This window comes from Colossoma macropomum, unplaced genomic scaffold, assembly GCF_904425465.1.
Source record: "Colossoma macropomum unplaced genomic scaffold, Colossoma_macropomum, whole genome shotgun sequence".
NCBI lineage: Eukaryota > Metazoa > Chordata > Actinopteri > Characiformes > Serrasalmidae > Colossoma > Colossoma macropomum.
In genome coordinates, this window is record NW_023494787.1 from 6,159,572 (window position 1) to 6,292,985 (window position 133,414).

Sequence of the window (133,414 nt, forward strand, 5' to 3'; positions counted from 1 at the left end):
TATATATATATATATATATATATATATACATATATATATATATATATATATAGCGTCGGCAGAGATTAAGACACACACGGGAGGCCATGATTCTGCAGCTGTAATAAATAAAAGCACATTTGCTTGTATGCACAACGTCTTCCGAGTCTCTCTCTGTGCCAACACTACAATGTGAAAAAGTACTTTTTTCTGTTTTCGAGAGCTGAGAAATGTTCAGTTCACTTATATTAGCACATCATGTACTGTAAACAGTTAATCCGACTAGACTAATCAGCTGAAATTCAAAACGACCTTCAAGCTGAAGGGGCGGTGTGACGGCGGGATTCTGCCCTTTCTGCCCCGTCTAAGCTACTGCCCCCAAAATATCTGGGCACAGCTGGCTGGCAGGGCTGCATCGTCATCATCATCTCTTTAGCATGCAATATCTGCTGAAACAGACACTGAATAAAACGTAAAATCTGCGGAAGAGAGATGTTAAGCGGTGATGTCCAGTAAGCCGTGTTTGTGCGCAGTAGTTATGTGCTGAATCTTCATACGCAGTGTTGTGAAGCACTGCAGAAGGTTCAGATGTCCATAAAACCTGATATCCTCAATGCTCTCATGCCAGGGAGAGAATGCCGCCAGAGGTTAGCCTCCACATACCTGTGCCATGGTTGTGTGATCCAGGATTCTCCAGAGCTGCGATGTGCCTATGCTGGATTTGCAAATGTACCAATTCAAACTACTCAAAACTGTCTAAACTGTACAAATACTGTACGAATGCTAAACCACTCATCCACTTTGCTGTGCAGGACACTGTATGGTAGGAAAGCACCACATTTTAATAAAAAATACAAATTGAAACAGCTTTACAGCAAACAGTCTCCTCGGCAATGTTACGCCAGAAAGGTTTGGAAATAGCTCTTGTTTATTTTTACAAACAATAAAGTTTGTAAAAATAAACAAGAAAATTATATTTTTTTTCAAAGAATTCTAGACATTAAGATGCTTAATTAACCCAGAACTGTAGGGCATTTTACACAAACCAGTCAAAAACAAGAACTGAGCCACACAGGTACCAGCAGAACTTAAGATTTTAGTTCTAGTGCATTTTCCACTCACTCGTGTGATTGTCTTTTTGGGTGTTTTGTGCCACTCTGAGATATCTACCTTAGCTAATTAGCTACCTTGCTCGTTAGTTAGCTTAACATGTTGACTGATAAGCAGTTAGCTCAATTTTCATGCTAGAAAAGCAGCATAGACCAGTGTATCTGCTCATCAGCTAGTCTCACGGAGCCATCACTTTAGACGAATCAGAAGTTCTGTTCACTTATCTTACTAAATTCACTTGTGAAATTGGTAATGCTTCAGTATAGGGAAATAATGTGCTATAATGGGGGTGACCGGTAGTCTTGTGGTAAGGAGAAGTGAGCCACCAACCGGAAGGTTGCAGGCTCAAATCCCATGACTGATGGACAAGGCACCTGACCCCTGCACAGCTGTGCTGCTCTCAGATTGGGTATGGTTAGGCAGCAGAATGACAAATTTCCCATGTAGGACCAATAAATCCCATAACATAATGTACCTGTACACTCTTAATAAGCTTTCATTGATTCACTTATTCATTAATCTTCTTAAACCGCTTGATCCAGCTAAGGTCACGGTAGCAGTATGGAAAGCAGAGAATCCCAGACCACCCTGTCCCCCGCAACTTCCTCTAGCTCATTCTGGGGGACCCAGAGCTGCCCCAGGCCATCTTGGAGATATAATCCCTCCAGTGGGTTCTAGGGCAACTTTGGGGTCTCGTCCCAGTCAGCTGTGAATGATAAACTTCCAACAGGAGGCATCCAGGGGGAATCCTGATCAGATGCCCGAATCACCTCTACTGGATCCAGTCAACGTGGAGGAGTAGTGGCGCTACTCTGAACTCCTCTCAGAAGACTAAGCTCCTTACCCTGTCAGTACAGGTACAGGCCCCCCACCCAGCGAAGAAAGCTCATTCCCACCACTTGCATCCACAATCTCATTCTTTTGCTCATTACCCAAAGCTCATGACCACAGGTGAGGGTGGGGACATAGACCGACCTATAAACAGAGAGCTTTGCCTTCTGGCTCAGCTCCCTCTCCAGCACTACAGTCTGGTTCTGTGACCATATTACTGCTGATGCCTGTCCCAGCCTGTGGCCTGTCGCAACTCCTTCACCTGGGGCAGGTCTTCTCCGTACCTGAAGTGGGCATGCCATCCTTTTCCGGGCTAGGACCATGAATTCAGACCTGGAGGTGCTGATGCACATACCAACCGCTTCACACTCAGCTGCAAACCACTCCAGTGCACGCTGGAGGCATCCATACAAGCTTTAATAAGCAGCTAGCTGTTAATGAGCTGGCTGCACATTACTACTTTATTAAGTAGTAACTAGAGTGAATTTACTAGAGTTTTCTTTTGATTACTATCAGTATCACAAATTAGTTCTAAAGACAAACTGATCCCTTATTCTAAAGTGAAAATATCTAGTTAACACAAACTAAAAGGTGTTAAATTCTGATTTATAGGCCTTATTTGATCATGAGGTCTCTATGCACTGTGTTCATTAACAGCTTCTAGTCAATACCTAACATTTAGATTTCATCTCCTCTGATTGTCTTAGCAAAGCACAAGGATGTCTCCATGTTAGTAAATAATGTGCAAAAGGTTGTGTTGTAATGTACAAATTAAAGTGCTTTGAAATGTACAACCCCATTTCCAAAAAAGTTGGGACGCTGTGCACAATGTAAACAAAAACAAAATGCAATGATGAGCAAATCATTTAAACTTCGTATTTCATTGAAAATAGTACAAAGACAACTTATTGTTAAAACTGAGAAATATTATTGTTTTTTGAAAAATGTATGGCCATTTTGAATTTGATGCCAAAAACCTGTTTTGCTGGCCATGATCTTCAGGCCCTCAAGTGGTACTGCATTAAAACAGACGCGATTCTGTAGTAGAAATCACTGCATGGACTCAGAAACACTTCTGAAAACCACTGTCTATGAAACAGTTTTTGCTGCATCCACAAATGCAAGTTAAAACTCTAAAACACAAAGAAAAAACCATATATAAACAGGATCCAGAAACACTGCCACCTTCTCTGGGTCCGAGCTTATAAACTGAGGGGAAGAGGAAAAGTGTCCTGTGGTCTGACGAATCAACATTTGAAATTCGTTTTGGAAATCATGGACGCTGTGTCCACCAGGCTAAAGACCACTCAGCTTGTTATCAGTGCACAGTTCAAAAGCCAGTATTCATAATGGTATAGGGGTCATTAGTGCACATGGCATGGGTGACGTGCACATCTGTGAAGGCTGAATGATATATACATGTTTTGGCAACATATGCTGCCATCCAGACAACGTCTTTTTCAGGGAAGGCCTTGATTAATTCAGCAAGACAATGTAAAACCACATACTGCATGTATTACAACAGCATAGCTCCATATTAAAAGAGTCTGGGTGCTAAACTGGCCTGCCTGCAGTGCAGACCTGTCACCACTGAAAACATCTGCCATATTATAAAATGAAAAATATGACAAAGAAGACCCTGAACTCTTGAGCAGCTGAAGTAAGAACAGGAAAACATTTCACTTTCAAAACTACAGCAGTGTCTCCTCAGTTCCCAAACACTTACACAGTGTAATTAAAGAACAGGTGATGCAACACAGTGGTAAACATGCCCCCACCCCAATGTTTTTGGAAAGTGTTGTTGGCATTAAATTCAAAATGGGCATATATTTTTCAAACATCAATAAAATTTCTGAGTTTCAACATTTGATTTATTGTCTTTGTAGTATTTTCAATGTAATATAAGGTTTACATGATTTGTAATGGGATTGTATACAGTACAGTGTAAAAGTCAGAGACCACCCTCTATTTATGTAACTTCCTGTCAAAGCAGTCCTCAAGTTATTTATTTTTCAGCATCAAGAAAAAAGAAGAAAGAACATGTTTAACAGAAAAATACACAGAAGCAAACGCATCCAAAGTTCAGTCTCAGAAGTGGGTTTTACATTTTCTGCTTCCCACCATCCACATAATCCAAACAAAGTGATCTTGAGGTCTGGACTCTGGGGTGGTCAGTCCATCGTTCAGCTTCTTTGTTTGATGTGTCCGTCTCCTTTTCTCAGTGAGGTTCTTCTTGAACAGCTACACATCCTTTCAGACCCACAGCGCTGAGTCGTCTTCTCACAGTGGAAGGATGGACAGAAACACCTGTGGATGTTTTCAGATCTGAAGCAGCTTGATTTTCTCCTCTCTCTCAAAGATGAAAGCTTTAAGTGCTGTTTATCTGATGGGGGCAGTTTTAGTGTCTAACAGGTCTTCCAGGTGGTTGTTAGGAGCCACATTTTCTCTGTAGCTTTTAACCATTTTTTAAAATCCAGTTTTTGGAAACTCCTGTTTTTCACATTATTTTACTTTGGCTTTCTCCTTCCTTATGCCAGTGGATTATCTTATATCTAAGCTCCTCAGAAACATCTCCTGAAAAATGAATAACTTGTACTTAATGGCTGTTTTGCCTGGAAGTTAAATAAATGAAAACATGCTCTCTGACTTTTGCACAGTACTGTAATTCAGCCTAGTTATAAAAGTAGTAATAAGCAGCCAGTTACTGAAGTGCTGCTGTAAAATCATTTTAAATATTGCTTGTTACCACGTCTTTGACCTGTGGCTGACATTTGATTCAATATCACGTGCAAAGCATTAAAAACACCGCACTAATAAGGCTGATAGATCCGGAGGCTGTTTGGTGTTTTTATGTTTTGCATTAGCATCAGCAAAATAGTTTGGCAGAGGGGTCCTGGACTAGTGGGGTGAGTTCCCGGCCCACCAGTTCAGAGCAGTTCTCGCTGGGTACTATCGTTCACTTCCGCCTGATGTTGTTCTTCAGTGAAGGGTGTAAACACTGACTCCCCAAAAATAGAGGCCGGGGCCAGGAACGCAGCACCTGCAGATGTTTAGAGCTGCTTTCGCTGGAACATATTTGTTCTGGACTTTACATAAGCCTGAGGGGGCCGGTCGAAACAGGCCTGCTGTGAACGTGTGGCGTGTGTTATTAACACTGTTGATGAACATGAACATGCTGCTGCCTCAAACAGCAACAGCTTATTTCCCACGGTGCACACGGGCAGGTCGAGCCAAGAGGAACAGACTGTAAATTAGTTCACTAAACTCCTCCTCTCTCACTGACATACAGAGTTTATGAGCTCACCCCATGCAAGGGATATTAGGTTGCACTCAAAGGGGAGAGAGTAGGCAGAAATATGAAAGGCCAGCGGTGTCCAGGGTCAGAATATCTTTGGTCAGCTGAAACAGTCAAACCGCAAACCTCCACAGTCAAACCACATTTACAGTGACATTTTATATTAAAGCTGCACTGTGTAAGAGTTTATTGTTAGAATTAAAGAAGTGGGATTACTGAGTTAGGAGGGAAAAACACGGCTAAAATATGGTGTCTGCGCTCCTGTGAGTCGCCCTGTAAAGCCTGAAATAATCATGTAAAAGTCAGAGGTGTCGGGTCTGGCTGTGAAACAGTGGACCAGGTCTTTTCTCTTGCATAGCTGTTTGAGTGAGTATGCCAATGCATTGTACATGGACTTAGAGAAGGCATATGATCATTCACTGTGACAAACTCTGTGGGAGGTGCTGCAGGAGAATGGGGTACACAGGCCACTACTTTGTGTAATCCAGTCTCTGTATAAGCACAGTGAGAGCTGTGTCCATAATTGAAGACATTTAAAGTAAGTTTAGGGCCTCGTCAAGGCTGCGTCTTGTCCCCATTGCTTTTTGCAGTTTTCATGCACAAGATATCCAGGTGCAGCAAAGTGGAGGGAGGTGCAGTAAGGAAGTGAAGTGCCTGATGATGTTCTCTTGGCACCATCTGAAGAGAACCATCCACATGCATTTGAGCGGTGATCAGCACCTCCAAGTCAGCTCTCCAGATGAGAGAAGAAAATCTGCCCCTAGTGGAGGTATTTAAGTACCTCAGGATCCCATTCATAAATGATGTCAAATGACAAATAGTTTAGGTCAGCACGGCTGTTTTGTAGTCATAATACTGTTTCAGTGGATTTTGGTGGACCACTCTGAACCTAAAGGCTCTGCAACACCAATAATTCATCCACAAAGGTGCACAGACCACATTGTGTGTTTGCACTTCCATGCGCTGGTTTAATCAAGTCAACATTAAACAATTATTGTTCATTAAGCTAAACGTGAGCAAGGTAATAGAAGTGTTTGGAATAAGATATAGTGACTTCTAAGTCGTTGTAAATCACTTTGTTTCACAGGGGTATGTTTTTGTTGTAGACAATGACCTGCCTCCACACATGACACACAAAAACAACAATCCGTGATTATATAACCCCTCAAATCCCAGGCTTAGTACATACTAAGGCTTATTTTTCAGTAACCACAGGGACGTCAATGTAAAGTGGTGGAGCTATTCTTATGTTTTTGAATTGTGTAATGAAACTCTGACCATTTAAGGGGTTAAAGTAGCCAGTTCTTGATCTGTCTAGCAACAAACCTAACCAGACTCTCTTGTAAGCTTTAGGTCTAGTTTACAAGACTGCACCTATACCAACACGGTGCACCATTTCAGTGTAACTGCTGATGCTGAAAATGGACCACCACCAAAATAACACCTGGACAACAGTGGTCCTGTGGTCAGAAAGTGACCAATGCTGAATGGGGTAGAGGAGAGCTGGTAAATTGTAGCAACAGATGGATTACAGTCTGTAACTGTACACCTACAAAGTGGAGCTATAAGGTATGTGGAGCTCATAAAGTGGGCAGTGAGTGGTAGAAGTTTCTAATACAGTGGACAGCAAGTGGAATATATATTATGTATATCGATTATAGCCCCTTCAATGGCCAGAACCTGCCTGTAGGCCCAAATTTTTATTACACACTTCTATAGCCTTAAGAATAGCTCAACACGTTTACATTGAAGTCCCTGTAGTTACTGAATAATAAGCCTTAGTATATAATAAGCCTGGGATTTTAAAGGGGTTAATACATAACTAGCATTACCTTTAGTAAACACTCCTGATAAAGCCAACCCCATTTCCTCAGTACAATCAAGAGGAACAAAATGATAAGGAACAGTTCCTGCCCTCCTTTTCACGACTTATTCATCGTTCTTCGTCTGCAGCAAAGCAGCTCCTGGACCCTCCCCAGACTGCAGCACTTCTATTATTTAGCACTCAAGCTCCGGACGGTTTGAAAGCGCCTTTAAAGCTGCCGAAAGTCAATGCAGTGTGTTTTTTTTCGCTCTCTGACAGAAGCTTTGATTAAGACATAGCCTTCGGGCTGATGAGCGGGCGGAGGCTCTGCAGAGAACATTAAAGGAGAATCTGGAGAGACGCAAAGCAGAATGAAAGGATGTGGAACAAGCCTGTCACATAACACTAGCTTCAAAAACTGTTTTGACAGAGTGCTGGGGTTTTCCCTCCCACTCTCGGTCTAACCCAACTCCTACACTGCAGCAGAAATGCTCCCCTAATTGTTATTTTCTACATCAGAAATTCAGGAGCTCTGTATAGAACACTAGATAGATGGTTTATATAATCGCCATACAAAAGCATTGACCAATAGAATGGGACACTCATGCTCTTAATGACCCACACTAGATCTTAAGCACATCATACTCAAAGCTTTGGGCTGTGGAGCAGTGGAACTGGAGTGACAGAGCTCTATCCAGTACCTTTGGGATGAGTTGGAGTGATCCAGAACTGTCCATCCAACATTAGTACCTGATCTCACTAATGCTTTTGTGGCCGAGTGCAATCAAATGCTCACAGCAATGTTCAAACGTCTAGTGTAAAGCTTTCCCAGAACAGTAGAGGCTGTTACTGCAGGAAAGGGGGGGGGGGGTAAACCCCTTGTTAATACCCTTGAATTTAGAAGAACCTCTGAATGAGCAGGTGTCTACAAACTTTTGGGCACATAGTGTATGAGAGTGACAGGCCTACTCATCATCACTTTCTGTGGGTTTAATGAAACTGGGTTACATAAGCTCTGCGACTCCTCTGCACTGATGCCACACTCTCAGCTCTCTCAGCTCAGCCCCGTCTGTTTGATTTGGAAACTCACTGACCTTCCCCAGCACTCATTACTCTCTCTGAACCAATAACCTCCTCCAGCAGGACGCTGATGAGGGTGTAATTGTTCTTGCTGACTCTAAAACCTATTTATTTACAACCCCAACAGGCTGAGGTGTTATACAGGCTGTCCTCGGGAGAAGGGAAACGGAAAAGAAAAATATTTTTGTCCAACTGTGCTACACCACATGACTCTAGTGTAATGTAGCATTCAGAAAAACATTTCATATTTTTACTTCCACTCACTGGCCACTTTATTAGAAACCCCTATTTGTACTTCCAATCACTGGCCACTTTATTGGAAACACCTACTTTATACTTCTACTCGTCGGCCACTTCATTAGAAACACCAATTTTAACTTCCACTCACTGGCCACTTTATTAGAAATCCATATTTCTATTTCCAATCACTGGCCACTTTATTAGAAACCCCTATTTCTACTTCCACTAACTGGCCACTTTATTAGAAACACCTACTTTGTACTTCTACTCACTGGCCACTATATTGGAGACACCTACTTTGTACTTCCACTCACTGGTCACTTTATTAGAAACCATATTTTTACTTTCACTCGGTGGCCACTTTATTAGAAACCATATTTTTACTTCCACTAACTGGCCACTTTATTAGAAACACCTACTTTGTACTTCTACTCACTGGCCACTATATTGGAGACACCTACTTTGTACTTCCACTCACTGGCCACTTTATTAGAAACCATATTTTTACTTTCACTCGCTGTCCACTTTATTAGAAACACCTACTTTGCACTTCTACTCACTGGCCACTTTGTTGGAGACAACTACTTTGTACTTCGACGCACTGGTCACTTTATTAGAAACACCTATCTGGCTGTAACTTCCCACAGTGACTTTAGAAAAAAGTACCAATGTTATTCATTTGTGGTGTCAGTCCATTGTTTTCTCTTTCCAGTTTGTTTTTTAAACATATTTTTGTTTATGCTTATGAATACATCCTGTTTTTTCATAGCTATAAGTAAGTCAAAAGATATTATGTGTGTAAATGTGAAGTGGACATAAGCACTGGAAGGATATTAAATAACAAAAACAGAAGTATCTGAAAACTTGTTTGTCTTCATTGTATATATAGTGTGAATATATGTTCCTTGGCTGAGGGGGGGGGGTTAGGATCACTTTCCGGGAGGCCAAATCAAACATACTTCAGCTTTAGCCTTTAGGCCACACTGGGGCAGCCCTGTACACCAGCAAAGCTATAAGAGCGGAGTCTAACAGGCCATAGACTAAAGCATCAGTTTTACAAGGGTCTAAATATAAACAGTAATATGTAAAAAAGTTGCTGTGTAAAGCATCAGCTCAGCACGGGAACATACGTCACCTGTAAAACAGCCCTACATCCATCACACAAACGGCACTCTTACACACTCTTACATCTTATGTACTCTTATATAAGAGATGAACTTTTGAAGCACAAAGCTGAAAAAACCTTGACTGTAATTTGTACAGTGCATGTTTTGTGCACATGTGTCTGTTTTAAATAAGATCAAACCATAAACCGCTTTGTCTCAGTGTGTTTCTGTGTTAGTGGACCTGCAGGCTGACATAAAACAGCTTGTTTCCCAAACATCTTGAAAGAGGGTTCTGGTCTTTGTCTGCATCCAGACTGATGGTAACACAGAGACTTCCATTCCACACACACACACACACACACACGCACACACACACACACTCACACACACACAATCTTGTTTCTGTGAATTGTGGGGGCATTACATAGACTTCCATTCATTTCCTGGAGACATATCCAAACCTTAACCAGAACTACTACTAGCCTAACCCTAACCTTAACCTTACCCTCACCCTAGAGTATAATCATTTGCATAGTGGGGACCAGCTTGTGGTCCCCATAAAAAAAGAAAGGTCCCCACAACATGAGTGTTTGAACAGGTCCCCACAATGCAGCATAAACTTGGTCCACACACACACACACACACACACATATAATAATCTGGAGTCCAGACCCCAACATCAGTGATTGTGTTTGGGATAACTGGATTCTGTAAGCAGAAAATGTAACCCCAGCTTCTAAGACTGATCTTTGGAGGTGTGGAAAGTACGTCTTCTGAAAGGAATGGAAGCTGTAATAAAAGTAGAGTGGACACAGTAAAAATAGAAAATAAACTGCTATTATATTTAGTTGTTGTTTTGTAACTTTCTGTTAACCCTTGTGTGGTGTTGGTGTCTGTGGGACCCATTTTCAATGTTTACCAAAAGAAAAAATAATGCAATTTATTATTATTTCAACCTCAGATTCTTGGCCTTTGCTCATTTTCTGTGAAGATCACATAAAATAACACATTTTCAGTGACTTCACTCTGTTCACCCACTACACATTTACAACCCCATTTCCAAAAAGTTGGAACGCTGTGAAAAATGTAAATAAAAACAAAATGCAATGATGTGCAAATCATTTAAACCCTATTATTCATTGAAAATAGTACAATGACAACATATTAACTGTTGAAACTGAGAAATTTTATTGAAAAATACTTGCCCATTTTGAATTTGATGCCAGCAACATGTTCCAAAAAAGTTGGGACGGGGGCAACAAAGGGCTGATAAAGTTGTGTGATGCTAAAAAACATACCCAGTTGTTAATTGGCAACAGGTCAGTAACATGATTGGGTATAAAAAGAGTATCTCAGAGATGCTCTTTTACAAGTAAAGATGAGGAGGGGTTCACTACTCTGAAAGTGTCCTGTGGTCTGACGAATCAACATGTGAAATTCTTTTTGGAAATCATGGACACTGTGTCCTCCGGGCTAAAGACCACTCAGCTTGTTATCAGTGCACAGTTCCAAAGCCAGTATTCATGATGGTATAGGGGGGCATTAGTGCACATGGCATGGGTGACGTGCACATCTGTGAAGGCACCATTAATGCTGAACGATATATACATGTTTTGGCAACATATGCTGCCATCCAGACGACGTCTTTTTCAGGGAAAGCCTTGATTATTTCAGCAAGACAATGTAAAACCACATTCTGCATGTATTACAACAGCATAGCTCTGTATTAAAAGAGTCTGGGTGCTAAACTGCCCTGCCTGCAGTCCAGACCTGTCACCACCAAAAACATTTGGCGCATTATGAAATGAAAAATATGACAAAGGAGACTCTGAACTGTTGAGCAGCTGAAATCCTGTATCAAACAAGAATGGAAAAACATTTCACTTTCAAAACTACTGCAGTGTCTCCTCAGTTCCCAAACACTTACAGAGTGTTGTTAAAAGAAGAGGTGATGAATCACAGTGGTAAACAGGCCCCCGTCCCAACTTTTTTGGAATGTGTTGTTGGCATTGAATTCAAAATGGGCAAATATTTTTCAAAAAACAATAAAACTTCTCAGTTTCAACATTTGATAGCTTGTCTTTGTAGTATTTTCCTTCAAAAATATGGTTTACATGACTTTCCTACTTTGTACTTCCACTCGCTGGCCACTATATTGGAGACACCTACTTTGTATCTCTACTCACTGGCCACTTTATTGGAAACACCTACCTTGTACTTCCACTCACTGGCCACTTTATTGGGGACACCTACTTTGTGCTTAACACTTTTTAGCTGTTTTGGCAGGAATATAAATGAAGATGATCTCTGACTTTTGCACACTCTTATATATACATAACACCAATTATATATGTTTTCTAAGTAGATATATATATATACAGTATGTCATATCGTTGCTGTCCAAAAGAAAAATAAGTGTCTTAAAAATGAAAAACTTTACTGGAGAGGGCAAAACATTCCTTTCTTTTACTGTAAGTTCATGTAAAGAGATTTTATTACAAGCAATTTTAGTGCCTTTTTATTCACCATGAAATAATTTATACAATGTAAATGGCAGCCGTTGAGTTCAAAAACAAAAATTTAAAAAATAAAAATTGAGATTGGAAAAAATTGAATGTTTTCTGTTTTCTACATTTTTATTGCAAGATTTAAAAAAAAGCCAGAAGCAAATTAGAAAAACAAGTAAAAGCTCTCTGGTGTATTCAGTTATTCTGTTTCATAACCAGCAAGTTTCAGCTTTTACTGTCTTAATCTCCCAAATAACAGCGAATAGGGGGATTTTTAGCCAGAAATGATATGTATTTGCACAAAGTGTGTTTTTCTTTACTGTGTGAGTGCAGAAGCGTGTGGTGTGAATCAGAAAGCTGCAGGAAAAATCACAGCAAATCTCAGCAAACACTGTGAGAAAACTCCCAGCACAGTGCCGAGTCATACTGACCACTACACAGTTACATACATGACCTTTTGGCCTTTTCACTGCATCATTTATTACTGTTTCAAACAGGCCTCGGAGACAGAGGACATATTGTCCCACACTCAGGCTTCACACAGTCTGTGTAGTCACAGCAGATTACACAATTATTTTAAATTAGACGGAAATGATTTGATGGAACAACCGTGTCACCTTGTGACACAGTGATGTGACATTAGTTAATCTGGCCCATCAGTGACGGCTTCTCACTCTTAATTACCACCAGGTTTTCATAATATTTAACACCGTTTTTCATTTTATTGTGAAATCAACACATCTTATTTGTAATAACACAGCAAATGACTGTGAGGTTGATGTGAAGCTGTACAGCATTATGTAAAACGACACCAGCCTTTTTCTGGTCGTTTAAATGCTGGAACATTGAGGTTCTTTCAAAAAATTGCATTGTTTATTGATATTGCCAGTTGCAAAGTTTTGATCATATTAGTGCAAATTATAAGTAAACATACATAGTTAAAATCATGGCAAATAAATATGTTCATTGATAAAGTTTTTCATTTTATTTTAGTTTTAGTTTCTTTACACAAAAAAATAATTACAGCTCATTACTCTAAGTGTACAGCAGAATAACAGCTACATCACAGTAATCTTGTGTTGCAGGTGACTGGAGTCAGTAAACGGCTAATTTTACTGTTATTTACTGTTAACATGATACAGCAAATTACTGTAAATGTAAATAGTAGCCAGTAATTCATAGTAGTTACTGAGTAATTCATAATATATACTGAATATGTCATAGCAGTTATTGAATAATTAATAGCAGATACTGAATAATTTATTGCATTTATTAATCAATAGTAGTTCTTTAGTAATTAATAGTAGGTACTGAATAATTCATAGTATTTATTGAATATCAGTAGTAGATACTGAATTATTTGTAGTAGTTACTGAATAATTCATAGTAGATGCTAAATAATTAATAGTAGATACTGAATATTTCATAGTAGATACATAATTATTCATAGTAGTTACTGAATTATTCATAGTAGATACTGAATAAATAATAGTTGATACTGAATAATTCATAGTAGATACTGAATTTTTCATAGTAAAGATTGAAAGACTCATAATAGTTTATAATTATTCATAGCAGATAATGAATAATTCATAAGAGTCATTGTATAATTAATAGTAGATACTGAATAATTGATAGTAATTACTAATTAATAATGAATAAGGGGTTAAATATTTTATATCTGTGGTAGGAAAGAAGCGAGTTCATGTCTGCTGCATGCTCTCCTCTGGGTGACCTGTTTTTGCTGTGACCTGTTTTTGCCCTGTTTTGTAATCGACACTTTATACAAAACCTGCGGTCATCAGAAATTTCCATGCCATCATGACCTGATGCAAATCTCAGTGTGCTAGTGTCCAGCCCCTTCCCCCACCGGCCTACACCTGTGTCCCTACTGTGCTGAAAAGGTGCTGCATTGAACATACATGTGTATATGAATATAATAAGTAAGAAATGAATGACAAACTGTATAATATAATATATTATATTCATGTAGAAATGACACATATTTGAATTTAGTTGAGGAATGCAGCACCTTATTGACCTCTCCTCCTCCGCACTATCTGACGCATTTGTAGTATACAGTTGAAGTTTTTTTACCCCAGACAATCATTTTGATGTGTTTCTACTTAGTAAAAGTGCAGAAAACCTACCTGACTTGAAACAGAAGCTTCAGCATTTTCCCATTGACCTACACGCTGAAGAAAATGGTATAAAATTTGTTACATTAACGTGTTTCTTGACAAAGGAAGCAACTTGAAAGACACCAGTAGTGATGATGTCATAAATTTTATTCATATGCAACCAAATGATGACCATGTCTTGTCAATGTATAATAAGTCGATGTCTTTTAATAAGTCTTTTCTATGTACACAGAAAGTATTATCAGTGGTATTCAACCATATCGCTGCTGTCGGAGCAAAACCTCGTATCTCCAAAACAGTAACTTTATAGGAGAAGGAAAAAACATACTTTACTTTCAATGTAAGTCAATGGAACCAGACGTTTTTTCAAGTAATTTTGGGCCGTTTCTTTTGGTCCATTCTTCATGAAATTTACACACAATGTAAAGAACAACAGGCATTTTCAAATTATGCCAAAAACTGAAAAACGAGTTCAAGTTTTTTTCCGACAGCAGCGATGTGCTACAGATGCAGCAGATAGAGAACAGGTTGAAAAATGTTGGAGTATTCCTCAGAGTATTATTCAGTAACTACATTAGACTATTGGCTGAGGTTTTCTGAGGTTGTAGAAGAGTGGAATATAACTGGCCATTTAAAGGATTAAAACATGGGAACTAAAAGAGGGCATTATTACAGAAAATGTGTTGTCCTTAACTGGATTCACAGATCTAATAAAAACTGTTTTTTACTAAGGATGTACACAAGTACTCAAGTACTCGGTTAACCTAATAGAGACTGCAGGCAGCCCTGGAGCAGCTTTATCGCTAACTAGGCTAACTACTGTAGCTAATGTTATCTAGGTCCATAACGTGTAAAAAAAAGTGGTGGGGCGTCGCCCCTATACTTGGGACAGTGGAGGGTCAAATCCTTGCTCCCGTGGTCATGGTTTTAAAGTAAGCCTACAGTCCTATGTTAATTTTGTCCAACGTCCCTCCCTTTTTGTTGTTGTCGCTTTTTCTTTCTCTGTGTTTAACTGATTATCCGTTCATAAACTCTTACAGATGCTCGAATGTTAGTCGGAATGCTTCACCCCTGTTTTCAACATCTGAGACCACAGAGCTCAGTCACTGTTGAATAACTCTGCCCCCACCACCCCTCCCTCCCCTCCCTCCCTCCTTCTCTCTCTCTCATGCATATATAATAATCTCATCTTTAGCAGTGACCTTGTTTAGTCCCTCCCCCACTGCAGCAGAGGTTACTCTAAGGTCATGTGGGAATGACACATGAGGGGATTAGAATTCGCTCATGTCATAAACTGTATCAGTGGTGGTGAGAAATCCAGACTATTTCATAATTCCTCCCCACAACCCACCTCCCCCTCTCCGCCCACGCATGCATATATAGGCAGGTAAAGACAGAATCATGCAATTATAATGTAGGGTATTGCATGTATTAATGGAGCCTGAGGACTTATCGGCCTTCGGAGAAGCGCTGACGCATGAGTAACATAAGGGCGCCTATTTTTATGCAACATTTTCCATGCAGCGCTGCTGTCATTTGCATCGATGGAAGATAAACAGTCCAGCACTTTTCTTTCCTTCAAATGCAGCAGAAGGAGGTCGAGGATGACACTGTTTTTTCAGGCTGATGTAGATCAGCGAACTGGCCTGGCTAGGAGAGAGGTCTCCTAGCAAGTCTAAGAGAGGGGTCAAACTCAAATAAGCTAGAGTTTTAGAGACGTTTCCCCCTTTTCGGTACTTACACTCAACATTTCACTATGGAAGAAAGTATTAGCTCAGGTGAAGTTGATGACCCCTTGGAGGGGCGAGTGACCAAGTCAGCATACATATAGACTTCAGCAGCAGAACCTGCACAGAAATCATTGCAATCAGACTCAGTTCCCTTATCAGACATGAAAAGACAGCTGAAAGACCACAACAATAACAAAACTATAACAATCTGCTTTATAAGGGCTTTATATAGAAGACTACTCTGTCTGTTATACACAACTGCTGTGGTAAATCTGACTACCCTGCTAGCTTACTAATGCTAGTAACTACTCTGAGGGTTAGTCAGCTAAAGGCTACACAGTTAGCAACAACAAAGAAGTAGGGCAACATACTATGGTTCCCATTCTAAACCTCAGGTATACACCGGACAAAGCAATTGACATCTCAAAAAAACTCTGTGTATTACAAAGCTTAGCTGGCTGATTAGCTCACTAAAGTTAGCCTAACTATAGGAAAGTGTGCTCATATTGAAAGTGTACAATGTTCTCCGAGTTCCCCCTTCTCACTAAATAATGCACCAAAAAGGAACATATTTCACGTTAAACCTTTTATTGCTTACAACAAAAATGAATGATAGACCTATATAACTTCAATTGGTGGGCAAAGGACAAACACTGACATTGAACACAAAGTGTTTTTTCTTCATTGATCAAGTGACTAATTGTACAATAAAATCAACAGAAGAGATTTATTCCGTTTTTTGTTTTTTTTTTCAAAGCAATGGTTCGGCAAAAAATTGACAGCAGTCGCAGCCGTCATGAAGACTGGATATTGTCTGTACTTTTGTCTATGTTTGTAGAAAACTGTCAGAAAGTGCATAAGCAAGTTTATTAGAGATTATTTAACAGATCAACACAGTTTCAGACAAGTGTGTGATGACTGAGGCCAGAAGTTAACACTATGCTAATCGTTAGCTACATTAGCTTCGTAGCTCTAGTGTTAAACTTAAGAAGCAAACATCAGACACCAAACAAGTCTGGGCTAATCAACTACATTTGGGCTAAGGGGGAAAATTCATTTGTGTCCAAAATATCATTTTAACACTGTAAGTTTCAGGGGTTTGGAGACCTGGTGGAAATGTGTAGTTGCACGCAACGTGTAGAAGAACATTTTGCAGTGTGGGTTGTGCTTTGGCCACCTTCCTTGAGAAGATGAATCTGATGATGGAAAGAGAATTTAAAGAGGACCCAACATCGAGCTGTGATGTTTGGACGTGGTCCAAAAAAACGTTCACCAAATTCAACCCGAATTTAAATGAATTTTTCAGGCTTTGAAGGGTGACTCGCAGCAGGACACGCTCACCATATTTTAACTTGTTATTATTCTCCTTTCTCAGTAATAATACTTCTTTCAATGTTAACCAAAAAAAGTATACGGCTGTAATGTTGACAATTTCTGTATTTCTGTGAGCAAGCATGGACCTGCTTGTGCTCTGGGGAGTCATTTACTAAACACACCAGTTCCTGTTTGTGTCCCACCTCACTTTTTTACATTTACAGCATTTGGCAGACGCTCTTATCCAGAACGACTTACAATTTGATCATTTTACACAGGGAGGTGAAGGTAGTGTTAGGAGTCTTGCCCAAGGACTCTTATTGGTATAGTGTAGGGTGCTGCTCAGGCAGGGGATTGAACCCCAGTCTACAGCATAGAAGGCAGAGGTGTTACCCACTACACTATGCCAACCAACCGCTTTCCTACTATACAACATGTAGCTGTGATTGGCTAAAGAAAAACGTCCAATGATCCTCAAGAAGGAAAGTGATTCCACAGCAATGGATTTTGAGGCTAAGCACTAACTGCAGGGTGGAAAAGTCAACATCTACACAAATAAAAGTGGTGCTTTGATGATCATTGATCATTTACATGATTGAAATGAGCCAATCAGTTGGACGTGAACAAATTATGTCAACATAACTGCATTTTTTCATGTTACTTCTTTTGGCGTACCACATTTTATTCATGTGCAACTGTTTGACACATTTGAATCAAGCAAATCCATAGCACCACTTTTTCCAGTACACATGTCCACAAGCTTGTAGACACCCACTCATCCAGCCCCTCTTCTAAATGACGGGTATTAATAGTGAGTTTGTCCCCCCTTTGCTACAGTAACAGCCTCTACTCTTCTGAGAGGGCTTTACACTAGATCTAGGAACATTGTTGTGAGGATTTGATTGCATCCAGCCACAACAGCATCAGTGAGGTCAGGTACCAATGTTGGATGTTCAGTTCTGGATCACGAACTCATCCCAAAGGTACTGAATAGAGCTCCATCACTCCAGAGAACATAGTTCTGCTCCTCCACAGCCCACTGGGCATGATAACCTTAGGCTCATGTGCTGCTGCTTTAGAGCGCCCATTCCACTGGTCAGTGCTTCAAACTGCAACCTGTGGCTTTAAAGTAGCTGAGTTCACTCTTTAGAAGAGCTGTCTGGATACTTCAGGACTTATAGTGTAAGTCAGGAACATTTTTTTTAATGACAGCATTTAAATAGGACCGGGAGCAGTAAAACAAGAACAATTTGAGATAAATGGGACTGAAACTTGATCTACATTAGGAAAATACAGTAGCTTCATTTGCATCCCTGAAAGCAAATAATAACTTTTAGTTGTATATATTATGGAGTCTTTAGATATTCAGCATTCAATCTGACTCTGCTGAGTCTGGAGAGCTTTCTGCCTGCTTTGCTTTATTGTAATAAAGTAATAAAGACTTACTTCAGAAAAATATCATTTTTCACACTGTTCAGGTTTAGGGGACTTAAGTGAAGGCTCTGTAAGAATCAGCCTCTCATCTGGCTCACTGCTGGCCTGAGAAAACGCTGACCCAGAACCCTGGACTGCAGTGATGTAGGACAGGAGAAAATTTCTTTCTAGGTCTGTCCCTCTGAGAGTCTCTGGACACTGTCATTACATTAACCGGTTAAACTCCATATCATTACGTTTAACCCATTAAACACCGTGTCAAAACATTTACCCCTTAAACTTCATATCATTACATTAACCATATCAATATATTTAACCCGTTAAATACTATATCATTACATTAACCAGTTAAACACCATATCAATACATTAATCTGGTAAACTCCATATCAATACATTAGCCAGTTAAACTCCATATCAGTACATTAATCCATTAAACTCTATATCAATACATTAACCTGTTAAACTCCAGATCAATACATTAATCCATTAAACTCTATATCAATACATTAACGTGGTAAACTCCATATCAATACATTAGCCAGTTAAACACCATATCTATACATTAACTCGTTAAACTCTATATCATTACTTTAACCCTCTTAATCTCAATATCAATAAACTAACCTCTTAATATCCATGTCAATACATTAACCTTTTAAACTCTATAACCATTAAATTACGCTTTAAACTCCATTTCATTACATTAACCCTTGTGTGGTGTTCATGTGTTTGTTACTCAGTGGTCTGGTGGACCCACCACATCATTGTTTTATTAAATCAATACAGCCATAACAATTTATGTAAAAATGCCAGACATTTAAAATATAACAAGTGTCCAGCATAGGGTTCCTCTTTTAGCAGCTGTAACCAGTCAGCAGCCTGTCCATGTTGTCCACCCTCACACACACACACACACACACACACATACACACACTAACAGCAGGCCATGTAGGAGGAGAACAGAGTGAAGGACACAGTGGCAGGTTGAATTCCACTATTGGGTAAACACTCCAGTTACATTTAAGTAAAGTAATCAAATCGAATCGAATCTAAAGTACTCTAATCTAATCTAATTGTAGCAAAATTTGAGAAGAACTTTACACTGCTATGTTCAACTAGGGGCTCTTTAGAAGTGAAATAAGTCATTTGACGTGTTTAATAAGCACAGACTGCTTCTGTATTTCAATTTTGCAGAAGCCCTGAATAAGAGGGGGCTTATTCAGCACAGCCACATTAGCATTGATATGAAGTCTATTACTCCATACAAAAAACATAATTTCTATTGAAAGTATACAATATTTTAAGTTTATATTTTGGAATATACTAGCAGCTTGTAACAGCCTATTCCCTTTTCATGGCAGACGTGAACAGTAAAGCGCAATGCTGTGTCAAGACCTCAGCGATTTAAAAATAGCCCAACGGTCCCGTGCTGTGTGGTGATAAGTTTCCACTGTCGAGCAGAGGCAGATTCTTTTTTTCCTCTAGCCCTCCTGTGTTTGGCTCAGCATCTCTGCAGTCATTAACGATAAGAGCCCACTGTGTTAAACACAAGCTCTGTCCAGCAGCCCAGCCTTTATTTACTGCACGAGTGAAGTCACAGCTCTTCCTGGGAAGAGTGAGAGTCTATATCGGGCACAGGTGATCCCTGCCCAACTCCTCCTGCAGCTCAGGGGTGATCTGGGTCAACACAGGACCACACGGCAACCGCTCTGAAAGAGAACCGGGGGAGGTTTGCATTTCATCTCATCCTTGGCAAGAGCTTATGCTTTCAGGAGATCTGCTTGTGAGAGCACACAAGTCACAACAGAATTGAACACAAAGGCTAATGAATAGACCAAAAGAAACGGCCCAAAATGACTTGGAAAAATGTCTGGTTCCATTGACTTACATTATAAGTAAAGTAAGTTTTTTCCTTCTCCTGTAAAGTTACCATTTTGAAGATATGAGGTTTTGATCCAACAGCAGCGATATAATAGTATAGTATACTAAATATATAGTAGTAGAGTATAAAATTAGTATATCATTAGTATATAGCATGCAGTAATACAAAGTAGACAATACGTAAACACTTAGTATATAGTATGTAATAGTATGTGGTACCTAATTAGTGTATCGCTGCTGTCGGAACAAAACCTCGTACCTCCAAAACTATAACTTTGCCGAAGAAGGAAAAAACCTACTCTATTTTTAATATAAGTCAAAGGAACCAGACGTCATTTTGGTTATTTCTTTTGATCAATTCATCACGAAATTTACACACCGTGTAAAGGACAACAGCCCTTTTCAAATTATGTCAAAAACTGAAAAACGACAAAAATGGAGATACAAGGTTTTGTTTCCGACAGCAGCGATATATAAGAATATAGTTTGTAATAGTATGCAAATTAGTATGGCATAATATTTAGTATATAGTTAGTATGAAATAGTATGTAGTGCATAAATAGTATCATAGTATTACTTAAATACTGTTTTACCACCACTGTACTATTAGTATGTAGATACTAAGTACATAATTAGTATGTAGTATTTAGAGTATGCAGATATGTCATAATACAATATTATGCAGGACATTATTAGTATTATTGAATTATTACTATAACACGATGGCATTAGTGATACAGTAATAGTATGTGGTAGGCAATAATGTATAGTAGACAATACCTATATAATTAGTATGAACAGTAGGTATTATATAATTTGTTTTATTATAGTATTATTATAATACTTTAGTATTATTACTACACTGTTGGTATGTGGTATGCAATATGTATGTAGACAATAATGCATATCATTAGCATGAAATATGCAATGGTACGTAGCATATAATTAGTACATTACAGTATGCAGTATGTAATTAGTGCATTACAGTATATAGTATGTAATTACTCTATGTTTAGTATGTTGTATGTAACAGACCAATATATACAATTCGTATGTATTAATATGTTGTATATAATCGTAAGAATTACAGTTTCTGGAAATTTTTGGATGGTGTTGCACTGTCGACCTAGCAGTGACATTAACTTGTTTAAATGTACATCTATATGGTGGAGCTACAAGGTAGGTGGGCCGTGAGTGTGGTGGATTGAGGCCAGCTGTGGTCAGAGAGGAGTGGTCAGGCATTAAAGGTGCTGAGCAAAGAGCTCTGTCATATGACCTGCTAATGAGTCTAAACTCGGCGCCGGACAAAGGCTATTTACAGCGTGCTCTAGACACAGCCTGAACTCAATCTTTCACCTGCGCTGACTCCACGAAAAGTTCGCCCTCCCCTCCATCTGTCCGTCTGTGTCCTTCAGACTGAATTCAGATTCAAATGGGTTTAACAGCATAAATCATAATTAACAACTGTTGTCAAAACAATGAGAGAAATGTTTAATATTACATATTCTGTGTTAATATATAAAACCAAAAGGAGGATTATTTAAGCATTTAAAATTCCAGGTTCATTACATACTAAGGCTTATTAATCAATAACTATATAAACTTCAATGCAAATTGATTGAGCTATGCATAGGTTACAGAAGAGAGGGTCTGCTGGTGGGCCCTGGCCATGCAAGTGATTAAACTGTTTATCTGTGTAGTAAGTGTTTGTTACTAAAATAATACATAACATTAGAGTACATACAAATTAGTATGCAGAGAAACAGATGGACTACAGTCTGTAACTGTAGAACTACAAAGTACCTATATAGTAAGTGGAGCTGATAAAATGGACAATGAGCGTAGAAATGAAGAGGTGGTCATAATGTTATGCCTGATCAGTGTATATATATAAATATATATATATATATATATATATATATATATATATATATATATATATATATATAAAAGGGAGCTGCTTCTTCTTTACTAGAGTGATATCTTACCAAGATATCTATTTTTACTGAAGTACAGATGTTTTGTACAGGAATATGTATATTTATGTACATGAGAACATATGTTTCAACATTACCACTTTAGTTTAAGAGCATCAAAAGTGTTCCAGAGAACTGACATGTGGTATTTTGTACTAGGCCCTTGTTTTAAAAGTGCTACTCCATCTGTCCATCTTTGTCCTTCAGACTGAATTCAGATTCAAGTGGCTTTTATAGTGTAAACTGTAGTCAACAAACATCAGCAAACAATTAACGAAATGCTTAAATTTAAAAATCTTAGACGGATTGTTTGAACTATGTGCCTTTATGTCAATGCAATGTCATTAGGTCATAAAACATCTTGCGATTACTCACAGAAAGTCAGAAGTCAGAAGTCAGTTTTTGACACAATTTGAAAAGACCTGCTACCCTTTACGTTGTATGTAAATTTCATGATGAATGGACTAAAAGAAATGACCCAAAATGACTTGGAAAAACATCTGGTTCCATTGACTGACATTAAGAGTAAAGTATGTTTTTTCCTTCTCCTGTAAAGTTACCATTTTGGAGATACAAGGTTTTCAATCTCTCTCTCTCTCTGTGCATATATATATATATATATATATATGTATATATATATATATATATATATATATATATATATATATATATATATATATATATATATATATATTGTGTATATATTCAGCACAAACTGACAAACTGCTTCACGGAAATAAAACATACAAGGGATTAAAAATAAAGACTTTCAAATGGGATCAAAGGTAAAAATGAGAAACAAAACTAAGAGAAACATTCAGTATGATTAACCAACATTAGACAATAAAGAGTGTATTTAACATGTACTTCCTCATCCCTGACTAAGGAATGTGTCTTTCAGACTGACTTCTTTGAAGATAAGGAACAAATAAATCTTCACAATGTTTCTGTTCACAAAAGTTTCCTTTAAATCCAGCTGAATTTAAAGGAAGAACTCAGTGGTAGTTCTAGGAAGGGCTTTGTTTGCTGTCAGAAAAAGACTAAGCTGTCATAAGGAGCCTTTACTGTATCACACCTACAAAAATCATTCATTATAAATCATTACAGGATCCGCAAACCTTCGCTGTTCTAATCGATTCCTGGCAGAGTGACAGTGGCACCTAACCATGCTGACACAACACTAAACCAGCCTTGTGTTTGTGTATTTCAGTCTGAGTGTGCTGGAGAATTATTCAGAGTTGTGAAACGGTTCTGTTTGAGTGAGTAACACCACAGCGGGGTGCGGCCCCTCACTCACCGAGGACTTTGGAGAACTTCACAAGTGTTTTGCAGAATGTGTTTAACAGTATATTCATATATGTGACTCTATCACAGACTCTATCATAATTTTCACAGAATAGGACTGTTTAGCCTGCAAGTCATTTTACAGTCAAATATGTCTCAAGGTGGGAACACAGCACAGTACAGTAGAGCTAAAAGTACAGCACTGTGCAAAAGTCAGAGACCAGCCTTCATTGTTTAATTTCCAGTCAAAACAGCCACGAAGTACAAGTTATGCATTTTTCAGTGTTGGGAAAAAAGCCAAACACTAAAAACTAAATATCATATCAGTTATTTCAGTATTTATTGTGTCCACTCTTTACCTTTATTACAACTTCCATTCTCTTCAAGATACTCACTTTCAGTTCCTCAAAGAATCTGCAGACACACCTCCAAAGTTCAGTCTTAGAAGTTGGTTGATCATTTTCTGAAGTAATCAAACACATTCAGTGATGTTGAGGTCTGGACTCTGGGGTGGTCAGTCCATCGTTCAGCTTCTTTGTTTGATGCATCAGATCTGAAGCAGCTTGATTTTCTCCTCTCTCTCAAAGATGAAAGCTTTAAGTGCTGTTTATCTGATGGGGGCAGTTTTGGTGTCCACCAGGTCTTCCAGGTGGTTGTTAGGAGGCACACTGGAATTTTTAGATTTGAAAACTCCTTTTTTTGACTTCTTTTCCTTTGATGTACTTCCTTATGCAAGCAACGTGTCCTAAATCTAACGCTAATACCTTAAAGCATTTGTAAAAGTATAAAGCATTTATAAAAGTATCAGTTCCTCATAGGGCTTCACCCTTGATACTGTATGCTACAGTTCAGTGATAAAATTAAGTAGGTTTTTCTTCTGCTTTTTGTGTAAATACCAAAAATAAATTGGAGGGTCAGTCATGTGTGGGGAAATATTTCTGACACAAAAACTCCGAGTCATCCTAAAAAAACAGGGAAGTTCACTAAAGCAGAGGCATCAAAACTTTCCACCAGCTTCAGTTCACATGCTCGGAGAGTCCAAAGGGCCGCGACACGTGTGGTGTGTAGACTGTCAGGCATTTTAATAGTGTTGAACTGTCAATATAGTTGGAGGAAACACCTCACAAACATTTCAGACTCACTCCCTGCCCTTTACATGCCCTTTTTCTGAAATGGCGGTGCTTATAATGAGGAAGCCAAGAAATACCCAGCATACCTATCAAGTTCCTGTTAATTCACTCTATCTGGAGCTAACTCAGTAATACTAGTGCTGTTTTATCAGCCTCACTGTAATGTAATAACAAAACCCAGTAACAGACAATGGCACTGTTTTTTTTCTTGGGGAAGGCTAAGCAGCTCAAATCAGTACTACAGTAATCTATGTTTTTGCTGATGGCCTGATTAGACAATGACAGTGAAACATCTTGAAACTATCTCTCACAGGGCAGAGCCTTGTCTTGTTGGGCGGCATTTATTTAGTTGAATGAGTCCATGTTCTTAGCCTAATGCTACTCTATCTGTAATTAACTGGGAGTTTTTGTTGTTTGTTTGTTTCAAACCATTTCATTTTATTCTTAAAGCTGCACTATGTAGGTTTTAAGGATTTGGAGACCCCTCTGGTGGAAATGTGTAATTACATGCATTTTGGGGTTTTGTTACGTGGGTTGTGCTTCGGCCCCCTACCCCAAGCGGATGAATCTTATGATTGAAAGAGAATTCAAAGAGTACTCAGTCTTGGTAAAGGATGCATCTTCTGAGGATGTGAGTGAATTATCCACTATTGTCATCATATCTTCATCAGCCTAATGTTGACATTGCAGCATTTGAGACCTAAACATCGAGCTGTACCTTCTTTATGAGCCAGTACATGTGACGGTAATACGTAAAGATGCACAAAGTGGTGTGAAAAACTCCCAACTCGACGCCTCTGACTGCTAAATGATTATTTCAGGTTTTACAGGGTGACTTGCCGCTATGCACGCTCTCCATATTTTAGCCTGTTTTTATTATACTCACTTAGTAATGATACTTCTTTTTACTTTTTTTAACAAAAAATCTTACGTAGTGCAGCTTTAACGCTGGCATGAACATCCAGGCTTCAATCAATGTTTCAATAAGAGCTATCTGAGGAAATTTAGAGAAATAACATAGATACTTTACCCTGTGTGAACCAGCCAGTCAAAACCCTTACAAGTGACATTATTGGACCTCCTAATGCAGCTTCAACAGTCTCCACATGTGGGTCCACACAAAACAGTGGACTTCTGAGATTTTCAACACATTAGTTAAAGTAAAATGCTTTTCAAAGTTTGTCATAATATTAGTTTGCTAATTTGAACCATGCCTTCAATCGTATCCAACTGCATAGCAGACCCAACTATATTACTGTAGGGGGGAAGAGAATTCTAAGGACTTGGCCTGGAGCTCTGGACCATTTCTGCTTGAGCTAGAAGGCCAGAACCCCCAGAGTCCCTTTGGATGAACGGATACAATGGAGAGAGGGCTGAGGATACTTTCACAGGAAATAGAAGGCAGAAATGTAAATCTGTAGGATCAGACTGGAAAGAGGAGGAGCTTGAGGCATAGTCCACCACCCAAACTTCAGTTATTTCTTCACCTTTATAAAAAAACGTAATAACAAGCCTAGAGTTCCACAGGTTGAGATGCCTAGACATGTATTACAATTTTTCTCAGTGTAGGAGCAAACAATAAATAACATATAAGAAACAAAAACATACATCCAGTCCTTTATTTTATAATTGCTATCTAGTTGACTAACTAGTCGTTGGTTATCTTAGGGTGCATTTACTTCTCTAGTTTGGTTCCCTTGGTCTGGACCAAAGCAGAAAATGATACAATGACACATTTTGGTTCTGGTTCACTTAGAGTTTACACTGGTTACATTTGACACCAAAGCAAAATATGTAAACTAAAGTCATATGGATGAAAAAGTCACATCTGTTTGGGCAGATTTGATCACATACACTCCAGTGCAAAAAAAATGAGCCAAGCCCAGAATATTGAAGCCTTTTATTGATGGTGTTGGGCTGGTCAGAGTCCAGATTTAAACCCTACAGAGAATATTTGGTCTCACATTAAACACAAACAAGCTCAGTAATGTTTTTCAGCTGTTTGAAGCCACCAATGCAGAGTGGAACAGTATTGACTCTTCTGTAAAAGGCTGTATGTTTACCTAAAAACTCCCCCACACTAACTTACTGCATCTATTTGTTTAGTGATTTCTTGTTAAGACCATATAAAAAGCTTTACGTTTTGTTTTAGGCTTGGCCCATGTTTTTGCATGGGACTGTGCATTTGGTGAGCAGAATTGGGATAATATTAACCAAACCTCATTTACTGTCCTGTAATCTGGCTGAACAGAGCTTGGAGGCTTTATTACAGTCTTGTTTTATGCATGTCTCGTGATATTCTAAAGCAAATAGTCACAAGAGGCCGTGGTTTTCCGAGTATTTGAGGATGGCTCGGAATGTGCCCCAGTCTTGTTTTAAAACTGAAAGTATCCATTCTGTAATTATCCATTCAGAGCTCATACACGTGCGAAAACACTGTCAGAAATCCACCTGTTCACAACCCTTTTAATAATAGCTCTATAATTCTAGCTATTACTTAGCATGCAGCAGGTCTGAATCTGGACAAAAGCAAGATGACACATTAGACTGTATGTAACTGGCCAAACTGTATTTCTTCTTATAAGTGCTGTATCTTGGCTTTCAAAGCCAAACCCTATAATGAAGTGTGTTTGACTGGAATAAGACAGATGCATTATTCAAAACAAACAGCCATGGAATGACTTTCTACTACTGCCTTCACTTCCAAGGTAAACATTTCAGGGGTCGAGAGAACATGACATTTTAAGACAAACAGAGCGCATGTTGCACTATTGATTGATGAGGGAGGAAAGTCGACTGTTTAGTTCCATCACATTGTTTCCATCTGACCAGGGCTGATATAATAGCACAAGCTTCCATTTTATTAACACATTAAATGTGTCCTCATAAATCACTAAAATAGCCTTCTGTCTGTCCTGTTTCTGCTGTTGTTCTTTTATCGTTTTTGAAAGTCTAATTTGTGGTTTTTTGGTGGCTTCTTAATTTAAAACCAAAAAACGTTCACTCTTCTTGCAGACTATGAGCAGTACAGCACTGATAGTCACTTACAAACAAGAATAACATTGCATGATGTGGTTATTTTGAACAACAACCAAAAATACACGTGTGTGAAAGTTTGGGCACCCCTGGTAAAATAACACATTCTGCTAATTTTCTGAGGAAAAGGAAGTTAAAACCACTTTTGCATGGAACAAACTTAAATATGCAAACTTTAAAGCACGATTATTATTCATTTGGTGAGTTTAATGTATTGGAAAAAATAAAACAAGAGATGTGGCATGTGCACAGTTTAGGACACTCTTTCTATCAGTACTTAAGAGTACTTTGGCTGAAATCACTGCAACCAAATGTTTCTTGTGGCCAGCTAACAGTCTTTGATTTCTCAATTCAATTTTTCCCACCTTTCCTCAGAGAACACGTCTAGTTCAAATATATTCACATGTACTTTTGTCTCTACAGCATGTCTGAGATCTAACCACTGATTTCCTATTTATGTCTTATATTCTAAAACTGTAATAATTTGTTTTTTGAGCCACTTAAAGGTTGATTTATGTTTTGGATCATTGTCTTGTTGTAATATCCAACCTTATTTAATCCAACCTTATTTCTGCACTGACTATGGGACATTAGCTTCCAAGATTTGTTGATATTTAATAGACTACTTACTCTCCTTTATACACACAACATTTAATATGCCACTGCACAATCGCTGCACCGTGGACCTGTACATCACTATTCCAGTGCCAGCCAAAGCATCCTGCAGTGGCAGCGATGTGGGGGTTTTGCTTTGCCTTCCTAGCCCATCCTGTCTTTACTTCATTTCTCCTTAACATCCATAACCTCCTTAATGGCATTTCATGCAGAGAAAACTATAAGCAGAAAGTGTCTAGACATCTTTTATAGTCTGCTTTCTAAGTTTCAGATCCCCAGTTAGACACTTAGATGAGCTGAGGCTGTTTTAAAGGATCACAGAATTTATTATGCTCTGCAACTGCCAACACCTGACGTGGATTAAGGCCTGATTAGTCACCTGGTTTAATTTTAATCTAACTTAACCTAGCAAATGTGAACATGCCCATAGTGCGCATCGTTTAGTGCATCATTCTATCATTAGCAAAAAGTGCTTTCATACTTGCTTTGGGTGTTTTGGCAGATGTGAACACTCCACCTGTACTGAGGCCCACATCTGAACAACTGAACTTTTTTAGTCCACCAAAAAACGCAGATTTCTTTTGCCTCCAAATGAACCCTGGTTAGTTCTCTGCCGGCGGGATACATTTCTATGATGGTTCTTACTAACTGAGTATTCACAATCAGATTGTGTTTTTCTCTTCTCCTAGCAGCACATCAGCAGTGAACTGTTCGCATAACCAGCCTTTCCTAAAGTGTAATTTCACAAATTTTTCTACAGTTTTGCATCGTTCAATCATTAAGATGTCGTTCAGAATGGTTTGGTGTGAAATGCTCCAGTCTAAAAAAAACTTGCAGAGTGAGAATTTTTCACAGTGGTGGTGATAAGAACCAGATATCTGAAGAGTTTAATGCCTCTAAAAGCTCCCTCACAGAGAGTTATTGGACAAACTGGTTACAGATATGTTGCGTAATACTTGATATATTGATTAACAAAATGCATGTGAGTGAAATCTGTCACATGATAAATTTATGAGTGAGAAAAAAAACTTGCAATTTAGGTTTTCACAATATTTTCAGTACCAAAAAAAAAAAATAAAATACTTTCAGCTTAAGTTGAAGAGAAAAAAGTTTTGTCAACATTTATAAAATATTACCAACAATTTCCATTTTCCTACATTGACTTTCTGAAGCATTAAAACATTTCTCGCAAGAAATCCTTCAGATGGAAACAAAAGCCCGAACTTCATCAAACAAACTTGTGAACCCAGCCTCAGAGCCTGAGAGGTGAAGAGTTCACAGATAAGCGTTTGTCTGCTCAGCAGCATGGACCACCCATTGTAGCAGTTTCTATGCAGCTCTGGTGGAGTGTACAGTAAGCTAAAATATGATTTAGACCCGAACACACAGATGTAAGACAGAATCAATAAAGAAACTATTGCTGCAGTTGTTTTTATGCAGCCTCGTCACACTGAGTTCCACTGAACGGCTGAGCAGAGCAAAGCGAGGTTATAAATACTGAGGCAGCCTTGGACGGAGGTGGGTGATGATATGGATTTAATAGAGCCGACGGTTCATTAAAGCTCCTGTGAGTCATTAACCCCCCGCTGCTTTATATCACAGCCTGCCGCGGCCCGGCGGAAGCTATTTTCACCCAGTAAGGCCGGACACTCTCCATTACCCACAGGCCATTAAAATCCAACTATCCCACAGATATGAATAGGCCGCATAGAGGCAAAGTAATCAGGATTTTGATTGTCTCTCATGAAAAGAGTGAGGAATCTATACAGCCGTGGTCGGTGGATGACTTTATCATTTTAATGAGGAGGAGATTTGATTTCCTGTTAGGAAATTCATTTAAATTCATGACTTTAAAGAGACAGTTCACAAAAATATCAACCCCCCCCCCAGTGTGTTAAATAAACTATTTATAAAGTGTGTTAAATAAACTATTTATAAAGTGTGTTAAATAAACTATTTATAAAGTGTGTTAAATAAACTATGAAATCTAGGCCTTCAATTTATGTCAGTGTCAAAACTCAAAGTCAAAACATGGGAAAAACCCACCTCTACAATGCTGCTAGCATTCATGTAAGATTCTAGTAGCTTGTTAGCGCTAAGCTAACAGTGATTTGCATGAACGTTTTTGGCCGTTGTAGATTACACACAGACATTTGAAGCTTCAAAAGGACACTGCATGTTTTACTTGGACCTTGCAACAGACATATTAGCATGTACTTTACCTTGTAGCAGTTTCACAGTGACTCTTTGAGTAGAGAGGGCTGATATAGAGCTGCTGCTGCTGTTTTCTATTCTTTGCAGTCCATTGTTTATGCTGCTGATGTATCTAGAACTTCCAGAAGGCCTAGAGTTGGGTTATTTCTCACAAAATTGGTCCTGTCTATTGGATACCAAAGCATGATTGGTTGGATTGATTCCTCTGTCACTTTGTAATTATGCTGGTAGTTAATCAAAGGTGTTAGGACTTCTCTTCAGCTCCTGAAGTCTTAAGCAATGACTGGCTGAGCCATATCTACCTAGATACCACAGAGAAAAAACATTCTTGATGGGCCAATTTATTGATGGATATTCCAAGAATTTAACACTTTCCATCCAAAACTTCACAGTGAAACAAGAGTAGTACTATAACTGTACTGTACTGTTTCTTTGGACAGTGATGATATTGTGCTGCCCGGTATGGGCCGCGCTGCCGTGGGGAGCTAAGGAGGTGAGGCCATGCAAAGTGGTTCCCAGGAGGTGCCACATTCCTGTTTCAGAAAGGGGCTGTTAATGTGGTTGTTATTGCTGATATTGATGTTGTTATCAGTGTAGTTGTGTTGCTTGGTGTGAATAGTGTCTGAAAAGAAGTGTCTACCCTTCTTGAATGTTGTGGTCTTCCGCGTTACCCCTCTCTCGTGTTTCGTGTTGGGGTTTGTGTTAGGCTGGGCATTTCTCACTGCCTTTTGAAGTCCATAATCGAAACAAAAGAGCGCTTTCCCGTATGCACAATGTTTTCCGCATCTTCTTCTATGCCAGGGGTGTCAGCCTCAACCACTAAAGGGGCCGTTTTAAAAAACTGAGCCAGAGAAAAAATGTTTTTATTTTACTTTTAAGAAATATTGCGCTGTAACCCAAACTGGCCCTTGTTTATTCAAAATAAACAAAAACTACAGCAGTAAAATAATAGAAGACCTTGAAATATTACAGGAAAATTAAAATATTCTTAATTTAAATGTCCCCAGGGTCTAGGCCTTTTAAACATACCTATTTGTTTGAACTAGACACTTGGTATCCTTTCTTTGCTGTGAGCTCATTAAAGCTTGGGCTCAATTTCTGCGATGCTGAGCTGGCTTTAGGCGTTTATGTTGGTTAAACTGCAGCTGAAATGCAGTTAGTGTGTTTGGTGATATGACTGGTGTGGATTTGTGTAGAATTGTGTAGAACTGTGGTGTAACCACTGTTCCATAGATTGTTGTTTTGGTAGGAAAGTCAGAGCGTATATTATGTTGCAGTGCATGCTGGGGACTGTAGTGCAGCGCATTGTGACACTGGATAATATTAATAGAAAACTGAAATACTTTTGCGGGATGGGATCGTGTTGTGGGCCTGTTCTGGCCCACGGGCCTTGTGTTTGACACATGGGTTCTATGCTGATGCTGCTATGTATATATCTATCCATATGTGACAAATATAAATTCATATATGCTAATATATGTCATATATTTGAGATCTATATCTTCCTCATCGTCTGTGCTCTTCCTTCCTCAGCTCATCGGTGGTCTGTTTTTGCCTCTGGACTGCAGGTGTGCTCACATTTTCACCTGCTGTGGAAATGCTGAGCCTTAAAACACCGAGGGAGCGAGGGAGCCAGAGAGAGAGAGAGAGAGAGAGAGAGGTGTTGACTCATTGTTTTATTTTACCGGTTCACAGCATCCGACGGAAGAACGAAAGAAGGAAACAGGAACAGAAAATGTGTTTATTAGAGAGTAAGAGAAAGTTTAACAGCTGATTTAACTGCAGGCCTGTTCAGAAGTCTTAGAGCGTGTTATTTAAAAGCATTTATCTTGGCAGTGAGTGTGTTTTTGTTGCTGGTGAAATCACCATATATCTTTAAAATAAGTGCAAATAAGCGTAAATATAATAGAAAAAAGTAACAAGAACTTCTTTCATTTTTAAAAAAAAGAAGTTTGATTCCAGATTCTCCTTGACACTCCCAGCCATCATGCGGATTTGTTAAATTTTATCAGTGAAGTTGAATGAAGTATTGATTAGGTGAATCAGGTATTGGATGATACCTACAAACAATACTGGGATGCCATGAGGGGAGGTGTGCTAATAGTTAAGCAAACACATTGACATACACTGTTAATTATTGCAAGGATTTCACAATATTTAACACCCTTTTGTCACAATAAAATGAAAAACAGTAGCAGGGAGGGCATCTGAGCTAGCAGAGCATTTTCTGTCTGTGATGTTCAACTGATTTCTCAACATTTCTGTTCTAGAGAAACTTACTGAGTCAGAATTGTTCACAGTGGTGGTGATAGGAACCAGACGCCCACCTCTAAAAGCTCCCTCACAGAAAGTTATTGAATTAAATGGTTATGATACGCTGCCTGATGTCTGAGAGACTGTTTTAGTATAGTTTTGAGAAGATTTTGTCTCAAAACATAGTTTTTTTTAAATCCATTCATGGTGGAGAGGATTGTGCAGGGCATTGTGAAGCAAAATAGTCCCCAAAGAAAACTTTACCACTATTTTACCATCATCATCATTCCATATAAAACTCAGAAGACACATGTAGGTTCACTGGTGGTTTTGGATAGTAAATAAAAATGTCTGTATTTGTGTTGGAGCCATGGTGACCCTTGGTTCCTATCACCACCACTGTGAAGACATCTGAGTTGCACTGCAAAAACATAGTATCTTGTCAAGTGTAATTATCTTTAAATCTAGTCGATATATCTAACGTTTCTCATTTTGAGATGTATGCTTTTATATGATTATTTTTAGACTGTTTTGCTTGTTTCAAGTTTAGTAAGTCAAACTGTCTCACTATATTGGCAGATAATTTAGCTTGTTTCAAGCACATTTCTAGTTATTTGTAGTTATTTCAAGTTATTTGCCAATAGTCTATACTGAGACAATTTGGCTCACTGAAATCTCTTGAAACAAGTAAAAAGGGTCTAATTAAAGTTAAATAATCATACTATAAGCTTACAACAGTCTCAAAATGAGAAACAGATATATTAACTAGATTTAAGATAATTACATTTGACACAATACCACTTTTTGCAGTGTGGTAAGCTTTTCTACAATGAACCATTTCACATTAAACCATTCTAAATACATCTACATGACTGAATAATGCAGAAATTTCAAAATATTGGTGGAATTCCCCTGCAGTAGCAGTAGCAGCAAATTGAAGGGTCTGCTGATGTGCTGAAAAGTTAATCAGGATGTAAAGTATATTTCATTTATAGCTCTATTGTGTTTTATATGTATAATTTAGTGTTTCTACAAGAAGAAAAATCTATTTTATGTAAATAAAATGGACAATAAAGTGTTTTAAGTCTAAGTATATAAACATTCTGTACTGTCTGTAGACGAGGGAGAGATTTTTATAACTCTGTTTGTGCGTGTAACCTGGAGACGTCTCCCCTGGGGGGGTGTGAGATGCTGGTAAGACGCCCTGTTACCTGACACCTGGAGAATTGCTTTGTTAGTGCGTCGACGGAGGAACAGGTGAGGACAGGTGCGTCACAGAGCCACAGGGATGAGAGACACAGAGAGAGAGGGAGAGAGAGAAAGAGAGAGGGAGAGAAGAGAAGGTATAGTGAAGTGTAGTGAAGGAAACGACTCGCCGGTGCTCTGAACTGGACCACAGATGTGGAGCGATGCACTCATAAGGACTCGTATGTAAGAAGAAAACCTGCTTCTGATCTCCATCCCCAACACTAGAAGAAGCTCTGCAGCCACCCGCGGACATGAAGAACAGCAAGAAGTCCTTCATAGGTAGGAACATTCAGCCAACACTGTGTTTAAATATGAAGGCCGTTAGAGGAACAAGAACAGGAATACTATTTTTTAATAATCTCTATCTGTCATATCTGTAGCATTTGTAGAACAGCAGGGACACTAATTTGCTGTATACAGTAAAAAATACAGAAAATCCACTGATTCAAATCCACTTCTAGTAAGATTCAGTTGGCAGTCGCTGGCTTTTGGATGGCACTTTTTTGTATACTTTTCTAAGAATGCTATAGAAATATAGAATATAAGAATATAAAATTATAGAAGGTTGCTTATAATAGACACAGCTGCCCATCAGCGAATTAATTATTTTGATGCTCTTTGTAAAAATGGATTAAAATGAATGTGTCCTATATTCATTTACTTTAACCCTTGTGTGGTATTCAGATCTGTGGGACCCATTTTCAGTGTTTACCAAAAGAAAAAATAATGCAATTTATTAATATTTCATCCTCAGATTCTTGTCCTTCGCTCATTTTCTGTGAAGAACATATAAAATAACCCATTTTCAGTGTCTTCACTCTGTTCACCCCCCACACATTTATACTACACATGTGGTGTTGGGTGAACCCGCGGGGAGTAAAAGTGTGGAGGTGCTGTGTCCTTCACTCTGTTCTCCGCTGGGCTGCTGACTGGCTACAGCTGCTAAAGGAGAACCCTATACTGGATGCTCAAAACATCTAAACATCTGGTATTTTTACATAAACTGTTATGGCTGTATTGATTTATAAAAAACAATATTGTGGTGGGTCCACCAGACCACTGAGTAACAAACACACCAACACCAGACAAGGATTAAATCTAACAAAACATGATGCTGCATTCAGTGTTTTTACTTTACTGACCTTCATTATGACAGCATATCAACATCCTTATCCAGACAGCCAACACAGTGGCAGAATGACCCACTTATAATAGAAGAGAATGGCTAGTGTTATTGTATTACGTTGTATTATGATATTATATTGTCTTGTGTTTTGAGTCAGCAGGTTTTCTAAGTACAAAAATGTATTGAAATTACTGCTGGGGTAATCAAACAAGCTCTGAAGACACTGCAGTGTTTCGAAATGTAAATTGTAATTTGAAACTACATATTAGCCTGTTGTTCCTCATGACAATCCCTTTATCCACCCGCCCATTCATCTATCCATCCGCTCATTCATAACCTCAGACATAATCCAGTTTAGTCTGATCTGATACTCTCTCTCTCTCTCTCTCTCTCTCTCTCTCTCTCTCTCTCTCTCTCTCTCTCTCTCTCTCTCTCTACCTTTTGGCTCTCTCTTCTTTAAACTGCTGCAACCTCCAAACTTCCACATTGATCTCAGTTGAGATGTGGTTTTGAGAGGAAACACAGTCAATAATGTATTATTAATTTTGGTACCTTTACTATTTTCACCCCAACACCTCATGTGTAACATAAATGTGTGGGGGGTGAACAGTGTGAAGTCTGAAAAAGGGGTTACTTTATATGTTCTTCACAGAAAATTGCATAGGCCAAGAAATCTGATTGAAATAATAATAAATCGCATCATTTTTTCTTTTGGTAAACATTGAAAATGGGTCCCATAGACACCAACACCACACAGGGGTTGAGCAACTGAGAGAAACTGTAAAACTGATCAGTAAATGCTCAATAAATGCACAGTTGACCTATCTAAACTACACTTTCTTAGCTACTGTTACTAGGCTGGACAAGCTTTACAGAGGTCTCTAAACCCTCACTCATTCTAATGAGATCGTTGTTTAGTGTCACTGGCATTGAGTTTCCACTTTAATGTGCTGCATTAAGTCAAAACTATGCAGGTTGAAAGGGATAACAAAGGAATTTTGCTACCACACTAACATTAGCTCAATTAATTAAAAACTACATTGTGTGTATCCTAACAGTGTGAACTTTAACATACATCACATTAGAAATTAATAACACATCATCTCCTAAAACAGGCTGCAAATAAGCAAGACACAACCCTAACATGTTTTGTTTTTTGTGGAATAACTTCAAAAATATTTAAATTGGAATAATTATCTTTTTATACAAACATCATATACATCTCTGCTACAAATGAACACTTGAATTTTGTTTCTAGCACCTACTGTTCATGTACAATTCCAGCAAAAACGACGGGAAGTGCAGTGTTACAGTTTAGCCCATGGGTGGGTTCACTGTAACAGACAGAGGGTCAGTTTAGCACCTGCTAGAAAAGTCTGATGAGTCAGTGCAAACACAGTTAATTCAGTATATTTCTATGGTGTAACGAACAAATATATTTTCTAACCAAACTGCATTATATATCATTTCACTGCTTTCAGAACAAAACCTTGTATTTCGATTTTTGTCATTTTCAGTTTTTGGCAGTTTGAAAATGCTTGTTGTCCTTTACACTGTGTGTAAATTTCATAATGAACAGACCAAAAGAAACAGCCCAACATGACCTGAAAATTCCAGTCTGGTTCCATTGACTTACATTAAAAGTAAAGTATGTTTTTTCCTTCTCCTGTAAAGTTACCATTTTGGAGTTTTTGTTCCGACAGCAGCAATATATATATGGGACAGACAGACAGACAGACAGACAGCTCAACTGAGAGACACAAACACAACAATTATATGTGAAAACTGACAGGAGACTGTGTGTCAAATAATGACAAATTATTGTTTTGTCCAGTGAAGGACAGCAAATAAAATGTGGAACATTGTTTCTGAATAACTAAAGCTTTCCCAGCTGATAATGTCAATTCCATTAATATACTAACTTCTGAAAGATACTAATAAAGTAAAAGAAAACCCCTGTTTTCAGATGTTTTCTCTTTTGTGTAAACATGTGGAACAAAAAGACAACATTTACTTTATTAGTCTTTGTTTACTAAAGGCGTCTGCGCTGTAACACAGTGTAAAACTAACCCTGCAGTACTGAGGCTGTACTAAAGCCTAGCTCAGCTGCTTCAAAACGGGGCCACGTTGTAGCAACAAGATGGTGATTAAAGTAATAACACAAACAGCTCAGTGACCAAAAAGTACTAGTGTTGAAAAAAATGGTCCCACTTTTCATTAAGTGTCTCTAAGAACTGTGTAGTTACATGTGAACAACATATGCAACAACAGTGTAACTACTAATGATTTAGTCACTGTTACAGATGGAATACAGAAGTACAGCCTATGTAATTACACAGGTGTATCAACTTCAGTTTTGCCTCATGTAATTACACAAGTGTCTCTTAATAGTTGTAACAGCTTATTCTCTCTCATGTAATTACACAAGGGTAATAACATAAATGTAATTACAGTTGTAATCAGACTGGAACAGCAGCATCTATGCTACCACTGCATTATTACACAATACCTGTATACCAACTACACAGGAACTCTCCACTTATTTTAAAGTGTAACTAACACTAACACTACAGGAACGTTCCTGTGTAGTTGCTTTGTAGCTACAGTGTAATTACAGAAGGGTATAGTGATTAGGTTACCTTGTTACAGCTACAGCTACAGTTACTCCACAGTAATTATGGAAAACATAAATGTAATGTTATGTAAAACACACTTCCTTTAACTGCTGGAAAAGACTTCTGAACTGTAGTGTATCAAAAAGATATACTTGTGTAATTACATGAGGCAAAACTGAAGTTGATTTACATGTGCAATTACCTAGGCTGTACTTCTGTAATCCATCCATAACATTGGCTAAATCATCAGTAGTTACAGTGTTGTTGCATATCGCTGTTGTCAAGAAGAAAACCACATATCTCCAAAATGGTAACTTTACAGGAGAAGGAAAAAACCTACTTTACTTTTAATGTGAGTCAATGGAACCAGACTTTTTTTCCAAGCCATTTTGAGCCGTTTCTATTGGTCAATTCTTCATTAAATTTACATACAATGTAAAGGACAAGAGGCTTTTTACAATTATGTCAAAAACTGAGAAACACCAAAAATGGAGATATGAGGTTTTCTTCTGACAGCAGCGATATGTTATTCATGTGTAACTACACAGTTATTAGAGACACTTAATATAAAGTGGGGCCAAAAAAATTACTAACATGCCCTGAAAACACTCTTTGGCAAACATCTCTTTAAAACATGGATAAATCACTCTGAATTTTGGTGCCAGACTGTGGCTAGGATATGCGGTGATGTGGCCAGAAGCTCACGCTGTTTGACTTTCTATAGCAATGTAAAAAGTCTGTGTTCATTGCTCCCTGCACTCCCCTACTACAATCTCTCATTAGGTTGAATGGTGTTTGTCAATATTCAGTGAAGCTTGTCCAACCTAGCAACCGTTGCTATGATCACACAAAGCATGGACAGGTCAATTGAGCAATTATTGACCTCTGGTCAGTATTGAATGAGGAAGCCGATGGGGTCAGCGAGAGGTCTGCTTCCCGACCCGAGGCTGATGGAGAACAACAAAATATCAGGGCCCATTTTTCATGTACAGCATCAGTTCCTGCCTGTGGGAGAAAATCACAGTGGTTTCAGGTTTGTGGAGCTGGAAAAGCTAAACTCCCTGTTTACGCTGAGTCTGCTTTAAAGCAGGTCAGCCAGTCTGAACAGTTGGGACTGTTAGCAGCGCAATATCAGGGATTTAACAGTGTAATCTTACCTCAGACACAAAAGCTGGTATAGTCCAGTCAGGCCATTAGATCAGGTATGAATAACAGCATTTTCTCCAAACTTATTTTTAATGTTGGTACCGTTACTACATTGTTAGAAATAAAGGTTCTGTGCAGGTACGTTTTTCATTCCTCAAGCTACCAGCAATGTAAATGTTCTCTCAAATGTACAACAGTGGTTTTAAGGTCCAATTGTGAGCCTTAAATAAGTTTTTCCAGGTGAAAAGTTCGTATTTGTACCTTTTCATAACTGAATAACTGAACTGAACAGATCAATAAAATAAAAGCCTGGAGACGAGACGGGGTGTGTGGAGTCAGTACAGCTTAGAACATATCATTTCAGTGGATTATGGTACAGTTATGTTCCCTGACTAAAGGTACTGAGATGTACCCTTGAGGGAACCACCCCAGTGATGAGTGGGGCACTGCCCCAGTGGCAGTTCACTACCTTTATTTCTGAGGGTGTATTTTCCTTGGCTGATATGTTTATTAAGGGTTTATGAAGGGTTTATTATAATATATTTTTATGTTGAATGGATTCATAAAAAATCTAAATGTGTATCCAACAACTCAAATAATAATTCATTGATAATAATAATAAAGTACACACCTGATGATGGTTCTTCAAAGGGCCTTTAGTAATGAAAATGGTTCTATATAGAACCTTTTAGAAAAGGGTTCTATATAGAACCATATTCAACACATTCTCCATCAATCTGAAGAACCCTTTCAAGACACAGAGAACCCTTTAATCATGCAGAGTTTTTTGAGTGTTCACGGTCCTATACAGAACCAGTTTCTATACTAAAGAACCCTCGAAGAACCATCATTATAAGTGTGTAGCTTCAGTGAATAATAATTTTATGGCACATTTCATACATAAAGATGCAGCTCAAAGTGCTTCACAGTGTAAATAAAACAATGAACAGAAAACAATAGCACAGAATTGAAAGAACACATGAGTTTAGTGAAGGTGAAGGAAAAAGCATTAAAATAGACAGGAAATGGAATAAAAATGAGAATCAAAATAACAAAACAGACAAACTAGGATTCTAAATAAACACAAAAGAGCTCAATTTACTCACATCACAAAGAATTAAACTGGAAATGAAATTTGTTCACATTTGCCTAAGTAATATGTAAATTCTGATATGTAAATTCTGATGGATAATTTATGTATTTGAAACGACACGCGATGGAGTCATAGTCCGTGAGTGAATCACGTTCATCTGAAAGACCATTTTTTGTGGAGGTGTGGACAAATGTGCTGGAAGGAGCGAGTGGGACGTAGGAGGAGGAGGAGGAGATGGAGATGAGTGTCCACTAAACTCCCACAGACTCACACGTCCAGCTTCAGCAGATATTACACATCCACAGCTCGGCTCAGATTGACATTAAGACAGAAAACACAAGCACAGATATGTATTCCAGAGCTCCAGTTCACTGTGACAGTATAATAAAGGCAGAAAAATCCCTGTAGATGTTTAGTTTATCATAAAGCAGCTTTGTGCTGATGCTCTGTGTATATTAATTTGTACATATTTATTAGGTGTCTTCCTCTGTATGAAGGTTTTGTCTAAATAATGAATTTTCTTTTCCAAACTGTTGTTAAAAGCACATTTTGAAATACTTTTGATCTAAACAAGGTTTAAACACCTGAAAGGCATAAGTGCTGATTAGTGCTGACATCACAACAGGGGGATACAATGTGTGGCCATTGGCTTTATTCCCAAAGTAGAGCTTTGGGCAGAAGTTCTTTCAGTTTTGCAGGTCTTATGAAGAAAAATGACCAAATTAATTTATTTTGAAAAATAAACCTGGTCATTTGTAATAAAAAAAACATTTTGAACAGCTTGGTCAGCGGTGATCAAGTTGTGGGGCACAACCCAATGGTGGGCTGCAGTGTACGGATGAACAATTTGCGTGGAACTATAAGGATATTTAAACCATAAGGTCCATAATAGCCATAAGGTCATTTTAGATCAGAAGAGGGAACCATGCAGGTTCTGTATTGCCCTGCTGCCACTTGCAGTAGCGCTCCTGTGTGCACAAAGGGCAGTTATGCATTCTGCATATATAGAGAGTTGTGCAAATGGCCGTGGAAGGGACGCATAGAGGCATCAATGATGCTTCAAGGCTACTTTTCTGCTGTTTGTTGTGACTTACATGCCACTAGGAGTGCAAAATAAAATATTCACTTCACACCCGCAGCCAGAGTTGGTTTGATTTGGCCCTTCAGAAAGCTACCCTAACCCCCCGACCCTCACTCACCCAGTCATAGAGTATATTTTTATACTATATATAACTTCTAAGTTCTTATTTTATTTTTAAAATTGTTTTTAAAATATTTTATTAACAAAAATATAGTGCAATGTTATAAAGTACACTTTTAAAACTCAATTTGAAACCTACTTTCATTTTATGCATATCGTTTTGTCTTTTTAGCCCTCGGCCCACCTCAAACATTACACTTTGGTCCCCCAAGACAAAAGGTTGGGCCTCTCCTGGCCTACTGTGCTGTTGATATTTCAAGTTGAATGACTTGCTATAAGCTAACAATAAGCAAACCACAGTTAAATTAACAAATCCTAATGCAAATACACAGGCCTGTTCATTTTGAATGTTGAAGTATTTAACAAGTATTTAAAGTAATCCACCCTAACACTGTGGTTTTGGCGGTGGTATCATTTATTGCGTTGGTAAGCCACCCAAGCATCGCAGTGTTGGAAATTTCCCATGATTATTTTATTGATTTTTTATTCATTGTCTCATTCTTTCTGTGACAGTCTACGCTAGGGGTCAGCTCCGGAGCCGCATGTGGCTCTTTTACTGTCCTGTTGAGGCTCCACAGCAGAATTAGATGTTTAGGTAAAAATAAAATAATCGTCCTTTACAGTAAAATAAAGCTCTGCTGAACACAGTTTAACAATTAATGGTCTTAAACGCTGGAGTTCATGTAGAACTGCTAATTCACCCTTTAACCCTGAAGATTGGTGCACAGACTGCTGATCACCGTAGCAATAACAATAATCTCGCCTAGCTAGTAGCTAACGAAACAGCAAAGAGAAAGATTTAAGACAAACAATGAAAATTTGGAGACGAATGGACTTATTTGTGTTTATAATCACTCCAGCTGGTTTCCTGATACGTTTAAACTGACAAACACTAAAAAGTCGTGAAGCTCAAGTCAGTTATTCATTCAAATTGTCCCGGTCCACCTTAAATGGTGCCGCAGTTATATTCTGGTGCCTTAGGTACCATTTAAGGTGAAATGGCAGAATTTGAACAAGAGGCTGGCGAATGAGAAGCGACTTCAGTCACGTAAAAGCGTACAAGACATTTTATAAGAAACTGTTCTACTTTTGAGGAAAAGTCTCCTGCCAGAGATGTGAGAAAAGCAGCTATAGCTGAGCTAAAGCTTAAAGCAGAGCAAAGTAAGTAAAAATATTTTTTAGTCTATACTAGCACATCAGCACATACTGAGACATATTTACAGCCAAGATGGTAAAATGGGCATACATTTTGTGGCTCACAAGCTGGTTTGATTTTTGTTGAAAGGTGAAAATGGTCTTCTTAACATTTGGGTTGCAACCCTTGGCCTAGGCTGATGCATGTTTCATTCCACTCCGCCATTCATTGCCATTGAAAGAAAATTATATTGAGTAAACGTGAACTGAGAACTTAAGAACTTAAGTGGTTGTCTTGAGACAACCACTACCTCTAGTAGACATGACGTGATCTCTTAACAAGAACATCTGGGGACAATTTTAGGCTACATGGGTGTCAGAATGTAAACTCATCAAGGTGAGAACAAACTGAGTGCGCAATTTCTTAATCTCTCCAACAGCTTGTGACGAAGTAAGGGGCGATGTTCAACATCGTCCAATGGACAATAAGCCTGTCATTAGTCCACGGATGTAGCATAAGTTACCATGGCTAAATGTCCCCAAAAAACTCCATTTAAGCATGTAGATCTACATACGTTACATCTTGTGAAGGAAAAACAGTTCTGTTAGTTAACAGTAGCTTTTAACTAGGACATTTAAAGAGCACAGACTAGAGAAAGTTGGTGGTGGGTTTTAGAGGGGGGGCAGCAGATTTTGCTGCAGTCCAGCACCAAAGGTTTAACATTTTGTCCCCAGATGCAGATCATGGCATAAAACAAATTTTGGGAGGCTCTAGTTTCTGGGAGATCTATTCGACAGGCAGAACTCCAGAGCTCCAGTTCACTGTGACAGTATAATAAAGGCAGAAAAATCCCTGTAGATGTTTAGTTTATCATAAAGCAGCTTTGTGCTGATGCTCTGTGTATATTAATTTGTACATATTTATTAGGTGTCTTCCTCTGTATGAAGGTTTTGTCTAAATAATGAATTTTCTTTTCCAAACTGTTGTTAAAAGCACATTTTGAAATGCTTTTGATCTAAACAAAGTTTAAACACCTGAAAGGCATAAGTGCTGATTAGTGCTGACATCACAACAGGGGGATACAATGTGTGGCCATTGGCTTTATTCCCAAAGTAGAGCTTTGGGCAGAAGTTCTTTCAGTTTTGCAGGTCTTATGAAGAAAAATAGGCTCTAGTTTCTGGGAGATCTATTCGACAGGCAGAAAGAGAAAGAGAAAGAGAGAGAAAGAGGTAGAGAATCAAAGACATAAAGACCCTCAAGCCCCTGCATGTGGGCAGCTGTAGCTGTGAAAGTGGCTGGGTATGAGTGTAAGTCATAAGGTTGGGGCTTTAGGGACCCTCCCCTGAGGGTGTGTATCGCTGAGGGAAGTCCTGCTGAAATCCCCCTGCTACCCCTAACCTAAACCCCCCAGCGTCCCCGCGGCAGCAGTGTGTGTATGACTCAGTGCGGCAGAAGGGAACCCGACCCACAGACACACTACACTGACTGCGTTATGCAAATACACTGGAGATGGCCGTCTCCATGGCAACAGCGAGAGAGCACAGCGGAAGTCTGACTGTGACGGCAGATTCGCTCTGTGACTGAAAAGGAACTTCTGCCCAAGAGAGAGAGAGAGAGAGAGAGAGAAAAGAGAGAGAGAAAGGAGAGAGGAGAGAAAGAGAGAGAGAGAGCGAGAGAGAGAGAGAGAGAGAGAGAGAGAGAGAGAGAGAGAGAGGTGTAATATAAGTTGAGGCCTTCCAGACATTTGGCACTCCCACACACAGTGACGTGATCTGAGTAAAGGACACTGGAGCTGCTGAAGGCGCTGAAAGCTCAGGTCTACTGAAAGAGAATTAGACCAGTTTACTGAGTTCAGAGCTTTGGTATAGACTCTGTACACTGCTATTACCTTATTAAAAATATTAAAAATAATATTTTGAGCCACTTATAGTTCAGTATGTTAAAGTTAATGAGAACGGTGTAGCAGAATTCTTTTTCCTTCTCCTTCTCCTTCTTTTAAATGGTGTGATCTAGTGAATTGTGGTGAATATGACCAGGAACATGAACATACAAGATAAAAAGGTCTGTTTTGATTTCAGATTGACTTAAAAACACTGGTTTGCCTAATAATTAGTCTTTGCATGTTTCAGATCAGTTTAAAGTAAAGGTACAGATAAATTCAGGCATCGAGATGGCTGCTCCTCAGAGACTATTAGAACTGGACCTTCAGTTTAGGCCACAAACATCAGAACTCAGTCAAAAAGGAGGAAAACATCTTTATGGTAATGCTAATTTCTCTATAATATAATATAGAGAAATTAGCATTATATATATAATATATATATATATATATATAATATTATATATAATATAATGCTAATTTCTCTATAATTTCTCTATAATTTCTCTAAGATAACAGCGATTAAACGTTTTTTAGCTGTTCTAGATTAAACACGGATGTTTAAAGCTTGTAACAGGCATTAACATATCATTGCTGTTTTTCATTTTACATTTTTCATTTTTTAAAATAGTTTGAAAAAGGCAGTTGCCCTTTATGCTGTGTCAAAATTTTATGCTGAATGGACCAACAGAAATGGTCCAAAATTACTTGGAAAAAAATATTTCTCCATTAACTTCCATTAAGAGTTGAGTACGTTTTTTCTTGACCTGTAAAGTTACTTTTTTGGAGGTATGAGGTTTTGTTTCAACAGCTGTGTATTAGTTTTACAGTGACTCTTTGAGTAAAGAGTTCTAGCATAGAGCTGCCGCCACTGTTTTCCATTCCTAACAACTAACCGAAACCTGCTTAGACTACGGCTTGTATTTACAGTCAGTGAACTTAAGTACATTAGTGAGTAATGCATTTTCCCTCAATTCTATTTTGGTCATTAATGTTTTGTTCCCCTTTTTTTTGTTTCGTTCTGTTGTGTTGCTTCAGCAACTGTTCTGCTTCACTCTTACCCACTCCTCTCACTTAGAGATTTAGCATTTGATTTTAGACCAAAACAACCCAAAAATAGAAGAATAGAGTCAAAAATCTTCACTTTCTATGACGCTACAAGTACTAAGAAGTTCCGCAGTACTGGAGGAGTTTTTGGACCTGAAACTTTTTTAATCATGTTGTTTTTTGGAAAAGGTACTTTTACTTCTACTTGAGTCATTATTTCAGTGAAAACACACTGGAGTGTGGGTGTCGCCTACTGTGCTCTTACAAAACTAAAATGATAAAAACAATAGATTTAAACGCATCAGTAAAGTTTATTATGCTTTGGCAACTTTGCCAAACTATCTAAACTTAATTGAATCAAATTGCCTGCTGTCTCTGAGCCATTTAAAAGCTTTTGTTTTCTACACTAACCCAGCTACCATTCAAATTCAGTGATAAAAAGGAAAGAGGTGATAAACATCACAGTCTGTCTGTTTGTGTTTTGAAGTGCTGGGGAAATTACGCTCTGTTTAAGGAGGAGTTTTCTCTCAACCGTCAAGCCTCTATTGTTTAAACTGAAACCAGAATAGATGTCAGTGCGTAAGGGAACTTTCCTCGTCACCTGACACTTGCAAACGACGAGAAGGCTCTTCCTGCCTTGGCCTCCTGACTCGTGGAGGCCGCGTGTGATTGGCCTCAGGCCTTCAGCGTGAAGCCCATTAGGTCGGCTGATATGATGTGACCTGATCCTGCTCTTGTGTAACACATCTTCTCAAAGCTCATTGTCTAAAGTCAGCTCAGCACCAGTATCAGATAGCTTTGTTGGTAGAGACTTTCCAGCTCTGTATATGCTTCCTGCAAAAAGTACCAAACAAACGTGTTTAGAATAAAACCCCCTCACTGATTACATATTTAAGACCAGTTTAGAGCAAAGGTACACATAAATTTAGGCTTCTACTGGCTGCTATTGTTTTTTTAGCTTTGTGACATACTGTAAAAATGGTATCTTGGCAAGTGAAAGGATTTTAAATCTAGCCAAGATATCTAATATTTCTCATGTTGAGATTGTTATAAGCTTATTATAAGATTTTTTTTTAACTTATTACAAGACATTTTTGCTTGTTTTAAGTACTTTTATCAAGTAACAGCATCTCACTATATTGGCAGACAATTTTATTCCTTAAAAATATGCTTGAATTAAGCAAAATGAATCAAAAGTAAAAGCAAAATTAATCAAAAGTAAAAGCATTTTTGTCCATGTTTGTATTTAATCAGAAGGGACCTCTCAGAGCCTTCTATGCCTTTAAAGAAGGCCTAATGATTTCTGTGAAATAGAAAATATTTCCTTATTAGACATATGCACTAGATTATGTATTAGATAAACTAATACATAATTAGGAACTGACTAAGGACTCAACCAATCATGTTTTGACTTACAATTGGACCAATTTAGTGAGGAAAAAAACATCAGTCTAGGTCTTCTGGATGCTCGAGAGAAGGTTGAGACTCGTGAATATGAGCCTTAGTCTAAACAGGTTTCAGTCATATTTTAGAAGCGGAAAACAGCAAACAGGAAAAAGCTTCAAAAGTTCATGTTCAATCTAGAAAGACCATAAAACGTTCATGTAAATCTCCATTAGCTTAGTGGTCACATACTACTAGAACCCTACAGGGGTGCTAGCAGAAATTAGCATCATCATAGAGGTGATATTTCACGTTTTTAGCTGAATTTAGGCATTTATGGCCAAAAGGCCCAGCTCTAATAATCATGGTTTGCCACAAAAACAGTGAGTCATACAGTGTCAGAAACCACATAATCAAGTACAGATTACTTAAGAGCTTCAGACAGTTTTAGGCAAGTATGTGATATAGATGTGCAGTTAGCGCCAGGCTAATTGGTGGGGAATAATGCAGCATTCAACTAAAGCTCGAAATTTCCAAATAGGAAAAGCCAACTTGGGAATTCCTGCTCAGAATGTCAGGAGGGTGTTTGCAACTTTGAATTCAGCGTAAGATGTCATAACAACATGACTGCTAACATTGTCAGCAGTAATAAAGCACCACTTCCCCACTTTTAAATAAGATTTGCTGTAGATCAGTCAACATACAGACACAGTGGTACATCTATGAGTGATTATAAATCACTGGTTACACAAGTAAATACATTCTATATGTTAAAATTATCACGTATATCACTAACATTAGCTGGCCAGCTTGTTGCTAACAACACTCATTTTCAAGGAGGTGACCATGTTTTTGTAGTTTGATCTCACAGAGGTGGAAAATGACACAACTCCAAGCTCTGAGTTCCCGCTTCTGAGTTACGTCAAGTGCAGCATTAGCTTCTTTAATATGGTAGCTACATTAGCTTCATGGTTTCAGGGCAAAACTAAGAAAGCTGACTTCAGACACCGAACAGGTTTTGACTGACGGACTACCTTTGTGGTAAGAGAAGATCAAACTGTGCACATTTGATTTTTAACCGAACCATTGTTTTAAGTAAAAGTGCAAGACATAATATATATTCTACTAGAGATTTCTGCTCATTCTAGTCATTTATAGCTACACAGTGTGATTATCATAAAGCAAAAGCTGTTGTGATGTATGTGTTTCATACAGTAGGTGCATAGCAGTTTCCTATGTGTATCAGTGCTAAAAAAAATCCATTATAGCAGAATTTTGAGATTTAAAAAATTGAAGTAAATTGTGATTCAGCAAAAATAAATTGCTGTTGTCGGAACAAAACCTTGTATCTACATTTTTGTCGTTTTTCAGTTTTTGACATAATTTGAAAGGACCTGTTACCCTGTATATTGCATGTAAATTTCATGATGAATGGACTAAAAGAAATGACCCAAATTCACTTGGAAAAACATCTGGTTCCATTGACTTACATTAAAAGTAAAGTGTGTTTCTTCCTTCTCCTGTAAAGTTACCATTTTGGAGATACAAGGTTTTGTTCCAACAGCAGCAAAATGCACACATACATACATACATACATACATACAGTCATACATATATACATGCAAAAAAACAAAAAAACAAATAGTACCTCAAATCTTATAAAGCACTAACAAGAGAGCATTGTAGACCTCCATTAGACCACTCTGACCACTGTACCACTGAGTGGTTATGCTCCATTGGGCAGTGGACAGCTCAAACCGTTATGACACAATTATATAACTTACAGGGTCAGTGGACCACATCTGTAGCTGTGGCCAGGGCAACTAGGAGAGGCTCGTCACATCAGCTTACGTAAGCCACTGCTGAGGAGCGTTCTCACGACCTTGGCCTCAAAGTGTTTAATCAGTGAAAATGAGGAATCGTTCGGAAATTGATCTTAAGCAGCTTTAAGGCAGGATTTATGACGGTGAAATAGGTCTGCTTTATTACTGGGAAGACTTCATCCGCCACAGCTGTATAATCCCAGATGCTGCCAAGGTAAAACGTCAAATCACGTCATATGTCAAGGTCACAGCGTGGAGCCAATACTAATATGTAATGCTGGAGTTGTAAAATAGTCATCAGTGTTTATTATGATGAAACGTTTTCTCGCTTGAAAAGTGACATTACAGTGGTGAGAATTAAAGGGACCAAACCCCTGTTTTTCATATATTCATTTTTTTTCATTTTTAATGTTCTGCATGCTCTCATGCACAGAACACAGTTTATTTTTACATGACCATTTTCCAGCTTCTCTCTTTATCCCTTTGAATCAAGCATGCTGTTTAATTCAGACTGATGTATGCAAATGAGCTCTGTTCTGATTGGCTGCCCTGTGTTGTGCCTACTTCAGAAAGCTGTCCAGGTTGAAACACTCCTTATAACTACAGTATATAACTTATAACTTACACCACCCCCCTTCATGACCTACTGGTCAGACAGCGGAGCACCTTCAGCAACAAACTCATTCAGCTCTGCTGTAGTGAGGAGCGGTACAGGAGATCCTCACTGTGCCAGGACAATACTGAATACTGAGCCACTGACAGGACAGGGCACCAACTGGACATTACCACTCATGTTACTATGCACTGACACTTTGATTATACATTTCAACATATAATATATTGCACTGCCACTTTGTTTATTTGTCCACAAATATTGCACATCGCACTGTCACTTTGCATCTATAAATGTCATATTGCTGTTATACGTTATAGCTACAGTACACAGTCACCACTGCATTGTTAACCACATAGTATTTATGCAATTTACTTCTTATTCTTGTACTGGACATTATTTTTATTGTTTTCAGTATATTTTTATTTTATTTTATTCTATTAGTTATCTTTACTTTCTATTTATGCATCTGTAAATACTGTAGGACAATACTTTGCTCTTCATTTTGCTCTTGTTTTGCTGTTTAATGTGCTTTGTACTGCTGCAATAGAAGACTTTCCCTATGGGATTAATAAAGTGATCTATCTATCTATCTATCTATCTATCTATCTATCTATCTATCTATCTATCTATCTATCTATCTGCAGTAGTCCAAATAGGAGAATATGCATCAATGCATTGTTTTGTGTGATATCGTTGTTTTGGTCAAGCATGTCTCTTTTTATGTGTGTAGCTACTAAATTAATTTATTAATTAATAAATTTAGTGTGTGCAGCACTAGGTTTCATAACTCTGGGTCATTTAACTGTAGCTACCAAGGCCATATTAGTATCACTCACAGTCTGTTTTCACTATAAAACAGGCCACCACTTGTATATGAGACTCTGCCTTGCTGGATTAGCTGCACTGATACAGTCAGCACATTCATAGCAGAGCAGAGCTTCTCACTGCAACTGCAAATGTAACTATTTATGTATTTAGTATTAGTATTATCTTCCAAATGTAACACAGTACGCACAATTAACTCATAGTGTACATACAGTAATAAATAATGTATAATAATAAATACCAATAACAATATTGGTATAAATAAAATAGAAATAAATAAAAAGTATAAAAAATGTATTTTAAAAAGTATAAATATATAACATATATATGTATATATATATATATATATATATATATATATATATATATATATATATATATATGTTATATATTTATGTCTTTTATATAAAATGTCATGATTAAAGTAGCCAAAGAGAAAATCACAGTATCAATAATCAAATTATCAATAATAAGCTTGGAGATTAAAATGCACTGATGTAACGAGCAGCTGCTGCTCTGCGCTGCGGCCCCTACAGGCAGAGCGAGGAACTGCGGGGAGCCCGTGACGTCACGGGGGCGCCGTTGCCTCGGATACTCCGGTGACGTTGCAGCCTCGCCTCCAAAGCAAAAAAACCGAACAAACCCACAAACCACGTGTTCCGTATAAAAGAGCAGCGGAGCGCCGCAGCGGGCAGGACACAGAGGCAGGACGCGGCGGGGAACACGGCCTGTCTGTACAACCGGCTCACGCGCTTTCCGGATCTGATTAGTGTGTTTTTATCAATATGGCTGTGACCGAGGCTCGCTGCGATTTGACCTACTGCAGGATGAGGGGCATCGTGTCCGTCCTCACCGGTATGTACAGGACAGCTGAACTGACCAGAATTCACTGCTAGAGCCTGGAACAGGGAAATTAGTCACATTGCACATCATAATAATAACAATAATAATAATGCATAAAATAAGAGAGGGTGAAAAAATGATAACAGTAGTACTAATGATTTAAATTGAGACTGAAACAAGAAGGAAAGTGTTTATTTATGTGTTTATTTAAGTGTTTATTTATGTTAATTGTAGTCGTACAGATGGTGGACAAAATAGATTAATGTTTATATAATAGTAGTAATAAAGGTTTAGGATTAAAATATATGGACTGGTGTTTATATAATAGTAGGAATATAATATATTGTGGGGAGCGGATTAAAATGAGAGCTTGCTCTCATTCAGTCATTCAGACTGAGGCATTAAGTCCCATTGATTTGTACTGGACCAGTTATTGAGCCACTGAGGGTCAAGTTTTTTAGCAGCTTGTTTTTGTTTGTGTGTCTGTTTTAAAGAACCTTGCTTCATATATATATATATATATATATATATATATATATATATATATATATATATATATATATTTATGCACATACTGCATTTTTTGTATCTATGAATGGCTATGTTTTTATTTACTGTCTTATGATATCAGTGTTTTCATACTGACGCTTGGTGGTCACCGTAAATGTCACAGCAGACAGGAATTTCCTCAGTGTTGCATAATCCAGACAAAAAGCGTGGTGTAAATACATAACAGGAGGGCTCTCACAGTCTGTAAGGTTTTTGTATAAGCAGTATAATTGGGATTATTATAAACGGATTGTACAAGTATTACATGCTGATGAGATTCCAGCGTACATTTCAACATTTGCTTGTGTTGTGGGGGAGTGTGGGGGGGGGTGTTGTTCTGCACTGACCTCCTCCTCTGGCTCCCCGACTGACGTAAATCCCTCTCTTTCTACTGCAGCTTTTATCAAAGAGAGGAAGATGGGCTTAAACGACTTCATTCAGAAGCTGGTCTCCAGCCCTCATATCTGCCAACAGTAAGTAGCTGACTTCCTGCTCAGATAGGATGCAAATGCACCCGTGCATGCAAAGACAATGTCAATACAGCCTAAATGTAGAGCTACAGATAACACCTGGCCGTGGCTGAGCCGTTGTAGGGTTTCGGTTGGCGCACTGGAAAATTCCCGCTCATTCATTCATCTCGGCTTCTTAGAATGACCTAATGAGTGTATCTGTACAACTGAACCCAGGTCAGTGTTCAGTAGCGCAGTAATCCTTTTAGAAGCATGCAACTGTACCAGAGTGCGGCTGTACGTTCCGTTAATAGTGTAATCTCTTGTCTTACGACACAAAGCCAGCACTAGAATAGAACCTGCTTTACAGCCAAGGAGCCCAGCTACCGCCGCCGCCTCTTGGGCTCAGTAAGCATCTTTGAGTAAATCCTCCATGTCCCCTAGACTAGGATAGCCGACTAATTGCATTAAGCGTGAATAGGGACCAGCTCATTTGGTCTCGGTGTCGGCCATGTAGGTTGCTCCGGTGGAAAATTCCCCCACCACCTCATCTGTCGCCTCCAGAAGCCAGATTTCTTTCTCTGGGAGAATATTCCAGACCCTCGAGTGTACGCAGACCACTCATAGTTATGGCCAGAGTTGCTCAGACAGAGTTAACCACAACACTTCACTGCAGGCTGTGACCTTCTTAAACAGTCTCAATGAGGCTGGCTGATGAAGGCCGGCCAAGTGTAAACAAGCCTATTCTAATGAAGAGGAACTCAGTTTACTTATCACTTATCACTGTACGGTTTTAGCCTCCCGCCCCAACACCTCTTCAAAACGCATGTCGGAATCACAAACATTGTCAATGCTGCCATCTACTGGTGGGCAAAGTCATAGCATCAGCTCCTGCATACCTAATAACAAAAATCTTCTCTTTAGTTCTCAGATAGACTCCTTCCTGAAGATCGATGAGAACCAGAATGAGGAAACAGGGAGAGACCAGGTGAGCATGATTTAAACGTCCATATATATCGTCGCTGTCCCTATAAAAACAAACAAGGTTCTCAATTATTTGAACACGAGTGTCTTTAACATTGTGTCAGAATTTCATGTTGAGAAAGACAAGAAATCTTCCAGAATGACCCAGAATCTTGTTCCATCAACTTACATTGAAAGTTAAGGATGTTTTTTCCTTCTTCTGTAAAAAATTTCGGAGATACAAGGTTTTGGTTTTGTTCGGACAGCGACGGTAAATTAACACAGGTTTCATATGTAACTTGTATGCCTGAATGCCTAAAATAACACAATCTTCTCCCTCCTCTTGAACCAGTTTTGCCTGACCTCCCCCAGGAGCTCGCTGGCCGAGGAGACTCAGTAAGTAGCCAGTCTACAAATCTCCTTTCACTTCCATTCATTCACATTCTTTCAGTTGTTATCAGTTCATTGCATTCAGCCAGCTTACAGGCTTTACGTATCTTTGTCCAACAGGATAAAACCGTCTGACTTTGATTACTTGAAGATCATCGGCAAGGGGAGTTTTGGAAAGGTGAGCAGAGTTTATTCCTGTATAATAATAATAATAATAATAATAATAATAATAATAATAATTCCACACTATTTCAGTGACTTCAGATTTATCATTGAGACTTTTTTCCTCTTCAGGTTCTGCTGGCCAGACACAAGGAGACTGAACAGTACTACGCTGTGAAGGTGCTACAGAAGAAAATCATTCTGAAGAAGAAGGAGGTGAGACCTGCTGCCTTAACCATTAGAATTAGAATTAGAATTAACCATTCTAATCAAGTCGAAAGCAGATAAGATATGAACTATTCTTAGTCCATGTGGGCAACATTGACAGTCATTTGTCTTTTCCCTTTCTAGCAAAAGCATATCATGGCTGAACGTAGCGTTCTAATGAAGAACATCAAACACCCATTCCTGGTGGGCCTGCATTACTCCTTCCAGACCACCGACAAGCTCTACTTTGTGCTGGACTACGTCAACGGAGGCGAGGTGAGGTGAAAAACAGTAGTGGATTAACTTCAGTTAAAGCATGTTAATGACATATCAGAACCTCAGAACTTGTGTGAACATTTCATAGAAATAGTATAAATGACTGACAGTCAAATTAACACACATTAAAGTTAAGAACATCAGCACCAACGAGCTGCTTCTGATAGTAACCAGTAACTTTTCACAGTAGGTGTGTCATGTTCTTCATTCAGAGCTTTTTGCTCCTTTTTTCTGCAGCTGTTCTACCATCTCCAGCGTGAGAGGATCTTCCTGGAGCCCAGGGCCAGGTTCTATGCTGCTGAGATCGCCAGCGCTCTCGGCTATCTCCACTCGCTCCACATAGTTTACAGGTATGTTCCTATGCTGCCCCCTAGTGGACATCTTTGGAAGCAGACAGACTGACCTGGCCCAGTTTTCTTTGCGGTCAAATTAGCTGTCTGTGTAGCAGCTTTGGCATCTGACCACATGTTTTTTTTACAGAGACCTCAAGCCGGAGAACATCCTGCTGGACTCTCAGGGCCATATTGTACTGACTGATTTTGGCCTGTGCAAGGAGGGACTGGAACCCAACGGAACAACAACTACGTTCTGTGGAACTCCAGAGGTAAATTAGTACTGCATATGCTCTAGATAATTCATACTTTAGTTGTTATTACTAAATATAAATATGCATTTGTAAATCTGTAGGTGAATAAACAGCTTTGATTTTGGAATATTAGAATAAATTGTATAAAAAGAATACATTATTTATGGAATATTTAAATTAATATTTAATAATATTCAGTAAAGTGAGCACTACATATATTTAAATATAAGGTTCTTTTCAAATGTGAAAAATCTGTTTTTATTGATGATTCAGTACTAAATATTGTAAATAGTTCCTCCAGTCACATCTGACATTCTCTTTATTTTAAAAAAAATTACCACAATAATATGTTTGAATAATTGAATTATTTACTAAACAGTCCTAATAAAGTTGTACCTTAAAATCATCTAATTATACATTTATTTCTCCACAGTATTTGGCACCTGAGGTTCTACAGAAACAAGCCTATGACCGCACAGTGGACTGGTGGTGCCTTGGGTCAGTCCTTTATGAGATGCTGTATGGACTGGTGAGTACAGAACTATGTAAGAGAAAAGCTGTAACTCCACTTAAGACTGCTTGTTACCACATTAGTGAGACTTAAAGTCTAAATTAGATCTCTCTCTCTCTCTCTCTCTCTCTCTCTCTCTCTCTCTATAGCCTCCTTTCTACAGTCGTAACACAGCTGAGATGTACAACAACATCCTCCACAAGTCTCTGGTGCTGAAACCAAACGTGTCCAACGCTGGACGCGAGCTGCTCGAGGGTTTGCTGCAGAAGGACCGGACCAAGAGGCTTGGGGTGAAGGACGACTTTGTAAGTGTCTAGTCTTAAACATCATACTAATATCATATCAAACATGTAATTACAATGCGAGGGACCTGACTGTCTTATTTGTCTCTTTAGCTGGAGCTCAAGTACCACAGCTTCTTCTCTCCCATCAACTGGGAGGACCTGATGGCCAGAAAAATCACCCCTCCGTTCATCCCGTCAGTGGTAAGAGAAACATTTTCACCGGCTTGTGCACTTGCATGCATGCATGAGGTGCAAATCTCAGACCTGACAGCAATTTGATTCTCTGTAAAACTCTTTAGGATATGATAAAAGATTCATTTGCATCATGATTTGCTTCATTGTGATTATTTTGATATGATTCAGAATTATTTTTAAAAGAAAACAGCAATAAAAACAATTTTCTTGTAGCTTTCTGTTTGAAATTAGCCTGAGAATGTCACTGAATATTATTACAATTAATTATAATAGAGTCAGACATTCCAAAAATCAAGTGCCACCTTCAAATGAACACATTTTACACCCTTAATATATGTAAATAAGATGAGTACGCTGTAAAAATGATCAGTTCATCCTTCATGTAGTAATAAGCAATTTAACTAGTTTTACTCCGCTAGTTTCACAGCTCAAATACATACAATGGAAAGCAAAATTTTAGTTTAGATGAACTAAAACAATATTTACCATTAATTCAAACCTCAAACACACTTTAGCCTGTTCACCTTTTTTACAGCAAATGTATGATGTAAGTATATTTAACCATATATATATACACTAAATATAAGTCTTTTATTAAATTCACAGTCTGGTCCCACTGACCTCCGGCACTTTGACCCTGAGTTCACGCACCTGCCTGTGTCCACCTCCCTGTTCAACACGGACAACCTGCACGTGACCAGCAGCATCCGAGAGGCGGCTGGAGCTTTCCCGGGCTTTTCCTACGGACCTCCAGCTGACCTTGCCTTCCAGTAGCCGCTTCCAACATCCAGCATGCTCCTCCAAATGCACACTTCCCCCCCATTCCGGACTACAGGAGAGACTGAGGAAGGCTTTATTAGCACACATGAGGGACCACAAAGGAGGAGGACGTTGTTAGCATTTTCAGCTGTTTGGATTGTTAGCATTTCCTGCTATTCTGGTCAGGTGTACTGTATGAATGAGGATTGACTCACTGTGGACATCTGTGATCGTCCGTGCTGGGTTATTTGGATATCAGCAGGATCATATCTCGGACTGCTTCTAGAGCAGATGCTAAGTGTGCCAAGTTTGCATCAGGGACTATATTCTCTGACTACTGTAGAACTGGACTGAGCACAACGGATGGAAAGCGAAGAAGTGCCTGAACATTCAGAAAAATATGAAACAATAATAATGACGAAGGCTTTAGGCCTCCTGGCCCTGTAAAGATGGTACCAGCTACTGGGCGAGATGCCTTTCTGACTTTTCTGGGGCGAGTTTTGCATAAGATCAAACTTTTGAGGACATTTATGATGAATATTCAAGACAAGAAGTCAAATGAATGGTACTTTTTTGCATTATTGCACACTGGGGGTAAAAAGGATCAAGAAAAGTACGACTTACAAGACTGACGTCTTATAGGCTTATATTAGCTTAAGAAGTTTCTTCAGTAATAATGACAAGCGTCACTTTTGCTAATCGGCTATGTTGTAGCAACGCGGCGCGCGGCATGTTTTGGGCCCGAGCACGCGTTAATACCTGCAACCCAAACTTTTTGCCCCAAATGAGGACTAAATAAGATAGCTCTGCATTTTTATTGCATCTTGCTTCCCCTAATATATCAGATTTCTTCCATTATCAGAATCTCTTAGCTGTGATCGAGTACACGTCATCACAGTAGAACAAGTAGATCTTTATAGACCCTTGAATGGAGCTTTTGTGTCTTACACGTACTTTCTTCTCCTGTCTTTCTCCAAAGCCAGCACTTTTATACCATGTTATGATGTGTGATAGGTCACTTCTGCATGTTAATAGAAATATAAAATCACTTTATCATTAAAACCAGAGGACGGGCTGTATATTTTATACCAGTAATAATGAATATTTACATATTGTTATCATTTTATCACGGTTGTCGTCTGAGGGGTTTGCTGTTTGTGGCAGATGCTGCCCATTCTGACTGTGCTGAAACTGTATGGGTCATATTCAGCTCTTCTAGCACAGAAAGGACTGTGAACGTGCTTTCATTGGCAGTGCGTGCCTGTCCAGCTAATATATGCACATTGTGATCTTCCTGTGTGTTTTCTTCCCTTTTTCCCCACTTGTATGAGTTTCCATTTTGGACAGGGACCTCTGTACAATGAAACGCCACTTTACACTGAACAATAAACTTGACATGTAGACAGTGACTACTTTTCAGATAAGATGATTGCATTAGGGAAGGTAGTATCATGTTAAATTACATAGACAAGGCCTTTCCTAGAGGCACCTTCATAAACAGCGAGGCATGTGCATTTCACTTGTAAGTTTTTCAATATTGGACCAATACTGCTCTTCACCTTCTTTAGAAACGTACCACAATACAGTTCAAGTTTATTTTCTTCCATATTTGGAAGTGATGACTTTATTTTATACTTTGTCATGTATATTTATTTACATGCCATGATGTACTATACTGTTGATCCATGTTTTAAATCCCTAGAATAATGAAATATTTAATTGTGATCTTTATTAAATGTTAAATAAATTAATTAACTTTTAATCTGGGTGATTTGTTTATTGCTTTTCTGGGTGAACTGGTATTGGGACTGTTTGCACATAGAAAGTAGATGGTCCATCCATTTCTAGGTCTTTTACCACCTTCCATAAGTATAAGCCTAAATGATTATTATAAAACAAACGGTCTCTGCAGCAACACAGCCAAGAAAACCAAACATTTACTCTCCTCATAACAACCTGTATGTCAGAACCACAGAAATAAAAGAATAGTTCACTGAAAAATGTAATGTACACAGTTTTCTTCCTTATCCCAAATGTAGTCATTCACCCAAGACATATTTGGTGTCTGACGTTTGCTTCTTTACTTTTGGAGTTGAGCTATGGGTAATGTAGCTAAAATGTGGCTAATAAAAGTCTATGTAGCCCACAGTCCAGTGCAAAACTAAAGAAGCACCAATTAGACCAATAATAATTAGACCAAACATTTCTGTGGTCATCAGCTATGTTTGGGGTGAGTGGGACGATTTTGAATATTTGATTTTTAAGGATTATTTCTTTAAGACTTACTTAGTACTTTTCACAATTTTCTTGAAGAGATATTTAATTATATATTTTGTGAATGTTTTCATTAATCAGATACTGATAAAAGAAAACTCTGGGCTTTAACTTGCTCTATGCTCTACATTCAGGAATGAGCTCCCTGGAATATGAGATAGGAGTGATGAGGAACCAGACATCTCAAGAGTTTAATGCCTCTGAAAGCTCCCTCACAGAAAGTTATGACATGAAATGGTTATGAATATTTGCCTGATGACTGAGACGCTGCCTTATAATAGTTTTGTGATAGTCCCCAATAAAACCCTTTTTTTTCAGATTTATCACTATTTCACCATCATCAGTGTTACATATAAAAGACAGAAGACACATGTAGGTCCACTGATTGGTTTTGCATAGTAAATACAATGGCTATATTTGTGTTGTAGACATTGGCACCCCTGGTTCCTATCACCACCACTGGTGAAATCTGTATCTCTACAATGAAGCATTTCACATCAAACCACTCTGACTTTGTTTACAATCTTAACCTTTCACTTATGTAGACATTTTGAAAAATTGTGAAGTTCCCCTTTAAGCTCTGTCATTGTGCATGTGGGCCACAAGCATTTATATTACAATAATACACATAATACTTGATTTATACTCTAGCACGCTTTATACTGTATTGTGTAGACTCAATTATTATTTCAGTGATCTTTTTTCATCATATTCACTTCATATATATATATATATATATATATATATATATATATATATATATATATATAAATTTATTTATTTTTCTGGTTTGCGCATGCGCAGTCTGAGCTTCCTGCTGCGCAGTTGTCCCTGACAACACAGAAGAGCTCGCGCGAGGGCGTTAGCCGGTTAGCTTTAGCATAACACGAACACCTCGGTGTCATGGTAAGCGTTTCTCTCCTTTAAAAGCCCAGCATGCAGTTTAATCACAATTCATCTTAAATATCTTTTTTTAAAAATCAGTTTAATCCGCTTACTTTGCCTCAGTAACACCCGCTGCGCTAACGCGGCTAGGCTAACTAACTAAGGCTAACGCTGAGTGAATGGGAGATAGCCGTTAGCATCCTGAGCTAAAAGAAAAGTTGCATTGTTGGACTTCGGTGCGCGGTGGCTAAATCACATCAGCATTTTTTACACATCTAAATATTATTTTGGCCGTTTGCTTTAGCAGAACAGACTTTATAGTACGGGGCTGATGTCGGCTTCCTATTCGCCAGCTTCTTGCTCGAATTCTCCCGTTCCACCTTAAATAGTGCAGCAGTTAAGTGAGGTTAATGTAACTGCTGCACCATTTAAGGTGGAACGAGGAAATTCTAGGTTAACAAGAAACTGACGAATAAGAAGCTGATGTTGCTTCGTCTATCTAGCTGAGAATTTCGGAGCATTAAACTAGAAGCCAACTGTGTAACTGAGTTGTAACAATCGCTGACCACTTTATTAGAAACTCCTCCTTCGTTTCTACGTTCACTGTCTGTTTAATCAGCCCCGTTTACCATATAGGTGCACTTCATAGTTCTGCAGTTACAGACTGTAGTCCATTTGTTTTTCTGCATGCTTCACCTTTCACTCTGTTCTCCAAAGGTCAGGACCACCGCAGAGCAGGTATTTTTTGGGTTCTCAGTCCAGCAGTGACAGTGAGGTGTTTAAAAAACTCCAGCAGCACTGCTGTGTCTGATCCACTCGTACCAGTGCAACACACACTAACACACCACCACCATGTCAGTGCAGTGCTGAGAATAAGCCATCGCCCAAGTAGTACCTGCTCTGTGGGGGTCCTGACAATTGAAGAACAGGGTGAAAGGGGGCTAACAAAGTATGCAGAGAAACAGATGGGTGACAATTTGTAACAGTAGAACTAAATAGTGCACCTGTATGGTTAGTGGAGCTGATAAAATGGACGTTGAGTGTCGAAGCAAGGAGGTAGTTTTAATGAAGTGTGCAGTTGGTGTAGGGGCACATTGTAGTTCTGTTATAGATTGTAGTCTGTCTCTTTCTCTATGTAATATTTTAGCCCTCCCTTTACCCTGGTTATCAACGATAAGAACCACCATCGAGCAGATATTATTTGTATGGTGGGCATCTTCAGCACTGCACTGACACTGCTATGGTTGTGAGTATTGCTCTAGTCTGAGTGGATCGCACACAGCAGTTTAGCTGCAGTTTTTAAACACATCACACTAGTGGGCTGAGAATATTCTATTATCTACTATCCGAAACTGATCAGAGAAGGACTACAGGAGCAACAGATGAGCTTTCATCTCTGACTTCTACAAGGTTGACCAACAGGGTAGGAGTGTTTAATAGATTGGACAGTGAGTGGACACAGTGTTTAAAAACTCCAGCAGCACCGCTGTCTCTGATCTGCTCATACCAGTGCAACGCTACCATGTTAGTGTCACTGCAGTGCTGAGAATAGTCCCCCACCTGCTTAGTGGTGGTCCCTGTGACGATCCTGACCATTGATGAACATGGTAAAGAAAGGCTAACAAATCTGTAATTGTGGAACTACATCATCCTCTTTGCAGCCACTCCCTGGAGACTGAAATTTATCATTCATGCTCACCTATTAGCTAATTTTAACACAATCAATAGTACATTGGTCTTAGCTTGCAGTGGTTTCTCACTCAGGCAGCTGCCACAGTGTGGCAGTCCTGCTTGACAAAGCCATACAACTCAAATAGCGTAACTTTTTGGGCTGATATTCCAACAGAATTGCAAACCAAGACATATAGTTCCGTGCCAAAGATTTAGATACATGTGAAATTTACTGTTAAAAAGCAATTTAACTTATGAGTGAGTGTTTATTTGCTCAGAAAAATAATATTAGAATCAATACAAATAATATTAGTATAGTAAGTGGTGGTTTTATTTATGTCAGTATGTTCCTTTAACCATTAATACTGGGCTGAGGAAGCCCGGTATTAAATGTGGTTATCATCCAAAGCTTGGTTTGGCTCAGTCACTATGTCCTTAAATCAAATGTGCTGCTGATGTGATGGCTGGGGGCATCAAGGAGAAATTTGGAACTGAACTTTGTTCTTCAGACTGGCTCACAAGATAACTAATTTTTCTAAATTCTTTTTAGTCTTTATTGAATTTATTTGTGTTTAGTTGTATTTATTCTAATGTTATGTTGAGTGCACCCTTACGGCCGAGATACTTTTAAGCAGGGTTCTCGGGTCTATACATCTTTTGCACTGTACGGTTAGTAGTAGAGCACATAAAACATAAACCCATAATATGATGGTAAGATTTCATATAAAATGTGCATTTGTTCTGTATTGGTATCTGCAGTTACAGACTAGTCCATCTGTTTGTCTGCATACTTTGTTAGCCCCCTTTTACCCTGTTCTTCGGTGGTCAGGACCCCAATGGACCCTCACAGAGCAGGTACTATTTGGGTGGTGGATCATTCTCAGCACTGCAGTATCACTGACGTGGTGGTGGTGTGTTAGTGTGTGTTGTGCTGTTACGAGTGGATCAGACACAGCAGTGCTGCTGGACACTGTGTCCACTCACTGTCCACTCTATTAGACACTCCTACCTTGTCGGTCCACCTTGTATATGTAAAGTCAGAGACGATAGCTCATCTGCTGCCGCACAGTTTGTGTTGGTCATCCTCTACTCCTCCATGAGTGGTCACAGGAAGCTGTTGGCTGGATATTTTTGGTTGGTGGACTATTCTCAGTCCAGCAGTGACACTGAGGTGTTTAAAAACTCCAGCAGCACTGCTGTGTCTGATCCACTCAGACCAGCACAACACACACTAACACACCACCACCACATCAGTGTTACTGCAGTGCTGAGAATGATCCACCACCCAAATAGCACCTGCTCTGTGAGGGTCCATGGGGGTCCTGACCACTGAAGAACAGGGTAAAAGAGGGCTAACAAAGTATGCAGAGAAACAGATGGACTACAGTCTGTAACTGTAGAACTACAAAGTGCACCTATATAGTAAGTGGAGCTGATAAAATGGACAGTGAGCGTAGAAACAAAGAGGCGGTCATAATGTTATGCCTAATCGGTGTATATGTAAGTGTGTGTTATCAAATTGTTATAATGCATTTTATGTTTTGTGAGTAAATGTCTGATAAGTTAAGTTCCCAGGGCTACAAACCTAAAGTTACATAAGCTTTTTTTCCCATCATTTGTAAATGTGATTAAATGACCTCCTGACCTATTTTACCTCCTTTACTTACACACCAATTATATAAATGTCTGTCTTGTGAGAATGAATGAAATCAGGGCTAGATCTTATCCCTGTCCACCTTTTGATATGACAGCCTGTGGATAAACACTTAATGCCCCTGACATAGTCCACAAAGAATACACGGTGGCTAGTTTTTCCCTAAAAGTAGGTTAGAGCTCATGTAAGCAGACGCGGGTTTGTAATCCCTGAGCGAATGCAGAAACAGTAAAGAGGCATCAGGTGAGTGTGCTTTGAAGGGTGACCTGCACGTGTGTTACCTACTACGGCTGACTTCACCTGTCCGTAGAGTGCAGAGGATTAGCGGCCAGCAGATATGCACTTTCTTTCTTCGCTGCTGAGTGCTCCGTCATACTCAGCTTCATGATCACACATATGATAAGGGCAATCGCAAGTCGAGTCATCCAGGATGAGAAAAGAGGAAGGGTATATAAAGAAAGATGCATCCACGCTGTCTGAGTGTACCTTTGTGTTTTTGTTCCAGGGCTTGCACGAAAGCAGAAGCAGCAGTAGAGAGTGAGTGAGCAGACACTTCAAAGCAAGAGAGTGAGGACTTCACTGCCTTCATGGAGGAGCCACAGGACGTGCTGGAACTTCCGGTGAGTGCATGACGAATGGCACCGTCACATTTACTGAGCTTCCAACTGTGGATGATTCTAAAATGACTGCAAGAAATGTGTGACATGGAGAATTAAGTTTTAAATGTTGGATTAGTGGATCTCAAATGCCACCCCAGATCATCCCAAAGGTGTTGGATGGAGCCCCATCACTGTGCTGTAAAGCAGTGGAACAGTGGTGTTGGGTTTTATACCCCTCTAGCCCATGCTTTGTATTTGGCATCTGGAATGGTCATCTTAGGCTCATGTGCACCTGCTCCAGAGCATTCTATTGCTTTTCTGCAGAGATTATGTTCTGTGTCAACAATTAGAAAAAGTGTCTGGATACTTTTGGACATATAGTTTCCCCTTATGGTGTCTTGGTTGCATTTTAGACTGCGCTGAAAGTTATAACTGAACGAAATAATAATTTTTATAGGACAAGTGGTGTTCTTGTTGAATAATTGGTACACGGATTGTGTTTATCATATCATAGTCTTCTGCTGTGTGGTACAGCAGAAAACTATTATAAGAGAGATTTTGGTTGCAAGTTGTTATATCCATTATGTTTATTAGGCAAAGAAAGCCCGGCATGACCTGAAAGTCACCCAGGACAAGGATCCAAGGTGCGTTGTTTATTTTTTTTCCCCTCTTTTTTCGGATTGCCATTTGTTTTTGGTTTTGGGGGGTGAGATAGAACCAAAGGACAGATTCTAACCAAAGCAGAAAACAGAGATGGCAGTTCATTTAATCTCTGTTTCATTTAATCTTTCACTGTGTTGTAAATTGTCTCGTACAGCCTCAATGAATTTCAATACACAGCAATGTCCTTTTTGGCTGCTTATCTCAGTCACATACAATACTGTGCAAGACAGCTTAGACTGACATGGAAAAACTGTTTAAAACTATCTGGGCAGTAAGTGTTTTGCCAATAAAAACACTGTATAACATTTAACATTAGAATAAATATGAACAGGAATACAGTAAAACAAAAAAATCTGTCGTTAGAAGAATACAAGCTAACACAACGACAGACATCAAATCACCATTTATTGTCCTTTTTTTATTTGTATTATTCTAATTATAGTGTTTTGTTAAAAAAAACAAAGACTTGCTGCCAAATAAATAGCTTTACATATTTTGTCAGATGCCTAAAACCTTTGCCCAGTACTGTAGCCCAGTTTTTTATCCATTTAACTCTAATTGAAGTAATAAAGTTGTTTTTATCTATTCAGCTACACATTTTTTTTTCTTTGGCTTGCTGCGTAATATTTGTTTTGACATTTTCACACACTATAAACTTATTGCAAAAAAGATTCTATATAGAACTAAGAAAAGGTTCTTTCACATGTGACAGTACCCCTTTTGGTGCTCTATAGAACCATTTTTCAATAGGTTCTTTAAAAAGCCCCATACAACAGGTGCTCAAATATGGTGAACAGTTACTGGACTCTACAAAAAGAGCATAAATTTAAGCATTTAGATGTTTCTTTGAATTGTTCTGGTTCTGTATGTAACTCTTGCCTTTACTAAATAACCCCTAAGGAACCCCCATTTTAGTTCTATAGCGAGCACACCATTTACATTTAAATGTAAGTGCACTTGAAGGCTCGTCAGACTACTTTAACTCTGTCACTGGGCCTCAGTGTTTTGGTGTATGTATGGAGAGCACAGGCACATGTTTAGCACATGTCTCATGTACCATAGTTGTTATTTTGCAGGGGTGAGATTTCTTTTGACAACAGTAACTCCCCTGACAGGAGTGATCCAGCTGTTTTAGGGTCAGATGTCACCACCTACCCTCCAACATCTGCAACTCACCTCGATACAAGTGAGTGAAGTTCTCTCTGCTTTCTCCTCAGAGCTCTAGGAACTCAACAAGCTGATTCTAAGCTGATGTTAGTCACATACATGCATTGTAAATTTTCCTCGATGTTTGTCAGTTTCTGGAAGTCAAGAACAGTCAAATCAAGAAATATCAAGAACCAAGACCTGTGACACAGATAGCTCCTATAATGATAAAGGTATTATTATTAATAATATCATTATTATTATTGGTGGTGGTGGTGGTGGTATTGGCGTTATACGTATTATACAAGTTCAAATATGATCAGAAAACATGTAATGTTATGTTTTTTCCCCCTCCAGTTGAAACATGCAAAGAGCTCACAGCCACAGCCTCTGAATATACCTCACAGATCTACCAAGGAAGCAAGTAAGAACTGAAGTGTTTTAATATAGGAACCTAGAGATGGACAGTGATATTTATGGACAGTGAAGTATATGATGCTTATAGCTAGTGCTTCTAGAACACTAAACAACTGCATGGATCATGAAAAATATATATTTAGACCAGTATTATAGAGAGCCTGTAAACAACAACAACCTAACTGTATGAACCCCATAGTAACAAGTAGCAGATTGGATGTCAGCCCATTGTGGCTTATTTTTCACTAATTTTTACCAGTTGTGTGACTTTTGCGTCACCTTTTTTAAATGCAACACTGATGTTTTGTTGGTGCGTTTTCTAGGGATGCACGAGGATATTGAAAACATATCAGTACTGGCAGTTAATTGCTGAAAAAAAATTATTAGATTTGACCAATATTTCAAATCTGTTGTACTCTGGAAAAGCAGAATGTTTAGGTGACGCTGGGTTATTATGCCAAATATCTGCATTTTATACATTTTACACTATTTGTAACAATACAAAAAATGCATATTTCTCTGTAATGCTAATCCAGGTGGATGCATTCCCAATTTCTATATTATATAAAGATTTGTGTATCAATCTCAGCTGATACACATGAAAAATATTGGTTCCTGAAAAAATTAGGGAAGCACAGTACTGAAATTGTGGACTGATGCCAATAGCTTTTTTATATATATATATATATATATATATATATATATATATATATATATATATATATATATATATATATATATGAAATTGTTTTATTTAAGAATATTTAAAAAGATTTCTGCCAATACCACTATAATTCCAACATCATCATGCATTCCTAGATAAAGCCAAATATTGTGATATATGACATGTATTGTAAAATGTCTTCACTTCTCGGGATCTTATATTTTTACCATGTCACCCACCCTATGTATTTAGATAAAAATACAGATCTCTCTGTCATGTCCTTCAGCCCTGCAGTTACTGCTTATGGAAGCCAGGTGGCTTTCCCTTCTCTGGGCCAGTCAGCTGTGTACAGCACCTTCAGTCAAACAGGCCAGACGTACGGCCTGCCCCCATTCGGTCTGTCCTGCTCTTCTTTCCATCACCCATGTTTTCATTCATTAATTCAGTTGCCAGCTGATTCCACTGCCATGCCACTGTAACACGAATGCTCACTCTGCGTTTAAACCATTTAATACACTCACGTTGCAACTTTCCTTCATTCACTTTCCAACTCACCTCTTTTCTGCTCTCTAATTTTTCTCTGCGTTTTTCCTCCCATTTATTTATTCATTTTTATTTTATCATTTTTGTTTGCTCTTCTGTTGCTCCATCTCTCCGCCCACGCCTCTGTCCGTGCCTGACCATAGGTGCCATGTGGCCAGGCATTAAGAACGAGCCGGGGCTGCTGCACGAGGTGCCCCCTGCTGGCCAGATGGGGTTTCTCAACTTCAGCTCAGCCTATACCACAACTCAGCAGGGCCAGGCACACTACTCCTACCCCAGCCAAGGCAAGCCTGCTGCTGCACTCCCTCTGTTTTTCTGCCTTCTCGCCGAGCGCTCTGCTTGCCACTGACTTCTTTATACAAGATTATAGTCTGGCATACAGCTGTGTTTTTGAAGATTACACTGTAACATCCTCAGACACTATATGGGTGTACATCTCTGACCTTGATTTGATTGCTGTTCTTTAGGAAGCATTTCAGTTACATTATGGAATCTCTAATATCACTATTATACTATTCGGTTGTTATTTTTAAGTTAGAAAATAGCCTTTTATTTTATCCAAAAATAAGTGGGTTCTTTACTGAATACTACTTAATTTGATTCACCTCATGAACCTGACAAAGCCGCTCTTTTAAATCTGCCTTCAAAGGATTAACCCTGCATGCATGTCCGCATTAGTAACAGTAAAATCATTAAATCACGTGATTAATGGAAAAGATCAGATAAAACAGCATTAGTTGTCACTTTTTTACCTCTTCCTTAAAGGGTTAAAATCAGTTATAACATTTTCAAAATGGTTGGAGTTGAATCACTACCTTCAGATCTATCGGTCATGATGTACATCCCCATCAAGTACAGTGCTGTGCATTGGAGGACGTTCTCATGATTCATTCATCAAAAGTGTCATTCATTTTCATAAAGAAGTTATATTTCGTTTGATTTAATATTTTAGTTTTTAGTACTCCTCAATTTACTGCAACAGTATCTTTTCCTCATATCTCTGTGGGTCTTCTGGGATGTGTTGTGTTGTCGCTTTAGGTTCCTGCTTCACTACATCCAGCGTGTACACTAACATGCCCTCAGCCACCGCTGTTACAACAGCCCCAGCCACTGTTACACATCAGGTGAGTGTTTAGCACCTTCTGAAAGGAAACATAAAAAATAAAGTATTTTTACATATTTCTTTGAAAGTTTTTCCCAAGGGTTTTTTTTTCAGCTATGTCATGTTATGAAATTTCCATGTTATGGAAGAACTTCTTAATATTCTTAATATTGGAGTTAAGAAATTCTGAAATAATTCTCATCTGCTAGACATCCCTATTTTGTGATCACATTTTCTCCACACTCATGATTAGATTGGACATCGACAGTTACATTACAGTACACTACACATCAAGTATTGTAATGCAAGGGAAATTACATGGAAACAGGTATTTATATACCTCAAGTAGAATTTTACTTGCGTGATTGTAACCCATAAAAGCAAATAAAAGAAACTGCAGTTATGTTTACTAGATGAAAAACTTGGACTCTGCGTTTTTTATCTCGTTTGTTTTAATTGTTTATCTTTTTTGACTGGCATGAATGTATAAATATCATTAATATCACTGACTTCAATACATTGGAATGTCAGTATGACAGAATGACAGTATGTACACATTTTAATGACTGTTCTTTCTTTTTCCTTTCTGTTTTCAGGACTTTTCCAGCTATAATTCTCTGGGACAGAACCAGTTCCCCCAGTACTATGCCCCACCTCCTAGTTACCTGCCAGCTGCTCCACCCAGCAGTGAAGGGGATGGAGCAGGTGTGGTGGACCCGAATTACACTGCCGTCAAGACCGAGAACAGTGCCTCTGCAGGCCTGCCCAGCGCCACAGGTACCCCTCAGCTCTACCACATCGTCTCACATGCCACAATCCAGTAAAAGGGAAAACTGGACAACAATATATTACAGTAAAACACAAATCCTCTGAGCTCCCTAGTGACTTATTTGGCCTGGAGGGTTCAATCTAGAGCTGTTAGTTGATTGTTATTAATTGAGTAAAGGACTGATTATTGCATTGTTTCAACAATTAATATTGAATCAGCTTTGAAAGAAGGCCAAACACTTTGTGGCAAAAAATGTATTCAAGTAACTGTTCAAGTCTATTTCTTAACCTAAGAAAAGCAGTAGGTAAGTTTAAAATATGCATGACAAAATATGTGCATCATATCAGAGTGGGACCTCTGTTTTATTTCTGGGATTGCCCTAGCCAGCCTCAGCCAGGAGTCCACAATTGAGCTTGCCTTTATTGTGAGGGAGAATGGTTTGTTCCTCTCTATTCACAACATTGTTGACCAATTACGTGTGTCTGTTAGGGCACATGTACAGAAGTGAGCAGTGCTCTTCAGGTGTCCTGTGATACAGTGTGAGTGTTAATTCAAAAGAATAGCCAGCAACATGTGCTGCAGTTGAAGCACATTAGCACCCCCAGGTGGCAAAGGAGAGTGGGAACTGGCAACCACAATTAAGACAGCGACAAGAATTGCACAAAAATACAGAAAAAAAAGTAAAGATGAGAACCACCTTTCAGAAAAACACTCGCTTGCACATCAGATGTCATGTAGAATGATTTAGTTTTTCACATTGAAGTGTTTTAAAATGCAAGCCACATTTTCAGTTGTCTTACTTGCGTGCCATGAGCTGATATTTTGTTTGCAGTGCCAGCTGTTCAGTGATAACAATCGGAGTGCAGAAGATACCAGTTTAAAAACTCTTGAAAAGTGATAATGCCACTGTGACATGCTGATACAGGTTTTCTGTTCAAGTCTTTACTTGTACATACAGCAAAGTCACAATCGCATACTAGCAGAAAGGCAGAGTATGCGATGGCAAGGACATAGCCGTGAAGTTAAAAAATAGAATTTAAATAATAGTGGAAGTTTTTTTAAATATTATTTTAGAGTGTATTTTTCTTATTGCTGTTTTACTTAAATTGCATCCATTTTCACGCACACTTCGGCCTCGTGGACCTTGATGCCAACAACACAAGTGATTCCATATGCCAGATTAAAAATATTTAATGTAATAAGTGCAGTGAGGAAGGCTAATGGTTGGAGAAAACTAAAGTAGGTTAAATGTAGGGCAAAAATGAGCTATGAAAAATGATTGTCTTTTTAAACCTGACCCAAGTTCTCTCTCTTAGCCACCTCTCCAGATGTGACCCTCACAGCAAGTGCGTCTCTGCCTGCCGGAGCTCCACTGTCTGCCGCAGCCCGAGACCAGGATGAAAGCGCCCGTAGGAACCCTCCCAGCAAAGCTAAAGGCAAAGCCAAGAAACCAGACAGTTCTCAGTCTGCTGACAACGACCTGGAGGTACAATCTGTGTGGACATGAATGATTTAAAAAATGATATTGTAAACCCTTTTTTAAATCTAAACCTTCATCTGGAACTTGGGGCAGTTGTGGGCTGGAGGCTCAATCCCCTGAACTGACAGGATATGACTCATGTGCTGTGGATAGGGCTGCCCACTGCTCTGGGCATGTGTGCTCACTGCCCCCTAGTGTGTGTGCATTCACTAGTGTACCTAATGTAGGTGTTTCACTGCACATATGCGTTAAATGCGGAGGTGAATTTCCCCGTTGTGGGATTAATAAAGGGTAATTTAACTTAATCCTTTGTTCTCCTATCTTCAACAGAGAATCTTCTTGTGGGATCTGGATGAAACTATCATCATTTTCCACTCTCTCCTCACGGGGTCATTTGCACAGAAGTTTGGCAAGGTACTGAAAATGCAGAAAGGGTAGGAAAGAGTAGACACAGAGGGTAACTTCTTTGGAATTTGCAGTTACGTATCTTTCTGAATCAGCTCTAAGGAAACTGAGCTCTCTTATATTCTTATCTTATATTCATATATTATATTCTTCTGAGGGGATGGATGCTATCACACAGATTGGATGAAATCTGAGCAATGGTGGGGGGGCGCAATGTAGAATTCAAGAAATAGACTGTTTTTTATATATAGTTGCTGGAGGAGGATATAAATATCTAATTTTAATCTGTTTTTTCAGATCATAGATCAGTATTTTTCATCATCTCACAACTAGTGTTATTTAGCAAGTATCTTCCTGTCCCTATCTACAAACTTTCCAAAGCTGTTTTTACCTAATGTGGCAATTTGTACATAAAAAAAAAAAACATGTTAAAAAGCCAGTTTTGCTGCTTGGTCTGGTAATATGAACCAGAGCTGTGTTGTGATAAATTCTGTGTTGTGGTAGTTTCTGCTGTTTTATTTAGATTTTGTTTTTCTCCCTCCAGGACCCAGCCACAGTCCTGAACCTGGGGCTGCAGATGGAGGAGCTGATTTTTGAGCTAGCAGACACTCATCTGTTTTTCAATGATCTGGAGGTAACTCCTATTTCTCTCTTTCTCTTTGGGCTGAACCATTTTTTTTGTCATGGATCTGTGGGGATTTTTACCTGTGCCCTATGTCTCTGAGTTCAGGAGTGTGATCAGGTCCACGTTGAAGATGTAGCCTCTGATGACAACGGACAAGATCTAAGGTATTGCTAGACTAGTAATTTAGTCATAATCGGTAATATATTAGAAACAGCACTGGATTATACGTCTTCTCAGACCCTGTCCATATGCACACATTCACAGATGTATCTCTTTTTGGCTCATTTTATACTTTAGCTATATTTTTTTACGTTCATTTTTACTTTACTTAACATGGCAAATTTTCTTTTGAATGTTTGTAGATTTCTTGATATTAAAAAAAAAAAACTTTTTAAAACTCTCCTCCTCCAGCAACTATAACTTTGCGAGTGATGGCTTCAATGGAGCTGCTGGAGCAGGGGGGCAGGGCTCCACTGCAGGAGTGCAAGGAGGAGTGGAGTGGATGCGGAAGTTGGCCTTTAGGTACCGCCGCCTCAAAGAGATCTACAATGGATACAAAGGGAACGTAGGAGGTGAGACCTGCCACATTCCAGCTCTAGACTTGAAATAAACATGAAGTTTCTCAGCGTTATTTTCATGTCCAGTCGGAATATTCCCCTACCCAAAACAATGGTTTAAGCACCATTCATCGTTACTGTGATAAATTATTCTCATTGTGGTTATAAGAGAGCGTAATGAGTCACGTTTAACTGGATTTAATGCATCTCAGTGTTTTAAATGGTATTTTTTTAATGTACATTTTATTGACCAATGAGTACATTGAGGCTGGAGAAGCTTAACAGAAGGTCAACAAATCCAGTTCAACCTTGTAAGAAATTGTAGGACAGATGGTAACACATTGTTTATTTTTGTTTTTCTGTTGTGTAATTGAGATTTTTATGGATAAATATCTGACCTAAACATGACCTCTTTTAACACTGCTACCTACCTAAGTTAACGTCATAGCCTGCGTCACTAGCTAGCTGCTGAAATTGTGCCTGAAAAATCCTGACATTATGGCAAACACAGTAAATGCAACAATATGTTGACATTATGTAACAAAGTAAAGCATAAAGCTTTAGCAAGGTGAAGCTCAAGTGACTTATCTGTTATACCAGGGTGAATTTCTGTATGCATTTGTAACAGAAGAATTGGTAGGTTAAAGGTAGGGCTGGGCGATAAAACTATAATGATGATTATCGCGATGTAACTTTCCTCGATAGAAATATAAGAAATGTATAATAAATGGGTCAAGGAGTGAAATTTGTCACCAAATATACCTTAGCAACGTCTGAAATGTGAGAGAATCACACTGCACTTGATGCTTTTACTCAGCGAGCGTCAGATATATTGCGGTTCACCCCTTAAACTACTACGATACAATAGAGAAATCCAGTCGTGCTAGCTGGTGTCTGAATACTGTGACATGCTTTGATATGGATGTGGTAGGAGTGATGGCAGTGAGGCAGTGTGATCCATCACTGACCTACCGAGCCAGCTAATGTTTGCTGTTTCTACTAAGATGACGTTGTTGCACTGTTGTTGGCCACTTGTTTAGCATTTGTAACGGGATAGCCAAGCGCTCGTCACCAGATAGCTAAAATAATGTTTTCTTTCTTGAATTATGACTACTACAAAATTGCGGCTGTACTTTTCCAGCTGATAAAAATAGCTGACCTGAAATTTTCCCGTGCTATTCCAAGACAGATTTGTGAAATGTTCCACTGTTTGGCGAGTGTTTCTCATGTTCTGACCATAAAGGACAGTTTAAAACAGCAATTAACCACTCAGGAGCAGAGATCAGCCTTCAAACTTGAAAGAAATAATGATTTGACATTTATCACGATATGTATCGATATTGAACGATATGAAATTTATCTATTGTGATAACATTTTTGGCCATATCGCCCAGCTCCAGTTAAAGGGCTTGTATCCTGCATTTGTTTTTGCCTTTTTCCCCGCACTGAGGTCCATTTATAACATGGGTGTAGTTTTATGTACCGAAAACAGTGGTAACTCATTTTACTTAATAATTTTACAAACTCTCTTTATCCCTTAGAACTAAACAGGCCATTTTTTGGTACTGTACCTTTACGACTGATGCATGTAAATTAGCTCAGTTCTGATTGACTGTGCTTCATTCAAAAAGTCTGGGCTGAAACACTCCTTCAGACTGATGAATGGGCAGAGCTAAACTGCTGAATAGGCAGATAGATGTAAATGCGTTGGTTTTCCAGACTTCACAATTCAAAATGGGCTGCTTTGGCGGCTTAATTTCCATATGTACGGAGTGTAGAGTGGACAGTTTGTTTTGAAACATCACAAATATTTAAAGAAAGTAGTTTTCTGAGATGTGGTCCATTCAGTTCTAAGCAACAATGAATGACTTTAGATCAGCTCTAAAAGGGTTGAGAAGACTAAAAAGCATTAGCAATTCTGGCTGGCTGACAGCTCTCTCTCTCTCTCTCTCTCTCTCTCTCTCTCTCTCTCTCTCTCTCTCTCTCTCTCTCTCTCTCTCTCTCTCTCTCTCTCTCTCTCTCTCTCTCTCTCTCTCTGCAGCTCTGCTGAGTCCCCTGAAGAGGGAGCTGCTGCTCAGGGTGCGCTCTGAGATTGAGACCGTGACTGATGGCTGGCTGAGCACCGCCATCAAATCTCTCCTGCTCATTCAGTCGAGGTGAGGCCTGCGGCTCTGGACCCGAGCCAGTAAGACCGGCAGCACTGAACTTAAAGTTGCTCCCTGAAGAAGTGTTCTTACTACCATCCCTCTGAGTGAAGTGCTTTAGAAGACATAGGATTAACCAGGCACCTGTCATTGTTCATCTCATTTTGTTCTGTCATATGGTTTTCCTTAACTCTGCTATGCAACCTCTTAAGTGATTTCATTGAGACATAAACTGTCTCAAATATCCAGCTGTAATGCTCTCTCAGATTATTTCCCATTGACAGCTGCAAAGCAGCCTCCAGCACATATAGCATTTTGTGTCATTGTAGCTTAGGCCAAATCCGATTTATCACCAAAGAATTAGCGGTGGCTGATCATAAATAATTGTCTTATACCCCCTCTTTGAAGGCATATGATGCCCTAAATGTAACTAAAGTCCAACAGTGAGGTTGCTGAACATTTTCCATCTCTACTATCACTGAAGACGGGCTGGGTCGCCTAAAAGCACTGCTAGTAGCCTGTTAATGAAGCAATGTTTTTTTTTTTGTTTTTTTTTTATTTGAGTGTTTTCCCATTTCATAGGGCAAGATTTCAACCACTACCCCTTGTAACAAGGGGATAGGGTGACACTCGAGAACAAGGGGTAGAGGTAAAAAGAAGAAAAGGGATTGGGCCTTAATGTCATGTTGATCTCACCCTTGAAAAAAAGGAGAACCACTAAAAGAGTACTGTATTCAGATGCTTCCCTTAATTAGGCTATGCAAAATGAAGTGAAAACAACCATGGTTTGGCGCAGAGGGAGATAACATGGCACAGTAGTGAAATATGCACTGATGTGGTGACATGCATTTAAGCTGAGTTGAGTGCTGATGGTCTTTGGTCTTGTGTGCAGGGGTAGATGTATGAATGTTTTGGTCACCACCACTCAGCTCGTCCCGGCTCTGGCTAAAGTTCTCCTCTACGGCCTGGGAGACGTTTTCCCTGTCGACAGCATCTACAGCGCCACTAAAATAGGTAACATTCAAAGTCAAGTATGATGTTCAGATCTGTAACCGAGATCACAAATCCAAAGTATGTGACGTGTGACTTGAAATTTGCTCAAAGGCGTCAAGATAAAGTCTTTAAGATAAACAGCTCAGCTAATGTTACTAGCCTGTCATGTCGTATTTCACCTCACACCTTTTAGCTTGAAAGCTGTGAGTTTTTGAAGAGTTAGTTAGCTGATACAGGTTAGTTAGCCGAATGAATCAAGTTCAAGACGTTTTATTCTCATTTCAGCTCTATAGAAGTACACAGTGAAACAAAACAACATTCCAGGGCCAACACAGGAACACAAGTGTAAAACAATACAATAGACACAGTGCAGACAATAGAGTGCAATAAATACAAAAGACTCACAATAAATACAAAAAACAGAACACAGGCAGTACACGGTACTGAGAGAATGTAGATGTACCAAGGAGGAAGTAACATACTATGACACGTTAGCAGCATAGCAGTCACTGAAGTAGCAGCCAGAACAGAAGAGGTTTTCTTCCAACAACAGCGTTTTAGTTTTTTAAGACTTTGAATATTTGAACAGTCTGATCCATTCCTACTGTGTAGTTTTTTAGCCCATGTTGAATCTTTCTTTATGAATCAACGTGCCTCTTTATTGCATGCATGAGGCATCTGGGTTGTTAAGTCTTCAAACTCTAAGGACCTCTCAGATGGTCCAAAGCCCACATTCACAAAGCTTTTTAGAGTAAGTGGGCTGATTTAGGATCAAATTCCTCTTTTGTCTACTTTGACCTCTAGATTAGCACTCAGCACTCCTAATCAGAGACGCTTACGGGTCTCTGATTAGTGGTCTGGAATTTATTTTCTCACTCTTATAACTAACCTACAAAGAAGTATTGTAGTAATTATGAGATAATAAGCCCCGAGATTAAGCACTAGATAAGCCTGTTGTTTAAGGATCTTATTTTTTGTTTTTTCTTTTTTTGTTTGTTATGGATACTGGGTGCTCAACAACTCTTTCAATTTACAGGAAAAGAGAGCTGCTTTGAGCGTATTGTGTCTCGCTTTGGGAAGAAGGTGACCTATGTGGTTATAGGAGATGGCCGAGAGGAGGAGTTTGCAGCTAAGCAGGTACAGCAGGCACATACCATCTGTCAAACACATGACCATTCTGACTTTGAAGGACTCTGACCTTGTCTTTAGTGTTGTAACTGCTGCAGGCGGTCGTCATACTTGTATTTTATCCTCCCTTATGCAAATTGAAAACTAGGGGAGGACATTTTAACCATTTTGGCTGTTTGAACGTCTGCATATACAAAACAAATTGTATAGGAGTATCCCATTGTTTTTTTTTTTTTTCATATTGTTATAAATGAAAATGGAAATTACAAAGTTTAACATGTAGTTTATTGCATTTATCTAGCATAAGAGGTGATCTGTGCTTCATTATTCCACTGGTTTAGCGATCTGTCTTTGTGACATAAATATAAATTTGCCAGCAGCTTTGCGAAGATGTGGTCTTTTGGCTTAAATGCTTGTGCCACAACATTCTTTGCAAATCTTTGTAGACACTCAGTCAAAGACCTACAAAAAATTACAAGTCAAGACAAGTCTCTTTCCAAAGTACATACTCCTTACTGTAGATGTTCTCAAACTAGTCCTCAGGGCCATCAAGCTGATCCACGTTTATGCTCATACCCAGCCCTGAACACTCCTGTACCAGCTTTTCAGTGTTTGTAAAGGCTTGGTTCAAGTGTGCTGGGACCTGGGATAGGGTAAAATGTGGACCATCTGGGCATCTCTAAATGCTGATCTGCGTACCACTGCATTACTTACAATACCCGCTTCAGTAAATGAATGCTGAGTTTCAATGTCCATATATTTAAATAACCACATCCACCCTAATGTACACTATACAAATGACGAACACTGTGTTTCTGCAGCACAACATGCCCTTCTGGCGTATCTCTGCTCATGGGGACCTGGTGTCGCTGCACCAAGCTCTGGAGCTGGATTTCTTATAGAGCTGGAGCAGCTGGACGCTAACAGATAACCTCACACGTTGCAAGGAGGTCTTCGGTCACACCTTGGCTCAAAATAACGGACATCCACCCTTCACCTTACGGACACCTGCTGGGAGCTGACTAAGGCGGAGTTTGTAAAGTCAGTGCTTATAAACTGGAGAAGACTGTGCTGACGGAAGGCTCTTTTTACCCCTCTCAGCCTCGGCTCTCCACTAACTTTGCGGCAGCTACGTTACCCTGGGGCTGAGCCTGGCACTGCTACACATCTTTAAAGACGTGATCCATGTGAACATGACCATGGCCCACTTACTGCCAGCCCACTGCGAAAGGGCTGCTAACGTAACCATCTCCATCACAACTGGATTCACCAAAGGAAAGACCAAAGGTCTGCACTGGCATGAAAGCTTTTGGGTGATTTTTGTTATTTTCAGATTTTATCCTCTCGTTTGTGTTCTTGATCATGCATATATTTGCTTTAAAAGTCATTTTGCACTCATTCCAAAGCGTAACATTATAGAGAATTGGATCTGTTGAGAAGCCTGACTAGAGAAGCTTTCTGTTATTCAAACTTTCATGCATTTACTTCAGCAAATTTATTTTTTCTTTTTTACACCTGTGCTCAAGTGGTACTTACAGGGTTTACCATAGACCTCAGTTCATTTCCGGTGTCTTTTAAATGTTCCTCATTTGCCACATGCCTTTACACATAAACCCCCTTACTATCAAAAACAAGCAGATGATTTGGATCTTTGGCTGTTTAATTTGCATTGGACAGCAGGACCAGGCATTGTTATTGGTTACCATATTAATGGTGTTATTTTTCCAGTCAGCAGCATGTCCTGAATGGCGTTTGGAATTTTTCTATTTTGTTGAGCATAGTCCGAAGTGTCCTTCCGAGGGAACTGAGACTACCCTCGTGCTAAGCATTTACGCTTTGGTGAACCAGAAGCTGAGTTTAACGTGTGCAGTGTCTGATACGGTGTGTGTCGACACTACAGTGTTATACAGCTGACGGCAGTCACACTAACCATGTGATACATCTGGTGAGTACTGTACAAAACCTCTTGACCACATGAAGAAAGTAGAACTATTTACTTCTCGTTCACAGACTTCAGTGACACTGTAGGGTAATTTTGCAGAGCTCCATTTTTTTTCTCTTTTATTTTGAATAGCCAAAAAGTGACAAGTGAAAGTGTAGCTCACCAGTTGAATAGTTCAGCTCCAGCTCATAACTAGCTCATTAAGGACACGTGTTGAGGGAGGAAATTGTCTGTGCAATACGTTTTTTGGTCGGTAATTAATGTTCAATCTTTCAACTGAAAGTATGTTAAAGGGGAACTCCACCAGTTTTTCACAAATCCTGATTAACATGCCAACAAAGTCATTCAGAGTGGCTTGATCTGCTGTTCTAGAAAAACTTGCAGAAGTGTGTACAGTGGTGGTGACGTCCAGACGTCTGAAGTGTTTACTGCCTCTAAAAGCTCCTTCACAGAAACTTAATTACATGAAATGGTTCTGAATATCTTGTCTGATGTCTGAGACCTTATGACAGAAAGGTTTGGCATCAATTTTTTTTTAATCCATTCATGGCAGAGAGGTACCTGCAGGGTGTTGTAAGGCAAACAAATGTTTTGTTTTTTTTTTGTATATTTTCCACTATTTTACTATCATTAACATTACGTATACCAATCAGGCATAACTTTATGTCCACTTCCTTGTTTCTACGCTCATTGTCCATTTTATCAGCTCCACTTACTATATAGGTGCACTTCGTAGTTCTACAGTTACAGACTGTAGTCCATCTGTTTCTCTGCATACTTTGTTAGCCCCCTTTTACCCTGTTCTTCAGTGGTCAGGACCCCCATGGACCCTCACAGGGCAGGTACTATTTGGGTGGATCATTCTCAGCAGTGCAGTAACACTGATGTGGTGGTGGTGTGTTAGGGTGTTTTGTTGTGCTGGTCTGAGTGGATCAGAAACAGCAGTGCTGCTGGAGTTTTAACTGCAGTGCTGAGAATGATCCACCACCCAAATATTACCTGCTCTGCGAGGGTCCCTGGGGGTCCTGAACACTGAAGAACAGGGTAAAAGGGGGCTAACAAACTATGCAGAGAAGCAGATGGACTACAGTCTGTAACTGTAGAACTACGAAGTGCACCTATATAGTAAGTGGAGCTGATAAAATGGACAATGAGCGTAGAAACAAGGAGGTGGTCAGAATGCTATGCCTGATTGGTGTATAAAACCTGACAGGTAGGGTCACTGGTCATTTTGGATATCATTTAAAGTGGTTATATTTGTGTTGTGGACATCGTGGCCTCTCTGTCACCACCACTGTAAAGAAATCTGAGTCAGTAAAATTCTCTACAAAGCATCATTTCACTTCAAACCACCCTGAATTACTTTGTTTACAATTTTTTAATAACGCAGAGATTTTGAAAAATCGGTGTATCTCCCCTTTGAGCGGCGGTGAGAGTGGGAGGGTTGACGCTGTGAGATTTTGACTGAACAATACTGAGCCTAAAGAAAAAGCATTTTTACACAAGCAGCTTTGACAATTACGAATGTGTTACTCTCCTTTGTGCGTCTGGGTGTTCGTTGTTTTTGTTTATTTTTCCTCCTGTACTTATTTATATTGTGCCTTTTAACTATAAACTCTACATAAACGCATCATCGTAAAGGGATTTGCTGAAATATGGCAAGACATGCAAATGTTTGTTTTTGTGTGTGTGCGAGTGGAAGTGCTCCTGTTTTGTTTTTATTATGCCTTTTTTAATGTTTATGTATCTTTTCTGTCATTTGGTGCTGAAGCTATGATCAGTCTGTTCCGAATCTCTCTCCGTAAGTGTCATAGTGCGTCCATCGTTCTCATTTCTCCCTGTGCTGTCATATAAACGCTGCTTTTACATGCTGTTCTGATACAGCTGAGCCCTTTGCGAGTATAAAGTGATGAGAAAATGATCTTTTTTTTTTCTCACTCAGTCACTTTGAGACTTAAACGCATGGACAATCAAGGAAGCTGTAAAACAGATCCATCTCTTATAGCAAGGTTGTACAGTTCTTAGGGTCTTGGGTTGGACCTTTTAAGTCTTTAGCACATCCAGCCTAAAAGGGAAATCATAGTGTTTGTGTTTCATTTTCATGAGGAGGCCTTCATGCATTTAGCCTGTGAGGTCCAGATGTTTTCTTTCTGCCCTTGTGGCAAACAGTATCTCTGATGTTTTTCGGCTTTGTTTCTGTTTTTTTTTTTCCATGATTTTGAGGAAAGCACGTCACTTTTTGATGCGCTGCTCCCAGTTTAAGCTCAAGACATGCGTTTAATTTGTGCTGAAGAAGCGGATGTTTTGGAACTAAGCTCGAAAGCGCTATGAAGTCGTCCCTCTGGTCCAGAACCGTGTGCTCTAAAGAAATACGCAGCTATGACAAATTAGTCACGCCCAACCGTCCAGTGTAGACTATGTGTATACTATGATTTCTTCAACTAGAATGGCTGTTAAGTGTGAATGAATTCTGTCAAATACAAAGTTGCGAGAACGTGTAGCCTCATGCTGACATAACTGGCTCAACTTGACCGTGTTACGTAGGAAATCTAAGTAGGAAGTTTAATAAATATTGTACTCAAGTGAGATGCAATTTTCACTTTTTTTTCTCTTTTGTATGGGACCGGAATACTGTTTGGCCCAGAGAAGTTTTCCTGTGTACTATAAGGATGTTTGTGGCAACGTAAATAAAACCTTTTAAAGCTGAATGTGCCGTTGGTGTCGTTGCTGAAAGGAAACACAGGCTGGATCTCCCAGATCAGAAATATGTCTTTTAATCTTTTCAGACCTTTTATCAAAAGATTACATGCAAATTGTTTTTAACAAAGCAAACATTTTACCTGTACACACAACGCCTCATACTAGAATAACTACAAAGACATCAATATAGTTTAAACCCACTTGCACACTAATAACAACAAAGTCCATCATCATATATCTTTATAAAATCTATCACCATAAAAAGGTCTAAAAGATCCTGAAGCACCAGAATGTAGTTAAAAAAGTAGCCCTTTATATAGTCTACATATAATCTTTAGACTGGCTCATTTGCCATTTATTTTACTATCAAAACTCCATAAACTTTGTGTAAAAATATTAAAAATATCTGTATGCTGCTAAAATTTAGTGTTAAGCATCCAGTAAAGTGTGAATGGAAAAAATGAAAATAAAACACTGCTTAAAAAATGCTTATCAGACCAATTTGAGAACTTCGGCGTGGCCTATTATTATAATGAGCAGGTTTGACTGACATCACTGTCAAACACTCCCAGCCTGCTTACAGCACAGAAGCAGAACTAAACAGCAGCGTGAGTGAAGCAGTGAAAACTGACTGAAATGAAATGGGTGCTACATATACAGGTGGTGCTGTAAAGCTCAGTGTCTACTCACTAAACACATTATCCAGCTCTTATATGGCCACACCTTAAAAAAGGTTCTTATTTACTGTAATGTGTGTACATTATTATTAGGTAATTTGGTTTTACGATCATATATTTGTTCCAGGCACATTTTTCCAAACCATATTGACCTAAATAATCATTGTGTAGAAACATTTTTGAGAGGATATAAGTGCTTCATGTGAGAGGGTGTAGCTCAAAGTGAGAAATACATCAAAGCTGCACTATGTAAGATTTGGGGATTTGGAGACCTCTCTGGAGGAAATGTGTAATTGCACGTGCATGGAAGAACATTTTGTAGTGGATGAATTTGGTGATTAAACAAGAATTCAACGAGAACTCAGTTTAAACTTGGTGAAGGACGCGTCTTCAGAGGATTTGAGTGAATTATCCACTACTGTCATCACATCTTCATCAGTATAATGTTGATTTTGCACCCGAGGCTTAAACATTGAGCCGTACCTTCTTTATGAGCCTGTGTGACGTTAATTCGTAAAGACGTACGTCGTGTGGAAAAACTCCTGACCCGACACCTCTGACTTTACAGGGCGACTATTTTATACACCTCTGACTTTACAGGGCGACTATTTTATACACCTCTGACTTTACAGGGCGACTTGCAGCAGCGCACACTCACCATATTTTAGCCTGTTTTGATTCTCCTCACTCAGTAATGATACTTTGTTCAATTTGAACAACAAAAATCGTACACAGTGCAGCGTTAAATGAATGTGCGCATAATTATTAGGCAACTTTTTCTGCAGGTCAAAAAGGGACCTAACTGATAATGTAAAGATGAAAGTTGTAAAGGTTTAATATTTTTATATTTTATATTGCTAACCATAAACTTGTCTCGTAAACTGAGAAAAATTTAAATTTGTAAAGGCATCTGCAGTTGCCTAATAATTGCACATCTGCATTTCCCCCTTGACAAAGTCACATGTCTCTTTTCTATATTAAACATTGTTTTGATACAAAATAAAGTTCAAAGCATTGTGTCTGTTCAAGAGAATAATCCTTTTTTTTTTTTTGCCTGAAACAGTAAGTGTCTAATAATTAGTAGTGTATAGTGGTATAGCGTAGTGGGTAACACCTCTTCCTTCTACCTGTAGTCTGTGGTTCAAACCCCCTGTCTGGGTAAACACCCTACACTATACAAACAAGAGTCCTTGGGCAAGACTCCTAACACATCTTCACCTACTCATGTAAAAATGTATTGTAAGTCGCTCCGGATAAGAGCGTCTGCCAAATGACAAATATAATAATAATGCATGCAGTGAACTGTGGAATGTGCGTCCATGTAATGCTAGCATGGCCGGTTTGATGACCTGATGATTGAATGAAGGGATAACAGGCAGGCAGAAGGACTGATGAGCTAGTTTGATACATTAGCTGTACTGGCTGGGTTAGCCTCCGCTTGGTTGTTAGCGTTTGCTAGGCGAGTTCCTCTGACCCCAACACCAGAAGGCTGTGACGAAGGAGCCACGTCAGCCTAATGCAAACGGGTGATACTTACGCAAACAGTACCCAAGTTTAGGACCACCCAGATTACATCACAATACATCGGCCATTCAGGCCACACACTGGAAATTCATTTATAGGGCATATTTTAGACGGGTATACTGTGATCCCACATGAGCAAGAATAACCTACTTAGACAGAAAACACAGGGGGTTTAAGCTTAATTTAGATGAGGGAAACTAGCCATACATGTTATGTATCACCTTTAAATTAGTCTTTAGAAATTAAAAGCCATGTTTTTCATCCTGTTGTGGACATCAGCGATGACTCGTTGGGGTTTCGTTGTCTGTTCAGCCTCTGAATTCTGCTCATCCAGTGCTGCAGGCGACATATCTGTCTTACTATTGGCAGGTTCAGACTCTTCAGATGAGACAGAATCAGAATCATTCAGTACTGCAGCTCTTTTATGTGGTATTTTCTTCTGTGGCTCAGCTTGTAGCTCAGTCAGCGGCTCAGCGTGTGACGTCTCATCTTTAAATCGAGGGTGGAACTTCCAGTAGTAAAGCAGCTTTAAGAGGAGTCCAGTAATGTAAAGTGCAGGCAATGTAACAATCAGCACATACGGATTAACTGGCAGAGGATTCAGACGAGCTGATTCCACAGATCTTTGCCAAAACCACAAGCCCAATAGCAGCCCAATGTCGGCCCCCATGCACGCATGGTAGATGATGTTTGTGGTTCTTGTCTTTCCTTTCAATACGTTAAACCAGCTGAAGTACCAGATGAGTCCTACAGTGGCCCGATAGAGCCGTTCACCTCTTTCAGTCTCCATGAAGTCCGTCTTCTGCCTCCAGGCCCAGAGAAACAGCAGCACCCACCAGGACAGGAAGTGAGCAGCAATGTAGCAGGGCAGGATGGAGGCAAAGAGGGCGACAGCAAGCACCCGAGGGGTAATCAGGAACAGGTTCCACAGGAAGAAAACTGCAGAGGAGGACCATCCCATCTTCTGTTTTCTAGAGATAAGCTTGCGCATGCTTGTATGGTAGGACAGCAGACAGTAGGTGATTGAGGCGAGTGAACCAGCAATTTTACAACCTGAAAAAAAGGTCCAATAATATTTATGAAATGTTTTATAACATAAAAAAATACTTTTAATACTCATTACTGAACACACAGGGATTCCTTTGCTGAATTGGCTTTAAATTATCAGCTTCCATGTAGTGATAATAATAATAATAATAATAATAACAGTAATAATAATAATAATAACAGCTTTTTTTATTGAACCGTTAATGTTACACACATACACTGGCCACTTCATTAGAAACACCCCCTTGTTTCTACGCTCATTGTCCATTTTATCAGCTCCACTTACTATATAGGTGCACTTTGTAGTTCTACAGTTACAGACTGTAGTCCATCTGTTTCTCTGCATACTTTGTTGTCCCCTTTTACCCTGTTCTTCAGTGCTCAGGACCCCCATGGACCCTCACAGAGCAGGTACTATTTGGGTGGTGGATCATTCTCAGCACTGTAGTAAGACTGATGTGGTGGTGGTGTGTTAGGAAGGTCTACTAGAGTGGACAGAGAGTGGACACAGTGTTTAAAAGCTCCAGCAGCACTGCTGTGTCTGATCCACTCAGATTAGCGCAACACACACTAACACACCACCACCACATCATTGTCACTGCAGTGCTGAGAATGATCCACCACCCAAATAGTACTTGCTTTGTGGGGGTCCTGACCATTGAGCACTTAATGAAGTGTCCTTGCTCTGGTCACATCTGACCAAGTTGGCACTAACTTGACTTAAACTGAACAGTAGCTACAAAAGAGTGCATTTAGTAGGCGGAACATGGAGAGGTCAACTCTACAAAGAGAAAGATGGTTTTAAAGGTTGATCTGACCTGTAAAAAGCTGTAGCTGCTGCTCCTGCATGATGAGGGTGATCATGAGAACGAGCTGTGGGACGCTTTCAGTAAACGTCTCAAATAGATTCAGCATGCCCACATCATGCAGCATGAGCTTATCTAAATACTCATTGATTTCCTCCTCCGATGATTTCTCTAACTTCTTGGATTTCACCGATTTCCTGATGGAGACTGCAAGCCTACATGAGAATGAAAGAATGAATAAGAGGAATAATTAATTAACATACACTATACGGACAAAAAGAGACACACCTCTTAGATCACTAAATTCAGGTGTTTCATTCAGTCTCATTGCCACAGGTGTATAAAATCAAGCACCTGGTCAAGCAGCCTGCCTTTACAGACATTAGGGAAAGAATGGGTCGTTCTAAAGAGCTCACTGAATCTGAGTGTGGTGCTGTAATAGGATGCCGCCATTGCAACAAGTTAAGTTTGTGAAGCATTAAGATTTCCCTTCACTGGAACTAAGGGTTCTAGGCCAACCCCTAAAAAACAACCCCATATCATCATCATCCCTCCTCCACCAAACAGCTGGCATAGTGCATAGAAGTCACCAACGTTCTGCTGATCAATAACCGCAGAGTTCCGAAGCTCTTGTGGCATTAAAATCAGCACAACAACTGTGTGCCAGGAGCTTCATGGCATGAGTTTCCATGGCTGAGCAGCTGCATGCAAGCCTTACATCACCAAGCACAATGCCAAGTGTCACATGGAGTGGTGTAAAACACGCCGCCACTGGACTCTGGAACAGTGGAAATGTATTGTGGAGTGACGAATCACACTTCTCTATCTGTCAGTCTGATGGATGAGTCTGGGTTTGCCAAATGCCAGGAGAACGTTACCTGCCTGACTGCACTGTGCCAGCTGTAGAGTTTGGTGGAGGAGGGATGATGATATGGGGCTGTTTTTCAGGGGTTGATCTAGAACCCTTAGTTCCAGTGAAGGGAAATCTTAATGCTTCAGCACCAAGACAGTTTGGACAATTGTACACTTCCAACTTTGTGGGAACAGTTTGGGGAAGAACGTTTTCTGTTCCAGCATGACTGAGCCCCAGTGCACAAAGCAGCTCCATAAAGTCATGGCTGGGTGAGTTTGGTGTGGAGGAATTTGACTGGCCCTCACAGAGCCCTGACCCCAACCCCACTGAACACCTTTGGGATGAGCTAGAACAGGGATTGTATGCCAGACCCTCTCGTCCAACATCAGTGTCTGACCTCACAAATGCTCTTCTGGATGAATGGGCAAAAATTCACAAAGACACTCTCAAAAATCTGGTAGAAAGCTTCCCAGAGGAGTGGAAGCTGTTTTAGCTGCAAAGGGGGACCAACTCCATATTAATGCCTATGGATTTAGAATGGGATTCATAAAAGCTCCTGTAGGTGTAATGTGTAGTGTCCCAATACCTTTGTCCATGTAGTGTATCTACAATAGTGTCATTTATGTTCAGATTCTTCTGATGTATTTACTCCAGAAGAACAGAATGTTTAGGCGTCGCTGGGTTACTACACTAAAATATCTGTGTTTTATTCATTTTACTGCATTTGTAATCTTACAAAATCTAAACCTTCCAAAAAATGATGTCACATTTCTCAGTAGTGCTAATCCAGGTAAATTTCTAAACTGGCATAGTCAGATATGCGCTCAAAAATATACAATATCAGCATCGGTACACAGTTCCCATGTTGATGCATCCCTAATATTTGTTGTTAATGTACTAAAATATGTTTCTGTTAACATGCTGATATTTGCTGTCGTACGTAAAGAATTATTACATTAAATACATTTGCTAGTTTAAAAGACTTTTCACCAAAAAGTAATGTGATGCATAAAGGAAATTGAATATTTTCAGTAGCAGAGATGACTGCATGTACTCAAATATTGTTCAAATATTTTGAAAATTATTTAGTAAAGAAAATGTGCCCAGATACAACCATGTGAAACCTGATAATTACACCTCTTCTCACATTAATTATTAATATGTAAAAGGAATTTTAGATTTAGGTCAAGTGCAGAGGTGTAAGTAACGAATTACATTTACTCTCGTTACTGTAATTCAGTACAGTTTTCCCTGTAGCGGTACTTTTTGGAGTAGAATTAAATCATAGTACTTTTACTCATATTTGAGTTAATTTTTAATAAAATACTTTTACTTCGCTATTGTAATTTTCTTAACATTGCAGAGTAAAAATAAATTATGAGCGAATCAGCTCAGACACCAATACGAAAGCTGCTTTAGTTAACAGGTGTCGCACACAGATAAACTAGGATAAACAGATAAACTAGGACATCTTATATAATCGTCTAACCGTGAAATACATGCAGTTTGATGTGAACCTCATTCCTTACACAGCTCACAGAAGGCTGTGTAAATATTCAGTAGGAGAGTGAACTGTGATCAGTCTCAGCTCTCAGAACTTTAGCTTTAGTGTTTTTCTGTACAGATTATTTCCAGCGATGTAGCCGAGTAGCTCAGAAATATGTTCAGGTTGTGACAGCGGAAATATGAAAAAGTAAATAACTCAGTACTTAAGTAGTTTTTCAGCAAACTACTTATTTACTCTTACTTGAGTAATTTTATTTACTAATACTTTTACTTGTACTTGAGTAAATTGTTATTACAGTAACAGTACTTGTACTTGAGTAGGAATTTTCAGTACTCCTTACACCTCTGGTCAAGTGAATCTTGGTCCTACATTCATTTAAGTACAGAAAGTAATGGCACCCACTCAGCTTCCCAGCAAAAGACCATTTATAGTTTTACATGTTAACATAAATGGCATTTTATACTTCTTGGCTACTGAATTAAATTCCCTCTTAATCAGCAGTTGGACTAATTTAGCACAGCTTTCAGTTATTTCCCCAACACTGACCCATCTTAACTATACAAATAGCAAATAAATGGCAAAATTTGTCACATACCTGAAAAACATTCCCAGATGAAGGATGTGCAGCAGTCCTATTAAACGTTTTTTTGCCATACATCTCTGCCAACTGTCCAATTTCGATGTCTCTACTTTGGTTTTCTGTTTGGTTTCCGGTTCCTGGAAATCCGATGTTGGTGTGTAGGTTTCTGGCTCCTGGATATCTGTATACCAGATCCAGCTGAACACCTGTACTAGGCTTGAGGAGCAGAACAGCAGGGCTATTAACAGCCCCATGTAAACATACTGCCCCGTCTGAAACAGTGACACAACAGCCCATACGTCCAGCACAGCATCCAACAAGAAAAGGAGCAAACCACCCACAGAAAGCAGGACGGGTGGAGGTGAGCAAGGACAGCCTTCTCTCATGGTGTTAGGCTGTGTGTCGCTGTCTCTGGTGTCTGTCTGTAATCCACAGGCTTCTGAGAATATGTACTCGCTTTGAACACAAACTGAAAGCACATGCTTTCTTCAGCTTTAAAACTGTGATACTTGTAACACTCACTGGGTTTGTTCTGACCAGAGAATGACGATAACAAATTAGTAAGGGGGGGTGCATTTCCTAAAAGGAAATAATTACACATGCTTACCGATATTTAGTCTGAAATAGATGATATTTTATCTTGAAGGTGTATAGAATCAATTGGAGACACATCCACCAAGCATATTCCCACAACCAGTTCCCACTATATATACAAATTCACCATGTTTGGATAACAAATAAACAAAGAAAATGAAAGCAAAACCAGTCCCTCTGCAATCGATCTCACCAGTTCCCATTCCATGCTTTAAATCTTTTACAATCCCACATGAGAAACAGTTTATCAATCCATCTGAAGTTTAGTTCCCCTCCGAAACAGTCCAGATAGAATGGACAGAAGGTGAAGATGACCATAGCAGGATTCCTCAAGGCCACTTCAAGCCGGTCTTCGGCTCAAAGAACCACGGAGGCCAATATAAGCCACAAAAGAGACCATCTGGATTTGGAACACTTTTAGAAATGCATCCAGACCAAACTCTTCTGAAACAGGTAACAGAAACAAGGATAAATACATGACTGAACATCACCATAAATGCTTTTCTCCAGAAGAAGATGAAGCTACAAATGTATAAAAAGCTTACAAAATAAAAATACATTACTAATGTTCAGCCAAAGAACATACAATCCCTAACATGTTTGAAGAGCACAAGTATACTAAACAGCCCCAAACAAGTCTGCTTCTCGTCTTCTTCTTCCTCTTAACTTCAAACTTGAGCTTAACACTGCCCCCAAGCAACTGGGGAAGGAATTACCCCAGTGACCATGACTGCACAGTGTCACTCTGACTTGCTTATTACACCATTCCATTCATTAAGCATGAACACAATCTTGCCCAGCAGTGGCCTGGGAGAAGGACTGATGGGAGCCTTGTGACAAGACCAAAGCAAATAATAATAAGACTAATACACTACATATGAGCTTAGTGATTTCATAAAACCACTCACTTCCACCTCGCTGGTGTACAGTTAGACACTGAAGTCTCTTTATTGATCAGCCATTCTCTAGCCCTTCATCAATGGTCAGTTTCTAACCAAGCCAAGACCACTGCTAGGTGTATTAGGTGTGTTGGACGATTCTCAGCACAGCAATGACACTGGTTTGAGAGCAGTTCAGCACCCAAAACTATCTAAGAAAAGACCAGCTCAGTGGTCAGAATGGTCTACAGGGGGGCCGATGAACTGTGCAGATGGGCTACAGCCTGTAACTGTACATCTATAGTGGACCTATAATGCGAGTGGAGCTCATAAAGTGGCAATGTTTCTAATGAAGTGAGTGGGGAATGTACACTCACCAGACATGTGCCCAGACAGGGAGGGTTTGAGTCACCTTCCCCTTTGACATCAGATGGTACAAGTGTTCTCTAGTTCAGCGTGCTTTAAATAGCCCTTCTGCCAGATCTTTCTCCCCAGGAATAGCTCTTGTGGGTTGTTTTGTGTCCATGAGCTTCATCGCTCCTGGGCGCTCCCTCTGGTGCAGGCTGACCACCTGCGAAGATTTCACTTCAGTAACTGACCTTTCATAGATTCTTCACTGCGAGCCTTCACTCTCCCAGCTTGACAGCACTGTGAGACCTAGCTAGCAGGTGGAACTGGCCACTGGCTAAATTTGGGGAGAAAATTAGGTAAAATGTTTGGTTGCCTTAAGAAAAAACACGTGCCTTCATTCTGAAACGTCAAAGCAGAATGGTGGCAATATGCTGTGAATTAAATAAAGTTTAACTCACGTTCAGGTTGCCCCTTTTTTCCCATTGAGCCCCTACCCCTCAAAATGGCTGTGCACAGGCCTGAATGTTGTCATTCTAAAACTGGGTTGGACCCCCTTCAGCTTTCAGAACAATGGATTCAACAAAGTGCTGGAAACATTGCTTAGAGATTCTGGTCCATGTTGACATGATTGCATAACATCAGTTGCAAATCCATGCTGGGAATCTTCTGTTCTATGACTTTCTCCCAAACGTGCTCTATTCAGGGGTGCAGCCAGGTTAGACCAAGTGAATTTATTATGGTGGCAAAGAGAAAACATAAGACGGGTAATAACATACTTCTGTGTGTTAGCGCTACATCACTGAAAGGGCATAAAAATGTGCTGAAATTGCTCAACACAATTATTGCTGAAAGTAAACAGAAAGACAAAACTGACTTGATGTATTTTATTAATTTATGAAGACATTATGTACTTTTTTACTTTCACATTGTCAGATATGGCCTCTACTGCAGAAACCTAGATTCTTCAAAACTTCAGACCTACTTCAAACATACCAGTCTTGAGAAAAGCACAGTTTGAAAAGTAGTATTTATACAAATAACCAGTTACATAAATGAAAACGAGAGTTAATGAAAATTTCCTTTTTTCTTCAAATCAGGTCACAGAAAGAGTATTGTTGAATGCTGTACTTCTGATGTTCTTGTGTAGGTCAGGGGTCAGCAACATGTGGCTCCAGAACTGCATGTGGCTCTTTTACTGCCCTGTTGAGGCTCCACAGCAGAATTAGATTTGTAGGTAAAAATAAAATAATCCTCCTTTGCAGAAAAATAAAGCTCTGCTGATCGTTCAACACAGTTAATGTAGAACTGCTAATTCACGCTTTAACCCTGAAAGTCGGCAGACAGACTGCTGGTCACCATAGCAACACAGACAACAATCTCACCTAGCTAGTAGCTAACGAAACGGCAAAGAGAATGATTTCCGACGAACATTTATAATTTTGAGATGAATTAATTTATAATCACTCCAGCTGGTTTCCTGATACGTTTAATCTGCAACGAGAAACTGACAAACACTAAAAAGTCTCTTAAAGTGGTGCAGCAGTTACATTCTCGCACCTCAGGCACGATTTAAGGTGGAACGAAAAAATTTTAACAAGAAGCTGGCGAATGAGAAGCGACTTCAGCCTCATAAAAAGTCAAATGTTGAGAGACATTTTACAAGAAACTGTTCTACTGCTGGAGATGCGAGATGCGAGAAAAGCAGCTATAGCTGAGCTAAAGCTTAAAGCAGAGCAAAGTGAGTCTGCATTTTCATTTGTATTATATTTTTAGTTCACACTTCCAGCCAAAATGGTACAATATTACTTCAATAAAATAGACATAAAATGTTGTGGCTCCCAAGGTGGTTTGAGTTTTGTTGAAAGGACAAAATGGCTCTTTTAAACATTTGTGACCATTTCCTGTTTCCCTGCAGTATAAATATAAGGTTACACACATTCACAATCACCTTATCATTCATCAACATGAATAAAATCAAAGAGCCATCGACTCAAATGAGACAGACGTTTGTGGACCTGCACAGATCAGGAAATGACGATAATAAATTAGTAATCAGTTAAAATTACCATTAAGCACAATCATGGCAATAATGAAAAGGCTTGAAAAACAGTTAAAAATTTGCCAAAAACAGGGCACATAATCATATCGCTCCCACGTTCAGTGAGGAGGAGGTGGAGAGGAACTGAAAGATTACAGATTTGAAACTGCAGTTTAGTTAAATCTTGGGTTTTAAAGTTTTGAAATCCACTCCCAGACTCCACCTCAATGACCGGAGGCTTTCTGGAAGAGTTCTACAAAAGAAGCAGACTTTCACCATGTTTGGTGAAAAGAAGGACAGCATTCAGTGAAAAGTGCCTGATACAAACTGTCAAGTATGGTGGTGAATCACTGATGTTTTGGGCTGTTTAGCTGCTGGTGGCCCAGGTGCTCTTCTGAATCAATGCCATAATGAATACCAGAGATTTTAACCCAAAATCCCTCAAAACGTTTGAAGCCTAAGACTGTCTAATAAAAGGTGAACTGAGCTCCACAGTTTAGAAGCAGAATAACTGAACAAGTCTCTCCATGTTTTCTGTATTTTACAGAAGGTGTTTGCAGAAGTTCAGTATCTGCAGATCTAAGATCATAAACAGACAGACACTCAGTGATGTAAGTGGTGCCTGAGCGATACAGGCAGCAAGTGCAGCTCTGTTTAAAACAGGAGTGATGTGATCTCCCTGATTTGTTTTTTGTTACGATCTGTGCTGCCGCATTTTGTACGAGTTGTAAAGGATGTATAGTTTTCTTAGGACGTCCAGTAAGAAGATCATTACAGTGATCAACTCTGCTGTAACAAATGAATAAACAAGTTTCTCTGCATCGCTCTGAGAGAGAAAAGGCTGAACTTTAGTGATATTTCTCAAATGATAAAGAGAAATGGTTAGTCTGTCCACAGAGTCTTGATCACCAGAAGGAATGGAAATGTATAACTGGGTGTCATCAGCGTAGCTATGAAAATTTATATTATGCTTCCCAATGATATCACCTAGAGGTAGCATGTACAAAGAGAAAAGTAAAGGCCCTAAAACTGAACCTTGAGGGACTCAAGTGTCTGAGCAGGTAAATCATTAACTGTGCTGGACACCAGCCCTCCAGGACCACAGCTGTGCATCCCTGCATTAAACCTTTATAACAAACATTCAGTAGAGTAGTAAAAGGCATAATCATCTTTTTCACCATAGTTTCAGAAAAACACAATAAAAGGATCCCATAGCACATGGAATGTGTTTGTAGTTTGACCAATAGTGTGGAAGATAAATATATAGTCTATATATAGTTTAAATAGGGCTAGGTTAAACATAGTCTTGGACTAGGACTAAATTACAATGTCAATTGTGTTTCACATAATGAATTTTGTTTAAGCTTAGTCTTGTGTCTTGGAAACCACCCATACATGGTAAATAGTCTAAATTAGTAATAGAAATTAACAGCCATGTTCCTCCTCCGTTTGTGGATGCCAGTGAAAATCTGTTTAGGTTCTGTTTCACGTTCAGGCATGATGGTCCCAAACTCTTCCACCTGAACCTCTGACTGAATCTGTGACATTGCATCTCTGACACTGAATATCAGTCTTGGGCGGCTGAGATGGAACTTCCAGTAGTAAAGCAGCTTTAAGAGGAGTCCAGTAATGTAAAGTGCAGGCAACACACCAATCAGCACATACGGATTAACTGGCAGAGGATTCAGACGAGCTGATTCCACAGATCTTTGCCAAAACCACAAACCCAATAGCAGCCCCATGTCGGCCCCCATGCACACATGGTAGATGATGCTCTTGACTTTAGTCTTTCCCTTTGATACGTTAAACCAGCTGAAGTACCAGATGAGTCCTACAGTGGCCCGATAGAGCCACTCACCTCCTTCAGTGTCCATGAAGTCCGTCTTCTGCCTCCAGGCCCAGAGAAACAGCAGCACCCACCAGGACAGGAAGTGAGCAGCGATGTAGCAGGGCAGGATGGAGGCAAAGAGGGCGACAGCAAGCACCCGAGGGGTAATCAGGAACAGGTTCCACAGGAAGAAAACTGCAGAGGAGGACCATCCCATCTTCTGATCTTCAGGAACAAATTTACGCATGTTGCGATGGTAGGACAGTAAACAAAAGGCAATGGCACCAAACGAACCAGCAATTTTTAGACCTGAGAAGAAAAAACGAGGACAATGTTGAACAGTTAATATAATTTAACTTATAAAGTGTGTCCCAAAGCAGCCTTACAGTAAAGCAAGTAGGGCTTACATGGAAGATATTTTGATGGTGTTTTTAAATGAATTGAATCTATTGTGCCAAATTATAAAGTGATCAGTACTAAAACAGCTCCTGATGTACTTCATCAGACATACGTATCAAAAACTAAAGCGTTCCACTGATCTCATGTTTCAGACCAGTTTAACTACAGAGATACAAAGACATTCTGAAATGATATCAGTTATGAACACTGGTTGTGTGCTCTATTAACAGGACTGCTACTAAATGTACACACACTAGCAAAGAGAGGACTTACTCAGTATCAGAATCTAATATCCTAAAATATACTAATCTTAATAAAGTGGTCTGTCAGATAAATTCTGAAATCACATTTCGTCACTGTCCAAAAAAAAGTGCATCTCCATTTTTGTCGATTCTTAGTTTTCTACGTCGTTTGAACATGGCGGCTGTCCTTTACATTGTGTGAAAATTTCATGACAAATGAACCAATAGAAAGGCTCCAAAATCACTTAGGATAAAACCCTTTTTACATTAATTCACATGGAATTTTTTGTCTTCTCTGGTAAAGTTACTCTTTTTTAGATACGTGTTGCACTTTACTTCACTGGTGTACATAATTATAAAACGAGTACAGCCATCTGAATTAGAGTAAATTTAAGTTGATCTTTAGTGAAACTGCTATTCACTTGTCAGTTTAGATTCGTTTGAGCCTGAGAGCTGATGAGCATCAAACTGCATGTCTAAATCATCACACACTTTACTCAACCCATGTCCAGTAGTTAAATAATATCTAACAGACTTGTTTGTGGTTTGTGACACTGTTTGATGTACTATTTTCTATACAAATGGACAAAAATAAATGGACAAAACAGCATTAGCGGCCATCTTACATCATGTTTATAGATAACAGTGTGTCATACAGTGTCATAAACCACATAAGCAAGTCTACTGGAGATCACTTAACATGACTAGAGGTGAGTGTGTGATGATTTAGGCAATGGCATTTGCATGATGCTAACTGGTGGAGTACAGGCTTCCATCACTTGTTAGTTTCATTAGCTTAGTGTCAATGCAAAACTAACTTCAGGCAAACTTCAGCAGCCAGTTGCACCAGTTTGAACGTAAACTGCCGCTACCTTCAAATATACGAGCTACTAGGATTTAACCGGTCGCACCAAGTGACATGTTTCAATGTAGCTTTAAATTATAAGTTAAAGCTTACACATACCCTGCAGTCGGTGTAAGCTCTGCCATAAAAAATCAGTTAAAAGCGCTGGTCGATTTGATCGATGGGAAGCTTGCAAGAAAAATACAAATACATCTCAGGTTGCATCAGCAACCAGTTCTATGGGGTAGATTATCGATCAGAGATCCTAGCCGCAGACTTACACAAGGACAGTAACGCTGACCTTTTTAAAATATAACTGACACAGGTAACATTACCTTTTTGTCATTCAGCAGATTCAAACAGTGATTACATTAGCCGCAGCTTCGTTAACATTACCGGCCATTCACTGATAAAGTGCCATTAAAAATGTTTGAACATCGGAACAATTCCAAGCACCAGAACTGAATAAATACACATATGAGAGACGGACGCTTTGAGGACACTTTACTGTACAACACAGTCTCTTTTTGAATTGTACGACCGACACATCTTATCCCTTTGATGTTCTGCTCAACTATTTGGTAGAGCACATTTTGAGTTACTATATATGCCACAAAGTGCCATCTCAATCTTTTGGTAGACGTGAATATTTAAAAAATTGTAGGGTCACGCAAAAAAAACACCAATTGTTTTTATTATTGCCCCAAACAAATAATAATAAAAAAAAAAATCCATTACTTTTTCCTTGGTGAGGACATTAAAGGGTTAAGCGAAGTCAATCTAGCACAGACAGAGAGAAACGTGAGTGATTTACTGCGTGTCGAGATCATGCGTGTAATGTTTCCTGTTTATGTCGGGTGGGGTTACTGATTAGCTGCGGAGAGTGTACCGTAAGTGTCTGTGGCGCAACCGAAATTCTGTGTGTTACTAGTTTGTACTAACTACTCTCAACGTAAGGTTCAGGATGGACTTCACACTCCATCTTACGATCAAACTTACATTCAGCTGGTGCAACTGGCTACAGATGTCTAGCCAGAGAACTTGTAGAGAGGAGAATTACCACTCTCTAATGTCTTCCGGGTTTCTCAAACGCTAGAGGGCGCTCCCAAGCGAGTCCAAAATCATAGTTTATAAATGATTAAACATTTTTAATGTAAAAGAATATATTCATTTCCTGAACACAGAACAGCATAAAACATTTTAACACCGCTGTTATATTTTTCAGAGCTTTTGAACTCGAGTTATAGGAGTTTAAAATGGTGCCTCATGTACATCTGTGATGTCTGTGAGTGCGAACAGCCAATGAGCTGTTCCACTCACCAACCAATCAGCACTCAGTAGCAGTAATGTTAGTGTCCTGCTGCCCAAAACCCGTTTACTGTAGAAAAAAGGAAACATACAGGTGAATTTTCTTTGCTTTTTAGTGAAATACATCCTTCTACTTTCTAAAATTAAAGGAAAGTTCTGGGCGAGAGATTAGAAACTATTTTAACTTTTCGTTTTTAGCTGTTGAGCTCCATTCACTCCCATTCATTGAGAACTCGCTCATGGGCACCCTCTGCTGTTTCGCAGTCCTGTTTTTGATATAATGGGGGAAACAGGAAGTGGCCAGGCTCCTCATAAACCAGCTCTGACGTCAACTTAATTCTAAGATGATGGACAAAGTGAAGTTTTTGCCATAGAAACAAACTCAGATGTCACAACTTGCAGAATCAACTCGAGCTATCGATATCAATTTAAAAAAGCTGCAAAATTTCACTGCTGGATTCGAGTGGCCTGCTTTTTAAGGTCTACTGTGACATCATGACGCAGCATCCAGAGGAGAATAAATGCAAATTGGCTGATTTTGTAAAGAAAAGGAAAGGAGGCAGTTTTAGATGTTGACCTGACCTTGTAAGAGCTGCAGCTCCTGCTCCTGGATGGTGATGCAGATCAGGATAACCAGCTGAGGGGCGCTTTCAGAAAAGGCCTCAATCAGGCGCAACATGCTCATGTCAGGGCTTAAGGATGCAGCTCCTCCCTGTTTGTTGTTTTGTTTAGGGTTGCATATGCTGATCTCCACCACACCTGCAAACCTACATGAGAATGAATGAATGAGTGAATTAAAATATAAATTAATTAAAAAAAAAACCTACTTCATAGCTGTCTTCAGATTTTTACCGATGGAAATCCTCTTTTGTTATCTTGGGATAACCCTCTGTTGCTTGTTGCTATTATGTGCTATTGAGTGGTGAAGCGTTGCTGATAACATGTACTTTAATCCTGCACTGTAAAAAATGGCTTGTCAGATCATTTACTTCATGTGGTAACAAGTAAATTAACTAGTTTATAGTTTATAGTTTTATTCAACCTAAGTAAATACTTTAACTTAACAGTTCTTTCAGTGAAAATTTGAATTGGAAAAAACTATTTCAATTGCTTGTTACTACATGAAGTTATTCTTTAGGTTGATCTGATGAGCCATATTTTACAGTGTGTAGAGTCACCACATCTTTCTGAGCTAACACTCGTGTTATCCCAGAGGAAAGAATCCTTTCTTAAAAATGTCTCAGAGACTTAGAGCAGATCTCAATATTATATTGATGAAGGATCACTGATTTCTGAATTGTTTCTCCTGAACCCCCCCTCAGGAGAAAAGAGGAGATTGACATCAGCATTTCACTGTGAGAAGTTCTGGAGATGAAGGAGAAAAGCGTAAGTTCTCCTTCGACGCTGATGAAGTGCTGAAAGAGTTCTGTAATATAGTATAGAGCTGTGTAAGAAATTGCTACGCAGCTAGCCACTGTTGGTCATCACAGTTTCAGTGTCACTGCTAAAAACCATAATCACTACACTAATGACCACCGCTGAGTCCGACAGAGATTTTTCAACATTGACAGGAATAAGACATTTACATGCAACACCATGAGGCAACGGGGTTAAATTCACTTGTTATGTCAGTTGAAAATAAATTCATTCATGGACTGGTGGACATCCACAGAAAAGTTACTGACCAGTTCGCCCAGATAAAAGATCATCATGTATCTTTTCTTTTCAAGCAATAAACGTCACTGGTGAGTCTATTTTGCACAAGTATTGCTGACCGATACATCATATTTTCATCTTCACGTAATATGAACATGCACGATAAACACATCGAAACCATGCCGCATGGCACACTGTGCAAAATATGCTCCTATATTAATAAATGCAGCCTTTCATGCATGTTGTGCAGCATCTAGGCAGAAAGTAAAGAATTACACTGTTTATGCTATAATATACAATCTAGGCTAATAAATCTACAAATGTTGTCTTAACTAGTACATGTACATCTGTGGGAAACACTTCACAGGTTTTTTGAGTTTATGACATAGAAGTCAACAGTTGTAATGTTAAAAGTAAAAATAGTGAATGAATATAGTGGAATGTTGGAAACGACATGACGTAATTGTCTGACTGGCCATAGGATTTATAGATATAAATCAGAAGAAATTTTGGTAACTCTTTCTATGAATGTCGCGTTTGTAAGCATCTATAAACACATTCATAACATGTTATAATGCATTGATAAACATGGCTATAAATATTTATAAAAATGCATTACATGTTATAGCCATGCTTATTATGCATTATGAATTGCTAACATAAGTGAAGCATACTGTACTAAAGCCTCCTCCAGTGTTAAGAGTGAGGCTTCAAGTTGAAGTATTTACTGAAGGATTTACTGAAACACTAAAACATACACAATAAAGCACATTACAGGCTTCAAATGTCAGAGTTTAAACTAGAGCTGCCATCAGTGTTTTACCCAATGTGGGAAAGTCAATGTACACCACTGTTAGCCTGGCACTAACTTAACACTGCATTCCAATAGAATGCTAACAGAAATTAGCATTACTGTACTGTAGTGTAGTGTAGTGATGCTACAGAGTGAAGGTTTCTATGACGTTAGAACCAGTGAGGGAACAAATTACAATCACAGCACTCTACTATCTCACCTCTCCCTCTCCAGGCCTTCACTCCACAGTAACTTCACGCTCAGTGTGATGTCAGAGGGGGTTCAGGGGAGAGGCTGATGGATACTTGGTTTGCTGTGACGTAACATTTAAAGTGACAGCGCTGGTTAAGAAAAGCGCATTGTAGCAGTAATTCTAGGCTGGTCAGCCTGTTTGGAGCATCTGAATATTCAGGACTGAAGCCCCAAAGATGCAGCCCTAACAGCACCAGCACTGAGAAATAAAATATTGGAAATCCTGTTAATTGGAAGTTCTGTTACACTCTTAAAGACGGTTCTTCAAGGGTTCTTTAGCAAAGACAATGTTTCTATCTAGCACCAAAATGGTTCTTCTGTTGTTAGAAGCTTGACATCTTTACAATAGCAGAACCCTTTAATTCTCCATCAGTCTGAAGAACCATTTCACCATGCAAAGAACCCTTTAAACATGCAAAAGGTCCTCTGAGTGTTCATGGTTCTATATAGAAGCACTGTCTTTACTGAAGAACCACTGAAGGACCATCTTTTGTAAGGAGAAACTCCATCCATTTTGCAAAATTAATTAATCATTTAATGATTTAGATGTAAACAAAATCATTCAGAGTAGTTCGGTGTGAAATGCGCCTTTCTAGAGAAATTTAGAGACAAAATCGTTCACCATTATAGTACTAGGAACCAGAGGTCCATATGTCTACACTACAAATATCACCATTTTATCTGCTAAACAAAATGACCACTGAACTTACATGTGTCCTGTAAGTTTTTATATGTCACACTGATAATGGTAATTTAAAATTTGGGTACTATTTTTACCTAATAACAATAAGCCCTGAACGCCTTGTGGGGAACGGTCTGACTGCAGAGCCGCAGATTTACACACCGGCAGTTTCACTACAGCAGAAACTGGAATCTAAGTAAGAAACGTTTGTGAGCCACCTTGCATATATCACTGTTAGCCGTTAGCTTAGAACAGACTGTCTAACTTGGGACATGCAAAAAAACAAAAAAAACTACCTTGCTATCCTACCCTGTAAACTGGTGAGCAGAGTAGCAAGTAGTTTGTTGTTGAGACCAGCACTTTCCATTTGCCCTGGGCTGCTCTGCGTCGGCGCCGGCAGGTTCTCTCTCTCTCTCTCTCTCTCTCTCTCTCTCTCTCTCTACACTAAAAATACGTTTTAGGCCAAAACTTTATAACAAAACTATCACAAAACAATGTCTCAGGTCTCAAGCCATGCATTCATGACCATTTTGTGTAATAACCTAACGGGATGTAGCTTTTAGAGCCATTAAACACATCAGACGTCTGGTTCCTAGTACTATAATGGTGAACAACTCTGACTCTGTAAATTTCTCTGGAAAAACGCATTTCACACCGAACCACTCTGAATGATTTGGTTCACATCTAAACCATTAAATGATTAAGTAATTTTACAACCTCGGTGGAGTTCCCCTTTAAGAGTGAGCTAACAATAGTGCTTGTTTTGTTTGTATTGTTGATTGTACTGATTTGTCTAATATGTAAAGGAGGCAAAGAGAAAACTAAATCTGTCCCAAACCTGAGGAACATTCCCAGCTGAAAGACGTGAAGAAGTCCAATTAAACCATGACTGCTCGCAAATTTCTCTACTCTGCTCTCCAGAGTCTCCTTATAGTCCGAATACCACATCCAGCTGTACACCTGCGCTAGGACGGAGGAGGCCAGCAGCAGGGCTATCAACAGCCCCACATAAACATACTCCCCTTTCTGATACAATGACACAATGTTCCACACGTCCAGCACCACGTCCACCAGGAAAAAGATGAAACCCAGCAGAGGACGCAGGATGGGTGGCAGTGGACACTTGGGAGAACAGCCTTTTGCCATGGTGTAAGGTTGTATCACACCTCCTGATCTTGACCTGTAATTCACTGCTGCACCTGAGAAGAGCAAAGTACTCGGCGCACAGAAAGTGCTCTGGAACGTCCACACCTTCTGTCTACATTCCTGCGTCATTGACTATGCCTTAGGCACACACACACACACACACCCACACACACACACACAAACACACACACAGTATTTCCCACAGTGAGTGTGTTTACATGCGCTTTATAATCTGATCATTATCAGTCTTCGGCAGTTATCTGATTATTCAAGTAGTTCTATAAACAGCACACTGTGATTTCTTAGATCGGATTAAGGTCTAGAAATCTGACAATAGAGTTGGATTTGAGCTCAGTTCTGCAGGCCATGTAAACACTCACCCTGATCTCTTTCATCTGCGCATGAGCAAAAACAAAGCAGCGTCCCGGAAACAGCACGCAGTGTGTAACACAGCCCGGACAAGATGGCAACAAAACACTTTTGGAGCAACATGAAGAATTTAGCAAAATGCAGAATTTCAATGGTCCTCATCGGTCAAACTCAACCGCTAAAAGGGCCATATTAAAAAATATCAACAAATCCGAGGGCCAGAGAGCGTTTATATTTAAATACATCAAAACATCAACAGCAAAATGTAGCCGCTAGTAGTGAACCTTCAAATATTACATGTAAATACTTGATATATTTAGGCTACATTAGCTACATTTACATTTACAGCACTTAGCAGATGCTCTTATCCAGAGCGACTTACAAAAAGTGCTTTGTCTATCCAGAGAAAGTATCTTTGCTAGTTACTAGTAGTTATTTTGCTCAAGTCAAACTGAAGAAAATGTCTTTTAAAAAAAACTCTTAACAGAAAAGACCAACATGATTGTTGCTCTACTAGCTCAGAATAAAAACAGGAAACAAGAAAATCATGAAAAAGTGTACACAGGAGCTTTAACTCTGCTAAAATGTGCAGTAGCCTCTGCACTTTTGAGACCTCTGAAAAACATGTAATGGATGAATTCTAATATACAGTCATATTCAAACGTTAGGGCACCCCTGGCCAAATTACATGTTTTGCTGATTCCCATGTTTATTACTGTTTATTTCATGAATGTAACATATTGGAACAATAAATGTAGCCTGTGCAAAAGTTGTGGTACATTTTATATTTTATGTTTGTTTCAATGTGTTAATCTCAGCAAATAAATAGTCAATGTGCACTAAAATCTGCAGAAATTGTCATATTTAAGTTTGTTTCCTGTAGAGAATATGTTGATTTATTTTCACTTAGAAAATCAACAAAAAATGTCGACCATGGGTATTCAAACTTTTGCATCACATCCCTCATCCCTAGGTAGAACTATGGGGGTATATGGGAGTATGAATGATAATGCAGACTGACTAGTAGATGGCAATATAACTGCAGCCTGTAAAAAAGTCTCACTGCTTTGAGTTTAGCATCAAACTGGTGCAACATAAGTCATTTACTGAAATCTTCAACCCTGGGGCTACTATTGCACTGTTCATCACAAATCTGTTACATAAATACACCGATCAGACATAACATTATGACCACCTCCTTGTTTCTACGCTCATTGTCCATTTTATCAGCTCCACTTACTATATAGGTGCACTTTGTAGTTCTACAGTTACAGACTGTAGTCCATCTGTTTCTCTGCATACTTCGTTAGCCCCCTTTTACCCTGTTCTTCAGTGCTCAGGACGCCCATGGACCCTCACAGAGCAGGTACTATTTGGGTGGTGGATCATTCTCAGCACTGCAGTAACACTGATGTGGTGGTGGTGTGTTAGTGTGTGTTGCACTGGTACAAGTGGATCAGACTGCTGGAGTTTTTAAACACCTTAGTGTCACTGCTGGACTGAGAATAGTCCACCAATCAAAAATATCCAGCCAACAGTGTCCTGTGGGCAGCGTCCTGTGACCACTGATGAAGGACTAGAGGATGACCAACACAAACTGCACAGCAAGAGATGAGCTATCGTCTCTGACTTTACATCTACAGGGTGGACCAACAACGCAGGTGCGTCTAATAGAGTGGACAGTGAGTGGACACAGTGTTTAAAAACTCCAGCAGCACTGCTGTGTCTGATCCACTCAGACCAGCACAACACACACTAACACACCACCACAACGTCAGTGTTACTGCAGTGCTGAGAATGATCCACCACCCAAATAGTACCTGCTCTGTCCATGGGCGTCCTGAGCACTGAAGAACAGGGTAAAAGGGGGCTAACGAAGTATGCAGAGAAACAGATGGACTACAGTCTGTAACTGTAGAACTACAAAGTGCACCTATATAGTAAGTGGAGCTGATAAAATGGACAATGAGCGTAGAAACAAGGAGGTGGTCATAATGTTATGCCTGATCGGTGTATATTACACATTTCAATCTTTTTCTGAAACAAAAAAATTACTCCATATATATATATATATATATATATATATATATATATATATATACATACATATATATATGGAGTATAAGAGTGAAGGTTCTGTTGTCGTGACTCACTCACAGTTTGACCCAGACTAAATAAAATTTCAGCTGAACACCAGAACCAATAATAAGAGAATAATAAGAGAACTTAACACAAAAACATACTAAACACTGACTGGCAGCATATTATTTATAAAATAACCTCCCAAAAAAATAGATTGTTAAAAAGCTTCTACATCAACATAGCTTTGAAAAAACATCATTAATATAGGATTAATGTAGGATCCCTTTATAGTAAGTGTCACACATCCCTCTGATCCTGCTTCTCCCATGGACTCTAAATCCCAGAACTCCCTGGGAGATCACATGACTGTGGCACCATCACCACCGGTCGTTGTTCAGCTTCACCTGAATACTGATATGCCTCACCTGTTTCTTGTTTTATGTGATCTGTTAAATAGTATCTGGGCTTTAGTTTAGTTCATTGTGAGGTGTTGCTTCTATTTCTAGAGCTACTGAGCGTTGGTTCCTGTACTTTGTCTCACTGTTAACTGGACTTTATTTCTGTTCTTTCTGACTTTGTTTTTGCCTTCTCTCTTTGGACTTGTTTGCCTGGATTTTTGTCGTCTGTTGTGTTTGTTGTCTTTGTGTGTCTGATCTGTCCTGGTTCTGACCTATGCCTGTTTTTTGACCATGTCTTTGGAAAATCCTCTCAACAGTAAAGCCTGTTTTGGTTATTTTTACCACGAACGTCTGACTGATTCTGTCCCTTAACAGTATGAATATAACACTATAAAAGGATCCTACAGCACCAGGAATATTTTTGTTGTTTGGGAAGCGCAGTAACAGATAAAAATACAGTCTGTATGTAGCTACATTCAGATATTGGCATTATGTCATTATGACTAAATTGTGATGCCAGTTGTGTCGCACCATTAAACACCTCATTTAGGCTTAGGCCTAATCTGGGTCTAGGAATCTAGCTGTAGATATTATAAAGTCTAAATTAGTAGTAAAAATTAATAACCATGTTTCTCATCCTCTTCCAGGTGCCAGAAACAGTCTGTTGGTATTCCAAGTCAGCGGAAACCATCTCAACCGAATCATCTGCTTCTGAAGCTCTTCTAGGTAACTGAATCTGTGGTGTCTCATCTCTGTCCTTGAATCTCAAACTTGGGCAGTTGGGATGGAACTTCCAGTAATAAAGCAGTTTTAGTAGGAGTCCAGTGATGTAAAGTGCAGGCAATGCACCAATCAGCACATACGGATTAAATGGCAGAGGATTCAGACGAGCTGAATCAACAGATCTTTTCCAAAACCACAAGCCCAATAGCAGCCCAATGTCGGCCCCCATGCACACATGGTAGATGATGCTCTTGACTTTAGTCTTTCCCTTTGATACCTTAAACCAGCTGAAGTACCAGATGAGTCCTACAGTGGCCCGATAGAGCCATTCACCTCCTTCGTTGTCCATGAAGTCCGTCTTCTGCCTCCAGGCCCAGAGAAACAGCAGCACCCACCAGGACAGGAAGTGAGCAGCAATGTAGCAGGGCAGGATGGAGGCAAAGAGGGCAACAGCAAGCACCCGAGGGGTAATCAGGAACAGGTTCCACAGGAAGAAAACTGCAGAGGAGGACCATCCCATCTTCTGATCCTCAGGAACAAAGTCACGCATGTTGCAATGGTATAACAACACACTGATGGCGATGGACATTAGTGAACCAGCTATTTTAAAACCTGGAGAGGAAAAAAACAAGAGGAAATTATTGCCACTTGTATTTACGTTTATTTTAATATAATCAAATGTTTAGCGTTTTTACAGGCAAAAACACACTTATTATCAAGATATAGTTTTAAACAGATTTCATGGCTGAAACTTTTGCACAGTGCTTTCTGGAGTGAGGCAGATGAACAGTGAACAGAATTTCAGATGTTGATGCGCATTCAGTTCACAGTTCTAACATCTACCTCCACTCTAGTGCTCTCTGTGGTGTTTTAGATGGATAAATGGTGAACACATGCAGATGTCTTGAATTTTTCTTAATTCCCAAAATAAGAACTGCCCACAGATGCATTCTTTCATAGCTACTGTTGAGACTAGACAAACTTTACATTGAAATGTTGACAAAAAATCCATTCTACATAATGAGAAATTGTACTGAATGACATAGTTTTTTTTAATCTAAATTCCTAAATTTACAGTGCGGTATTTGTTTCAAACAATATGCATTCTGTATGGATGTGAGAGGATAAACTGGGTGGAGTTCTATGCTGTGTAACTGTGCTATGCATAACCTATCACTGCTGTCAGAGCAAAACCCTGTATCTCCAAAACGGCAACTTTACAGGAGAAAGAAAAAACCTACTTTACTTTTAATGTCAGTCAATGGAACCATTGTCATTTGGATCATTTTTGTCAGGTAAAAGGAAACGGGTAATTTTCAAATTATGTCCAAAACTGAAAAACGTCAGAAATGGAGATTTTGTTCCTATAACAGCTCTATGTTTTATGCTTGACTTTACTAATGTAACTCAAGGCAACGTAGCGCTTGCAGTTTTGCCTTAATGTCTGTATCTCTGGCAAGTACGAAGAGGAGAATGTTGGCAGTAACTTCACCCACATACAGTAGCTGGTGGCGTAAGCTGTAATGTTACGTTAGCTAGCCAGCCAGCTGAAGCCAATCATTTACATTTACAGCATTTGCCAGACGCTGTTATCCAGAGCAACTTACAATTTGATCATTTTACACAAGTAGGCGAGGGAGTGTTAGGAGTCTTGCCCAAGGACTATATAGGATATAGTGTAGGGTGCTTACCCGGGTGGGGAATTGAACCCCAGTCTACAGCATAGAAGGCAGAGGTGTTACTCACTATACTATATCACAATCCATCAGATGTTTATCCCTAAAACCCCCAAAAAACCTACACCCGATCTATCCTAAAAGTGTGGCCATTCACTTGTAAACAAAATACATATTATTTGGAATAATTGCTTATTAATATCCTACTAAAGTACATATTTTGTTGTGTGTTACAATTTCTTATTAGGTTGACAGGGCTATTATCGTTCACCAAAACTATTACTATGAAAACTAGCAGTAAACTAAAACTGCAATGTCCACAACAACACAAACAAAAACCAAATAGAGCTGAATGGAGGGAATGGAGTAATGTATAAGTAATGCTAAAAGCTAAAAAGCTAAAAGTGACACACTTTCTGCATCTCTGAGTCTATTGCTTTGATGCATTAAATGCTTGTCGATGTATACAGTGTATAGTAACTGTATTTTGGTCTGTAATAAATTAAACTAACAATGCACAACAATTTAGAAACTGTAGATTTTAAACTGTTAATCCTGCCCTTGTCAAATACCTACTATCACAGCTTTTACCATAATGCTAAAAATTAAAACTGAAACTAAATAAAAAACTAAATAAAAAGTAACCAGAAATAAAACGACTGGGATCCGCATTCTGTAAAGCGTTCTGCTAGAGAAAGACTGCATGTATGGATGGAACATGGACGTGTGAGTTCTTTAACAGGGAGGAATTTTAGAAGTTGATCTGACCTGTAAAAAGCTGCAGCCCCTGCTTCTGCATGGTGAACGTGATCATCAGAACAAGCTGCGGGACGCTTTCAGAAAACATCTCAAACAGCCGCAGCACGCTGAGGTCGTGCTTCAGAAACACAGCTACTCCTTCTTGGGAGCGGTCGCTTCTTTGTATAATTTTGCAGATGGAGATTTCTACCAAACTGGCAAACCTACATGGAAATGAATGAATGAATGAATACAAAACAGATCTACAATCAGTAGATTGCAACTGTCTTCACTTTTCCATTTTATCAGCTCCACTTACTATATAGGTGCACTTTGTAGTTCTACAGTTACAGACTGTAGTCCATCTGTTTCTCTGCATACTTTGTTAGCCCCCTTTTACACTGTTCTTCAGTGGTCAGGAACCCCATGGACCCTCACAGAGCAGGTACTATTTGGGTGGTGGATCATTCTCAGCACTGCAGTAACACTGATGTGGTGGTGGTGTGTTAGTGTGTGTCGCGCTGGTCTGAGTGGATCAGACACAGCAGTGTTGCTGGAGTTTTTAAACACCTCAGTGTCACTGCTGGACTGAGAATAGTCCACTAACCAAAAATATCCAGCCAACAGCATCCTGTGACCACTGATGAAGGACTAGAGGATGACCAACACAAACTGTGCAGCAATGAATGAGCTATTGTCTCTGACTTTGCATCTACAAGGTGGACCAACAAGGTAGGAGTGACACAGCACTGCGGTGTCTGATCCACTCGCACCAGCACAACACACTAACACACCACCACCACGTTACTGCAGTGCTGAGAATGATCCACCACCCAAATAGTGGTGCTTTGTGGGGGTCCTGTGGGGGTCCTGACCACTGAAGAACAGGGTAAAAGGGGGCTAACAAAGTATGTAGAGAAACAGATGGACTACAGTCTGTAATTGTAGAACTACAGGGTGCTCTTGTATAGTCAGTGGAGCTGATAAAATGGACGGTAGGAGCAAAAATTGTTATTTGGGTTTGCATGTGTCTCATATATTGAAATGACAGGAAATAAAGAGCTGGATGGGTGTTGATGAGTGCATGGCCTGGTTTTTTGAGTTAAGCTCAAGACAAAAACAGCCATTATAGAGCGGCTAATTACAAAGCTCTCCCTACTGTTAGAAGAAGACCGGATCAAGGAAAATGTAATGTAATTATTTTTTCTCTGTAATACTTTACTGGTTCCTCTAATACTGTTATGCAAATGTTTTATTTCAAGCGTAAAACATTTATGAGCCGGATGTGTATCTGGGTTTGTATGTGTCTCATGCTCCTTTTTTTTTTGTTTGAGTTAACCCCATCTAGTGGCTGGACTAGATGAGCCACTGGCAGAATGAGGCGGGTGATGCTACCTGGAGAGTGTGGTCAGAGCAGGAAGAGACCATCACACTTCCTCAAGTCCAGGCTGCTACAAACACTGCTCCTGCTTTGTTTAAGATAATCCTTAGTTTATGTTTGGACTTCTTATTTTCATTTAAGCTTTGAGCGTCTAAACGTTCTATTCTTCTGTCATTTGAAATAAATAGTGTTTTTTTTTTTTGTTTGTGGATCTTTCTGAGGACCTTGGATTAATTTGGATGTAGAGAGTCAGGCATTTTTGCTCACCACCATAGTGGTTATCATAGGACAATGAGTGTAGAAACAAGGAGGTGCTTTTAATGTTATGGCTGATCGGTGTCTTTATGTAAGCTTCATGGTTTGTTTTCATCTGTATATTCAGGACTGTGTAAAAAGTCCCTCCAGTATATTCAGTGTATGTTTTAAAAATAGTTACCAGTACCAAAATAATAAAATTGTGGTAAAAATTGAAATTTCAGTGCATTTAAATGTTTCTTTTTGTAATTTAATTTTTCCTTTCAGTTATCTTTTACTTGTTTTTTTCTTGACACTGGGACTAAATAACATTAAGGGATTTCTTGGATACCTCAGTGAGTAAAAACACTTCTGCTCTCCATAATTTTCAATATCAGATGTGATCACTGTATTAGTACAGCTTCAGGTTCTTTACAGACCAAACCAGTTTTACAACATACAGTCTGTCAGTGGCATCTTAGACTGTCTAGAAAATGAGCCTAGATCCATTCTTAAGTAAAGTAAGTAATGGAACCCACCCAGCCGCCCCAGCAAAACACCTTTTAAACTGTTCATAAGTTACTTTCCATTCTTTTCCATGTATAATGTAATGAGTGAGATCTGATTGGCTGTCTTGTAGAGAATAAAGTATCTTTGTAATTTCCCCAAATTCCCACAGCCTGGGTGGTGGCATTAGAGTTATGCCCGTGGACACACTTAATGACAATGACAACATGCTGCATGGCTGTGTCTACTAGCAGGTTTTGTTATTCTGCTAATATTAGGTGGACTATTACTGAGATCTGGGTTCAGCCGGTTACAGAAAGCCATTCACTCCACAGTTCTGACTGTTTGACTGTAAAAACTGCACAGACTCCAGATTTATACAGAATTAAAATCACTTCACAGCGATTCTGCCAGACTGTGAAAACTACTAATTCTACAGGAAGCTACAAAATCTGTCCATACCTGAGGAACAGTCCCAGCTGAACGACGTGCAGTGGTCCTATTAAACCGTACTCCCTCGCAAATTTGTCTATGCTCGCAAATTTGCCTGTGCTGGTTTCAGGGTCCGAGTACCAGATCCAGCTGAAAACATGAACTAGGATAGAAGAGCAGAGCAGCAGAGCTATCAACACTCCCATATAAACATACTGCCCATCCTGATACAGCGACATGATGGCCCACACGTCCAGCGCCACGTCCAACAGGAAAAACAGTGTACTGAGCAGAGAGAGCAGGCAGGCTGATAATGGAAAATGGAAAGGAAAGGTTTCCTCCATGGTGTGAGCTTGTTTGAGGTCTCTGGTCTTTGTCTGTAATCCAGTGCTGCACTGAACTAAATACTTTCAGCACAAACTGAAAGTAAATTCTTTCCTTAACTTTAACTTTAACACACTCAAACCCTCTCACACATTCCTCTGTTATGTCTTTCATCATTCCTTACGCCCACACACGATGTCAGTGTCACTGTTAGTATGAGAATGCCTAGGATACTAATTTCATAAGGAACAACCAGTATTGAAAACGGGAAAATGAATAATTTTTCATTGTTGGTTCTGTTATTGTCAGTGGAAAAATCAAGAAATAGCTTATAATTTCACAAACTAATCATAAAATCAAATAACAAAATAACCACAGTGGAATTAAGGGTCTCAAACATAAATGTAGTTATGTGATAACTGAAGTTTGGGGGGAGGAGCATGGCTGAAACCCCTCCTCCTTCCAATCCAACGCCCTATAAATTCACATCTACACCTTCCCGTGACGAAGTGTTCGCAATCCCCACCGCCACCCCGTCTCCTCCCTGTTCCTCAGTCCTGCTACAGCTATGAGGGGGGGTGGGGTCTGGCCTTCTAGCTACAGGCAGAAGCTGCCCACAACTCCAGCCCAAGTTCTCAGAGTTCTCCCCTCCCTCAATCAGTCTTCCCTCATACTACCACCATCATGTTGAAGGCCTGGTCTGAACTCACTAAATATTTATTTCGCTTCAACTGGGAATAAACATGCGGAGTGCATGAATGGTTGCAGTAGCTCAGAAATCAGGTGGGCCCAGTTGAAAAAATTACAAACACAGGAAAAGGTATTCCATATATACATATTCCTCAGGAGGTGGATCTTTGAAACCTGCCGATGTGCTTGATCTAGACACCTGTTATTCATTCATTAATTTTTGATAAGTTTCTGAGCTGGCAGCATGGGGTTGCCTCGCAGCAAGAAGGGCCTGGGTTCAATTCCCCGGCCGGGTGACCAGGGTCCTTTCTGTGTGGAGTTTGCATGTTCTCCCTCCCACAGTCCAAAGACATGTAGCCAGGCCAACTGGAGATACTAAACTGGCCCTGGGTGTCAATGTGTGTCTGCCCTGTGAAGGACTGGCAGCCTGTCCAGTGTGTTTCCTACCATCCGCCCAATGAACCCTGGGATAGGCTCCTGGGTTCATCCTCAGCCCTGGTTCTTTCTGCATGTTCTCTTTTTGCAAAACATGCACATTTGATGAACTGAGGACTCTAAATTTCCCTTACGTTTGAATGCAAGTGTGCTGTTAGCTCTGTGACGGACCATTTCCCTGCTTTCCACCCATTGCATGCTGGGATACATTCGAGTCCTTTCAGACCTTTTCCTCCATGTACTGTTTTTGTAGTTCAGTGACTCGGTGTAGTGTACGCCTCAGTGTGACTTTCAAAAATACAGTGTCACTGTATTTTTCTCTCACACACTCTTCCTCAAGGCATTTATATGACCATATGATTTCTATACACACAACAAATTCACATTCTGATCAGAAAACATAATAACAAACTCTTTCAGCTGGTTGTTTGCCATATGAGTGTGTTTCTAAATGTGGTGAGTGGATTGTGGGGAGGTTGAGTTGTAAGGATGTGTGTTTTTCTCATCTCTGTTCACCATTTTCTCTGTAAAACACTGTGGATCAACTTCATTTAACTTGAATCAAGCATTATAGCAAAAGTACCTATATTTTTTACTCGCACAGTTTCTGAAATGTGGAAATCAAAGCATCTGAACAGCAGATAAAGGTCTATTCCAGTTTAATGTAACACAATCAATAGAAACTATTTTAAAAATACATTAGAATTTATTAATATTAACCCACTCTTAACCTCTTATTGTGCAGCGGTCATTGTTTTTTCAGCAATGTCCTCACTGGTAATCAGGTTTTACCATCACTAAGCAGGAACTGATAGTAAGTCCTCACTAAATCACATGGCAGGAAGTTTCTGCTTCACTGCTTCTCTTCAGGTTGAGACTTTCAAGCCCGTTGAAAAGACTGAAAGCTCATCATTCTCACTTCTACTACTTCCTGCCTGGACTGTCGTAATGCTGAACGTTTTCCTGACTTTGTCTTTTCTCATTTTACTTTTGTCAGATTCATTAGTGTATGTGCTTTTACTCACTGTGACATCACTGAGTGGGTGTGGCCAGAGCCACAAACATGCCTGATAGTTAAAAAAAAGCAGTGTAGCTTTGTACTCTTTCTAAAAAAAAAGACTATGCACTATGTTTGATGTAAGGAACAATGTTTGCTAAATTCGTATTCAGAATTAAAGAGTTTTAATGTAAAAGTACACAAAAATTTAAAACTAGTCAGATTCCCCTTAAAAGTACAAAGGAAAAACATTAAATTGTTAGTGTCAACATAAACCTTCATATAATGTGCTGCACATTTATTTACGGACTGGCGCTCAAACGCGCGTATGTTTCTCTGAGAGACAAAAGTCAGAAACGTATCTTTCCTGAACAAGATCAAACACTGAAGAACATTTTCACACATCTTCAAACAATTTCTGCTCCATCTGAGTCGCGCGGATCTGATTCGGACCGTCAAATCCGCGGCTCGCGGACCACCTGACACTTCCGGTAATGTTTATATATTCATATATTCATACACTCTCTCTCTCTGTCGCTCTCCCACTCACTCTCTCTCTCTTTCTTCTCGTTCTTTGCTCCCTCTCTTTTGTTTCTCTCACTGTCTCTTTTTCCTCTCCCTCTCTCTCTCCCTCTCTCTCTCTCTGTCTATGTCTCTTTCACACACACACTCTCAGCATCTTCTGTTTCTCTCTGTTCTCTCACTTTATCTCTCTCCCTCTCACTCACTCTGTCTAAATCTTCCTCTCTCTCTTTTTCTGTCTCTGTATCTCCCTCTCTCTCTCTGCCCGTCTCTATCTCCCTCTCTCTCTCTGCCCCTCTCTATCTTCCTCTCTCTCTGTGTCTCTCTATCTCCCTCTCTCTCTCTCCCTCCCTCTCTCTCAGCCCGCCTCTCCCTCTCTCTGTCTCTATCTCTTCCCCCTTCTCCCTCTCTCTCTCTCTCTCCCTCCCTCTCTCTCAGCCCCCCTCTCCCTCTCTCTCTCTTTCTCTGTGTCTCTTTAACTCCCTCTCTCTCTCTCTCTCTCTCTCTCTCTCTCTCTCTCTCTCTCTATGTGAAGTTTTGGTTGTGTTTGTTTCTCCATCCTAAAGTTTTCTCTTTTTTTTGGTGCAGGTCCAGCATTACTGGTCCAGGTGAGTCTTCAGGTGAAGAAGCAAAGCAGATGAAACTCCACCCCTGTCCAGTCCCCCAGCCTGCAGGTTCTGGGGCAGCTGCCTCCCTAAGATCCCCTTCTTCTGCTTCGAGACCCGAATCCTGGAGACGCAGAGAGAGAAGGAACATCTCCGCCAGCTTCAGAGAGAGAGCAGAGAGATGGAGAGAGAGCTGGAAGAGATGAAGAGGGAGATGAGGAGCCTGAACAAGGAGAAGTGGAAGCTGGAGGAGAGGAGGAGGAGGAGGCAGCGGGAGATGGAGAGACAGGAAGAGAAAAGAGAAAGAGCTCAGCAGAAGAAGTGGATGGAGCGCGTGAGGGTCAGCCAGGAAGAGAGGCGAGAGCTGGAGACGCTCCGAGAGCTGGAGAAACAGCTGCAGCTGAGTGAGCTGAGAGCTCTGGAGAGAGAGAGAGAGAGCAGATATGCTAAAAAGGTGAGACGTCCGATCTTCATCGTTACTGTCAGTGAGAACATTCAGAGAGGCTTCCAGTCCAATCAGACTCTTTAAAGCTGTTCACTCAGATTCATTCAGGCTCAGGATCTGCACAGCTTCACTTTGGGCTTCAGTAAAAGTGCTGTAAACCCTCAGGGATGAACAATATATCGATTGATAATTATTACTGAGGTACTAATATTGCAGGTTGTGATATGCTAATGAGCCTGTAGCCAATCCCTGAGTGTTTTATTATGTGCTGTGAGCATCCTGACCAATCACAGACGTATAAAAACATTCAAGTGCAAAGAAACTGAAAGCATTTTGGTAAAAATAATTATGGAATATAAATGGAAAAAATATTTTCATTACTTTTCTTATTGAAAATGAAATTGAAACAACATTGATAAAATTAGAAAAGAGGGGAATAATTTTGGGCAATACCCTGAATTTTGTTGCCATATGGCAGCAGCATATAAAAATGGATCTGCAATCTGCACACAGTGGGAGCAACATGAGCATAACAATCATAAATGCATAAATGTTCATACAAAGGAACATAAAAATAATTAGACTGATTAAAAAGAATGACCTTGGTTAGGGTTGGTAGTAATGATGTGAAAATTGCAGCGTCCAGTGTGTATTCATTCACTCCGCTGTATGCTGAAGATTGGATGGCTGTTGCCATATGGCAACAATTATCTATTATGTTTTTATATAAAACTATTTCACATTTGAATTGGTTTCATTTCTGAATAAGAAATTCCCTTTTTTTCAATCGAAGTTGTGGAAAAAAGTGAAAAGTATTTGTTGCCATATGGGAACAACTTGCAGTAAAGGCTTAAAATATTGCACAGCAGACTGCAGTCGTAACACAGTGGGTGACAGAAAGTTTCTGAGGCCTTTAGCATCGTCTGAACATCAGCACAAGTTTAATCTCAGAGAAACAAATTAAAAACTATATAATTGTGTTATTTGTTTAATCTGGTTATCTTTATCTGTTGTTATGACACAGATAAAGATAACCTCACATTTTAGATCAGATTTCTGTAGAAATTCAGAGAATTTTAAGAGTCCTCAGACTTTCCAGCACCACTGTGTGCCGCTGTATGATCACTGTGTGCTGTGTTGTCTCACTGTGCGGCTCTAAAACTGCTGTTTACTATGTGCTGTAGCTGGACTCTCTGCAGCAGCCCTGGACAGGAGCTGGACAGAAAGGCCTGCTTCCCTTCCATTCCCACATGGAGCTGCAGAGAAACCTGCAGAAGAAGGCGATGGAGCTCCGGATCAAGGACATTCAGGTGATGATGGGACCCGGAGATGTTCAGAAAGAGAGAAAGACCACAAGCTTGGAGAGATGGTGAGAAGGAACGCCGCTAAGATTCTCCAGTTCAAAGAGCAAGAGGAGGAGCTGGAACGGGAGTTGGAGAACATGAGAAGGAAAGCGTTCCGGAGAGCTCAGAGAGATGTGGACAGAACGGATGCGGGAAGAGAAAGCTTGCTCCTCCTTCAGAGAATCCAGAAAGAGAGACAGATGGAAGATCTGAGATGGAGAGAGAGAGAGGAGGAACTGGAGAGAGAGCTGGAGGAGCTGAGGCAGAGAATGGCCTCCATGGAGAACAGCAGCGAGGAGGAGTGGCTTCCAGAGCTTGGTGTGCAGCGAGGGATGGAGAGAAAGACAGAAATGGAGCTTGAGAAGATGAAGGAGAGACTGTCACAGGAAGAACGACAGAGAGAGGAAGACAGATGGAAAGCAATGATGAGAAAAATAAAGACAGAAGGAAGCAAAGAAAGAAAAGCAGTCTAATATAGAGATGGTGTTTGAGGTGGAAAAAGAGAGAAAAATGACCGAGGTGGACAAAATGAAGAGGAAGAGATGGAGAGAAGGGAAGGAAAGATGAGAGACAGAAGAGAAGAAGCCAAGAGAGGAACATCTGGACCAGGAACCTGTGAAGCAAAAAGAGGAAGATCTGCTCCAGGAACCTGTGAAGCAGAGAGAAGAAGATCTGCTCCAGGAACCTGTGAAGCTGAAATATGAAGATCTGCTCCAGGAACCTGTGAAGCAGAGAGAAGAAGATCTGCTCCAGGAACCTGTGAAGCAGAAAGAGGAAGATCTGCTCCAGGAACCTGTGAAGCAGAGGTATTAAATTTCTGCTCCAGGAACCTGTGAAGCAGAAAGAGGAACATCTGCTCCAGGAACCTGTGAAGCAGAGATATGAAGATCTGCTCCAGCAGCCTGAAAAGCAGAGAGAGGAAGATCAGAAAGATGGTAGAGAAAGGGAACTGAAGATGCAGAGAGCCAGGCAGGAGCACATGGACAGAGAGCAGCAGCGGAAGAGAGAGCGGCTGAGAAGAATGTTCGCTCCAGGTCAGAACTGGTTTACATCAGAGGATGTAGCTCAGCGCAGGGGCTTTGGAGCTAGAAGAAGAAGAAACAAGATCCCCAGAGAAGAAAAGAAAGAAGCAAACACTGACCTGGAGAACAAGCAAGATAATCTCCAGAGTTTGAGCTGGCCAGTTTCTCCGAATGGAGAAGGCCTGCTCATCAGTGTCAAGCCCCTCCACCCCTGCGCAAAACTTGAGGAGGAACCTAGAGCTTCCACCTCTGCACTTGAGGAGGAACCTAGAGCTTTCACTCCCTCCACAGCTGACTCCACCAAAGACAACATGGAGGAGCAGGAGATCAACGCCAGTCCTGAGGAACCCAGCCTACAGCCTCAGGCTTTCAGTGAGCCACAGAAAGACACTCAGATCTTCACTGATGGCTCCAAACTCCCCACTGAGGAGGAGGATGTGGCTGAGGAAGAAACGAGCAGCCAGGCGGACGACCTAAAGGAATTTGTGCTGCGGTCGTTTCCGAGGGGATCTATGGTCCAGTGCTGCATCCAGCGTGACAGGATGGACAAGAGCGGCCCCACCTACCACCTGTTCCAGGAGCTTGAGGACGATGAAAAGGTCAGAGATACAAACAGCATCACAAACTACTTCACTCTGCTTTAGGGATGCACTGATATAGAACTTCTGGGACGAGAACGATTAAACCAAACTGACATCTCGTTGTGTCTGATATCAATACCGACACTGATAACAGATCATTTAGAGTTTACTGCATTTTAAAACACATTTACACTGTAATCCATATATGAAGTGTAGAGAGTGCAAGACAGGTTAGAACTCAGGATGAATCATTGATCAACAGCTAAATCAGACAATTACTGTAAACATTTCCATTATTTTATGTAAATATTTGACATTATTTAGCAGATGCTCAGAGACACTTACAGGGTAGATGAATGTAATGTCAGTGAGCACTCAAAAAAACAAGGTGTTAAATTATCTTCTGTAGTTCCAGTATCGCAATAACAATAACATTAATTACACTTTCTCGTCTAATGAGGATAATACACTACCACCCAAAAGTTTGGGGACACTTATCATAATAATAACTGTTAGTGTGTTTACATGCACTTAATAATCAGATTTTTTCAGTAATCAGATCAACGTGTTTACATGCACTTGAGTAATCAGATAATGGGAAAACTCCAGGTCTACATGAGTCAGACAGTAATCAGATTTCTGCTTTGCAACCAGCCAATAAACTCACAGAAGAAGACGTGACGTAAACATTACATAAATCTCAAACTTCACGCTGCGGCTTTTTTTAACATCCGTTCATGTCTTCCGAAAGAAATCAGAGTAAGAGTTTACATGCACTGAGAAATCTGATTACTGAGCTGAAATCCAGCCTCTTCATCAGATTCCTTAATATACTGTTTACATGACCATTTCAATAATCAGATAACTGCAGAAAAAGCGATGTCCATGTAAACAGACTGTGTAGACTGAAATGCTCTAAACTAGACACCAAAACTTTATTCACAGCTTACAGAATTTGGAGAACAACATAAAGTTAGGACATGGTAAAAATGTGGAAGTGTTATTATATGTTAAGTGATGAGTTTCTGTTTATTTGAAACAGATTTGAAATATCTGCTTAATTAGCGAGATTTGGTTATCAGTTTTCAAATACGATTCATTTTGCGTGTCAGTTTATTCATCAGTTCATAGATATATACAGTCTCACTGTAGATATCTATGAAGAACTACACTGCTGATAATATCACTGTAACACACACTCGGCCGCTGTATTGGTTCTCCCTCTGCACTGTAAAATGAAATCTAAGGGTCATTGAAATGACATGCATTTTTCATGTCCAAGTCCATTATTTTCCAAAAAAAGAATTTAATAAATATGTCATACGTCACGTTATTCAACAACACGTTATTTTCGCCAGTTCATCCATATAAAATTCGTCTTCGTTTTTTTTTAGCTTCCAAAAGTCTAAAAATAGTGGAGCAGCCGATTAACAATATATGTTGATTAAACAATTAAACTATCGAAAAAGGTAATTAGGTTAAATAAAGAAATAAAGTCTGGTATGGTTTTTAAGTTTGAACTTCAAAATCAAAACCATGTTGCAAAATTTTTGGCAACTTTAAAAGAGCTCAACTCACTGAAAACAAAAGACTCAATTTGAGGGACAAAGGTTTCTAAGTAGATGCCTGTTTGATTTGAAGTTGGTCTGAAAAGTCAGGCGGCTCAACCAGTCAGTCAGATGGAGCAACCAGACCGGCACAAACAGACAATTAAAAGATTTGATAACACTCACTATATTCAATATAGAATATGAACACAAATATAAATGTAAATATATTTATATGCAGAAATAAAAATGAATGAACATGAAAAATGAAAGACATTTAAAAATTGTCATTTAGAACAGCCTTACTTGTCACTGACCCATAAACATGCTCAGAAATTTGAAGATAGCACAATAATTCTGAGGTGTGCTGTGTTTTTCCTGCAACAATATCTGGTTTATGATCAGTGGGGAAACATTTCATGTATAAGTAAACATGTAAAAGTTTTATTTTATAACTAATATAACGTAATATAACCTAACCCAATTCATATAGCTTACTTCAGATATGAAAAAAAATCTTAATATTTTCATACTGAATTGGGACAGAATGTGAAACCTTGAACTGCAGTGAATGTAGGTAACTAAGGATTACAGCCAAAAACTGCATATATATGCAGTAAAATGTGTGAAATCTCACTAAACAGACTCTGTGTAAGAGTGTAGTTTAGGTTTTAGCTCAGTCGATAGCTCAGATAGCTAACAGGCTAAGAAGCTCCATCAGTAACACAGTTTTACACTTTAAGATGAAATATTTTCTGAAGATTTCACTAAAAACAGGTAAACAGAATGAAGAATATGTTACATGTGTTTCTCACCGGTTCAAATATCCTCACATCTATTAAATCAGTGAGGAGAAGTGAAAGTGCACCTCAGTTAGCTTGGTGCTAACGTACGTAACGATTCCCATAGAGACGCTAATGAAAATGAGCATTCTTGGAATGATACAAACTGAATACGACAAAGACTTTTCAAAAGAACATATTTTATCATATTAAAAGTCAAAACATACATTTTATTCTGATGTAGAGCTTAAAGAAATAGACATTTAAAAATCAGAGAAAATCAATGCAAGTCTATGAGGAACACTTACTTCTGGGGTGTTTGCAGCGCTGCAGTGCCCTCTGTCGGCCACACATAAATATACATTTGTATTGGCTTCTGACCAGTGCCACAGATGACTGGACACATGTTGTGTGTTGTCTCTTTTAGGAGTCTGTGTTTGGGTTCATAAAGTCACAGCAGATGTCCGCCGTCATTCCCAGCATGGACGGGAACTCTCAGCGTGTTAGTTTTGGTGAGGTAAGTTTGATCTACAGCAGCACAGATTATCATTCTCACACGCCCACTCGTCCTCTCACAGCTCTCAGGGCCATTTTATCAGAAACACTTACCGTATGGGTGACTTTGTATCGTTACAGTTGCAGACTGTAGCCCCTCTGTTTCGGGCACCTCTATATTACATCATCACTAAAATATTACTACATTATTGATCAGGGCTTTCTTAAGAGTTTTCAACCAAAATTTGTAGTGCTGTTACCTGATCTGTCTTAAAAGATTGTTTCTTATTATCTCTGTGTTTATTTCTCGTTAAAGGGCTCTTTATTAAAGGAAATGAAGAGTAATAATCAGGGGCCAAATCTGATTAAGCTGGAGACTAAAGAGCCGACGTGGAGCAAGGAGAAGGAAGCGTATGTGATGGACTTCAATGGACGGGTCAAAAAGGGTTCAGTGAAGAACTTCCAGCTCGCCTGTCCTGCGAGTCGTGAGTTCAGCAGCGTTTTCTCTCAGCGTGTCTGTGTTTGGATGGATGTTTTTCTCTGACTGTGTCTTTATCTTCCCTCCCTTTCTCTCTCTCTATCCATCTCTCTCTCTCCCTCTGCTCTAGCCGTTTTGCTCTCTTTCTGTCTTGGTGGTCTTTCTCTCTCATGCTGGGGGTCTGATGAGTCTCTCTGTGTCTCCACAGCGGATGAGGAGGTGATGCAGTTCGGTCGTGTGGATGAAGATCGCTTTGTGCTGGACTTCAAGTCTTGATTTAGCTGTTGCAAATACATGAAGCCAATGGTCAATGCACTGTTAACTGCTTATGTCAAACCCAAGTAAACACTGGAGTTTAAAAGGACACAACATGGGAACGTCCTTTAAACATCTGTAGTTCGCTGTGGGTCATGCACCAGGCCCGGCGATGCTGCAAGGTCATCATCTTCTGAAACACACTTGCTTCATCGGGACAGTAAACAAGAAATGATATAGCCTCCCTGCAGGCATCTTCATTAAGCTGCTGAGGCACTGTGGCTGCTTTGACCGGCTGCTGAAATGTGTTTATGGTCTGAGGTGCCATGCTAAATACAACCCCCCCCCAGCCCCACCGCATTGATCTTACAGAAGGAGCTATTCGGACAGCATGGTGAATGAATGACTGTGTGTGGTTTGATGATGATTATGATTTACTGAAAAACAGCAATATAAAAGTCTGAAGAATGTCACCTGAATGGCTTACATGCTTCAAATGTCCATGTTTCAGTCAGAAGTAGCATCAAACCCAGGCTGAACCCCAAATGGCTCCTTACTCCCTAGCTAAATAGTGACCTGTATAACATTAAGTTTAGACATTCTAGATTCTGCTGTCAGATACTGCACTGCTTGTCGAGTATGAATGTGGATGGATCCCTAATTACCATTTTTAGCGATATTTTGCATTGTTGGGCTGCAGGAATCAGTATTTAAATTCCTACGCAGTGCACTATGTAGGGAGCAGGGAGCCGTTTCAGATTCAGCCCCAACCTGAGAAAAGTGGCATCGTCAGACTGACAGAAGACTCGCGGTGGTAATTTGGTGACCAAAGAGTACTTATAAACTGAAGGTTTTGCATTAGACAGTGTTGTGTTATCATATGTTCACTGTTATACGAAAAAAGTTTTAAAAATCATGAAATGTCTGCAGTTTATAGTGATCCGCAACCAAACGTTCTTCTCCTCATTCAGCGGTCAGTGGTTGCTTAGCAACGATACCACATTGTTAAGGAACTATATTTTTTGCCGGAATACTTGTTTATGTCGGTTATTATTAATAAATATCTTAAATAATTCTCTAAAACATTGTGCATTTTAATATATTTTATGTTGGTCGCCGGTTTATAAAAGCAATAACCCAGTTAGCAAAATCTATCTTGTGGGCCACATCCTTGGTTTAGTTCTGGCCCAGTTCTGGCTGGGTCCCCAACCCAGATCTGGCCCATATACTGTAAAATGAGAAGAACTAATGGATGTGGCCCAGATGAGGCCCACACACTGTAAAATCAGTAAAACTAATGGATGTGCTCCAGCTCTAGCCCGTATACTGTAATGTGTACATATTTAAAAGGTGTGGGCCAGATCTGGCTCATATATGGCACACAGTTATGGCTGACTACCCACCTTGGTCCCCAGCCCAGATGTGGCCGTGCAGGATGCCTCACTCATTTATTGCAGAACATGCATAATATGCGTAATATTTCTACTCAATAATCAATAGGTGTTGCCAAAAGCCATTTCAGAGTGAAAACTCCATGTTGATTTTGGTTAAATAAATAAAAACAGTAAATGAATGAAGGAAAAAGGCTTCATCTTTGTGACAGGTCATTATCTGCAGTCTTTGTGTGTCATTCCACAGACCATCTGCCTTGAGTCAAAGAGTGCTGTCTTTTCCACATTCTTAAATACATTTTTCACAATATTTCTGCATGAATTTTAAACCATGGCAGATGAAAAATTCTTGGGCCAAGTGAAGAGGCCACTGAAATGCAGGCTAAATCTGACATCTTCCTGTTCAAGTGGGATAGAATGTAATTTTTCAGACATTTTATTTTAAATGAGAGATGATAAAAATGTATGAAAAAATTAAGCAGCATGTAGAATAAAAACAGTTGTGTATGTCCCTGAAGTTTAGGTGTCAACCCATTCAGTACGTCTTTATAAAATACATACATTCCTGAGATCAAGCCAACTGTGTATGAGACACTGTTTCGCAGTTTAACTTGATAAACAGCATTTCTGATTCTGTATGCAATAAGTACTATGACTACTGCAGGATTTTTGCTCAAAATTGTATTTAAAATACTGGATGGTGTCATTTATTCGGTGACCTTAGTAATAATAATAATAATAATAATACTAATAATAATAATAATAATAAAGTTTTCAAAATACTTGTTCTAAACTAAAAACTTACCATCAATAAACATTCCTAAAATTCTGCATCGGTCAAAACCCGTCCACTTCCTGATGCCTGAAGAAAGAGGAAAAGCATTCAGCAGTCATTTACTTCTTTAACACATTTCCAGATATAACAGTTTGTTGTGTGAAATTGTACAACAAACCTCTTTACCTGACAATCTGGAATAATAGCACAATCAGCATTTCCATCTGCAGACTGAATGAGCTCTGTCACTTTGGAAGTTGTTCCACTGTAAGCAGTCACAGAACTCCGATAACAGCCTGTCTGGAATAGATGGGTTTTACTATAGAAACTGATAAATAATAATAAGAACTCCACAACTGCAAGATCTGTAATCAGCAAGAAACGTTTCTAACAAACATTAAGAAACACACAATCAAAACGAAGCTACTTACAGGCCAAACTAATGTAAAGCTCTTCTGACAGTAAACCTTCATATGAACCAGGAAACATCACCTCAGGTGAACAACCACAGCACCGGTTTTAAACTGTTTTCTTCTAGTTCTACTGACCTACACAGAAGGGTGATGTGTGCAGATGAGAGGACTTAACACTGCTGTCAATACAGCACGCTAACGTGAACTAAGGCACTACACCATTATGGCACAACACTTGAAAAGCACCAGCTACTCCTCTTATTCCCCAGGGTATATTTTGGTTGGTCCATCTGAATTTACATGCAAGACAAATTATTCAGTAACTGCATGAAATAAATGTACATTTTTATTTTATTTATTTATTTATTTGTTTGTTAAAGCTCCCCTCAAATTAACAGAACATGTGTTTTATGATCACACATATTGCTATATGCTTACAATTTACTGCTGAAAGCCAAAAATCTTAGACGCTGTTTGTATTATTTTATAAAAATATTTTTTACAGAGCAGATCACTGAAGAGACGCCATCTGTTTATAGTTTATAGCTCAGATTTGTGGAAAACTGGGTCAACTTGCAGTAGAAAAAAAATTGTGAGTTCAGCTTCTTTTATTATAAGGGTTTAAAATTACATCACCCATCTGTTTGACTGGATAGAGGACAGTTACAGCTCTCATACGACCCCCACCTTTTGAATGTAGCTTATGAAATATGAAGGTTATGAAGAATATGACGAAGTGCGTTTTGGAACCACTCGTGGTCTCAAGGAGATGAAGAGGTTAAATGTTCAGAGTACTTAGCTAACGTTAGCTCGCGGTTAGCACTTTAGCTCGGAGCTAGCGCGGTTAGCGCGTTAGCTCCCAGCTAACCTGCTATAAAAATGTAAGTTATTTACTGTAAAATTAGGACTTTTTTGTTGTGCGTTTTCATGTGTTTTGGGGGTTTGGCTTGGAAAGGAGAGCTGAAGGGGGTTCAAGAGTAGTTAACTAGCTTACTCTTCCTGCTTTCTGCACAAACACCGAAGATTTCTCTGTGTTTATTAATGAAGGTTTTACAAGCAGACAAACTGAATTACCTGTAAATGATTCCAGACTTCTGACTGTACAGTTTTGATTGATTTGCTGTATTTGTGTAAAGTATTTAACATATTTGTGTTTGTAGCTCTCCAGAAATTGTTCTTGTGGTAAAATGTAGGCGGTTTTCTTGTCTAAGGCGACCTGACTGGCTGCGTTTGTAACTCGGTGAGGCTAACGTTAGTTAGCTTTGCTAGCGGGCTAACTGTGTAAACGCGCTGGTTCTTCAAAACGGGAGACGGTCCAGTTTAAAATATCGGCTGTTCACTGTACAGTAGAACTCTGTGTTTGTAAATATTGATTTGATTCTATGCTCAGGGAGTTCTTCTGTCCTCAGGGACTAACGTTACAGCAGCGGAGAGGCGCTGGCTGAGGGAACAAAGCGGCCACGGTAAAGGAAGTTTTATTTTCGATGTTCGTCTTTTCGGCGCTAATACATTTGATCGGACTATGGTAGTCAGTAACGACTTACATATTCATAACAGTACGACCACAGAGAGTGAGGCACACCTTAGAACTGAGACAAGTTTTTCAATCGGAAGAAAAAGCATGCACTTCTAAATCGCGCCCACATCCGTGCACACATTTGTTTTCCTACAAATCGTTTCAGTGCATTTAAATAGATATTTTATAGTTCATGCTAACAACAGACAGTAGCTCCATAAACACTGTGCCTATACACATCTGATTAATTCTTTTATTTGCTCTAAATTCTGGTTAGAATTACACACCACTTTAATTTTGAAAGAGGACTTTGAATTAACCTGTAGCTAAAATGTACTTGCCCATACTTGTCCTAACAGTATTGAGCATATCTTGCCTGTAAAAGTACAATAAACCATTATGGCTTTATTTGCAGAGCGTTAACAGTTATAGGTTATGTTAAATGCTGTTACTATAGAAATGAGCCACAGGAAAATGGCCAATAGTTTCACACTTTTAAAGTTTTTATAGTATTTGTAGTATTAATTAAAGGTTTTATAGTATTAATTAGGTATTGTATACTTGTTTAATAAAGTGTAGCACTTCAGTTATTTTCAGACAACATATTACAGGTACAGGCTATGCATTAATAATCACATGTAGTAGTTATAAGTGTCTTTCACTGTATTTGCTTCACCCATGTATTTGTCTCACATACTATTTATTTGTTTATTTATTTAATTTATTTATTAATTTCAATAATAGTTTAAGCGGTGTTATATACATCACTAAAAACAACTTTGTTTGGTGCAGGAAGGTGTCAGCAATGATGCACAGCATTTGGATTTTGAATATAATGATGAAACTACTTTTTATTAATTTTTATGTGTTTGAATTTCAATACCATTATATACATCACTAAAAACAGCTGTGTATGGTGCAGCAAGGTGTCAGCAATGATGCACAGCCTTTGGATTTTGGATATAATCACGTAACTATTCCTTATTAATTTTCAGTCCGCCTGGAATGAGAGCCTTATAGACTATAGAAGAGCACTTGCTACAGCACGCTCAGCCTATCTCTCCTCTCTCATAGAAAACAATAAAAATAATCCTAGATTACTATTCAGCACAATCTCTAAACTAACAGAGAACTAAACAGTTAGTGAACCGCAGATGCCATTAGCTTATAGCAGCAACGATTTTATGAACTTCTTCAGTGACAAAATTGAAAAAATTAGGCAGACAATTCAGAATATACAATTAAACTCCTCAAACCTGCTTCCCCATAATGCTAGCCTCAATCTTGAGAATACTATAATCCCTGCAGAGAGGCTGGAATCATTTACCTTAATTCAAGAAAATGAACTAGTTAAAATCATTTCTTCCACAAAATCAACTACTTGTATGTTAGATCCAATTCCTACAGGTTTACTCAAGGAAATTTTGTCAGAAATAACCAAGCCTGTTCTGTCAATAGTAAACTCCTCTCTTAGCTTTGGATACATCCCAAAAACTCTCAAACTAGCAGTAATTAGACCGTTGATTAAGAAAGCCAACCTCGATCCCTGCGAAATATCAAATTATAGACCCATCTCGAATCTCCCCTTTATATCTAAGATCTTGGAAAAAGTTGTTGTAAAACAATTAAGTTCCTATTTGCATAGGAATCAAATCCATGAAAAATTCCAATCTGGCTTTAGGCCACATCATAGTACAGAGACAGCACTAGTAAAAATTGTAAATGATCTATTACTATTCTCTGACCAAGAAAATGTGTCCTTGTTAGTCCTCCTCGATCTTAGTGCGGCATTTGAGTGTGGCATTCTTAGTGTGGCATAGACCACGCTATCTTACTAGACAGACTAGAAAACCTTGTAGGGGTAACAGGAATAGCTCTTTCCTGGTTCAGGTCCTACCTCAATGATCGCTATCAGTTTGTTAATATAAACGGTGAATCATCTGCCCTCGCAAAAGTAAAGTATGGTGTTCCACAAGGCTCTGTTTTAGGACCTGTATTATTCACATTATATATGCTACCACTGGGCACCATTATCAGTAAACACGGCATAAATTTCCACTGTTATGCCGATGACACTCAGTTATACTTAGCAAGCAAACCGGACGATAAAATTAAACTTAGCAAGATTGAAGACTGTATAAAAGACGTAAAAGACTGGATGTCGAGTAACTTTCTCCTTCTTAACTCTGATAAAACAGAGGTTCTACTTCTTGGTCCAAAAGCGGCTAGAAACGGACTGTCTAATTTAACACTTAAACTTAACAATTTCTCAGTTGCATCAAGCTCACCTGTAAAAAACCTTGGTGTCATGATAGACCCTGATCTGTCCTTCGATGCACACATAACTAATATTACTAGAACAGCCTTCCTGCATCTCCGCAATATTGCTAAATTGAGAAATGCATTATCTCTACAGGATGCAGAAAAGTTAGTTCATGCATTTATTACTTCAAGGCTAGATTACTGTAATGCCCTGCTGGCTGGATGTCCCAGCAAAAGCCTTAACAAGCTTCAGCCTGTCCAGAACGCTGCAGCCAGAGTTCTTACTAGAACCCGAAAGTTTGACCATATCAGCCCAGTTTTATCAATCTTACACTGGTTACCAGTTAAATTTCGCATTGATTATAAAATTCTCTTACTGACTTATAAAGCTGTAAACGGACTCGCCCCTCAGTACCTGAGTGAACTTCTCTCTCACTATGAACCATCATGCCTACTTAGATCACAAGGTACTGGCTTACTATTAGTACCTAGAATTAATAAAGTTACATCAGGGGGGGAGAGCTTTCTCATACAAAGCCCCCCAGCTTTGGAATAGTCTTCCTGTTAATATTCGGGACTCAGACACTGCCTCAGTGTTTAAGTCTAAGCTAAAAACTTACTTGTATAGTCAAGCCTTTGGTAATTAGTTTTCCCTGTCAGTTCTATACCTGCCAGAGTCTCTGCTGCTCTGCTAACACTTTAATCTGTGATCAGTCACCCATTACAGAACTGACACCCATCACAGAACTGACTCTCAGTTCTGTCAGTCACCCATTACAGAACTGACTGTGTGTGTTTTTTCCTTTCTTTCTTTTCTTTGCCGAGTTGAACAGCTGCCCATCCTGTGCGTTCTGATGCTGCTACCTCTCTGCCTTGATCGGGTGCCACTGCTCGCCAGCCCTCTGGACCGGCTTGACCACCATTGAGCTTCATGCTGTACTACGCCGTGCAAACCTCACCCTCACAACCTGACCCCACTGATGCTGCTGTTGCATAAACTAAACTAATCAAATTAATCATTTGAACTAATCAATCATTTAAACTAATCAAATTAATCAATCACCCATTACAGAACTGACTCTCTGTGTGTTTTTCCTTTCTTTCTTTCTTTCCTTTGCTGAGTTCAACACCTGCCCATCCTGTGTGTCTGATGCTACTGCCTCTTCTGCCTTGATTGGGTGCCACTGCTCGCCAGCCCTCTGGACCGGCTTGACCACCATCAAGCTCCATGCTGTACTACGCCGTGCAAACCTCACCCTCACAACCTGACCCCACTGATGCTGATCCTGCCGCCGCTGCTGCTGCATGAACTAAACTAATCGAATTAATCATTGCTCCACCTGTTTTCCCTGTTTTTGTACTAACAATGTTTACTATCCGGTGTCGACCAGAGGAGGATGGGTTCCCCTTCTGAGTCTTGGTTCCTCTCAAGGTTTCTTCCTGTTTCTCTGAGGGAGTTTTTCCTTGCCACTGTCGCCACTAGCTTGCTCATGGGGGCTTGGTCCCAGATTTCTTTCTGTAATGCTGATTTCCTTGTAAAGCTGCTTTGTGACAACACCTGTTGTAAAAAGCGCTATATAAATAAACTTTACTTACTTACTTACTTACTAAATTTTTATGTATTTTGAATTTCAATAATATTTCAGCTGCATTATATACAATACTCAAACCAGCTGTGCATGGTGTCAGCAATGATGTACAGCCTTTGGATTTTGTATATATCAATGTACTACTTTTGATTCATTTTTATGTAATTTTATTTTCAATAATATTTCAGCTGCATTATATACAACACTAAAAACAGCTATGGTGCAGCAAGGTGTCAGCAATGATGCACAGCATTTGGATTTTGGATGTAATCACGTAACTAATTTTTTGATTAATTTTTATGTATTTTGAATTTCAATAATATTTCAGTCACATTACATACATCACTAACAACAGCTGTGTGTGGTGCAGCAAAGTGTCAGCAACAATGCACAGCCTTTGGATATTTGTTATGTTGCTGTAACTACTTTTTATTAATTTTTAAGTGTTTTGAATTTCAATAATTTTTCAGCTGCATCATATACAACACTACAAACAACTGTGTACGGTGCAGCAAGGTGTCAGCAATAACGCACAGCATTTGAATTTTGGACATAATCATGTAAGATTTTTATTAATTTCATTCATTTTTAGTTTCAATGATATTTCAGTCACATTACATACATCACTAACTACAGCTGTGTGTGTTGCAGCAAAGTGTCAGCAACAATGCACAGCCTTTGGATATTTGTTATGTTGTTATATTTGGATGTAATCACGTAACTAATTTTTATTCAATTTTTATGTATTTTGAATTTCAATAACAAACAACTGTGTTTGGTGCAGCAATGTGTCAGCAATGATGCAGAGCATTTGGATTTTGGACATAATCATGTAATTAATTTTTATTAATTTTTATGTATTTTGGATTTCAATAATATTAATATGCAGGAAAACAGCTGCTGCCGATTCAACGCCGTCCTTTTACACTGAGGTGATGCACCTTTACAGTCGGAGGTGACTGTAAAGTAACCAGTGACTGGGAGTAAACAGATAAAACGTGTACGGTGCAGTGAAGCTTATGACGGATGATGGCTCTGAAGCGATGTTCCGAATATGATGCCTGCTGAGATTCCTTTTCAGTTAAAATGCTGCCCCAAAAGAGAGCTGCCTTTGGAGGCAGTGACTAGTGGGTCATTCTACAGAAACGTCCATTTTTGTGTCCCTAGCATTTACAGATATAATACACTTAAAAAACATGTTAGGGTTACAATTTATTTAGATTTTAAAATAAAATAAGTTATATTATCAATTAAACCTTCTTGAGCATCAATTCAACAAAATTGTTTTTTAAATCAATTTTCTAAAATTCCAAGCACCACAGAAGAGGTCTGTCATGTGTGAAGGGTGAGGCCATATTTTGAAGACAAAACAAGTTTTTCTGCAATTTGAACTGCAATAATCTATACATGGCTATGGAATATATGAATTAAACGACATAAAGAAAACAAATGGCAAATAAATATTATAAAATATTCATTTTGTATTTTGTGCTTTTATTATAATAATAATAATTATTATTATTATTATTATTATTAATAATAATAATATTATTATTGTTTCATATCACTTTGTTACATGTCCTACTGCGTGTCTGTCAAGAGTTCCGTGATTCAGATACACAAATATATTTAACCTGACATCTCTTTATGACGTCATGGCGCTCTGACGTCATAAAGAGTGACGTCATAAAGAGACGGGCAGAGTGTGAGGTGTAAGAGAGCAGGTGTTTGGATCAGAGCCTCATTCAGGAAGGAGAGCAGAACAGAACCAGCAGCGGTTCGGACTTACGCTCAAACGCGCGTGCGTTTCTCTGAGAGATAAAAGTCAGAAACATTGTTTCTTTCCTGAACGAGATCAAACACTGAAGAACATTTTCACACATCTTCACGGATCTGATTCGGACCGTCCAATCCGCGGCTCGCGGACCACCTGACACTTCCGGTAATGTTTATATATTCATATATTCATGTATGCATACACTCTCTCTCTGTCGCTCTCTTTCTTTCTCTCTCTCTCTCTCTCATTTCCCTTTCTCTCTCTCTCTCTCTCTCTCTCTCTCTCTCATTCTCTCACTCATTCTCTCTCACTCTCTCACTCACTGTCTCTCTCTTGTTTCTCTCACTGTCTCTCTCTCTCTCCTTTCCCTTTCTCTCTCTCTCTGTCTCTCACTCTCATTCTCTCTCACTCTCTCTCTCACTGTCTCTCTGTCTAAAACTCCCTCTCTCTTTCTCTCTCTCTTTCTCTGAGTTTCTCTATCTCCCATCCCTCCCTCTCTCTCTCTCTCTCTCTCTCTCTCTCTCTCTCCCTCGCTCTCTCTTTCTCTGTGTCTCTCTAACTCCCTCTCTCTGTCTGTCTGTGAAGTTTCTCCCTCTCTGTGAAGTTTTGGTCGTGTTTTCTCCATCCTAAAGTTTTCTCTCTTTTTTTGGTGCAGGTCCAGCATTACTGGTCCAAGTGAGTCTTCAGGTGAAGAAGCAGAGGAGATGAAGCTCCGCCCCCTGTCCAGTCCCCCAGCCTGTGGGTTCTGGGGCAGCTGCCTCCCCAAAATCCCCTTCTTCTGCTTCGAGACCCGAATCCTGGAGACGCAGAGAGAAAAGGAACATCTCCGCCAGCTTCAGAGAGAGAGCAGAGAGATGGAGAGAGAGCTCGAAGAGATGAAGAGGGAGATGAGGAGGCTGAACAAGGAGAAGTGGAAGCTGGAGGAGAGGAGGAGGAGGCAGCGGGAGACGGAGAGACAGGAAGAGAAAAGAGAAAGAGCTCAGCAGAAGAAGTGGATGGAGCGCGTGAGGGTCAGCCAGGAAGAGAGGCGGGAGCTGGAGACGCTCCGAGAGCTGGAGAAACATCTGCAGCTGAGCGAGCCGAGAGCTCTGGAGAGAGAGAGAGAGAGCAGATATGCTAAAAAGGTGAGACGTCTGATTTTCTTCATCGTTACTGTCAGTGAGAACATTCAGAGAGGCTTCCAGTCCAATCAGACTCTTTAAAGCTGTTCACTCAGATTCATTCAGGCTCAGGATCTGCACAACTTCACTTTGGGCTTCAGTAAAAGTGCTGTAAACCCTCAGGGATGAACGATATATCGATCCATAATTATGACTGCGGTACTAATATTGTAGGTTGTGATATGCTAATGAGCCCAATCTCTGAGTGTTATATTATGCGCTGTGAGCATCCTGATCAATCACAGACGTTCTTGGATGAATAAAGACGTTTAAGTGATCCAAGAAACGTAAATAATTTTGGTAAAAATAATTATGGAATATAAATGGAAAAAATATTTTCATTACTTTTCTTATTGAAAATGAAATTGAAACAAAATTGATAAAATTAGAAAAGAGAGGAATAATTTTGGGCAAAACTCTGAATTTTGTTGCCATATGGCACCACATATAAAAATGCATTTGCATTTTGCACTGTATGAACATTTATGCATTTATCCATCATAAATGCATAAATGTTCATATAGAAAAGCATAAAAATAATTAGACTGATTAAAAAACATGAACTTGGAATGTAGTAATGATGTGGAAATTGCAGCGTTCAGTGTGTATTCATTCACTCCACTGCTTGCATTGCAGACTTAACTGCTGTTGCTATATGGCAATAATTATCAACTATATTTTTATATAAAACTATTTCACATTTGAATTGGTTTCATTTCTGGAAAAGAAATTCCCTTTTTTTCCACTGAAGTTGTAGAAAAAGTGGAAAGTATTAGTTGCCATATGGGGGTACTTTACTTAGCAGTAAAGGCTTAAAATATTGCACAGCAGACTGCAGTCATAACACAGTGGGTGACACAAAGTTTCTGAGGCCTTTAGCATCGTCTGAACATCAGCACAAGTTTAATATCAGATAAACGAATGAAAACTGTATAATTGTCTTATTTGATTTATCTGGTTATCTTTATCTGTTGTTATGACTCAGATGAAGATCTGATCACATTTTAGATCAGATTTCTGTAGAAATTCAGAGAATTTTAAGAGTTCTCAGACTTTCCAGCACCACTGTGTGCAGCTGTATGATCACTGTGTGCTGTGTTGTCTCACGGTGCAGCTCTAAAACTGCTGTTTACTGTGTGCTGTAGATGGACGCTCTGCAGCAGTCCTGGACAGGAGCTGGACAGAAAGGCCTGCTTCCCTTCCATTTCCACACGGAGATGCAGAGCAACGTGCAGAAGAAGGCGATGGAGCTCCGGATTGAGGATGTTCAGGTGATGATGAGAACCGGAGATGTTCAGAAAGAGAGAAAGACCACAAGCTTGGAAGAGATGGTGAGAAGGAACGCCGCTAAGATTCTCCAGTTCAAAGAGCAAGAGGAGGAGCTGGAACGGGAGTTGGAGAACATGAGAAGGAAAGCATTCCGGACAGCTCAGAGAGATGTGGACAGAATGGATGCGGAAAGAGAAAGCTTGCTCCTCCTTCAGAGAATCCAGAAAGAGAGACAGATGGAAGATCTGAGATGGAGAGAGAGAAAGGAGGAACTGGAGAGAGAGCTGGAGGAGCTGGAGCAGAGAATGGCCTCCATGGAGAGCAGCAGCGAGGAGGAGTGGCTTCCAGAGCTTGTAGTGAAGCGAGGGATGGAGAGAAAGACAGAAATGGAGCTTGAGAAGATGGAGAGACTGTCACAGGAAGAACGACAGGGAATGGAGAGAGAGAAACAGAAAGAGCTCGAGAGACAGCAGGAGGAACGACGGAGGCAGGTGGAAGAGCGTCTGAGAGAGATGGAGAGAAGGATGATGGAGGAAAGAGAATCAGCTAAGAGAAGAGAGGAGAAGTGGAGAGAAAAGATGAAGAAGCAGGAGGAAGAATGGGATCGAAGGTGTCTGGAGATGGAGAGAACCAGAGAGGATGAAATGAGAGAATTGAGAGAGGAGGAGAGAAAGACGCAAGGAAAACTGATGGACAAACAGCAGAACATGGAAAGAGAGCTGGAGGAGAAACAAGAAGAGGTGGAGAGAGAGAAAAGGAAGATGGACGAAAGGGAGAGAGAAACAAACAGAAGGCTGGAAGAGGAGAGGGAGGCGTCCATCAAGAGAAAGGAGATGGAACAGAAAGAACTGGAACTGAAGAAGCAGAGGGAGAAACGACAGAAAGAGATGGAGAGAGAGCTGGAGGAAAGAAAGAAAGAGATGGAGAGAGAGCTGCAGAAAAGAAAGAACGAGATGGAGAGGGAGAGAGAGATGATTCAGAAAAAGAGGATGCAGAAGGAAGAACATCAGAGAGATGTGGAGAGAAGGCTGGAGGAAAGAAGGAAGGATAGCACCCTCAGAGAGAAAGTGAAAGCGATGATGAGAAAAATAAAGACAGTAAGAAAGACGGAAGCAAAGAAAGAAAAGCACTCTAATATAGAGATGGTGTTTGAGGTGGAAAAAGAGAGAAAAACGACCGAGGTGGACGAAATGAAGAAGAAGAGATGGAGAGAAGGGAAGGAAAGACGAGAGACAGAAGAGAAGAAGCCAAGAGAGGAACATCTGGACCAGGAACCTGTGCAGCAGAGAGAGGAAGATCTGCTCCAGGAACCTGTGAAGCAGAGATATGAAGATCTGCTCCAGGAACCTGTGCAGCAGAGAGAAGAAGATCTGCTCCAGGAACCTGTGAAGCTGAAATATGAAGATCTGCTCCAGGAACCTCTGAAGAAGATAGAAAAAGATCTGCTCCAGGAACCTGTGCAGCAGAGATATGAAGATCTGCTCCAGGAACCTATGAAGCTGAAATATGAAGATCTGTTCCAGGAACCTGTGAAGCAGAAAGATGAAGATCTGCTCCAGGAA

General features: G+C 39.5%; 7 protein-coding genes across 13 annotated transcripts in view; 4 read left to right on the plus strand and 3 right to left on the minus strand.

Moving 5' to 3' along the window:
• Positions 1–34,216: 34,216 nt before the first annotated feature.
• On the plus strand, positions 34,217–57,682 carry si:ch211-195b13.1 (STKc_SGK domain-containing protein). Of its 2 annotated transcripts, none has more exons than XM_036565968.1 (13): positions 34,217–34,489; positions 51,889–51,964; positions 52,865–52,928; positions 53,256–53,299; positions 53,414–53,471; positions 53,588–53,671; positions 53,807–53,938; positions 54,176–54,288; positions 54,419–54,542; positions 54,958–55,053; positions 55,185–55,340; positions 55,431–55,520; positions 56,121–57,682. In XM_036565968.1, the coding sequence occupies exons 1-13, from the start codon at positions 34,462–34,464 to the stop codon at positions 56,286–56,288; spliced, it is 1,233 nt and encodes a 410-aa protein (XP_036421861.1). In that variant the 5' UTR covers positions 34,217–34,461; the 3' UTR covers positions 56,289–57,682. The 2 variants fall into 2 exon arrangements, with proteins under 2 accessions (XP_036421861.1, XP_036421860.1); XM_036565967.1 differs by lacking the exon at positions 34,217–34,489 and adding an exon at positions 50,772–50,954.
• A 1,682-nt stretch (positions 57,683–59,364) lies between these two features.
• eya3 (EYA transcriptional coactivator and phosphatase 3) lies at positions 59,365–77,416 on the plus strand. 3 transcript variants are annotated; one of them, XM_036565969.1, is made up of 19 exons: positions 59,365–59,453; positions 63,263–63,377; positions 63,951–64,000; positions 65,096–65,205; positions 65,318–65,398; positions 65,523–65,589; positions 66,533–66,642; positions 66,933–67,073; positions 67,828–67,913; positions 68,488–68,668; positions 69,977–70,146; positions 70,471–70,554; positions 71,090–71,179; positions 71,276–71,334; positions 71,582–71,742; positions 73,769–73,883; positions 74,764–74,885; positions 75,901–76,001; positions 76,814–77,416. In XM_036565969.1, the coding sequence occupies exons 2-19, from the start codon at positions 63,345–63,347 to the stop codon at positions 76,892–76,894; spliced, it is 1,842 nt and encodes a 613-aa protein (XP_036421862.1). In that variant the 5' UTR covers positions 59,365–59,453; positions 63,263–63,344; the 3' UTR covers positions 76,895–77,416. The 3 variants fall into 3 exon arrangements, with proteins under 3 accessions (XP_036421862.1, XP_036421863.1, XP_036421864.1); XM_036565970.1 differs by having other exon boundaries at positions 65,135–65,205; XM_036565971.1 differs by lacking the exon at positions 66,933–67,073.
• A 3,276-nt stretch (positions 77,417–80,692) lies between these two features.
• LOC118805279 (XK-related protein 8-like) lies at positions 80,693–89,647 on the minus strand. 4 transcript variants are annotated; one of them, XM_036565975.1, is made up of 4 exons: positions 89,478–89,647; positions 87,644–88,666; positions 84,701–84,903; positions 80,693–83,888 (listed from the first exon to the last, which is right to left on the minus strand). In XM_036565975.1, exons 2-4 carry the CDS (start codon positions 88,012–88,014, stop codon positions 83,071–83,073), a joined length of 1,392 nt encoding a protein of 463 aa, XP_036421868.1. In that variant the 5' UTR covers positions 88,015–88,666; positions 89,478–89,647; the 3' UTR covers positions 80,693–83,070. The 4 variants fall into 4 exon arrangements, with proteins under 4 accessions (XP_036421868.1, XP_036421866.1, XP_036421869.1 ...); XM_036565973.1 differs by lacking the exon at positions 89,478–89,647 and adding an exon at positions 88,768–88,873; XM_036565976.1 differs by lacking the exon at positions 89,478–89,647 and adding an exon at positions 88,768–88,859 and having other exon boundaries at positions 87,644–88,663.
• A 2,849-nt stretch (positions 89,648–92,496) lies between these two features.
• LOC118805280 (XK-related protein 8-like) lies at positions 92,497–100,919 on the minus strand. The gene is made up of 3 exons (XM_036565977.1): positions 100,332–100,919; positions 96,693–96,877; positions 92,497–93,626 (listed from the first exon to the last, which is right to left on the minus strand). The coding sequence occupies exons 1-3, from the start codon at positions 100,766–100,768 to the stop codon at positions 92,902–92,904; spliced, it is 1,347 nt and encodes a 448-aa protein (XP_036421870.1). The 5' UTR covers positions 100,769–100,919; the 3' UTR covers positions 92,497–92,901.
• A 2,615-nt stretch (positions 100,920–103,534) lies between these two features.
• On the minus strand, positions 103,535–110,147 carry LOC118805281 (XK-related protein 8-like). Its single transcript, XM_036565978.1, has 3 exons — positions 109,210–110,147; positions 106,656–106,849; positions 103,535–104,823 (listed from the first exon to the last, which is right to left on the minus strand). Exons 1-3 carry the CDS (start codon positions 109,521–109,523, stop codon positions 104,093–104,095), a joined length of 1,239 nt encoding a protein of 412 aa, XP_036421871.1. The 5' UTR covers positions 109,524–110,147; the 3' UTR covers positions 103,535–104,092.
• Positions 110,148–117,424: 7,277 nt separating this feature from the next.
• Positions 117,425–121,654, plus strand: LOC118805010 (protein king tubby 2-like). The gene is made up of 3 exons (XM_036565610.1): positions 117,425–118,989; positions 119,284–119,452; positions 119,654–121,654. The coding sequence occupies exons 1-3, from the start codon at positions 118,933–118,935 to the stop codon at positions 119,719–119,721; spliced, it is 294 nt and encodes a 97-aa protein (XP_036421503.1). The 5' UTR covers positions 117,425–118,932; the 3' UTR covers positions 119,722–121,654.
• An 8,355-nt stretch (positions 121,655–130,009) lies between these two features.
• LOC118804856 (trichohyalin-like) overlaps positions 130,010–133,414 on the plus strand; it is a 21,872-nt gene continuing 18,467 nt past the window's right edge. Inside the window, exons 1-2 of the mRNA XM_036565476.1 lie at positions 130,010–130,547; positions 131,729–133,381. Coding sequence (XP_036421369.1) covers positions 130,128–130,547; positions 131,729–133,381 — 2,073 coding nt within the window. The 5' untranslated portion in view covers positions 130,010–130,127. The remainder of the gene's footprint in view (positions 130,548–131,728; positions 133,382–133,414) is intronic.

Bases quoted from the DNA above. Each gene is read 5' to 3' on its own strand.
- si:ch211-195b13.1 (XM_036565967.1), top strand. From the start codon at position 50,885: ATGGCTGTGACCGAGGCTCGCTGCGATTTGACCTACTGCAGGATGAGG. The intron at 53,300-53,413 runs GTAAGTAGCCAG...TTTGTCCAACAG, and splicing joins TCGCTGGCCGAGGAGACTCA to GATAAAACCGTCTGACTTTG. The intron at 55,341-55,430 runs GTAAGTGTCTAG...TTGTCTCTTTAG, and splicing joins TTGGGGTGAAGGACGACTTT to CTGGAGCTCAAGTACCACAG.
- eya3 (XM_036565969.1), top strand. From the start codon at position 63,345: ATGGAGGAGCCACAGGACGTGCTGGAACTTCCG. The intron at 65,590-66,532 runs GTAAGAACTGAA...CATGTCCTTCAG, and splicing joins CAGATCTACCAAGGAAGCAA to CCCTGCAGTTACTGCTTATG. The intron at 70,555-71,089 runs GTACTGAAAATG...TTCTCCCTCCAG, and splicing joins TTGCACAGAAGTTTGGCAAG to GACCCAGCCACAGTCCTGAA.
- LOC118805279 (XM_036565975.1), bottom strand. From the start codon at position 88,014: ATGAGAGAAGGCTGTCCTTGCTCACCTCCACCCGTCCTGCTTTCTGTG. The intron at 84,904-87,643 runs GTATGTGACAAA...ATTCTCATGTAG, and splicing joins CATCTGGGAATGTTTTTCAG to GCTTGCAGTCTCCATCAGGA. The intron at 83,889-84,700 runs GTCAGATCAACC...CCTTTTTTTCAG, and splicing joins GCAGCTACAGCTTTTTACAG to GTTGTAAAATTGCTGGTTCA.
- LOC118805280 (XM_036565977.1), bottom strand. From the start codon at position 100,768: ATGACGCAGGAATGTAGACAGAAGGTGTGGACGTTCCAGAGCACTTTC. The intron at 96,878-100,331 runs GTTTGGGACAGA...ATTCTCATGTAG, and splicing joins CAGCTGGGAATGTTCCTCAG to GTTTGCAGGTGTGGTGGAGA. The intron at 93,627-96,692 runs GTCAGGTCAACA...TTTTCTTCTCAG, and splicing joins GGAGCTGCAGCTCTTACAAG to GTCTAAAAATTGCTGGTTCG.
- LOC118805281 (XM_036565978.1), bottom strand. From the start codon at position 109,523: ATGGAGGAAACCTTTCCTTTCCATTTTCCATTATCAGCCTGCCTGCTC. The intron at 106,850-109,209 runs GTATGGACAGAT...ATTTCCATGTAG, and splicing joins CAGCTGGGACTGTTCCTCAG to GTTTGCCAGTTTGGTAGAAA. The intron at 104,824-106,655 runs GTCAGATCAACT...TTTCCTCTCCAG, and splicing joins GGGGCTGCAGCTTTTTACAG to GTTTTAAAATAGCTGGTTCA.
- LOC118805010 (XM_036565610.1), top strand. From the start codon at position 118,933: ATGTCCGCCGTCATTCCCAGCATGGACGGGAACTCTCAGCGTGTTAGT. The intron at 118,990-119,283 runs GTAAGTTTGATC...TTCTCGTTAAAG, and splicing joins AGCGTGTTAGTTTTGGTGAG to GGCTCTTTATTAAAGGAAAT. The intron at 119,453-119,653 runs GTGAGTTCAGCA...GTGTCTCCACAG, and splicing joins GCTCGCCTGTCCTGCGAGTC to CGGATGAGGAGGTGATGCAG.